Source organism: Puma concolor, chromosome D1, assembly GCF_028749965.1.
Source record: "Puma concolor isolate L17-30 chromosome D1, mPumCon1.1.hap2, whole genome shotgun sequence".
Taxonomy (NCBI): Eukaryota; Metazoa; Chordata; class Mammalia; order Carnivora; family Felidae; genus Puma; species Puma concolor.
In genome coordinates, this window is record NC_141676.1 from 4,793,423 (window position 1) to 4,913,457 (window position 120,035).

The window sequence follows — 120,035 nt, forward strand, 5'->3', positions numbered from 1 at the left end:
GGGCTCTGGGTGGGAAAAAAGTTTGCCTTGAGAGTTCCATGTTTTCAGGCACGCTTTCTGAAAGTTTGGAGTGCCTACCAAGGATTCACCCCATCCGTGTGGCCCAGGAGCCCCAACATTGAGAAATTAACATTAAAAAGTAGCTGTGGCTTGGAAGCATCCCTGGGGGTCCGGGCAAATACACTTGGAAAACCTCTCTGATGGTTCCCTGAGGCCCGGACACCCAAGATTTCTCACATAAAGCCCCTCTGAGGCTGAGCTCACAGTCCAAAATTATAGAGCACACGAGGGAACAAATCACAGTGAATGGAAGCTAAAAAACACCAAAAGGAGGGACGCCTGCGTGGCTCAGTGGGTTGAGCATCTGACTCTTGATTTCAGCTCCGGTCACCATCTCACGGTTTATGGGACTGTGTGCTGAGCCTGCTTGGGATTCTCTCTCTCTCTCTCTCTCTCTCTCTGCCCCTCCCCTGCTCTCTCTCTGTCTCTCAAAAATAAATAAACAAACAATTTTTTAAATGTTTATTTATTTTTGAGAGACACAGACAGAGTGCAAGTGAGGGAGGGGCAGAGAGAGAGGGAGACACAGAATCTGAAGGAGGATCCAGGCTCCGAGCTGTCAGCACAGAGCCCGACGCGGGGCTCGAACTCACAAACCGTGAGATCACGACCTGAACCGAAGTCGGACGCTCAACCGACCGAGCCACCCAGGTGCCCCAGTAAATAAACATTTTTTAAAAAGGCACCAAAAGGAGCGGGATTAGACACTACGAGAAAGAGGTGTGCACGACAGATGCTTCTAGAAGCCTCCCATCGATCTCTGTCCCTTGACCCTTCACACCTGTGACACCTCCTCCCCTTGGCTGTGGGATGGACCTAGTGGTTTTCTTCTAACAGAACATGGCAGCGATGGGTGGAGTGCTAAGCTGGCCTCCAGGACTCCCAGGCCCTCCCCGTGAATGTGGGTGGGGTCTCGTGCTGGGAGAGCCCCAGGGATCAAGCTCCCCATCAGTTGCCTGTCGGGTAATCAGAAGGGAGATTACCTGAGTGGGCTTGAGCGGAGACCTTTAAAACAAGAACTCTGGGCAGAGAGGCTCTCTTGCTGGCCTGGAGGAAGACTGGCCGGGAGCTGAGAGAAAATGGGGACCTCAGGGCTGCAACCGGGGGGAACTGAACAGAGCCAACACCTTGATCCCAGCCTCCGATAGCAGAGGCACGTAGGTACCCGTGGACACAGCATAAAATGTGTTAATCACATAGTAAACGGTAAAAGGACTCCCCACAGAGAAGGCTCGGTGGGTCTGGAATGAAACAAGAGTAGCAAGGGTGGCTTTGGATCTTGGCTGTGGTCAAGGGTGGAGCTCAGCTGGGGTGGGGGGTGGGGGGCGGCCCCGGGCAGACCGGGGCTTTCGTGGTGTGAAGGGGACCCGCAAAGCTGCGGCGTGAATGAAACCGGGAGACATTCTGCTCAGTGAAAGAAGCTGGGCACAAAAAAGCCACAGAGTGTGGGATCCCGTCTGTGTGAAATGTCCGGAAGAGCCAAGTCCCTGGAGACAGCAAGCAGATTTGTGGGTGCCGGGGCCCGGGAGGTGGGGAGAAGGAGTGATTGCTGATGGCTCTGGGGTTTCTTTCTGGAGCGATGGAAACGTTCTAAAAGTGGACAGTGAGGATGCGTACACAGCTCTGTGAATATACGAAAAGCCACTGAATTACATACACGAGGATCGTCCATTACAAGGATGAATTTCAGGACATGAGAATTATATCTCAGTCAAGCTGGTATTGAAATGAAAGGAATAGGGGCACCTGGGTGGCTCAGTCGGTCAAGTGTCCGACTCTTGATTCTGACTCAGGTCATGATCTCACAGTCGTGAGATCGAGCCCTGAGTCGGGGCCTACTTAAGAGTCTCTCTCTCCCTCTCCTTCTGCCTCTCTCTGGCTCATTCATTCTCTCTCTCTCTCTCTCAAAAAAAAAAAAAAATATATATATATATATAATTAAAATAAATAATAAATAAAAGGAAAGGAATCTCACGTACAATTTAACAATGATTGAAAATTTGGGGATAATTGTAGGTCTATGCGGTGAGGGAAAATTATCTTCAATTAAAGTTTCTGGAAGGTTAGCAGGGTAGGCATTCATTAGAGAAGGCAGGGCCAGTTTGGCCCATGGTAAGCTCAACACTTGATTAGGGCCGTGGGCTGTAATTTTAGGTAGGCGTATACGTAAGAGTTGACCCTTGAACCACATGGGCCTACCTATCTGTGGAGTTTTTACGGTACGGTGAAAATTGTAAATGCATTTTCTCCTCTTTATGATTTTCTTAACCCTTTCTTTTGTCTAGCTTACTTTATTATAAGAACACAGTCCACCTAACTCACAAAATATGTGTTAATAGTCTGTTTACGTTATCCATGAAGCTTCCTGTCAACAGTAGCCTTTTAGCAGCTAAGTTTTGGGGGACTCAAAAGCTATGCTCAAATTTGCAACAGTGTAGGGGGTCGGTGTCCCTAACACCCATGTTGCTCAAGGGCCAACTGTCACACTGTTTGGAGGGATTCTGGGTACAAGAGAAAAAAGAGGGGGGAGGTTGGGGCTCAAGGTCTGTTTTTGGAGGGATTTGAGGAGTGCTGTGATGTTTTCAAGGGCTATGGGCGAGGTAGAGCACCTATGGGGAAGGTGACACTGGAGTCACCCCCAGAATTCAGTCTGTCCGTTGGCAGGGACGTGGTGGTCAGAGGGCAGCACCATTGGGAATGAATCTGACATCTAGGCACGAGTTAGCAGGAGGCAAGAGTAATCTCGTTGGAATCCGGAATATAATAATTTGAGCCAAACGTATTACCTTTAGGCATAGAGCCATATTGGTCAGGGAGGCACAAAGATGAATGAATGTCACGGGATAATGAGTCAGTCACCCCACCCCGCGGCGGTAGTATCCCTGCTGTGGATTAAGGAGCCCAAGGGTGCCCACATTCTGTTGGTACCGCTTCCAGTATTTTAGAACAACTCCGTTTGCTAATAACACGAACATATAGAGGCATGAAGGTCAGAGGCCGTCTGTGGGTGCAATCTGTCATTTTGGAGGCCTTTTGCTGTAAAGCGTGACTCCCTTTTAATTTTGAAAGAGGGTTGGGGCACCTGGGTGGCTCAGTCGGTTGAGTGCCCGACTTTGGCTCAGGTCATGATCTCGCGGTCTGTGGGTTCGAGCCCCGCGTGGGGCTCTGTGCTGACAGCTTGGAGCCCGGAGCCTACTTTTCATTCTGTGTCTCCCTCTCTCTCTGCCCCTCCACTACTCACACTCTGTCTCTCTCTCTCTCTCTCTCTCTCAAAAATAAATACACATTAATTTTGACAGATGATCGATTGAAGAATTCCAACAGATTGTGTATTGTTGGAACGGATTTATTATTTTAGATTCTAGGAGGCTGTGGCCCCTACAGAATATTGAATAACTCAAATGATCTTGGATGGCAATGGGGCCGAAAGATGGTCCATGAGTATTTCAAACCTGAGTGGAATCCCTCAAAGGATGGCAGTGTCCTTGACCCAAGTCCAGCTCAAAGAACAGCCAGAGCTGAGCAAATGCACTTTTATGCAATGGCCTGAGGGCCTGGAAGCCCTGACCTGGAATAAGCATTGTTTGGGGACCTTGGTTCATATTTGCGGGTCCAGGAGGACTTGAGAGCACCTCCTGCTGGAACACACTTTATGATATGCCAATTTTAACTCTTAACTGTCCCGTGAGAGGTTTTCATTGGGATCATAATTGTGCATTTTGTATTTTTGGTAAATCTTGAAGCTTGGGTAGGTGGATGTCCTCAGGATATCAAAGGTAGGCGTCGAGCCCTCTTGAAATTTATAATTAGAGGGTCATGTTCAAAGGATTCCCCTTGGGCCTCAATCCGGTCTTTTTCCCTTAAAGGGTGAGAGTAAGGCTGTGGATGTGGAAATCTTCCCAAGTGTTTTGTTCAAGAGATGAGTCTTTTGGGGGTGCTGGTTGGCTTAGTGGTTAGAGCATGTGACTCTTGACATCGGGGTCATCAGTTGGAGCCCCACATTGGGTGTAGAGATTACATAAACAAACAAATAAATAAATAAACTTTAAAAAAATGTTTATTTATTTTTGAGAGAGAGAGGGGGCAGGGAGGGGCAGAAAGAGAGGGAGACGCAGAATCCAAAAAAGGCTCCAGGCTCTGAGCTGTCAGCACAGAGCCCGATGCGGGGCTTGAACTCACGAACCACGAGATCATTACTCGAGCCAAAGTTGGACACTTAACTGACTGAGCCACCCAGATGCCCCAAAGGTGGGCTAAAATTTTTTAAAACAAATTGTTTTAATGTTTATTTATTATTGAGAGACAGAGACAGAGCGTGAGCATGGGAGGGTCACAGAGAGAGGGAGACACAGAATCCAAAGCAGGCTCTGAGCTGTCAGCACAGAGCCCGACGCGGGACTCAAACTCACAAACTGTGAGATCATGACCTGAGCCGAAGTCGGATGCCCAACCGACTGAGCTACCCAGGCGCCCCGCTAAACTTTTTGAAAAAGAGAGAGGGGAGGTGCCTGGGTGGCTCAGGCAGTTAAGCGGTTAAGTGTCCGAGTCTTGATTTTGGCTCCATGATTTCATGGTTCACAAGATCGAGCCCCATGCTGGGATGCTGTCTTTCCCTCTCTCTCTCTGCCCCCCTCTTCCTCTCTCTCTCTCTCTCTCGAAATAAATCAATAAACTTTTTAAAAAGAGAGCGATGAGCCTTTTGTATTTTGAAAGAAGGTAAGACCTTCTAATACTTGTTGAGGTTGGAAAGCTTGGGACAGGTTGAGTCGTTTTGTGTCGCATATTGGGCGTTTCGAGGTTACCCGAGTAGTTCTGTTTTTTTGGTGGCCCATCCATCAGCACAGGCTGGGGAGTCAGAGTCAGGAAAAGTGCATTGACGTCCCTGGTCGGCCAGGGTGCACTCCGCAGCCAACAACAGCCCACGCTTCAGCCAACCGAGGTGCCCGGGGGCCCCGCGTTTGATCGGGGAGGGCCCGATGTCTCCAGTGGGCTCCCTCACCAGAGCTTCAAAGTGCACGAAGCCCCTTTCTTGTTTGCTTGCTTCTTCCCGGGGGCTCCCAAAGTGGCTACCGACCCTGGGAGAGGGGTGGCCTCCCCTGACATCAGTCTCTGGCAAGGGACCAAGGATTGCACGGGGAATACGCCGGATGACCCGGACAAGGCTTTATCCTACACATGTCATCTGTACTGTAGCAAGGAGGCTTGCGGCTAAGTTGAGCCCATGTGGAACCTCCACGGCCCAGACATAATGGACACCTGTCTGGAGGGTAATGAGCTCATTTCCCATAGGGCCCAATGTGTGGCCAGCCGTTGGTTTAATGGGGTGTGGGAGCTGCCGGTGGCAGCTTTTCACACGAGAAACCCGTGGGCAGCCGTCCTGAGCCGCTCATGCCTCTCAGGGGCACGAGCAAGGTCTGGTCGAGAAAGGAGTGCTCGGAGGGCATCGAGGAAGTGCTTGTGGCGTAGCCGGTGGTGCAGCAGGTCAAGCTGACCCACAAGGCCAAGGTCAAGGCCCGGCTGATTTGACTGGTGAGGACACAATGAGCCACTTTTGGGTTTAAGGTCGACTACTTGCACAGACAGTGAGACGGGGACTGAGCCCAAACTGCCGGCTCCCTGTGGTCCCTGTCACATGTACCAAAAAGGAGGCCTTGAAACCAAAGGGGCCAGGGGACCGTAAGGCGAGTGGTGGGGTGCCCCGCGGCTGACAGCCCGTGCCAGGCTGCAGCCGAGTGTCTTATGCCCCGCAGCTCTCTCCCGAGGAGGCCGGTCAGAGGCCTCCGAATAGTATTTTTGTCTTCGCCTGTAGTAACGTTATCTTAGCTTTCTGTAACTCAGGATAGTTTAGGGGTCCTTCTATTGATACACTTTTTTTTTTATCCTGCAGGAAGTCCCCAAGTGGATCAGAATACAGCAGTGCAGTGAGGGCAGCCACACAACAGAAGCACCTTGACCTTGGGGAGCGCCGGTGAAGCAAGGCCCGCGGAAGCACCAGGCTCCAGACGTCGCCGCATCGCGCTCACGCCCGGCGACCACCCCGGGGACCGACCACCCTTTCCAGGCAGCTCTTGGGAAAGGTGGGCGTCGGTGCCTGGCTGCGACCTGTGACCATTCCCATTCTTCTCTCCGACGGATGGCTCAGCACTGCCAGGGTGCAGTCCGGGGTCAGGATCCTCGGGATCTGTTTCTTTGCATGCTTTCTCAACCCTGTCTGGGGCCTGGCCCTTGGGCCCTTTCCCACATCGTTACGTCTGGCTTCAACCAGCTAGAGGTAAGGCAGAGGCTGGGTAAGATCCGATGGAACCAACGGAAGGGGCAGCGCCTGGAGCACAGACGTGCCAGCGATTTCCTGAGCCTGCCCAAGCCCACCACCCGTGGGTTCCCGTGGAGCGAGCCCAGTGAGTACGCTGACAGAAGAAAGACCCATCGTCTGTGGTCATCATCGTCCGGCCGCCCCGCTCCCGGCACGAAGCGGGATGCCCGTGTGCAGGCTTGGGTTTCCACGACTTGAAATCTGGCTTGAAATTCCTACCAAGGGAGAAGGGGGCTGCCCGGGGGCTTTCTTACCAGGCTGGCCAGATGTAGGGCCAAAGGGAGAAGGGGGCTTGAAAGCTATCAGTGGCCAAAACGATACAAATGGGGCCTTTGTCCCAGTGCGGTAGGCATTCTGTTGTGGGAAGGGGAAGGGAGACCCCGGGGGGCCACTGGTTCACAGCAATTCCCAAATCCAGGCTGACAAAATCCGCCCTTGAGAGACCCTGAGCCAGAGGGCCCAGCGAAGCTGTAGTGGGATTCCCGACCCAGGAAAACTGTGATCGTAAGTGATGGTTTTTCAAGGCACTGAGTTTGGGGGCAATTTGTTAATGCAGTAGCAGATAATTCATATAGATTTTGACACCCGGAAAGAGAGTGCTACCACAATAAATAGCTAAAAGCAAGAGGGTGGTTTTTGAACTGGCCAGCGGGTGCAGCCCGGAAAGATTTGGGGATCATGTCAGAGAAAGTCTAAATTGCCTTGAACAGACTGTTGGTCAAAATCTGGACTTTGAGAACAGTGTCAGTGGGGGCTCCAAAGGAAGTGAAGAATGTGTTATTGGATGTGGAAAAAGGGTGATTCTTGGGGCGCCTGGGGGGCTCAGTCGGTTGAGCGTCTGACTGCGGCTCAGGTCATGATCTCACGGTTTGTGGGTTCGAGCCCCGCGTCGGGCTCTGTGCTGACGACAGCTCGGAGCCTGGAGCCTGCTTCGGATGCCATGCCTCCCTCTCTCTCTGCCCCTCCCTGGCTTGGGCTCTGTCTCTGTCTCTCTCTGTCTCAAAAATAAACAACCGTTCAAAAGAAAAAAAAGAAAAAGAAGAAGGTGATTCTTGTGATGTGGTGGCAGAAAGCTCAGTGACAGGGGTATATCCGTCGCTGTGTGAAAAGTGGACAATGTGTCTGAAGAATTTCCGGCAAAGTGCTGAAGGCACTGTCTGCTTTCTCCCTGGCGCTTTTAGTAAAATGCAAGAGGAGAGACACATGGAGGGCAGGACTGTCGTACAAAACAGTCTTTCCGAGGCACAGGGGACAAAAGGAAAAATAGACAAACTAGGCTTGATGAAAAATTTTAAATTCTGTGCATCAAAAGACACTATCCGTAGAGTAAAGGGAAACATTTGCAAAACGTGCGTCTGATAATATGCAGAGGACAATATACGGAATATACAGAGGACACCTGAGACCCAACAACAATAAGATCGACAACCTGGTTCAAAGTGGACACAGGGCTTGACTGGACGTGTCCTCAGAGATGACAGCCAGATGGCCGATACATATATGAAAAGAAGAAATGAAATTACCATATGATCCAGCCCTACGTCTGAGTATACTTTCAAAAGAGTGGAAAGCAGGGGCTCGAAGACTTACTATGTTTGTCGCAGCATGACTCACAATAGCCACAATGTGGAAACAACTCAAGGGGCCATTGACCCATGAATGGATAAGCAAAATGTGGTCTATCCACGCAATGGAACTGTGAAAACCACTCAGCTGCAAGCGTGCGCGCCCTCGCGTTAACGGGGAAGGATGATTCAGAGGACCAAGACCCAGAAAGCAGAGCCAAGAGCCATGGAGAATTCTTCCTAGACCGAGGAACCTGATGGAAGAATTTCCAACATTTTGCTGGCTGGATTTCAGAGTGGCTTTGGATCAGTTCCGGTCTACTGTGCCTCTCATTTTCTTGCTCTGTGAACAGGAATGTCGACTGCGGTTGTCCCACACGGACGTCTCAGTGCACCTCAGGCTACAGTTAGGGCAATAGTTAGAGTTCTAGTCATCTCACTGCTTACAATGCAGATAACCCACTTCCAAGCTCCCTCCCATGGCTGTTGGGTTGAATCCCTCCCATGGCTGTTGGCAGGCTTTAGTTCCTTGTGGGCTGTTGGGTTGAAGGTCTCAGCTTCTGACTGGCTGTGGTCCCAGAGGCTACCTTCAGTTCCTGCCATGTGGGCTTTTCCATAGAACAGCTCACAACATGGCAGCTGGCTTCATTAGAGTAAATGAACGAGAAGAACCGAAAAGAGCATGAACAAATGGGGTCACAGTCTTTTACTTTTGTGGAGGTGGAATTCAAATAACATACAACGAACCGTTTTAAAGATAGGATTCAGTGGTATTTTCTGCATTGTGATTGCGACAACCACCTCTGTCTAGATTCAAAGATTTCATCACTCCAGAGCAATACCCTGTACCCATTAAGCAATCACTCCTGAAGCACCGAAAGATCCCCAACAAGGCCATGGCCACATGTAGCTTATTCACCGTTCCAACTATGCCCAGTGTGTGCCAAAGGACAAGGCCATTAAGAAGGTCACCATTCGGGGCACCTGGGTGGCTCCGTCGGTTAAGTGTCCGACTCTTGGTTTCGGCTCAGGTCATGATCTCACGGTTTGGTGAGTTCGAGCCCCACATCGGGCTTCAGATTCTCTCTCCCACTCTCTCCGCCCCTCCCCCACTCACACTGTCTCTATCTCTCTCAAATGAAATAAAAAAATTAAAAAGAATATTAAAAAAAAAAAAAGAAGTTCATCATTCAAAACTTAGCAGAAGCTGCAGTCATCAGGGACACTTCCGAAGCAAGTGTCTTTGATGTTTATGTGCTTCCCAAGCTGCATGTGAAACTACATTACTGCGTGAATTGTGCCATTCAGGGCAAGGTTGTCAGGAATCATTCGTGTAAAGCCCAGAAGGACTAAACACTCACCCCAATTTAGACCTGTGGGTGCTGCCCCATGACCTCTGCCAAAGCCCACGTAAATCCTTAAGGAATGGGGGGGGGGAAGCTAGTCCTCTGGGGGGGGGAGATGCAAATTATACTAAAAAATATTGTTTTCTAATCCATGGACATGGGCTGTCTTTCCAGTTATTTATATCTTAATTTCGTTCAGCAATGTTTTGCAGTTCAGTGTAAAAGTCTTTCCCCGTCCTTGGTTAAATTTATTCCTAAGTATTTTATTCTTTTGGATGCTATTGTAAATGGAATTGTTTTCTTAATTTCCTTTTCAGATTGTTCATCGCTGGTCCACAACTGATTTTTGGGTTGAAGGTCACAACTGATTTTTCACAACTGATTTTTCAGTGTTGATCTTGTACTCTGCAACTCTGCTGACTTTGTTTATTAACACTGGTAAAGTGTGTGTGTGTGTGTGTGTTTGAGATTTTTATAAACAGAATTATATAAAAATAAAATTCTGCAAATAAAAAATGTATTACTTCTTACTTTCTGATTTGAATGCCTTTTATTATTTTTTTCTTGCCAGACTTTCAGGAAAATATGGAACAGCAGCAGTGAAAGCAGCCGCCCTTGTCTTCTGCCTGATCTTAAGGGGAAAACTCTCAGTCTTTCATCCCTGCCTATGAAGTTAGCTGTGGGTTTTTCATAAGTGCGTTTTACCATGTTAAGAAAGGTCCCTTCAATTCCTAGTTTGCCAAGTGGTTTTGATTATGAAAGGGTGTTGAATTTGTCATTTTTTATATCTATGGATATGAATGTGCTTTTTTCCCTTTTATTAATGTGGCATATTCATTAATTGTTTTTCTCACGTTGAATCATCTTTGCCTTTCTGGGATACATCCTACTAAGTCACAATGCTTTCAATGTCCTGTGACTCATAATCCTTTATAGTCCAGTCTTATAAATGATATCTCATCACCTTTGCTCTAGTCTATTCTTTAGAAACAAGTTTCCATACTCAACGGGAGAGGATTACACAATGGCATAAATATCTGGAGGCAGAGCCCAGGGAAGCCATCTTAGAAGTTATCAGTTACCTTCAGATTTATTATACAATATCTCAGATCTTTCACACATATATATGACAAGAACAACAACAAAGAATGGACCAACTGGGTTTATAGACAGAGTTTTACCAACTACTCACGGACTAGGTAATCACAAACTTATTTGCATTGTCCAGTGAACAAAGAATGGGGGGGGGTGCTCTTTAATTTACTTGATAAAGCGAGTCCATCCTTGACACTAAAAACAGAAAAAGATAGCAAGGTCAATCACATGTGTGACCTGAGATGCGAAAGATTAGCCAATGTAATCTTTCAATATATAAAAACCAAATTTTTTTTCTAATACAACTCATCATATTCATTTATTAAAGGAGAAAAGGCACATGCTCATTTCAACAGATGAAGAGAAAATATTTGATGAAATTCAATATCCACCCATGATTTAAAATAAACAAAATAAACAAGTTTTCTGACCAAGGTAGTATAGAAAACCTTCCAAAGAAAGGTAAAGAAATCTTCCAAAAATGTACAGCAAACATTACACTCAAAGATGAATCATGATTCACAGGCCATTAAGGACAAGAACTAGACAATAATTCCCTCAGTCATTTGCTTCTATTCAACATCGTACTGGAGGTCCGATGCACACAGTAAAACTAGAAAATCTTATGAAGTATAAGAATTGAAAAGGAAGAAACAAATCTGTCCATCTCTACAGGTTTTGTTTGTTTGTTTTTAGTTTTTGAAGTTTATTCATTTATTTTGAGAGAGAGAGAGAGCACATGGGGGAGGAGCAGAGAGAGAGGGAGAGAGAGAGAATCCCAAATTGGTTCCACGCCATCAGCACAGAGCCCAATGTGGGGCTCGAACTCCTGAAACCGTGAGCTTGACCTGAGCCGAAACCAAGAGTTGACATTCAACCGACTGAGCCACCCAGGTGTCCCAATTTCTACAGGTTTTATCTTCATTTACATGAAAACCTCAATATTATTAGAACTGGCAATGAAAATAAGATTAATACAAAGAAGTAAATTGCATTCCCATACTCCTACACAATTTTAGTAAAGGGCGAAAGATTTGTACGATCTGAAGAGAAACCAGAGTTTCTACACAATTTTAGAAAGTATAATTTTTAGGGGCGCCTGGGTGGCACAGTTGGTTAAGCAACCAACTGTTGATATTTCAACTCAGGTCACGATCTCACGGTACGAGCCCTGCATTGGGCTCTGTGCTGACAGTGCGGAGCCTGCTTCAGATCGTCCCTCTCCTTCTCTCTCTCTGCCCCTCCCCTGCTCTCTCGCTCTCCATCTCAAAATAAAATGAACGCTTAAAAAATTTAGAAAAAATAAAATAATTTTTAGAGTAGCAATAAAAAGAAGCTCCCTAGGTGTTCATTTAACTAAAGATGTGCTAGTGGAGGGGCGCCTGGGTGGCTCAGTTGGTTAAACGTCCAACTCTTGATTTAGGCTCAGGTCATGATCTCAAGGTCATTAGATGGAGTCCTGAGTAGGCTACCGTGCTGTGTGTGGAGTCTGCTTGGGATTCTGTCTCTTCCCCTCTCTCTGCCCCTCCCCCACTCATTCTCTCTCTCTCTCTCTCTCTCTCTCTCTCAAATATAAATAAACATTTTTTAGAAAATGCTAAAGAAAAAGATGTGCTAGTGAAAAAAATTACAATATTATATTGAAAGACAGTAACAAAGAGCTAAAGCACTGGAGAGATATACCATTATTAATGGATGGGAAGATTCACAAAATAATTTAAATTCATCAAAAATGATCTATAAATGTAAATACTTTCAGTCAAGACCCCCCACAGAAATTTTCATGGAATTTGATGAGCTGATTCTAATATGTTTATGGAAAACAAACAGGCCAAGATACTTTGAAAGAAAAATGAGGTAGGGAAATTTGTCCTACTAGATTTCAAGACTTTTTATTAAAGTATAGCATTTAAGACAGTACAATATTGGTATAGGGATAGAGAAATAAATAAATCAATGAAATAGAGTACAGAACCCAGAAACAGATTGACTACAAATAATATGTCATCCAGCCAGTTGCTAGAACAGCTAGTTATATTTACGGGAAAAAATTAAATTAGATATCTACCTCACACAAATCACAAAAGTAAATAAATTCTAGCAGAACTTAATGTGGAAAGCTGACTTTGGGAAGAAAACACCCCCCCCCAAGCCCCCCAACTTTTAAAATTACCTTCGAGTAGAGAAACATTTCTTACACAAGGGATAAAAAGCACAAATCCTAAAGTAGGAATAAACTGGACTACATTGTCAAACCCTCCAGCCAGAGATTAGTGAGACCACATTGTCAATGTCCTCCAGTCAGAGATCAGTGAGAACACATTTATCTTTGAACACGTTGGATTTATTGCTTTGGGGACCATGGAGAACTGTAAAGTGCCTCAACAGAGGGTGCTAGAGAAGACCTACAGGAGTCATTTGGAGGAGGTTGGAGGAAGCTGGGCTTGGCTCTGGATCGAGTGCTGTTAGAGCAGGCATCTTTCTACGATCGGGTATCGGAACCAATTCTATCTGTATGGAGTGCGGATGAACCTGAGGGCTGAACTGCTATGGGTCCACAGCAGTCACGCACATAGCCAGGACACGGAGTGTGCAGCCGTTATTGTGGTTTGGACAATGTTCACGCCTCTTGGTGTTCAGTCGTGTTTATGGAGTAGTCTTGTTTCGTCTTAAACCATCAAGGCTGCAGCACGTCTTTGATTCTGCTGTTCTGAGGACTCGTTCGTGTTCAACAGAAGAACAACAAGTCCTGGCTGGTAGGGCCAACCCAGCTCCTAGATGTCAGGGCTTGGTCTTCTCTTCCTCAACACCAAATTAAAATCTAATCTACAAAGGGTGCCCTAAACAAGCTGCCAGCTCAGAGAAGATAGGCTCGAGATATATATTTGGCTTCCACCCAGCTTGTGGGGAGCTGAGAAGTCATCATTCCCCCTTAACCACAAGACTAAACAAACCGAGGATCAACAACTCTTCTTGGATCCACCACAGAAGTGAAACCACAGTGCGAAGTGCCGCCCCCAGAACTGGGGAGACAGGGGGATACAGAGAAATACAACTTACGAGAGCAGAAACACCCCCCATGAAAAGAAACTTCTGTGGGAACTGGAGCCAGCCCGGGAAAACCTGCACTGTAATCAGCTGGAGGCTCAGTGTGGACAACTCTGAGAGTGAAAAACTCCAGGGGGATCCAGTCATGGGGGATCCTTCCTCCTTTTAGGAGTTTTACCTCCAGGAGTTCGACCAGGACCTTACAGCAAACATAGGAGAAAAATCTGCTCTGGCGGGGGGAGGGGAAAGGGAACAATTCCCAAACACTCCAGAGCTTTCTGATCTTCCCAAGGCCCGCCCTCAGGAGAAACCGTCTTACCTGAGCGTTTGTAACCTCTGGGGTTTTATCGAGGTCTTCCTCTTGGGGAAAGGGGAAAAGTCAACTCTAGCCATCCTGCCGCATCTACAAGGAGGGGAAAAAGTGGAGAAGCACTCAAGTTCAGAGGAAGGGCACAGGCTCACCAAGACTGAGATCCACCCACAGGACGGCGGCCCGGCTCCCCTCGCGGCATGTTACCGGGACGCTTCCAAAGGCCTGTTTACCACAGTCACTTTTACCCAGTGCATCATGTCCGCCTTCCAAAAAAAAGATTACACGAGGAGTTAAGATGGCGAAGCAGCATGGAGACCCTCAGTTTGTCTCGTCCCTGAGATGCAGCTAGATCAGCACCAAACCATTTTTCACACCTAGGAAACTTACCCGAGGGTTAACACCACAATCTGCGTAACTTGAGCCACAGAGCTCAGCAGGCACGTGGTGCGGAGAGGTGACCTGGGCTCAATACTACCAGCATTCTATGAACAGTGGAGCACAGAGTCTGCAGTCCCGGAGTCCAGTGCCTGCTGGTTCTCTGGTGAGGAAGCCGGGCAAATCGCCAGGAGCAGGCGGCGGGGTCTGAGGGGTCCACGTGCCGCACGGGGAGAAGCGGTCCCCCTGCTTGGAGAGCATTTGGTAGAGGCCACACAGCCTGCCCACCGGTAAAGGTCCCAGCGGACCCTGGAGAGCAGCCATGTTTGTTGGTATTGGGACAGAGGTGGCCAGAGTGCGGTGAAACCTGGCACTGGCTGAGCGTCGGGATTTGCCTTGATCTCTGAAGCTCTGATGCTGTCCAACCGCACAAACATTTTCCGGGGGATGCTGGCCCTGGGCCGTTGCCCAGCAAGACCCTCCCCCCCAAGAAGGTCAGTGTGGGTTCAGGCCACAGGGGTCTCTGAAGCGCACAACCTCATCTGAGATAAAACTCTGGAGGGTGGTGCCACCCGGCAGGCGGACAGCTTGGACACAGACAGGGTAGAGGGGTGGAGTGGGCAAAGGCCTGCGACAAAGGAGGGGTGCTTGATCGCTGGTAGGTGAGAGCCCAGAGTTCCTGTGCCTGAGACCAGGGAGCTGGGTGAAGCCATTTCCACCTCTCCCACCACGTGCCACACCCTTCCACCCCAGTAAGCTAAACAGCGCCACCTAGTGGAGAATGGAGCCATTACACCAAGCCCCACCCAAAGGTGTCGTCCAAGCGCATCTGGGAGATCAGCACTAGTCCCTCCACCTGCTTAGGGTGCGGGCTATAGAGGGCTTCATAGTTTCGGTTCTAGGGGAAACTGGATGTAACTTTGTTCGGGTTTCATTCTGTGTGCTGGTTCATTTACTAGTTCCTTTTTTTTTTTTAATTTGTTTCCTTTCTTTTCTTTTTCTTGGATACAAAAAGAAATTTTTATTTTCTTTCTTTAAATTAAAAAAAATTATATTATTTTTGACTTTTTTAATTAAAAAGTTTTTATTCTTTGTCATGTTCTTTATTGCATTTTTCCCATTTTATTATAGAAATTTTTTTAATCTTTAAATTTTCTTGGGGCGCCTGGGTGGCGCAGTCGGTTAAGCGTCCGACTTCAGCCAGGTCACGATCTCGCACTCCGTGAGTTCGAGCCCCGCGTCAGGCTCTGGGCCGGTGGCTCGGAGCCTGGAGCCTGTTTCCGATTCTGTGTCTCCCTCTCTCTCTGCCCCTCGCCCGTTCATGCTCTGTCTCTCTCTGTCCCAAAAATAAATAAACGTTGAAAAAAAAAATTAAAAAAAAAAAAAATAAATAAATAAATAAATAAATAAATAAATTTTCCTTACTTTTTTTCTTCTTTCCCTTTTGTCTTTATTCTATCAAGCTTCTTTTTTTTTTTTTTTAATTTTTTTTTTTTTAACATTTATTTATTTTTGAGACACAGAGAGACAGAGCATGAACAGGGGAGGGGCAGAGAGAGAGAGGGAGACACAGAATCTGAAACAGGCTCCAGGCTCTGAGCTGTCAGCACAGAGCCCGACGCGGGGCTCGAACTCACGGACCGCGAGATCGTGACCTGGCTGAAGTCGGACGCTTAACCGACTGCGCCACCCAGGCGCCCCTATCAAGCTTCTTTTAACAAGCAGACCAACATACACCTGGGATCTAGCTTCCTTTGATTTTTTGTTTTGTTTTTAATTTAAAAATTTTAAAATGTTTATTCGTTTTGGAGAGACAGGGAGTGAATGGGGGAGGGGCAGAGAGAGAGGGACACACAGAATCCCAAGCAGGCTCGAGGCTCCAAGCTGTCAGCACAGAGCCTGCAACAGGGCTCCAACCTGTTAACTGGGAGGGAGATCATGACCTGAGCTGAAGTCAGAGACTCAACTGACTGAGCGACCCAGGTGTCCCTTGTTTTTAATTTTTTAATTTTAATTTTTTTATTTCATTATTCTTTTTCCTTCCATCTTCTTCCAAGATGACAAAATGAAGGAATTCAACCCCCCAAAAAGAACAGGAAGAAATGACAGCCAGGGGATTAATCAACACAGATATAAGCAATATTTCTGAACTAGAATTTAGAACCGCAATAATAAAAATGCTATCTGGGGTTTAAGAAAGCATAGAATCCTTTTCTGGGGAGATAAAAGACAAAAAATCTAATCAGGACAAAATTTAAAAATGCTATAACTGAGATGCAATCTTGAATAGATGCTACAACAGCAAGGATGGACAAAGCAGAGCAGCAAACCAGCAATATAGAAGACAAAATTATGGAAAATAATGAAGCAGAAAAAAAGAGGGAAACAAAAGCAAAAGAGCACAATACAAGACTTAGAGAACTCAGTGACTTATTAAAAAGGAATAACAGGGGCGCCTGGGTGGCGCAGTCGGTTAAGCGTCCGACTTCAGCCAGGTCACGATCTCGCGGTCCGTGAGTTCGAGCCCCGCGTCGGGCTCTGGGCTGGTGGCTCGGAGCCTGGAGCCTGTTTCCGATTCTGTGTCTCCCTCTCTCTCTGCCCCTCCCCCGTTCATGCTCTGTCTCTCTCTGTCCCAAAAATAAATAAACGTTGAAAAAAAAATTAAAAAAAAAAAAAAAAAAAGGAATAACATCTGAATCATAGGAGTCCCAGAAGATGAAGAGAGAGAAAAAAGGGCAGAAGCTTTATGTGAACAAATTATAGGGGAAAACTTTCCTAATCTGGGGAAGGACACAGACATCAAAATCCAAGAAGCACAGAGAACTCCCATGAGATTGAGTAAAAACCGACCATCACCAAAGCATATCATAGTCAAATTCACAAAATACACAGACAAGGAAAGAATTATGAAAGAAGCGAGGGGAAAAAAAGTCCTTACCCTATAAGGGAAGACAGGTCAGGTTTGCAGCAGACCCATCCACAGAACCTTGGCAGGCCACAAAGGAGTGGCAGACTATCTTCAACGTGTTGAAGTGGAAAAATATGCAGCCAAGAATTCTTTATCCAGCAAGACTGTCACTCAAAATAGAGGGAGAGATAAAGACTTTCCTAAACAAAAACTAAAGGAGTTCATGACCACTAAACCAGCCCTGCAAGAAATTTTAAGGGGGACACTTTGAGTGGAGAAAAGATGAAACAAAACAAAAAAAGACAAAAAGCAACAAAGACTAGAAAGGATCAGGCAATATCACCAGCAACACCAACTCTACAGGCAATACAATGGCAGTAAATTCATATCTTTCAGTACTCACGCTAAATGTCAATGTACTGAATGCTCCAATCAAAAGACTAGGGTATCAGAATGGATAAGAAAACAAGAGCCATCTATATGCTGCTGACAAGATACCCATTTTAGACCTAAAGACACCTGCAGATTGAAAGGGGATGAAGAACCATCTATCATGCTAACGGTCATCAAAAGAAAGCTGGAGTAGCCATACTTATATCAGACAAACTAGATTTTAAAATAAAAACTGTAACAAGAGGTGAAGAAGGCCATTATATATCATATATATATATCATAATTAAGGGGTCTATCCACCAAGAAGATCTAACAATTATAAATATTTGTGTCCCAATGTGGAGGAACCCAAATATAAAAATCAATCACACACATAAAGACATTCATTGATAGTAATACCATAATAGTAGGGGACTTCAACACCTCACTTCCAGCAATGGACATATCATCTAAGCAGAAAATCAACAAGGAAACAATGGCTGGACTGGACAAACACTGGACTGGAAGGACTTAACAGATATATTCAAAACATTCATCCTAAAGCAGCACAATATGTATTCTTCTCAAGTTCACATGGAACATTCTTCAGAATAGATCACATACTGGGATACAAATTAGCCCTCCCCAAGTACAAAAAGATCGAGATCACACCTTGTACATTTTCAGACCACAACACTATGAAACTCGAAATCAACCATGAGAAAAATTTGGAAAGACCATGAATACTTGGAGATTAAAGAACATCCTACTAAAGAATGAAATGGGTTAACCAAGAAATTAAAGAAGAAGTTAAAAAGTACATGGAAGCCAATGAAAATGAAGACACGATGGCCCCAAACTTCCGGGACGCAGCAAAGGCGGTCATAAGAGAGAAGTATATAGCAATCCAGGCCTTCCTAAAGAAGGAAGAAAGGTCTCAAATACACAACGTAACCTTACACCTAAAAGAGCTGAAAAGAGAACAGCAAATAAAGGCCCAAACCAGCAGAAGAAGGGAAATAATAAAGGTTTCGAAATCAATATCGAAATAATAATAATAAAAAAGTAGAACAGACCAATGAAACCAGGAGCTGGTTCTTTGAAAGAATGAACAAAATTGATAACCCCCTAGCCAGATTGATCAAAAAGAAAAAAAGAAAGGACCCAAATAAATATAATCACAAATGAAAGAGGAGAGATCACAACCAACACAGCAGAAATGAAAACAATAATAAGAGAATATTATGAGCAATTATATGCCAATAAACTGGGCAATCTGGAAGAAATGGACAAATTCCTAGAAACATATACACTACCAAAACTGAAACAGGAAGAAATAGAAAATTTGAACAGACCCATAACCAGTAAAGAAATTGAACCAGTAATCAAAAATCTCCCGACAAACGAGAGTCTAGTGATGGATGGCTTTCCAAAGGAATTCTACCAAACATTTAAAGAAGAGTTAACGCCTATTCTTTTGAAGCTGTTCCAAAGAAATAGAAATGGAAGGAAAACTTCTAAGCTCATTCTATGAGGCCAGCATTACCTTGATTCCAAAACCAGACAAAGACCCCACTAAAAAGGAGAACTACAGACCAACTTCCCTGATGAACATGGATGCAAAAATTCTCAACAAGATATTAGCAAACTGGATCCAATGATACGTTAATTATTCACCATGATCAAGTGAGATTTAGTCCTGGGATGCAGGGCTGGTTCAGTATCTGCAAATCAATCAATGTGATACATCACATTAATAAAAGAAAGGATAAGAACAACATAATCCTCTCAATAGATTCAGAGAAAGCATTTGACAAACCATAGCATCCTTTCTTGATAAAAACCCTCAGGGGGCACCTGGGTGGCTCAGTCGGTTAAGTGTCCGACTTCAGCTCAGGTCATGATCTCGCAGTTTGTGAGTTCGAGCCCCACGTTGGCTCTGCGCTGACAGCTCAGAGCTTGAAGCCTGTTTTGGATTCTGTGTGTGTGTGTGTGTGCTCCTCCCCTGCTCATGCTCTCTCTTTCCTTCAAAAATAAATAAACATTAAAAAAACCCTCAAGAAAGTAGGGATAGAAGGATCATAGCTCAAGATCATAAAAGCTATATATGAAAGACCCACCGCTGATATCCTCAATGGGGAGAAACTGAGAGCTTTCCCCCTGAGATCAGGAACAAGACAGGGATGTCCGCTCTCATCACTGCTATTCAACATAGTGTTGGAAGTCCTAGCCTCAGCAATCAGACAACACAAAGAAATAAAAGGCACCCAAATCAGCCAGGAGGAAGTCAAACTTTCACTATTTGCAGATGATGTGATACTCTATGTGGAAAACCCAGAAGACTCCACCAAAAAAAGGCTGGAACTGATCCATGAATTCAGCAAAGTCACAAGATATAAAATCAATGTACAGAAATGGGTTGCATTTCTATACACTGAGAACGAAACAGCAGAAGGAGAAATCAAGGAACTGATCCCATTTATAGTTGCACCAAAACCCATAAAATACCTAGGAATAAACCTAACCAATGAGGCAAAAAATCTATACACTGAAAACTATAGAAAGCTTAGGAAGAAATTGAAGAAGACACAAAAACATGGAAAAACATTCCACGCTCATGGATTAGAAGAACAAATATTGTGAAAATGGCGATCCTACCCAAAGCAATCTACATATTCAATGCAATCCCTATAAAAATAACACGAGCCTTCTTCACAGAGCTAGAATAAAGAATCTTAAAATTTATATGGAACCAGAAAAGATCCAGAATAGACAAAGCAACCGTAAAAAAGAAAACCAAAGCTGGAGGCATCACAATTCCGGACTTCAAGATGTATTACAAAGCTGTAATCAAGACAGTATGGTACTGGCACAAAAATAGACACTCAGATCCATGGAACAGAACAGAGAACCCAGAAATGGACCCACAGACGTATGGCCAACTAATCTTTGACAAAGCAGGAAGGAATATCCAATGGAATAAACGCGGTCTCTTCAGCAAGTGGTGCTGGGAAAACTGGACAGCGACACGCAGAAGAATGAACCTGGACCACTTTCTTACACCAGACACAAAAATAAACTCAAAATGGATGAAAGACCTAAACGTAAGACAGGAAGCCATCAAAATCCTCGAGGAGAAAGCAGGCAAAAACCTCTTTGATCTTGGCCACAGCAACTTCTTACTCAACACGTCTCCAGAGGCAAGGGAAACAAAAGCAAAAATGAACTATGGGGACCTCATCAAAACAAAAAGCTTCTGCACAGCGAAGGAAACAATCAGCAAAACTAAATGGCAACCGACGGAATGGGAGGAGATAAGTGCAAATGACATATCAGATAAAGAGTTGGTAACCAAAATCTATAGAGAACTTATCAAACTCAACACCCAAAAAACAAATAATCCAGTAAAGAAATGGGATGAAGAGACACTTTTCCAAAGAAGACATCCAGATGGCTAATAGACACATGAAAAAATGCTCAACATCACCCATCATCAGGGAAAGACAAATCAAAACCACAATGAGATACCACCTCACACCTGTCAGAATGGCTAACATTAACACCTCAGGCACCAACAGATGTTGGCGAGGATGCGGAGAGAGAGGGTCTCTTTTGCATTGTTGGTGGGAATGCAAACTGATGCAGCCACTCTGGAAAACAGTATGGAGGTTCCTCAAAAAATTAAAAATAGAACTACCCTACGACCCAGCAATTGCACCACTAGGAATTTATCCAAAGGATGCAAAACTATTGATTCGAAGGGGCACCTGCACCCAATGTCCATAGCAGCACCATCAACAATAGCCAAAGTACGGCAAGAGCCCCAATGTCCATCGGTGGATGAATGGCTAAAGAAGATGTGGGATATACACAGAACGGAATATAACTTGGCAATCAGAAAGAATGAAATCTTGCTTGCAACAACATGGATGGAACTAGAGTGTATTATGCTAAGCGAAATACATCAGTCAGAGAGAGGCAAATATCATATGATTTCACTCATATGCGGAATCTAAGATACAAAACAGATGAACATAAGGGAAGGGAAGCAAACATAAGATAAAAACAGAGAGGAGACAAATCATAAGAGACTCTTAAATACAGAGAACAAACTGAGGGTTGCTCAAGGCATATTGGGTGGGGGATGGGCTAAATGGGCAAGGGTCAGTAAGGAGGACACTTGATGGGATGAGCACAGGGTGTTATATGTAAGGGATGAATCACTGGATTCTATTCCCGAAATCATTATTACACTACATGTTAACTAACTTGGATTTCCATTTTGAAAAATTGAATATAAAAAAAGGTTTCAAACCATACTAAAAGACAAGAGCAGTCTCAAGAGACTGAACAAGCATCAGAACCAGAGTCAGATATGACAGGGACGTTGGAATCATCAGCCCAGGAATTAAAAAAGACCTATGACTAACGTGCCAAGCACATTAAAGGCAAAGGCAGACAACATGAGGTAACGGAGAGACAACGGAAGCAGAGCGATGGACATTTGGAGGAAGAATCGAAATGAAACGCTAGAGATCCAAAACACCGGAACAGAAACGAAGGATGCCTTTGATGGGCTCACTAGGAGCCTGGACACGGCTGAGGAAAGAATTTCTGAGCTTGAAGGTATGACACTAGAAACTTCCATAATGGAAGAGCAAAGAGAAAAACAGATTGAGAGAGAGAAAAAAAGTACAGGCTGTCCCAGAATTGTGTGACAATAACAAAAAGTGTAGCATACATGTAATAGGAAAACCCTAACCAGAAGAGAAATGGAACAGAGGCAATATTTGAAGCAGTGATGACTAAGAGTTTCCCCCAAATTAACACCAGACACCAAACCACAGATCCAGGAGTCCCAGAGAACACCAAGCAAGATAAATGCAAAATAATAATAATAATAATAATAAACAGTTACATCTAGGCACATTACATTTAAACTTAAGAAAATCGAAGATAAAGCAAACATCTTGGAAGAAATCAGAGAGGGGAAACCTTATCTATATCTGACCTACAAACAAGGACAAACATAAGAATCATATCTGACCTCTCAGAAACCACGTAAGCAAGAAGAAAGCAGAGTGAAATTGTGTTGAGTGCGTGGCGGGGGGGGGACAAAGGGATGGATGGGAACCGTGTGTATTTCTCGCTCAGTTTTGCTGTGAACCGTTCTAGAAAATGACGTTCGTTAATTAAAAAAAAACTAGGTACACAGCGAGCGATTATGACCGTGAATATTCAGAATCCTACAAGCCAGTAAGACAAAAGAAAAGTGACACAACAGAAAACCATGCCCATCGTGTCAGTTTCCTAGAACCGGTATAACCAATTACACAAACTCGGAAGCTTAGAAACCAGATATTCATTCTCTCACAGCTCTGGAGGTCAGAAATCTGAAATCCAGCTGTGCCAGGACCACGCTCCCTGCACCGTCTCTAGGGGGAGGGTCCTTCCTTACCTCTTCCAACTTTGGGGCTCCAGGCGCTCCTTGGCTCATGGCTGCATTACCCCAATCTCTGCCTCATAGTCGTATGGCCTCCTCCTCTTCTATTCCAAATCTCTTTCTTCCTCTTACGGGGATGTGTCATCGGATTTAGGGCTCCCTTGGACAATCCGGGATGGTCTTCTCTTGAGACCCTTAACTTAATTCCATCGGTAAAGACCCTTTTTCCACATAAGGCTACATTCACAGACTCCCAAGGTTAGGGCATGGACATACGTGTTTTGGGGGTGGGGAGGGCCCCATTCAACCCCACTGCACTCATTGGCCAAAAGCAAAATGCCAACTGTTGGAGAGGAGAGGGGGCAAGGGGAACTTGGGTACAGTGTTAGGGGAATTTCCATCAGTCAGTCTCTTTGGAGGCAACATCTAGGTCATGTGTAGCAATACTTGGGCTAGTCGAAGGTGCACATACCATCTACAAGTCTTACTCCCAGATACACACCCAGAGAAAGTTTACAAAGAGATACACCCAGTGTTACTCACAGCAATGTCTGGAATTGCCAAAAAGGGGGCACTCTCTAAACGTCCACCATATTGATTTTGAAAGGTTGCAATTTGGGCCACAGGAGGCTGTCAGATCTCAATGGAAGGAAGGTCAGGGCCAAACCTCAGAGGCCTCAACCAGAGCTGCTGTTCTGTCCTCAGGGTCGTCACACCCGACCTCCTCGCTCCCCCACTCCGGCCGATGTCACGTCACGGGAAGCACAGAAAAGTCCAGAGGAAATCCGTCCCTCATTCTCCACCCCCGACTCTGCCAGCCCTCACCCCACAACCACGTGCCCTGTCCCTTCTACCTTCCCCACCTGGGCCATCCCTATATGCGCCCCTGGATCTCCCCACTCTCAACCCATCCCACCCTTCAGCCATCACCCATTCTTGGCTTCCCCGTGGCCGTGGAACTCCTTGAAAGAATCATCTAGGGTGGTGGCTGTCAGCTGGGGGTGATGGCATCCCTCAGTGGACGCACCGACTCCAAGGTGCTCTTTCGATGTCCCGTGCCTTCCCTCTGTTCGGTCTCACTGATGCACAGCCACGTTGATCCTCCTCTTGTCCTCAGATGTTTATGCTTGCGTCCGTCTGCCTGGAACGGACACTCTTCCCTCCCAGCTGCTGGTGTCCGAGGGCCCGGCTCATCTCACTGAGGGGTCAGCTCAGACACAGCTTCGTCAGAGAGGTGCCCCTGGCCGGCACAGCCTCTGTCTGCCCAACACTGTTCCGTCTAGCGTCCCTCTCCAACTTTGAGACTACTGCCCTGTGCAGGGCTAGTTCAAAGCCAGGTCCCATGTGAGGCTCTCTCCTTAAATGCTCAGCAAATATTTGTTGATGATTTCACTACGTTTTCCTGGGAGTCATGATCCATCATTTTCCAGGATGATAAAGCAAGTGGCTTTTGCTTCCTACGGGAGGCTGACGATGGCTCCCAAAGACGTGTCCACCTCCTCTGTGAGACGTTACTTTCAAAAAAGTGGCTTTGAGGGTGCCTGGGTGGCTCAGTGAGTTGAGCATCCAACTCTTGATTTCAGCTCAGGTCATGAGCTCACAGTTCGTGGGATTGAGCCTCACGTTGGGCTCTGTGCCCAACACATTCTCATTCTCTCTCTTTCTGCCCCTCCTCACTCCCAAAATAAGTAAATAAACTTAAAAAAATATCTTTGCAGGGGCGCCTGGGTGGCTCAGTCCGTTAAGCGTCTGACTTCGGCTCAGGCCATGATCTCACGGTCCATGAGTTCGAGCCCTGCGTCGGGCTCTGTGCTGACGCCTCGGAGCCTGGAGCCTGCTTCGGATTCTGTGTCTCCCTCTCTCTCTGACCCTCCCCTGTTCATGCTCTGTCTCTCTCTGTCTCAAAAATAAATAAACATTTTTTTAAAAATTTTAAAAAAACCTTGCATATGTGATTAAGATAAGGATCTTGAGAGGAGGAAACCATCCTGGAATGTCTGATGGACCCCGAACTCAATCACAAGTGTCCCAGTAAGAGACAGGCAGGGAGAGATTCAACACTGAGAAGACCCCACGAAGGTAGGAGGTACGTGGCCACAAGCCCAGGGATGTGGGAAGCCACAGAAGGCAGGGGAGGCAGGAAAGGACTCTTTCTAGAACCCCGGGGGGAAGCATGGCCCTGATTTGGGCCTTCTGGCCTCCAGAGACAATAAATTTCTGCTGCCCGCAGTCACCGTGTTTGTGGTCATTTGTTAGAGCAGCCGCAGGAAACTGACAACATGGGGCGGCAAAGGTGTCTTACGAAGGTTTTATCTTACGTTTTGCCAACTGCTGCTGGGGTGGAGCGTTTTGTTATTCGCTTACGAGCTGTTCAGCCTTCATGGCTCAGGTTTGCTTGCTTTTGTTTTGTTTTATTTTAACAGCTTCATTAAGATACAATTCACCCACCCGAAGGCATGAGCCAATGGTTTGGGGTCAGTGGGCGTCCTCAGCTGCCACGCTCCCCCTCCGCTCTACAGTGAGCCTCGCCAGCCCACAGGTCCCCTTCCCGGGCTCATAACAGCACTGACATCCGAGGCTCGGGCCCAGACTCCGGTCTGGGGTTTGTGGCAGGCTGTGGCTCCTGCTTGGCTGACTCCAATCAGAGCCAGGGGATGATCTCAGGGTACACGGTGGGTTCTCACACGCTCTGCCTGGAACCGCTCTCCGCAGCCCTCCGCCGTGGGTGGTCTTGGTCTGATCTTCCCGGGTGATCCTCTCAAGGACCATGACAAGCACTCTTGCGACCTGGAGAGGCTCAGAGAGGTTAAGTAACTTACCCAGGGTCCCACAGTGAATAAGAGAGTAAGTGAACAAAAGAACGAGGTAACCACCCGCAGCTCTACAGGTGTCCCCCTCACCCCCAGTCCAGGCTCTCTCGGCTCACAGCCCCTTCCTCTGCCCTGAGGATGCCAGACACATTAGGAGAGGGGAAATAAAGGGGCTCAATGGCATGAGGTTGGGGGGTGTGTGCAGGGACCTGGGTGGGCCATAAAACCCTGCTGGCTGAGGGCTTCCTGGAGGAGGCAGCATTTCCCACCAGGGTCCCACTGATCTTTTCATCCTAAAGCCCCCTGGGGGATTTGTCTCCTTCTCACGCAACTCCCTGCCAGCACACTCAGAGTGGCCCGGAGTTGCCAGACCTGTTCTCTAAACAAATGCAGCCAACTCCCAGCCCAGCCTGGGGAGGGGTGTAGGTCTATGAATTAAGAGGCAGCTTCTGCTAGGTCTCCCCCACAGCCGCTCCACTGCGGGGCTTGGGCACAGGAGTCTGGTAGAAGCCGACAGGCTGCTGGGGCTCCTGGGAGGATTGGCAGACGGCAGAAGCAGGGGTGAGACCGGGCCGAGGAGCAGAATCAGCACACCTGGAGGCAGAATGTCAGGCAAAGAGGGCAAAGGTGCAGCGAAGGATCCAGAGTCGGAGCCCACACTGGGGTACGTGGGGCCCTGCGGTCGGGAGCCAGCAGCGCGAGGGAGTGAAATGTGGGGCCACAGGGCCAGGGGTCGGGAGCAGGCTCAGCTCAGGCAGGTGTCACTGCCCTGCTCCAGCTGTGCCTTCTGACTGGATCTCACTCCCCCCCCCCCCCCCCACCCCGGGACAGGCAGGTTCCTGGGAACACCCTTGGAGGAACAGTCCCTCCAGGCCTGTGCTGGTCTGGCCCCGGGGGGCGGGGGTGGGGGGACAGATCCCATCCTTCCCGGAGGAGCTCCCAGGCTGGGGGAGGAGGCAGCATGTGGACAGACTGGAACCAGCCAGGTGTCACCGGGGCTGGGATGGGGATGGCTGGGGAGTCGGGAGACGAAAAGGGGGGACCTCCTTGGGAGGCGAGGCCAGAGCTGTCTTTGATATAGGGTTGTAAAAGCGACGCTTACTGACATTTCTTTCCGCTTCTGGAAGTGTCGCAAGCTTACTACGGAACATCTGCGAGAGGCGGAGAGATGCTAGGAAGTCAATAAAAAAGCCTTGGTGCAGGGTCTCAGTGCCGGTGGGGTGAGGGGCTAGGGCCACACAGACTGGGACTGAAACCGCCACACAGCAGCCTCGAGGAGGGCAAATCGGGTGGCCTCTCGGAGCCCCGGTTTCCTCATCCTTCCAACGGCGCAGTAACGAAAGCCGCGAGGCTCAAAAGAGACGTCGCACACCAAGCACTCAGCTCCGGGGCACCGGCTGTGTTCCCCATCTAGCCTGTGTTCTGTGACGTGCCCACTGGCCGCGGGATAAATTGCAGGGCCCTGCCCAGCTGTGTCTTGTTTCTCAAACCCCGGGCACACGCGCGTCCCTCTGCCCAGAACGTGTGCCCCCACCAGAGCCTCCGCCCCTGCCCCTTCCCCGCTGCAGCTGGCTCCCGCTGGTGGGGCCTGTCGCCGGCCTCTTGGAGCCTGTGGCGCACCCTTTCACGCTTGGGAATTGCTTTCAGTGCCACCGTTCTGTGTTTGATTTTTTTTAATGTTCATTTTTGAGAGAGAGAGAGAGAGAGAGAGAGAGACGGAGAGCGCGAGCAAGGGAGGGGCAGAGAGAGAAGGGGAGACCCAGGACCCGAAGCAGGCTCCAGGCTCCGAGCTGTCAGCACAGAGCCCGATGCGGGTGTTCGAACTCACAAACCGTGAGATCAAGATCTGGGCCACCGACTGGGGCCACCCGGGCGCCCCTGTTCTTCTGTGTTTAGACTGCGAGCTCCCGAAGGGCCGACCGAGTCTTCTGCAGTCACCCACATGGTCCGGGCCCGGCCAAAGCCTCCCTGACAAGCAGCCGGGAGTTTCTTGTCAGCAACTCCTGAGGCCTTGCTCCCCTGCACAGGACCCCTGGCCCTGTGGCCCCACGACAGGGAGGCACCTTGGATGAGAAGCAGGAACCAGCTGGTCAGCTCCAGCCCCACCCCTGGCCTTGCTGCTGACCTCACCCCCCACCCAGCTGTCTGTTTCCTCACTTACTGGGCAACAGTGGGGATGGGGCTGGGGATCTGGCCACCCTTAAGCTGAGTCTGAGATTGTCCCCAGGCACCCCAGGTGTGCACAATGGGGACACAGACAATGACGGCTGAGAAAGGCAGGGAGCTCCTGCCCTGCCTGCCTCACCTGGAAAAGGTACGATGGGCTGGGGCCAGGATCTTGGGGTGGACATCAGGACACCAGGTGCCATAACTCGTCCCAGACTCCTCCGCTCTGGGCCTCTATTCAGGGCTGAGGCTTTTGACCCTAGAGAGGTACTAGGGAGCCATGGACAAAGTTAGAGCAGGGCTGATAGGGCCAGGAGCTGTTTGAACCCCAGGCAGGGAAAGCTGGGTGAGGGAGGGTGATGCTGGCATTCCAGGCAGAGCTCTGGGACTGAGGGTGGGCAGTGCCGTGGTCCACTCAGGCCTCGCTCCTCCGGGAAGTGCTCAGGAGGAAATGGGGCTCTGCTGTCTGGGGCAGCGGTCTAGGTGGGACGCACTCCCCCCCCCCCCCCCGCAACTGGGCCTGGCTGTGGGAGGGCATGACCGGGGCCCCCTTCCAGCCCGTGACAAGAATAAGTCTTTACTGAGCAACTACTGTGGACTGTATCCTCTGGACCCTGTGGTCCAGAGCCCCTGTCCCCACGGAAGGGAGCGTACAGTGCCGGGAGTGACGGCCTCACCGCCAGGGGGAGGGAGGCATCTGCAGACCGCCTGGGAGTGTGTGCAGTATCTGTCCCGTCGCCCCGAATTCCCCCGCTGGGACAACCCCCTGAGCTGGGCGCTAGCTGCTTTCCTTGTGTTATGGCTTCCGAGAATAGTAACCGCGGCCGCCGACATGCGCTGAGGGGTGCACGGCCAGGCCTGTGCTGTGTGCTCCACAGAGGCGGGCTGTTCCCCCTTCCCAGATGAGGAGACTGAGGCTCAGAGAGAAGGAGTGACCGGCCTGAGGCCCTGGGAGTGGTGGAGGCACGGATGGGGCCGCCGGCCTGCAGGTGCCCAGGGGAGAGGCTGAGCCTCATCTCCTCCACGGCCAACGCGCTGAGGTCCTGGGCTCCGGCCTGTGAGATGCGGCTGAGGACAGAGGACAGCCCAAGACCACACGGACAGACAGACACACACACAGAGACGTACACACAGACACACACAGGCACACAGAGAGACAGAAATATGCACACGGACAGACAGACACAGAAAGACAGGGAGGCACACAGGTAGCCTCTGGGTTGGGGTGCTCAGAACCCCCTTTTCCCCTAGGTCTAGGGAATGCACCCCCTCTGCTGGGCCCCTGCTCCCTGGCCCCCCGCAACCCCCCCCCACCCTCAGCCCTGCGGGGGTTCCCTTGGGCCATCTGGCTACGGCCCAGAGGGATTCGAGGCCCCAGGCTCTCTCAGCTCTGCCAACCTGGCCCTCCGCCTCTGCCTTTCCGCGCATGCTCGCCCACCAGAATGTTCCTCTGCTCCTTGCGCTGAGACCCTCCTTCCAGGACCACCTCCCCAGAGCAGACACGGGGCCCTCCTTCCGCTGCGGGCACCTGTGGATGGCACGCCCGGCCTCGCTTTCCCCGTGAGCCACTGCAAGCATTCTGTTAAGAACCCTCAGAGTCCCTGCTTCAGGCCCAGAGGGGGCCCTCCGTGTCACCCGTTGGATCCCTGCTTCTCAGCTTTGCTTGCGGCCTGGTGCCATGGCTGGAGGGGACCCAGGCGCGAGTGTGGGTGGGGCACACACATTGGATGCGTGCGCGGGGGCAGCCCGGGCCCTCTGGGCTACACGTGTGTCCCTGCGGGAGTGTCCTGAGCCCTCGTGGCTGCGGCCAGGGCCGGGGGCGGGGGGACTGGCCGTGAGGGTGGGGGAGCCCCGGCCCACGCTGCCCCCTCCCTGCAGGATGGACCCCTTCGCGGACACGCTGAGGCGGCTGCGGGAGGCGTTCAGCGCAGGGCGGACGCGGCCGGCCGAGTTCCGGGCGGCGCAGCTCAGGGGCCTGGGCCGCTTCCTGCAAGAACACAAGCAGCTTTTGCAGGAGGCGCTGGCACAGGACCTGCACAAGGTGGGGGCGGGGGGGCAAGGCTGGCTGTGCCCCCCACTCGTTCCTGTTTGTTGCACAGACCCTTCCCGGGCGTGCAGTGTGGGGTAGGCGCTCTACGACATCAACTCACCCAAACTTGTGGGGCGTGGTTCCCATGGTACCCATGGGGAAACTGAAGTGCATGGGGGTGAAGACGCCTGCCCAAACTCCCACACCCGGGAAGCGGCAGAGCGGGAGCTGGAGCCCGGGGCCACCTGTCCTGGGGTCCACGCTGCTCACCGCTCACCGTGCCGTTCCTCGGGAACTATCTCCACATCCCGGGGTGAGGATTCCTGGGGACCCCACGCCCTAGATCCCCTCCCCGCCCTGCCCCAGGCCCGATCCCTGAGTTCCATCTCACGGCAGGCAGCTTTCGAGGCAGACATATCCGAGCTCATCATGTGCCAGAACGAGGTCGACCTCGCGCTCAAGAACCTGTCCACCTGGATGAAGGACGAGCCTGTGGCCAAGAACCTGGTGAGCCAGCTGGCCCGGTCGGGGGCAGTGCCCGGCAGCAGTTCCAGCACAGGCCTCTCCACCACCCTCGTCCCACGGCGAGCCACTGATGCTCTCGAGTCTTCATGAGGACTCCTTTGCACAGGCACCTCGGGGACACTGGGGGTGGCTTTGGGGTGCTCCCCCCCGCAGCGCCTCACTATGCCCCCCACCCCTGCACTCCAGCTCACGCAGATGGGCTCTGCCTTCATCCGGAAGGAGCCCTTCGGCCTGGCGCTCATCATCAGCCCCTGGAACTATCCCGTGAACCTGACCCTGGTGCCCCTGGTGGGTGCCCTCGCCGCAGGTGAGGAGAGCGTCCTGAGCCCCCCTCCCCACCCAGCCCAATAGCCCTTCCCTAAGAGGGCCCCCGGCCTCTGGCCTGTTCCTTGCATCTCTACCCTGGGTGGCTGTCGGGGCCCTGGCCTCTCCCCACGTCTTCCACTTCTGTCCCTGCAGGGAACTGTGTGGTGCTGAAGCCGTCAGAAATAAGCAAGAGCACAGAGAAGGTCCTGGCTGAGGTCCTGCCCCAGTACCTGGACCAGGTGAGGATGGCCCCCCCACATCAGCACCCGGTGGCCCACCCCCCGCCTCTGTCAGCTGGGAGGGGTCCAGCCATCCCCAGGGCTGCAGTATCTCCTGAGGCGCCTGTCCCGCCCTACAGAGCTGCTTCGCCGTGGTGCTGGGCGGGCCCCAGGAGACAGGGCGGCTGCTGGAGCACAAGTTCGACTACATCTTCTTCACGGGTGAGGGTGGCCTCAACCAATGTCCCGGGGGAAGGCTGCGGAGGGAGGAAGTGGTGGCCAGGAGGGGGAGCATCCCAGATGGCGATCAGCCCCTGGGCCTCGGAAGGTGGAATCTGAGGGCAGCAAGGCCTGGGGCACCTGCCAGGCAACAAGGTACAAATGGGCCCGGAGAGGGGGGGCCTGGACCCTCGTCAACTCCCGTGTCCCCAGGGAGCCCTCGGGTGGGCAGGATCGTCATGTCTGCGGCCGCCAAGCACCTGACGCCCGTCACGCTGGAGCTGGGGGGCAAGAACCCCTGCTACGTGGACGACGACTGTGACCCCCAGACCGTGGCCAACCGCGTGACCTGGTTCCGCTACTTCAACACCGGCCAGACCTGCGTGGCCCCCGACTACGTCCTGTGCAGCCCTGACACGCAGGAGCGGCTGCTGCCCGCCCTGCAGAGCGCCATCACCCGCTTCTACGGCGAGGACCCCCGGAGCTCCCCGAACCTGGGCCGCATCATCAGCGACAAGCACTTCCAGCGGCTCCGAGGCCTGCTGGGCTGTGGCCACGTGGCCATTGGCGGCCAGAGCGACGAGAGCGAGCGCTACATCGGTGAGCCTGCCGTCCTGCCACGACCCCCGTGGGAAGGCCCGTCCATGATGCGGGTCCTGCCTGGGCCGCGAGTCTGGGCCGCGAGGCTCCCACCTGGGCCGCGAGTCTGGGCCGCGAGTCTGGGCCAGGAGGCTCCCACCTGGGCCGCGAGTCTGGGCTGCGAGTCTGGGCCGAGAGGCTCCCACCTGGGCCGCGAGTCTGGGCCGCGAGTTTCCCATGGCTGCACTGGCTGCGCCCAGCCTGGACCCTGGCTCTGGGAAGACCGTTGGGAGACACGGGCGCTCCGCCTTAGCCCCGGCCAGGCTGGAGAACCCCTCACGGTCCTTCCTGGGGGCCATGGGGACACTGTCTTCCCCAGAAGGTCCCTGAGCCCTGCCCGAGGCCCCCCTCCCCAGGGCTGAGCCGCCCCCTGTGCCCGCAGCCCCCACGGTGCTGGTGGACGTGGAGGAGACGGAACCCGTGATGCAGGAGGAGATCTTCGGACCCATCCTGCCCATCGTGAACGTGAGGAGCCTGGACGAGGCCATCGACTTCATCAACCGTCGGGAGAAGCCCCTGGCCCTGTACGCCTTCTCCAACAACAAACAGGTGGGGGCTCGGGTGGGGCTGGGACAAGAAAGGGGTTTAAAAAAGGTGCAGACTGGTGACCTCCCCCCATCACAGCCCACCCTGGGAGGGTTAGGGCAGCACCACTTGGCCAACGGTTCCCTGCACAAGGTTCCTGGCAGGGAGGGCTTGGGCAGGGCCGAAAACCTGCCAGATGCATGGCTGGCCAGCCGTCTGCCCTGGCCGGGTTAGCCTCCAGCTAGACGATGGGGTGCCTTTTTCTATCTGGCCTGCTCAGAGAGCCCCTTCTTCCTAAAGTGCACGAAGGCTCTGTGTGGGCAAGCAGAGGCCCTGAAGGGGGAACGGGGCAGAGCTCCGGGGGACCTGACAGGCAGAGGGACATGCCTGCCAGTGCATGGCTGGTGCTTCCTACCCTTCCTGCCGCCCCTCACGGTCACGGGCTCCCTCCATGTGGAAGGGGCTCAGAGGCTCAGAGGGGAGATGTCTCAGCAGAGGACGGGAACAAAGGGGGCTCCTCAGCTCCCAGTGGAACGGTTGAGGGCCCAAGCCCTCTTCCCGGATCACAAGCCCACCACCGGCCGCCCCCCTCCTCCCCCCAGGTAGTGAACCAGATACTGGATCGGACCAGCAGCGGGAGTTTCGGAGGCAATGAGGGCTTCATCTACCTGACTCTGACGTCCCTGCCGCTGGGGGGAGTCGGTGAGCCCTGCCCTCCTCTACCCTCCGGCCCCCACTCCCAGGGAAGCCCGGGTTGGTACTCCGATCCCCGGAAGGCCCAGTTTCGCCTTCACTCTCTCGCTCCTGGCCCCGGGTCTCTCAAGGCCTCAGTTTCCCTATCTGCACAATGGCTTTTTGAGTGGCTCAGCTTTCCCTGAGCTCCTTGCCAGCTCTGGGCTCCCACTTGGGCAGGAGACTGCTGCTGAGGCTGGGTGGGCTGCCGGCCTCAGCCCCTCCCCTCCACGCCCACGCAGGGAACAGCGGGATGGGACGATACCACGGCAAGTTCTCCTTCGACACCTTCTCCCACCCCGGCCTGGAGAAGCTCAATGAAATCCGCTACCCTCCCTACACTAACAGCAAAGAGCAGCTGGTCAGCTGGGCCTTGGGGTCCCAAAGCTGCACCCTTCTGTGAACACCCTGTGCCCCTCCAGTGCCCTACCCCCACGATCCCTCTGTCCTGCCGCTGCCCAGGCGTTCAGTGTGGGGCTCGGAAGGAGGGGATCCTGTCCAGGAGTGCAAAGATCGTCTTCTTGGGCCTTTGTCTCAACAGACCCCTGGCTGGGCAGGACCTCTGGGCCTTTGGTCTGGCTGTTTTCAGGGCCAAAGTCCTTGCCTGTGGTCTCCTGATTCAGCTTGGCTATGCCTGGTGATGGAATTCTTGTGGTTAGAAAGGACTCCCTTGTATCAGATCTATAATTAGGCCCCCCAAATACAGGGCGATTTCTAACAGCGCCACTCACACCTGGTTTGGGGAGCTGACATAATCTGATCTTGAGCCCGGACCTGGCTAGTTGCCGAAGTCACCCGAAAGGGTGTCCCTGGCAAGGACTCTGATGCTGTAGGTAGGTGGAATCAACAGGAAAGAGTGCAAGGGGTGATTAGTCACGTCTGCTCTGGGCACAGGAGGGGGTGTGCACATTCTGGACATGTCTGTCATCCGGCCGCAGACTCCCAGGAGGAGATCGTGGTCGGCAGAGTCTAAACCTAGCCACTCCATCCGACATATGGGGAAACTGAGGTCTAGAGACAGCAGGGGGCCGAACCGAGTTTATACAGGAAAGCAGGGCAGAGCTGAATGATGGCGGGTTTCTGGAGAAATTTGGAGGGGGGGGCATCAGTAAACAGAATATATCTAGTGCATCGTGACCTGCCTCTTACCCTTCCCCAAATCCTCATCCTGGGAGCTCACTTCCAACCCCCACCCCACTCTTCATGGGGCTCCTCACCCCTCAGAGCCATGGGCAGACAGGGGGTGTGGCCTCCGGTTGAGGGAAAAGGAGGAGGATGGCCGTCTTGCACACCACGATCTCTGAAATGTGGCCCCCGGTGACCATCTAGTCAATGAGGGCATCTATCTGTGGTGTTCAGATTCTCTAGTCCCCTGATGATGGCAGCCTGGTCTGCACGGTGACGGGGGACAGCTTGGCTTAGGCCACATGCCGTGTCCACACATATTTAGAAGCCTCGCCCAGAGGAAGGGACTGATACAATCAAGTTGCTGGTCCCTCCGCGGCCGGGAGCTCCGGTGGGTGGCCCCAGCTTCTTTCGCAATTGTCTTGGGTATTGTTTAGAACACACTGGACGTGCAATTACGTCACTGACCGAGTCACTGTACTCGGAGGGCAGTCCGGCCTCCTTGGCAAGATGCCATCCTGCTGGGGCACTGGGGTGGCCCCGCTCCCTACGCACCCGATCTAGTCAGTACCTCGGGCTCGGGCTCCAGCGAGGGCATCAGCTTCCCAACTGCCCGGGGTTGTGCCATGTGAACGGAGATGAAAACCGGGGAGGGAGGAGTGTCTCAGGCTCTTGCAGGTGAATCCAAAGGTCTTTCCACATCCGCTGCCCCCACAGAGGCGTGGGCACGAGCTTCCACCCCTCAGCTTCCCCTGCTCAGAGCTGCCAGGTTAATCCCTTTAAAACAGCCCAGCTGTCATTGCCAAGGGCTAAAGGCCACGGCTCGCTCACGAGCAATCACTGGCCAGATGACTTAGAGCTCAGCCCGCTGGTTGCTGCACTGGCCGCCGTGCGAGAGGCCGTACCCGGACTATGCCAGGTGAGTATTAGAAGTCATCCCAAACCCCCAAATCCCTACAAAGGCTCACACTTCTCTCACCTTCTTAAGGGTTGCACCTTATCAATCACGGCTTTGGGGACAGCACGAGTCTTACCAGACAATCCCCCAAACCTCCCAACGGCGCCTGGGCTTTGGGTTTTCTGTAGATAAATCCGTCTTTTCCTTTGCAGGTGCGTCAGGAAAGTCCAAGCAGCAGAGGCAGACCTTTGCTTGTTAACATTGTATCAGCAATGCCTTGGGTCCGGGTCACTGATGTGGGGAAGGAGAACGGGGACAGGTCCCCAGCCACCACCCCACGACAGAGGGAGGGCGGGGCTGCGCAGGTAGCTTTGGGGGAGCCCTTGACACGTTCATCGCCGTCCCTCCCACACGAAGGCAAATCGATCTTAGCTGTCAGAAACCCGTATTGTCGGTCTTTTCTTCGAATCTCCTGGCGATGAGGCGCTTTTGTAGGCATGCATTTTTGCCAAACCACTAGGGTAAAACAGTAACTCTCTGTAAATGACGATAGACTTGACAATGGTCAGGGTTAGAGATCTGATGACAGTTTGTTATAGCACACGGGGCAAGGGAGCCTCTCCGGCAGTCCGTATTTTATTTGTTTTTATTTTTTTTAAGTTTATTTATTTATTCTGAGAGAGAGGGAGAGAGGGGGAGAGAGAGAGAGAGAGAGAGAGAGAGAGAGAGAGAGAGATCGAGCCAGAGGGAGAGGGGCGGAGAATCCCAAGCTGTCAGCTCAGAGCCTGACGTGGGCTCGAACCCACGAGCCGTGAAATCATGACCTGAGCCGGTCACTCAACTGACCAAGCCACCCAGGCGCCCCCGCCAGTCTGTATTTTAAAAGTCTCTTGGGGCGCCTGGGTGGCTCAGTCTGTTAAGCCTCCGACTTCAGCTCAGGTCACGATCTCACGGTCCGTGAGTTCGAGCCCTGCGTCGGGCTCTGGGCTGATGGCTCGGAGCCCGGAGCCTGCTTCCGATTCTGTGTCCCCCTCTCTCTCTCTCTGCCCCTCCCCTGTTCATGCTCTGTCTCTGTCTCAAAAATAAATAAACGTTAAAAAAAAAAATTTAAAAAGTCTCTTGCCTCCTTTTTGCCTTCAGTCTCTGTGGGCAACGTTTGGGTTATCTCCCAGGATGTTTTACATTTACAGACCAGACTTAACAACCTCCAGGGACAAAGAAAGAACGCAAGTTGTCTCTTAGGACTTTTGGGGTAACTGCTATTTAAAAATTTTCCGTAAAGGGGCACCTGAGTGGCTCAGTCGGTAAAGCGGCCGACTTCAGCTCAGGTCACGATCTCGCGGTCTGTGAGTTCGAGCCCCGCGTTGGGCTCTGGGCTGACCGCTCAGAGCCTGGAGCCTGTTTCAGATTCTGTGTCTCCCTCTCTCTCTGACCCTCCCCTGTTCATGCTTTGTCTCTCTCTGCCTCAAAAATAAATAAATGTTTGGAAAATAAAATAAAATAAATAAAAAAATAAAAATAAAAAATAAAAATTTTCCGTAAGTTAGGGGTCAGAAAGCAGGGTGCATTTTGTCTGTTTCCTCATCATTTGCTGCAGCATCACCCTCTCCAACTTCATCGGTTTCTCAGAGATTCCGCCTCTTAGTGTCCCAGTCCGGCTGTGTCACAGTGCCAGGGTCTTAACCTTAACCAGCTTGCACCCTCCCTGGGTTGCAGACGGCAGGCCGAGGCCTCTAGTTCATCACCCTGGTCTCCCTCCCAGCTCGTCTGCCAGCCTGAGGCCGGCAGAGCAATGGACACCACGCATCTTTCTCTAACCTCGGCAATTCTAACTTGCTTCCCTTTTTTTTTTTTCTTTAGTTTACTTATTTTGAGTGTGAGCTTTAGTTTACTTATTTGAGTGTGAGACAGTATGAGCAGGGGAGGGGCGGGGAGCAAGAGAGAAAGAGAGCGAGAATCCGAAGCAGGCTCCACGCTTAGCGCAGAGCCCCCCACGCGGGGCTCGATCCCACGCCCCGGCGATCATGACCTGAGCCGAAGTCAAGAGTCTGACGCTTAACCGACTGAGCCACCCAGGCGCCCAGGCCATTCTAACTTTCTAACTGGAGCTGCAGCCTCGGGGCCCGCGGAACTGCTCGCGGCAGAGGTCGGCCCACCGGGGCCCCCGTGGCTTCCCTCCTCTTCCGCAGGGCACCACGTGCCGCTCTGCCGAGGGGCACGGACGACGGCTGGCGTCTTCGGGCGTCCCCTGTGTTCACACGGCAGTCCGCAGTCATCTGACACAGGCCGCCGCTCCTCGCACGGAGGCTGATGGCCAAGTTGGGATATCCGCACCCCCCCCCCCCCCACCCCGAAGATGCCTCCTTCCCAAGGTCCATTTCTTTGGTCTCCTGGCTGGCTCACCAGGGGTTGGTCTGAACCCCTCTCGGGAGCTTCCCAGGTGTTACCTAAAACCGGCCCCCATCTGCAGAGGGCGGGGACTGATCAAGGAAGAGGCAGGTCATTCTAGGTTGATAGGTGGCAGTGTTAATAAGCCAAAGGAACTTACATACGAGGCCCGTCTGGGGCAGCAGCAAGACGAGTGGGTCCCCTCGCTGCCCGCCAGATCTTATAAGTTTACACAGAAAGAGGCCTTAACCGGGTACAGTCACGTATACCGCGCAGGGCTACAGCTTTGGAGCAGCCTCCGGGAGCGGGAAAGGCACGCTTCAGAGAGCCTTGAACTCCTCCAGGCCTCGGCTCAGCTCTTCTCTCTTCCCGGGACGCCCTCCCTCTACCTCTCACCCACCCCTGCCTCCCCTCGGGCACTGCCTGTCTCGCCCTCTTGCAGTAGCCGGGGTCCCCGTCACTCCGCTGTCACACCGGTACCGGGTCCCTCAGCGTGTCTGGGCCTCCGCTCCCTTATCTTGCAGAACGGGGCTCCCACTTCTGTCTTAGAATCGCTGTCGGGGTTAAAAGGGACCACGCGTGTCCGAGGCGCAGGGGCCCCCAGACTCCTACAGAAGCTGTGCCCTCCCAGAGCTTCCCGGGGCTCCGTCACAACCGTGAGGTTTGTGCCAGAAGGCCTCTCCTTGTCCTGCTGCCCTGAGGCTTGGGTGTGGCCCAGGTGTAGGAGTGCACACGACAGGGATCCAGCTGTGGCCCTCCGTCTCGCTCACGTTCGCTCGACGACCCCTCATGGGGTCGCGCGTTCGGGGCCCCTTGGAGACCAGTATGCGTGCCTGAGAGATACCCACCAAGGCCCGGATCCCCGGGAGACTTGCCCCGGCCTCCCGGGAACCTGTCAGAGATAACACAGTCTTCCCCCTCCTGACGCACAGGCGACTGAGCCACAAGTTCTAATTAAAGGCTAGCTGTCGGGGCGCCTGGTGGCTCAGTGGGTGTCGGGCTCTTGATTTCAGCTCAGGTCGTGACCTCGCGGTTCGCAGGCTGGGGCCCCGAGGTGCAGAGCCTGCTTGGGATTCTCTCCCTCTCTCTCTCTGCCCCTCCCCTGCTTCTGCTCTCTCTCTCTCTCAAAATAAATAAACATGAAAAAAAAAGAAGAGGTTAGCTGTCAGGTGCACGCAAGCCCTTTGATGGCACTGGTCACCTCGCTGTGTAAGTAAGGTCTGCAGACGAAAGTTCCCGATTTCACGGAGAATAACCACCCAGTTAGGTCATCGTCAGCTCCACCCGCCATCAGTGGGCCGCCCTGAGCAGAGCTGCGTAAAGCTTATGGAGTGGCCTCCTTCGCTTCCCTGTCTGAAAGGGCCTTCTCAGCCCGGGGGATACTTTACTGTCCCTCCTCCACCTTCCAAACCGGGGTGTGGGAGGCCCAAACTCAGGGCCCTGGAGTCTCGCCCAGTGTAGGTGACTCACTGCCTGGTTCTGCCTCTCTCCTCGGTGACCTCCGGACTGTCCTTAGCTCTTCCCTGACAGCTCGACCTGGAGGCCGCCAGGGCCGGGTGTGGGGGAACTTCCCCCTCATCCTAGCCCCCTTGACCCTTGAGAACAGCAAGGAAGGGTGGGCTCAGATCGGACCCCCCCCCTCCGGGTTCCGACTCCAGCTCTGCCCCTAATGCCCTGTGTTCCCTTGGCATTTTGTCTGAGCCTCGGTTTCCACATCCGTAAAATGGGTCTGAGGGTCATTTCCAAAAACAGAGCAAACCGATCCCTTTGCGTCACGCCTGTCCCTGAAAATGACCGAAAATACTGGACAAAACATTCCGAAACTTTGTTTAAAGCATCAAAAAGCTGGAAAAGTGGGACCGCACAGATCATAGCCCTTTAGGGTAAAGGTGACCTGGGAGAGACGCTGGCCCTCTGGGGTTACAAGCACAGAAGCATGTGGCTGAGGGGGTAAAGGCGGGGGGGGGGGGGGTGTTCCTCATCTGGGCATCTGCCAAAGCACAGACCTCTTGGGGGTGGGGGGGAGGTTGTCTTCATCTCAGGCCTTAGAGAGTCCTCGCAAGTAATTTTCCAAGTGTGCGTGCAGCTTCCCTTCCTGGCCCTGGGAGGGAGGGCTGGCCCCACTCCCAGAGGAGGGGTAGAGGGCACGGACAGGAGCCTGGCCACGGGACCTGGGCTCTATGTGGCCGCAGCAAGTAGAGTGTGGGGTGGAGCCAGGTGGGGAAACAGCAGCCCTGACCCCTGGGGGGACCTGGGCCAGCTCTCCGCAGGCTCGGCACAAACACTGCCCTGGGGATCTTGGGCCCATAAACATCCGCTGGCCCAGCAGGCGCACACCCAGCCCCGGAGGCCCCGGAAACCCAGACCACCTCTGCACGTAATCACCCCCTCCCTGAGGCCTCTGCACCGGCCCAGAGGGGACGGCAGGGGCTGCCTGGAACCCAGACACCCCCCAGCTAATCAGGTGACACTCCCCATGCTGCGCCCTGGTTCCCCCACCTACAAAATGGGAGCGTAGTCCTCTTGCTAAAGGGAGCCTGCCTTGGGGTCCATCTCCCCCACGGGAACGGGCCCCTCTTCCCAACATAGGCACCGGGCGGGAGAAGCCCTGAGCTGCACCCCCAGAGGCACAAACGGGGCGGGGCTGAGCTGCGTCCCACCACAACTTTTGACACACAACCTCCTTGCCCAGCTGGGATCCCTCGGGCCTCAGGGAGCTCACCACTCTGCCACTCCAGCTCTGACCACTGGGCCCCGTGTCCGTGCCAGGGTCACCTAAGCAGGTCCGCCACCAGGTTCTCCACCCCACATGTGGATGTGCTTGCTGCCTGTGCCCCGAGGGCCCCTGCGCCACGCGGCAGTGACTGGGGGCACCCAGTGCCGTGACACGTCTGGTGTCTACCTGGCCCAGCACCGGCTGCGGGCCCCGGGGGAGCTACAGAGACCCAGCTTCGCCACACCTGGGCTGGCCAAGCCGGTGGCCACAGCTGCCGGCCGTCGCTGCATGGGCCAGGACCCCAACCGCACCTTCACCAGCGACTTCCTCACACGAGTGTCCTCCAGGCTGGCCCAGCCCCTCGGCCTGGCACTGAGTCCCCGCCTCAGACGGTCGCGGTAGACTTCAAGCTGATCAGGGCTTCCTCTGAGTTCCCCAGACCCACGGTTTGCCTCCGACCAGCCCCATAGGCTGCGTTTACCAGTCCAGCACCCCAACAGCTCTTCCTCCTCCAGTAGATGCTCGCTGGGCCCCATCTCCGAGCTGGGCTTTGGTCAGCTCAGGTGAAAAAATGGGGAATAAGACTGGGGTGTTGTCCTTAGCCCACTGGGGGACACAGAGGAAACCCGCAGCAACCACAACCCAAGAGGCTAAATGTAGGGGAGGGGGCAACATGAAGCATCTAACATGGCCAAGGGCAGCCATGGAGGGCTTCCTGGAGGAGGTTATATCTCAGCCAAGCCCCAAAGGGTGAGTAGAGGTTAACTAGGAAAAGAGAGGAGAGGAGATTCCGGGAAAGGGTCCGGCAGGTGCAAAGGCCTGGAGGTGCGGCTGCAGTGAAAACTGATGAAGCAGGTGGGGCCGGGCTGAGGGTTTGGATTTTATGGGGCCAGTGGGGAGCCGGTGGGGGTCCTAAGCAGGGCAGGGACGTCTCCTGCAGGGTCTCGGAGGCTTCACCCCTCCTTGCAGCATGAGGCCGTCATCCCATTAAACCTCTGATCACTGACTGAGACTGTTAGGGGGCTGACACCCCATTCCTGCTCCTGCAGCGCCAAGGCCAACCTGGATGACCCATGCAAGGTGACAAGGGCCCGAGAACTGAACCAGCTGCCGGAGCCCCAGGCCTCAGGCCGGGCCTTCGGCTTTGTCCTTGACCTGCACAGCAGCACGGCCAACACGGGCACCTGCCTCATCGCAGAAGCTGCCCACAGAGGGTCTTGCCATGCACCTGTGCCACCACCAGGTGGCCCTGGCCCCTCGGGGACAGTGGGGAAGGGGACAGCTGGGATGGTGCCAGTGCCTCCCCTGGCCCTCTCCTTGGGCTCCAGTCAGGGCCTGCCACCTGCAAGTCCTCCAGGCCCTCTGGTCCCTTCCTTCCCCACTTCCTGCCAGAGGGTGGAGGGAGGCTGGGCTGGGGTGGGTAGTGCCCCGTGCTCCCTCCATGCTCTCCCCACGCCTCAGTTTCCCCTTCTTGGGGGTCTGACCCACCCCTCCTTTCCCTCCACCCCCACTGCAGAGCCCCAAGGTGCCCTGCCCAGCCCTGTACCAGCTGCCGGGGTGGGGGAGTTATAGCCTGGACCCCTTGGCCAAGAACGGAATGGGTAAGCTGCCACCTCAGGAGAAATGGGTGAGGGGGCGGGGCTTGGAAGGGCGGGGCCGCGTGATAGGCAGGGTCAAGGACCTGGGGTTAGAGCACTCCTCTCTGGGGCACCCGCCTGACCCCTCTCCTCCTGGTCCCCAGTCCTGGAGCTGGGCCCCCAGCCTCAGGGTGTGCTGCGAGCAGGATGAGGACCCTGGTGGCCAGAGTCCTGGACTTCATCGAGCTCTTCACCCAGGGTGAGATCTGCAAGGACTTGCTGGGAAACTGAGACCCAGAGAGGCGAGGGCCCGACCCGGGCAGCGTGGACCGGCCACGCACGGAGGCCGGGGACCGGGCATCCTCAGCTGCAGGTGTGTGTGTGTTGTTGTGGGGAGATTCCTGGGTCACAGCTTTGGTGGCAGAGGCAACTGAGGCCCAGAGGCAGGGACCACGGGTGCCTCCCACAGGGTCATCGGGACCTCAGAATCAGGATCAGAACACGAGGCTGACCCCTCCCCCCACCAATGCCCTGTCCCTACAGCCTCCCCGGAACCCCACGGACAGGCCTGGCATTCGGGGCCACAGTGATCTGCCCGGCGCCTGCAGAGGCCAGGAGGGGCTCCTCACAGCCTGGCCACAGAAGGCAGAGGGAGGTGATACGGAGCGGGCACCACCCAACCCACCTGCTTGCAGGTGCAAACACGGAGCCTGTCTTTATTTTCCAAGTACTTCCCCGAGCGTCCCTCTGCACGTTAGGAGGGAATCCGGCATTCCTTCTGCAGGCCTTCCCTTCCTGAATGTCACAGGATCTGGCCTCTCCGCTTCTGCGCCTGGCCTGGCGGGGAGGAGATTGGGAAGATTGCGCCGCCCACCGGCTACCGCTCTGCCCGCTGCCACGTGGGGTCGCTGTCACACTAGGTGCACGCCCTCCGTGGCCTTCCAGTCCTGCCGTGTCCAAGCCACAGGCCTCCCCATGCTGGGTGCCCAGCCCTAGCCTCCTTAGTAACCGTTCTCCAAGTGTCCCAACTGGCCTTCGGGGGGCGGGACGGGCTTCAGAGGGGGCCACATGCTCTGTTGGCACCAGCCCTCCCCCTGCCACGGCAAAGATCTGTCCCCCAGCCCAGTAAGCAGCCACAGCCCCCTCCTTCAGTGGTGAGTCCCAGCGGGACAGCATCGGAGTGACCCAGCAGACAGACCTGGTATGCACCGGGGGCGCAGCAGAGGCTGGGCACAAAAAAGAAAGAAATATCAGAAAGAATTTGACATTTCAAAAATTGTTTAAAGAACCAGAGTAACAGGGCAGCTGGGTGGCTCAGTCAGTTGAATGTCTGACTTCAGTTCAGGTCATGATCTCGCGGTTTGTGAGTTCGAGCCCCGCGTCCGGCTCTGTGCTGACAGCTCCGAGCCTGGAGCCTGCTTCAGATTCTGTGTCTCCCTCTCTCCCTGCCCCTCCTCTGCTCATGCTCTCTCTCTCTCGCTCAAAAATAAATAAACATTAAAACATTTTTTTTAAAAGAACCAAAGTAACAATTGTAGGAAAAATCAGCCATTGGTTGGGGTTTTTTTGCTGTTGTTAAAGCTTCATGTTTGATTTTGAGGTGTTCTCTTACTTATAACAACACCATAGTGGAGGGGCAACATCTTTTCGGCGTTTAGGGCCGGGGGCCCATCCATTGTCCTTACAGATGCGGAGCCATGACAGTTATTTCGAGTGATTTCTCCCACAATTTAAAAATTTATTTGATAGGCCATTATATTATGTTTACTCTGTGTCAGACGCTGTTAAGCACTATTAGCCGTTTAACTTAAACCTCAGGAGGATAGGAGAAGACACCATAATTCCTATTTTACAGAGGAGGAAGCTGAAGAACAGAAAGGTTAAGTGACTTGCTCAAGGTCACCCGGCTAGCAAGGATTTGAACCTCTACTATCTGTGCCCTTAACCACGAGGCTACACTTCCACAATGACAACTGTCTTTCTAAGGCAACTTGTGTCTCCATTCTAAACACAGAGCCAGGGGCATCTCGGCAGACACCCTGTCACATTGGTTGAGAAAGTGAAGCAGTGACTGGATGAGGCCATCGGTGAAGGGCATCTCTTGGGCACTGCCTGCTGGGGTTGCCCCCACAGGGGCCAGGGCAGAGGTCGGCCCCAGCAACCTTGGCCAGAGGCTCTCTTCCCAGGACTGAGGCTTCCAGACCCTACAGCCCGATATAGCCATCCTCCAGATGTCCGGTGGTGAGGATGTGCTCTGTGATGGGGGGGGGGGGTCTGCCGTGTACCCCATGGTCATCAACAAGGCCGCCTACTATGAAAAGGGCATTGCCTCCATTCAGGCGGAGAAGCTCACGTTCTCCGTGCCTGCCCTGCCGCGCTGGCCCTCATCCCCACCCCAGCCCCTGACCCAGGTCAGACCCGCACAGCCTCAGCCTTCCCATCTGAACAATGGGTCCCGAGCCACAGTCTTGCTCCCAGGGCACCCCTTTGCCTTCTGCTGTATACCATGTTTCTGGCCATACCCCCATGCCTCCGTACCTCAGTTTCCCATCTATAAAATGGAAGATGTCCAGGGGTTAATGGTTCATGTCCTCTGTCCTTCATGGTCCCTCTCTGTGACCTCAGGATCTGGCGCAGGTCTGGCCCAGGGTGGTCTTGGACATGCTGTGTGTCCTGGGGCCAGTGATGGCTGTCTCTGTACAGCCTATCGGTGCCCAGGGGGAAGGTCCCACTTGGAGTCAACAGAGGGCCTTCCAGAAGAGGCCATGACCCAGAGGGGTTCTCCCAACCTGCCTACACTCCTGGGGCTAGAGAATCAGTCTGAGAGAGCAGAAGCCCATGCACGTGCCTACCCAGGCACTGTGTGTGTGTGTGTGTGTGTGTGTGTGTGTGTGTGTCTGCACACACATGTGTTTCCAAGAACTTCAATACCTTGGGTGTCCTTCTGAGGAGGTCTTTATGTGGCTGGGCACATAGCCCAGATGTGCATTTCCAATGTATAATGAGCCTGGTGCCCATGGGGACTCAGGGGGAGTCAGGGCTGGGGAAGGGGTGCAGCTCGACAAGGCTGTCCCCACCCAGGACAGCCGCCCGGGGGCAGGGACGCAGGGAAGAGGTACCTTGGCCTGGGGTAGGGGGAGTCCTACCAGGGGGGCTGGAGGTCCTCAGCACCCCAAGAGGGAGCGGGCGCGGGGTCTGCTGCTGGGTCCCCTCGGTCCTGACCCAGGCCCTCTCTGCAGGGCGTCCACACAGGCCAGACTGGACACAGCCCGCAGCTTCTGCACCCACCAGAGCCTGACAGGCCGCGGCTCCTGCCTGACAGCGGGGCCGGGGGGCCCAGAGCGCCATCCTCGGGAGGCGTCTCCCCCTGGCCCCTCTGCACCCTCGCCTGGCCCATCCATCTCCCTGCGGCCACAGCTGCCACGCGGCCTCCTGCTATTGAGCAGCGAGATGAGAAGGTGTGAAGGATATGGGGGCGCCAGGGACGGGCTGGCAGGCGAGATGGATGAGGGGGCAGAGGGGCCAGCAGGCGCCTCCGGCGGGAAGGGCAGGCCGGCCGGGGAGGAGGCTGTGCAGAGAGGCGCGCCTGTGTGCGAGGCGTGTGTGAGAGAGAGCGCGCGTGCACCCATGCACACGGCAGCTTGTGCACGTGTGCACACGAGTGGGTGTGGGGCGTGGGGCCTGGGGTTCATCTGTGTGCAAGTGGGCTGGCCCATCAGTGTCCTCACCTACATGCGTGGAGGGGGCGTTTCCCATCACACAGAGCAGAGCTGCGTGCAGGGGCACGCGCACCTGTGCGCGCACACACACACACACACACACACACACACACCAGTGGCCAACAGGACCCTGGGCTGGCCCACTCCTGGGAGTCCAGGCTGAGGGGGAGCCAGGAGGATTGGTGGGAATCTCCCAAGACCATCATCTCTCCCCTCTCCCTCCTCCCCACCCCCCCGCCCCACTGTGGATCCTGGGACAGCGTGGCGTGGCCGGTCACACACCTCACTGGGTGGCCCCTGATAGCCGCTGGGACCCTCCCAAGCATGGAGAACCGCCCCCCTCATCCTGCCCCACAGCAAACCCCAGAGCTGGGCATGGGCCTACCTCTCCCAGCTTGGCAGGCAGGGATCTGGGTTACAGGAGACCAAAGCAGGAGGCACCCCTAAGCGGAGGGAGGAGAGGTCTGCCCCCGGGCATCAGGCTCTGGGAGGAGCTGGGTGTCATTCTTGGAGAGAAGCAGTCCTTCCGTCCCGCGGTTCCTCCATGCCCACTGCCAGGCATGGGCCTCCGCCTCCCCCACGTCCCCAGTGCCACACTCTGGAGGAGGTGTGTTGGGGTGGGGGGGGTCTAGTCTGCCTTGGGGACCCCAGTCAAGCGGGCCCAGCCCAGCCTGAGGTGCTGTCCCCTAGTGCCAGCCTGGGGGCTGGCCTGGAACACTCCCTCCCAGAGTGAGCTCTCCTGGGGTCTAGCCCGATGACCCTCCCTGGGCAATCGGGCGGCAACGAGATGGCCAAGCAGCACTCTCATCTGACAGCAACCAGCTTTGTGCCTTCCTGTGCCTTCCTGACCAGTGATCCAGGTGTCCCTGAATGCCGGGCCTGGATGGATGTGGGCAGCCTGGAGAAGGCGCCTGGTCGGGCTGGAGAGAACAGGCTGACCTATGTGCAGAGCAGACACACGCCCCAGAGACCTGTGACCTGGGCCAGCCTCCCACCCCGTGGGGACTACTTAGGCACCGTCAATCAGGATGGGAACAGTTTACTGCTGTCCATCCCAGAGAGAAGAGATTATGCGCGCAGTTGGGGAAACTGAGGCACGGGGGCTGTCGGGAATCCACCAGCATCGCACAGCTCCTCGGGCCCCAGCCATCAGCCAGACCCGGCTTCCTGCCATCCGGTCCAGGAGCTCTGCCTCTTCCAGCACTTGCTGAGGCTGCCCCCTTGTGATTCCCAGTTTCCCAGGCGATGCCACACCAGCAGCAGCCCCAGGTCAGGGGTCGAGGTCCTGGTGAGAGGGCATCACCTCTGCCATCAGCCCTCACGCTCCTGCGGCTACTGCGGCCTCCCCGGCCTCCGCCAGGCCTTTTCAGTGCCCAGCCCTCCAGTCACCGGGCCTGGGCCCCTGCGGACCGCCCAGCCGGGTCCTCCAAAAGGGCCCCCACTCTGCGCCTGGGTCCATTGATCAGGAGTGGCTGAGGGGCTCCTAGCTGGGAAAGGGAGGGAGCCGGGAGGGGCGATCGGGGAGGGGGGGAGGAGGCTTTGCAACGTCAGAGCCTTCCCACCTGCCCTCCTCCCACACAGCACCACTCCTGGAGCTGGACAAGCCCGGCCAGCAGCCTGGTGCAGTCTGAGGGTGGTTTGGAGACGGGGCCCTGCATACCACAGGGCCAGAGTAGCCTGCCTGCAGAGACCAGGTGCCTGACTCCGGTGGAGAACCAAGACGTGAGTGATCGCTTGGAGGGAAGGACGGTCCCGCAGAGCTGAGCTGTGCCGCTGAATGGGCTGGGAGACCAGGAGCGTCTGACCACCAACCCAGCAGGCGGGGACTCCTCAGGTGACAGCTGCAGCTGGCCCGCACTGAGCAGGACTTCTCCAGGAGCCAACGTCCAGGCCGTCCCCATGGCAGGTACGGTGTAGGCAGCCGAGGTGGCCCCATGACTGGGCTCAGGCTCCAGGGTGAATGGGGCGGGGCAGGGACTGGGTGGGGGGACCAAAGAAACCCTTCTGGATCCAGGTCTTGGGCAAGAAAGGCCTCAGATCCCACCAAGGCAAGGTTGATGGGCTCACAGCCACCCATGTACAAATATGGGGGTGCTGATGGGCCAGGGTGCAGAACCATTTCTGGGAAGGGAGAGCCTTCTCAGGCATGAGTGACCTTGGACCTGTCCCTTCCTCTCTCTGGGCCTCACCCATTGAGTATCAAGGTCTAACTTCCCCTCCACACCTGGCTCCATGCTTGTGGGAAATTGTCAACTCCTGACCCCAAGGGATGCCAGCTTTTAGAGGAACCAGACAGAGAAGGGGGTGAGCTCATAGAAGACTTGGGAGCCAGTGACCAGCCCATGAAGGCCCCAGACCCAGGGAAGCCATGAGCCTCTCCCCTGGGGACCCATGGACCCCTGGGGTTGTCATCAGTTACCCAGACGATAGACCTGCCCCAGCAGGGCAGCTGAACAACGGGCAGTTGCCCATGTGGTGGCCTGGTCCAGGTGGTGGGGACATCAGCCCGTCTACACTTCATGCCCCTCTGGGAGATGCAGACCTGATGCGGTCCATCCCTCTCGGAAAGACCCCCACCCACTCCAGGGGCTTTTCATACGTGGCCCTCGGGGCTGAGAAATATGGGACCGCAGGCCCTGAGCCCCACACTCCAATGAAGCACCTACTATGTGCCAGCTCTGGCCAGGCGCTGCCCACCTGTTAGCTCATTACACGTAGACCACCCCGGGAACCTCCCTCCACCCATCCCTCTATCCGTCCGTCCATCCATCCATCCATCCATCCAACACCAAAATCCACCTCTGCCCAGGGGATCTCAGTTCCACCAGGCTCTTGGCCACTTAGGGGGCTGCTAGAAACTAATAGTCCATTTTTCAGGATGTTTTTTTTTCTAGTTCTAATGTTTAACTTGTAAAACATACATAACATAAAAATTACCATTTGGGCCATTAAAAAAATATTTTTTTGTCTATTTATTTTTGAGAGAGAGAGACAGACAGCACGTGCAAGGGAGGGGCAGAGAGAGAAGGAGACACAGAATCTGAAGCAATCTCTAGGCTCCAAGCCCAATGCGGGGCTCGAACCCATGAACCGCGAGATCATGACCCGAGCCAAAGACGGATGCCTAACCAACTGAGCCACCCAGGGCCCCCACCCCCCATTTGAGCCATTTTTAAGGGTACAATTCGGTGACGTTAGGTACATTCACAAGGCAGCCGTCGCCACCATCCGTCTCCAGAACTTTTGCATCTGGCAAAACTGAACCTCTGTCTCCATTAGACGCTCACTCCCTGTCCCCCTCCCTCCATCCCTGGCACCCACCGTTCTTCTTTCTGTCTCTGAAGCTGACTGTCGTAGGGACCTCTCACAAACGGAAGCACACGGCATTTGTCCTTTTGTGTCCGCCTGGCTTATTTCACTTAGCGTGACGTCCTCAAGGTCCACCCAAGTCACAGCACGCTGCAGAAGCCCCTTCCTGTTTGAAGCCGAAGACGGTTCCATTGTCTGGCTAGACCACGCCTTGCTTATCCGTTCCTCCATCAGTAGACGCTTGGGTTGCTGTCACCTTCGGGCTGTCGGGAATCGTGCTGCTGTGAACACTCACGCATATGTCCCTGTTCAGGTTCCTGCTCTCGGTTCCTTTAGTGCATTTCTCCAGTTCTAGGTAACTCCCCAGAAGTGGCCTGGCTGGATCCTACACTCATTGTGTTTTTCACAGCAGAGGCTCCGTCTTGTACCCCATCAGCGATGCAGAGGGTTCCAATTTCCACACGCCCCCACCAACACTTGCAATTCCTTTCCTTTCCTTTCCTTTCCTTTCCTTTCCTTTCCTTTCCTTTCCTTTTTGTTTCTCTTTTCTTTTTGGTAATAGCCATCCTCATGGGCATAAGGTAGTGTCTTATTTTAGGTAGAATTTGCTTATTTTTATTTTTTATTAAAAAAAATTTTTTTTATATTTATTTATTTTTGAGACAGAGAGAGAGAGAGAGAGAGACAGAGCATGAGTGGGGGAGGGGCAGAGAGAGAAGGAGACGTAGAATCCAAAGCCGGCTCCAGGCTCCGAGCTGTCAGCACAGAGCCCGATGTGGGGCTCGAACCCATAACCGTGAGATCACGACCCGAGCCGAAGTCGGATGTTCAACCGACTGCGCCACCCAGGCGCCCCGTGTTTTTTTTTTTTTTTAAGGAGGGTAGAGGGTGGCAACATTTTTGGTCAAGGCTCGTGCCAGGATGGCACGTCAAGAAATGGAATGTTTATGGGGCGCAAGGTCAGACATGGGTGGGAGTCCTTGGTGGTGATTCGAGGATGTCCTCTCAGCTCAACTCTCCCGGAGCAGGACCAGGCACCAGGGTCTCTGCGGAGTGAAGACGGTCATTCCCGAACCCCCACGACCTCACATGTCCTACCATCGTGACAGGTGTCGTTTTTGAGGGGTGTGCCGGGCACCGTGTGTGTCCTCGCAAATCCTCACATCAGCCCTGCGAAGCGCGTATCAAGGACCCCTTGGGGCAGATATAGAAACCGAGGCTCCGAGAGACGGAACAATTTTGTTGCTCAAGGCCACAAGGCCACGTGACTTGATGGCTCGAAGATTCCCTGAGGAGCCAGGCAGTTCCTGTCTCCGGCCTCCAGGAGACTTAAGTCGGCATTTGCCTCATGAAGTGATGCCCCGTCAGGGATACTATGGGAACACAGGCCTGGCAGTCAGGGAGGGCTCCCTGGAGGAAGAGGCACCTAGGTGCAGCCGGAAGGACGAGAGCCGGCTTGGTGGCACGGGGGTGAGGCTCACGCTTTCCTCCTCTCTCCCCAGCCTTCCTCTCTGCCGGCCTCGGGGTACTCGCAACCTCGGAGCCCTACACCCTGACCAGCTCCAGCTGGGAGCCCCGGCTGGACTCCCCATTCCCGTCAGACCCTCCCACCGGGGCCCAAGTCGTGGCCGAGCCCGGCAAGCAGGGCCCCAAGAACCCGCGTGTGTCCAGTGTGACGGTTCAGCTGGAGATGAAGGCTCTGTGGGAGGAATTCAACCAGCTGGGCACGGAGATGATTGTCACCAAGGCAGGCCGGTGCGAGCAGCGGGCGTGTGCGTGGGGGGGACAGGGGGCCACGGTGGGGCCGCCCTTGGGCTGCTGAGCGCCGCCCTCCTGCAGGAGGATGTTTCCCACCTTCCAGGTGAAGATTCTGGGCATGGACACGCTGGCTGACTATGCACTGCTCATGGACTTCGTGCCTCTGGACGACAAAAGATACAGGTCTGGGGGCCGGCCAGGGGAGGCAGCTGGGACAGCGGGGGGGCGGGGCCAGGAAGTCGACCCCTACCTGCACCCTGGGGTGAGCCAGGGGCCCGTCGGAGCCGTGAGCGGGGAGGCCTACCCTGGGGCAACAGCGGAAGCCTGAGGCGGGCAGTGGGCTAGCCTGGGCAGGGAGAGTGGGCTAGCCCACTGCGGCCACTGGGTGCTCGAGGCCAGACAGCGTCCTTGGGGTCTCTGGTTCCTCGCGTGTGAGATGGGGGTAGAGCAAGGGCCGCGATGGAGACGGCGAGAGCCCCTTGGCCCCGCCGGTCTTCAGGGCAGGGGCAGCAGATGCGGGGCCGTGGGGGCGGACGGGGCGCCCTTCCCACTCGCTCTGTCCCCAGGTACGCCTTTCACAGCTCAGCCTGGCTGGTGGCGGGCAGAGCAGACCCGGCCACGCCCGGCCGGGTGCACTTCCACCCGGACTCGCCGGCCAAAGGGGCACAGTGGATGCGCCAGATTGTGTCCTTTGACAAGCTCAAGCTGACCAACAATCTGCTGGATGACAATGGCCACGTGAGGCTCCGGCCGCAGCGGGGAGGGGGCAGGGCAGGGCTGGGGACACTGGGGCCTGATTATAACGAAGCCTGGAGCCAGGGCCAGCTGTGACTTTGGCGCCCAGCGTCCCCACCTGCTACTGGCGGCTAACGCTGGGGGCCAAGTTCACCCGGCCAGGGGTTGGGCAGCAGAAGGGACTGCCCGAGCAGGGGGCGGGAAGTGAGAATGTTCCAGCAAACACTATCCTCCTCGTAGACAGTGTGTATGGAACGCCGTTGCAGGGGAAGGAACAAGTGCAAAGGCCCTGGGGCTGCAGAATGTTAGGCCCGTTGGGAGAAGTGCAAGGAGGCTCCCCACGTGGCGGAAGTGGGGTGTGTAGGGGAGATGGGAGAAGAGAGACCCTAGAGGCTGCCAGGGCTGGTCTGCGGGGCCAGTCGGCTGCGGAGAGGATTCCGGCTTTTACTCTGTGCGGTGGCCACAGGAGGGTTTTGAGCAGGGGGTGGCACGCCGCAGCTCGCTGGGGCTGCGGTGTGGAGAATAGCACAGCTGGACGGGAGCAGGGACGCTGGCCAGGAGGCAGTGGGGTGGGAGAGGTGATCAGATTCTGGAGATTTCTGAAGGTGGAGCTGACGGCGGGATGTGGGTGTGAGAGAAGGCAAAGTGGCAAAATGCTCAGACGCCACAGGGCCTTTGATGCAGAACCGTGGGCCCTCGGGACCAGACTCTGCGCCCCCGTTATAAGAAAGACAGCCGTTCTGCCCCGGAGAGAAAGGCTTAGCCCAAGGGAAGGTTTGCTGCTGCTCCGCCACACCCCCGAACACTGCCTTCCGCACCCCGCCCCCCCCCCCCCCAGATCATTCTCAACTCCATGCACCGCTACCAGCCCCGATTCCATGTGGTCTTTGTGGACCCACGCAAGGACAGCGAGCGCTACGCCCAGGAGAACTTCAAGTCCTTCGTCTTCACGGAGACCCAGTTCACGGCCGTGACAGCCTATCAGAACCACCGGGTGGGTTGGGACCACAGCTCACGAGGCAGCTGCCAGCCCATTTCACAGGGATGGAGACTGAGGCCCAAAGCTCTGAGCTCAGAGCCTTGCCCTTCTCTCCTTCCCTAGGACTCAGCAGACTTCTGCCCTCGGTTATTCCCCTGCCTTCACGCCCACTGACTCTGTGGCTCCTGGGCTGAGGGCCCGGGTCCCAGGGCCTCCTGATTGGGGGGTTCAGGGAAGACAGGGTGGCTGAACCTGGGACCCCACAGCCTCGCCCTGGCTCAGGGTTGGCCCATAACTGCACTTTCTCCTCTACAGATCACCCAGCTGAAAATCGCCAGCAACCCTTTTGCCAAGGGCTTTAGGGAGAGTGACTCAGACTCCTGGTACTGTGTGAGCCCAGCTGCCCCAACCCAGCCCCTCACCCCCATCTGCACTGTCTCCTAAGGCCTCGGGTCCTGCCCTTCTCTCTGCTTCCTGCCCACTGACTGGTCCTGGGGTCCCACGGCCTGACTGATCATGATCCTTGACCTGGGCTCTCCCCTGTGACCCTCTGCCTCCATTCCTGTTCGTCCCGTCTCCAGGACTGTCCCTCCACGAGCCCTGCTCAGCATCCCGACCCGGAGTCACAGCGGCCTCGGCCCCTGCCTGCTGAAGGGCTCCACAGAGGAGGGAACAGGTCAGCCTCCAGGCTTACAGACACAGTGGGACCAGAGCCTGCACGATGGGCAGGAAGCGAGGAGACAGGGCCACACGGCCTCCGGGAAGGGGCTTCAGCACGTCCAGCAAGCCCACTGGGCACCTGTGTGGACAAAGAGGAGGAGGCAGAGAATTCTGAGGCAGTTTGGGGCCAAGGGCACAGAGAACAGGATGGGGACAAGGTGCTAAGAGCAGGGGTGGGACGTGTCAGACGGGCTTCCTGGATGAAGTGGCTCCTGAGCTGGGCCTTGAAGAACTGGGAAGGGTTTGGACGGCAAGAGATGGCAGGGAAGAGCGAACGAAGAGAGAACAAGAGCGAAGGCTGAGAGGGGGGCAGCTTGGGATGGGAGCAGGGGAGGAGGAGGGGAGGCTGAGGCTGTGAGGGAAGGTCCGGGGTCCACGCAGACCATGTCCTCCCTCAGACTCCCACAAAGCTCCAGTCTCCAACTCCAGGACCTCCGCCCGGCTGCAACATCAGCTGCTGGCCCCCCCTGAGGCTCTGCTGGCCCCAGCCACCTACCAGCCCCTCGCCTACCAGGGCCTGTACCCTGGAGCCTCAAGCCCCCTCAGAATCCCAAGGGCCCGACCAACACCATACCCCCTCCCCAATGTCCAGAACGACAGAGATCAGGAGAGCCTGCCCCTCCCAGCTAGGCTGGGGCTCCTGTCCCCCACGGCCATGTGCTTGGGGACTGTCCAGGACCCTCAGTGATGATGAGGGCCCCGTGCACAGACTCCTCTTACCCTGAATACTACCCCTGCTGCCTCACCTCTGCGGAGGCCCTCTTCCCTCAAGGATAGAAGGGCAGGTGGAAGCCCAGAGAGAGAGGCTACCTGCCCAGAGTCACAGCAAGGCCGAGAAGATGCCAGGCTTGGAACCAGCCCCCCCCCCCATACATGTCCCCTTCTGCCTTGGGGGTAACTCCTCTCAACCCTGCTTTACCTCTCCTTTTCCCCCAACATTAAACCATTTGGCATGAGTAGTCAGAGCACTTCTGTCCTCGGGGGTCGGGGTGGAAGGACTCAGGAACACCCAGACCCCAGAGACGGCTGCAGACATTCCAGAGCTCTGCCCGGTGCCGGCGGTATCGCTGGGAGCACAGTGATGGTAAAGATGCCAACACCGGCCAAGGGGCAGCGCTGTGAGTGAGGCTGCAGGCTCTGCTCCCGGCCTTAACGTGCCCAGCTGAGGACTGAAACTGCAGCTCGAAGAGGCACCTGCTCAAAGTCAATGCAAAGCATTGGCGACACCGGCCATTCCACTATAGGTGCTGCGCACACCTGGGGTGGTCTGGTCCGCGAGAAGCCAGGGTCTGGAGGGATGCAGAATCGTGATGGGCAGTGACCACACGGGCCAGGCCAAGTAGGGGGTAGAGGGAGGGGCTTGAGCATCCAATCAAGACTCGACGCAGGACAGCTTCCACAGAAGAGTGACATTTAAACCTACACCTAAAGGAGTAGAAATTGAGAGCGAGAGGGAAGGGGAGGAGGGAAGACAAGCTCCCAGCGGTGGGAAAAGCAGGGCAAAGGCCTGGGGCTGGAGTGGGTCCCTTGGAGCGGGAGGGCACGGCGCGCGCCACCCAGAAGAACCAGGAGAGGGGCCCAGAGCGGGGCCGGGCTAGGCACTCCTCCCGCAGCCCCTGATGTCCCCGGCCTCCGGGAGGCGCGCTCCGTGGACCCCCTAAATGCCGACTCCGAACATCCTGGAGCACTGCGCGTGAGGTGCGTAGGAAAGGGACGGGCACACGCGGGCGTGGAGGGACGCGGGGTCCGGCGAAGCCTCGAAGCCTGACGCCCGGAATCTCGAACCCAGCTGTCACAGAGCTGGGTCCGGAAGCCGCCGAGACTCGAGTACCGCGAGCTACTGACTCCAGGCTCTCTGACACCCTCCCTCGAAACCACCAATGCCAGCTCCGCCCTCGGCCCAGGCCCGCCCCTTCTGCCGGAAGCCCGAGACAGGGGGACCCGCCCCTTCCGGACCCGCCCCACCAACTCGCGTCGAGGCCACTCCCTCGGGCCCCGCTCACGGCCCTCTGGCCCAGGGCCCCGCCCCCTCCCGCCGAGGCCCCGCCTCTTGTGCGGGTCTCGCCCCCAAGGGCACAGCAGACGCCGCATCTGAGCCCCGCGGGGCGGGGCGGGGCGACTCCTCCCGCGGCCCCGCCCAGCTTCCCCGGAGACCCCGAGCGCGAGTGCTGCCTGCCCCGCCCCTTCTTTCGCCCGGCGTGGCGCCCTCGGTGTCCCGGGTGCGCCCGGCCCGACATGCCGCCCCACTGCCTGTCAGCGGAGGACGAGCAGCGCTGCCGGCGGCTGCTGGCAGGGGCCACTGCCCGACTCCGCGCGCGGCCCGCGGCGGCCGCCGTGCTCGTGCCGCTGTGCTCGGTGCGCGGGATCCCAGCGCTGCTCTACACGCTGCGGTCCAGCCGCCTGGCCGGGAGGCACAAGGGCGACGTCAGGTACACGGCCGGGAGCTCCTCGCTCTACTGAGAGGAGGCCGCCGAGTCCCGGAGACCGCAGGGACCTGAGCGAGGCGCTTCGCCTGTCCGAGTCTGGGTTTCCGCCTCTATGGAATGGGTCTGGGGAGAGCCGCGCCCCGAGTCTGGCGCCGTGGGTGCCAGCCCGGACGCCACGCCGGACCCCTCGAAGCGCGTCCCGCACCAGCTCAGGACGGGGACACTTCTCGGAGCTGTGCCCGTGTTTCTAAAAAGGCAGGACCCCGCCCCCTGCCGGCGACTCTGGGGAGGTTCAGGTCCTGGAGCCGACGAAGCTCGCGGGTGGGGTGAACTGCCTGGCTTCCCGCCCTGGCCCCGCCCCTGTCCCGTCGGGGAATTAGGGACACGCTGGGGTCATAGCGCCACTGGGGCCACCATAAGCAAAATTGGCGTGTGTGAGCCCCAGGGCCTCTCCCTTACCCCTATCGTTTAGGGAGGTAAACCGAACCTGGAGAGGTCATGTGGCTTGCGGGAGGCCTCACGACAAACTAGGGGCAGAGACAAAAGATGCTTAGGTGGGTGATCAGCTCTCCGCACAGCCGTCACCCTCACCCGCCATGGCCCCAACAGACCAAGGACCGGGCCACCTGTGCTTGTTCAGTTTCCCAGGTGGCAAGTGGGACCCCACTGACCAGGACGTGGTACACACAGCCCTGAGGGAGACCCGTGAGGAGCTGGGCCTTACTGTGCCTGAAGAGCATGTGTGGGGCATCCTGCAGCCTGTGTATGACCAGGTAAGGCTGCCAGGCCCTGAGGCCACCGCCAGGGGCAAGGAGAGTGGTCCTGGCCTCTGGTGGAGCTCCAGACACCTGCCTGGCAGTCATGTTCCATCCCCGCACAACCTTTCAGAGAGGGGTATCTTAGCCCCTTATCGTGGGAGATACTGAGGCTCAGGTCCTGGGCCGGAGGTGGCCCCAGGATAAGCCAGCTCTGCCCAGCTTGGTGGAGGAGGGTGGGGGAAGGCTTCACAGGGTAGGCAGGGATTGAATGACAAGTGGGAGATTTCAGGGTAGTAAAGGTCAGGGAAGGTTATTCTAAGCAGAGGGAACAGTCTGCAAAGGCCCAGAGGACTGAATGGCTCCAGTGAGTTTGAGGGGCCTGTAGCTAGTCGGCGTGGCTGGAGTGAGCTCAAGGGCAGGGGCCAGGTGCACCCGACCTCCAATACTGAAGGCCTCTGGATGGCGAGGTGGAGTCTTCCTCTCGGGCTCCCCTCCCCCGCCCCAGAGCCCCGCCAAGGCCGCGCCTCCCCTGACTGCCTGCCATCTTCCTGCCCCAGCAAAAGACCACCGTGGTGCCAGTGCTTGCCGGTGTGGGCCCCCTGGATCCCCAGAGCCTCAGGCCCAACCCCGAGGAGGTGAGTGGGGAGAGACGGTGGGGGCCAGGTTGTTCCACGCAGGGGAGGCTGCGGCAGCAGGTCCCGTGTCTACCCTCTCGCTGCCTCCCGCCCACAGGTGGACAAGGTGTTTGCCCTACCCCTGGCCCACCTGCTGCAGGAGCAGAACCAAGGCTATACCCACTTCTGCCAGCGTGGCCACTTCCGCTACACTCTGCCCGTCTTCCTGCACGGGCCACACCGTGTCTGGGGTCTCACGGCCGTCATCACAGAGCTCACCCTGCAGCTGCTGGCGCCCGGTGCCTACCAGCCCCGCCTGGCCCTCCCTAAGTGGTCCACGGGCTGAAGGCCTGGCCGTAAGCGGCACCCTTCCTCCACCCTGCTAGGCCAGCTCCATTCCGGGACTGAATAAAGAGCCTTGACCCATTCTGTGGCCACTGCATCTCGTGCGCTGACCTTGAGCAGACCCCGTGGGACAGCTGGCTCCTGGCTGGGGTGCCTCTGTCCAATCACAGTGTTACCCCCTGGACAGTGGGCACTTAACACTTGGCCCTTACCACAGCCCTGAGGTGGGGCAGTGCTGGCCCTGGCTGGTGAGACTGGGGCTCAGAGAGAAGAGACACCTTGCCCCAGGTCACCCCGAGCTAGGATTTGAACCAAGCCCTCCCTGGCTCCAGCGCCCAGACCCAGCCACTCCCCTGCAGTTCCTGTTCTCTGCTCTGCGCCTAGCTGACCCCGTGCCAGCCCGCAGGAATCCAAAGAGGAGCCCTGTGTCACCACAAAGTTCCAACACGCCGAACTCCTGCCATGCGCCGGGCACTGTGCTGGGGCCATAGCTTCGGACCAGCCAGATGCTGCCCTGGCCTCTGGGGGTGACTCAGTCCAGGGAAGACCTCAGAGCAGGCCACAGAGATAATCATGTGATTGTACGTTAATTAATCACAGGTAATAGTGGAATTAATGATACATCAGTTATGTAGAGCAGAGAGAGCGAGGATAAAGCAGTCTGACCTTGTCACGGTGGACTAGGCAGTAATATTAGCCGGGACAGGTGACAGGAAACTCCCCTCACCAGCTGACTTCACCAAAAGAGGCTAGCTTCAGGCATGGCTGGATCCAGGGGCTCAGGGGCTCTCCCTCTTACTGTGCTTTCTACTGTGCTGGCCTCACCTTCAGAGGATCTCTACTCTGCCGGGATGAGAAGTGAGGAGAGGGCAACGGCTCTCGGACGGCACAGCATTAGCCTCCCATCAACAGAAAACAGAGCTTCTGTCTCTGGCCATCCAACCCAGAATTGTACTTCGTTGGGCCTCCCCGAGCCTGTCACATGGCCTGCTGTCTTTGGAATTCCCTAGGCGGCAGGGTCTGGGGGCACAGTCCCAGGGAGGAGGAAGAGCCTCCCAGACTGACTATGGAAAGGGCAGTCCCCGCAGGACTGCTGGGAAGAGAGAGAAGGGAAGGTCGAGCAGGTAAAAAAGCAGCCAGGTTCCCCTACAGAGTGACCTTGAGACCAAAGGCGAGCGAGAACAGGCCACGTCAAAGGGCACAGGGGGGAAGTGGGGCAGAAGGAGCAGCACATGCACAAAGTTTGGGGTCCTTGAGGAAACAGGATGAACAAGGCGGAGAGTCGGGGAGGGGCCCCGCCACTCAGGGGCCACCATAGTGTGCCAAGGGGACGTTCTTCAGTGGTGATTTAGGATTTTGTTCCAGGTGGGGGGGGGGGGGGGAGGGAAGGGGAGAAAGGTGTGAAGTGATGTGATTCCTGTCTTAAAAAGCTTGAACTTGAGCTGCAGAGAACCAGACTGCGGGTGCCCCCCCCTCCTCCTCCCCTCCTCCTCCTCCCCCTCCCCTCCTCCTCTTCCCCTCGGCCCCCTCCCCACTCCACCCCTCCCAAAGTGTCCCCCACACTGCTACCCACTCCTACACACCTCCCCCTACATCCCTCCCTCCCTCCTCACCTATCCCTTCCTTCACAAGCCCCTCCCATTGCCCCTCCCACTTCACACCCCCTGTGTCGCCTCTGGCCCTCCAGACTCCTCAGATGACAGCAGGGCGCATGATGGTGGTAAAAATAACTCATGGTGTGAAGGGGGAATGAGGAAGGAGGGAGGCTGAGCCCCAAGGGACCCCTGGGGTTGAGGGCAGAGAAGTGCCAGCCTCCTGAGCTCAGGAGATGGACTCTGACCCCGCCCCTTCCCCCTCCCTCACTGCTTCTGGGAGGCTCTTTGCTCACAGTCTTGCTCGAGGGTCATCCCAGTCTGGCTTATACTCAGCGAACCAAACCAAGTGGACGAGCTCACGGAGCGGTGAGTAGCCCAGCCGGCCTGACTGCCAGCCCACAGGCGTCCTCCTTCGGGCCAGAGCCCCCCACTTCTCCCCCACCCCACCTACTTGGACCCTGCATTCTGTCCTTCTGTCCTCAGGTCCTGGCTGCCACCCAAGATTCCCCCCCATGCCCTCAGGGATGCCTCTTCACCCTGGCTCCTTGGCCCGCTGCGTTCCCCCCGTCTCCAGTTCGTGGGGGCTTCTCTGAGTCCCCGCCCCCACGTCCAAGCCCCCATGGCAGGCGCAGCAGCAGGGAGCCGGGGGCGGCCACAGCGGGTGAACATGCAGGAGCACATGGCCATCGACGTGAGCCCCGGCCCCATCCGGCCCATCCACCTCATTTCCGACTATTTCCCACACTTCTACCCCTTCGCTAAGCACACTCTAAGCGCCCCAGACCCACACCCTGCAGTGATCCCTGCCATTCGCTCTGCACCCCGGCAGCGGGCCGATCCAGAGCCAGAGGGAGATTCAGATGACAGCAGTGAGTGGGGACGGGGACGAGGGGAACGCTCCTGGCCCAGCCCAGCCAGGGTAGGGTTTGGGGCCTCCCAGGCATCTGACCAGGGAGGGGCAGGGCGGGAGGCATAGTGCCATTTGGGGGGTGGGGAGGGGGTCGAGGCAGGAGCTGACCCTGCCTACCACCTCCTGTTAGCCGCCCTGGGCACCCTCGAGTTCACGCTTCTTTTTGATGCGGACAACAGCGCCCTGCACTGCACGGCTCACCGGGCCAAGGTGAGGATGAGGGCAAGGGTCTACGGGCGGAGGGCCTGGGCCACAGACCTGCCCCACATTCGTGGTCTCTTCTTAGGGTCTCAAGCCACCAGCCTCAGGCTCTGTGGACACCTATGTCAAAGCCAATCTGCTGCCAGGAGCCAGCAAGGTGAGGGTGAGACCCAGACCCCTACCGATGCTCTTTGGCCACACCCCGGCCTGGAACACCCACCTGGCCCTGCAGTGCCCCGCCCCCCAAAGCCTGGACAGCAGGCATGGAGCTCCCCATTGTAGGGATGTGCAACTGGGGGCCCACCAGGCAGGTGAGCCAGGGTGGGGCCCTGGGGCCCAAGGAGGTCCTGATCCCCCCTCCCTGGCCCCTAGGCCAGCCAGCTGCGGACTCGCACAGTTCGGGGCACAAGGGGGCCTGTCTGGGAGGAGACGCTCACCTATCACGGCTTCACCCGCCAGGATGCTGGGCGAAAGACACTGCGGTGAGGACAGGGCCGGGCCTGGGCTGCGAGGGGGCAGGGCCGAGGTGGGGGGGGGCGGGGCTTGCTCGGCCAGGTTTGACCAGGGCGGCCCGCAGGCTGTGTGTGTGTGAGGACCCGCGGCTGCGGCGACGGCGGGGGGCGCCTCCCCTGGGGGAGCTGCGGGTGCCCCTGAGGAAGCTGGTGCCCAACCGAGCCAGGAGCTTCGATGTGTGTCTGGAGAAGCGGAAGCTGGTGAGTGGGGCTGACACAGATTGGGGTGGGGATCAGGATCCTTGTGGTGGGGAAGCTGGAAAGGGGACAAAGAGGGAGACCCTGGGCGGTGTCTGGCCAAGGTGACCAAGCTCTCTGCTCTTTCAGACCAAGAGGCCCAAGAGTCTGGACACCGCCCGTGGCATGTCCCTGTATGAGGAGGTGGGTAGGACGGTGGGACCAAGCAGGGATGGGAGGCCCTAGGCCCCGTAGCCCTAGGGAACAGCCAGGCCCCAATGGCTGGGCAGGGTGTGACTCCCCCCCCCCCCCCCTCCCAAGGCAGCCCAGAGCAGCTATTGGGCACTGGGACAATCAAGGCCCTCAGGGGGCAGAGATAGAAGCAGAGGCTTGAAGCAGAGGCTGAAACTGATGGGATCCACCCATAGCCCAAGTTGGGAGGGCAGGTCAAGGTCCAAGAGAGAATGGACAGCAGGACAGGGCATTGTGGACGCCACTCCTGGGGCTTGTAGCCCTAGATAAGCTCTTGTCAGCAGGCAGAGGTGCTTGCAGGGGGCCCCACGCTAATGACCAAAGACCTCCGGCTCCGCTCTGCCTCCGCTCCCGGCGGATGGAAGGGCCACATGCTACTGCCCTGCCCCCCGGTGGAGCCACAAGTTGCCGCGCCTGCCACTTAGCCAAGGCCAGGCTGGCGAGTCCTACCCAGGTGGGGCAGGCACCCCGAGACGGGCACTTCCTGTCCCAGACCCCACACGCGGCCGCACCGCTGCGCATGGCAGGTGCTTACCGAACCCTCCCTTACTGAGGAGCCGGTGAGAAAGGTGGCTGGGCTTTCTGTAAACGGAATCCTCCGTGAGGTATGGGAGAAGCGCGTTCTTCCTGAACATCCTCCCAAGCCCTTTGCAAGCACCAGGGGCTGAGAGTGGCAAAGGACATTCAGAATCTGCTCCCCTGGGTGGTGCGGGGTGAAGAGGGTGGTTTTTGTAGCTTTAGTGACCTGTATGTCATCGGGTAGAGGAGCACAGCCTCTCGGAGCTGCTTCTGTGACACAGGGGGAGGGTGGTGATGGGCGCTTAGTGAGACGCCACTCGGGAAGCTCCTCGCATGTTTGTGGCCTTCAGACACCAGCACCCTTCCCCTCCGTGACGAAGACGCACTGTGCTCACCAGTCACGTGGCCTGAGCAAGCCCCTCGCCTTCTCAGGCCCTGGAGGCTACAGCTGACCGGAAAGTTCCCTTCCAGGGCACCGGGCCAGGGACTGTTTTGGGAAACTCATGACATGAAGTTGTTGGTCCTCGGTTGCTTTGCAGCCAGCTCGAGTTGTCACATCCGGGCTAACACCGGTGGGTGGGTGGGCTTTGGGCTGCAGTTGGCTGACCACAGCCTACCCCGCAGGAGGAGACGGAGGCAGCAGGGGACGAACGCGGGCGCATCCTGCTGTCACTGTGCTACAGCTCCCGGCAGGGCGGCTTGCTGGTGGGTGTCCTGCGCTGTGCCCACCTTGCCCCCATGGATGCCAATGGCTATTCGGACCCCTTCGTCCGCCTGTGAGTGAAGGGGGGACAGGTAGGTGGGCCGTGGGGGCTCCCCAGAGCCCCTCTCCAGGGCCATCCCTAACCTGACCCCATCCTTCCCAACCAGTTTCCTGCATCCGAACGTGGGGAAGAGACGTAAATACAAGACCAGTGTTCGGAAAAAGACCCTGAACCCCGAGTTCAATGAGGTAGGCCGGGGTCCGGTGGAGGCGGTCCCGGCTGCCCCGGGGCGGGGAAGGTCAGCGTTCTGCCTCAGTCAGAAAGCGCAGGTCCCACCTGACCTCACCTGCCTGAGCCTGTTTCTGAACCTGTAAAGGACCTGAGGCGCCCCCCTTCCTGCATTTCTGCCCCCTCCCCTGCAGGAATTCTTTTATGCAGGCCCAAGGGAGGAGCTGGCCCAGAAGACACTGCTAGTGTCTGTATGGGACTATGACCTGGGCACAGCTGACGACTTCATTGGTGAGTGAGAATGCAGGGGAGCGGGCTGGCGGGGGCGGGGGGCGGTGGGAGGGGGGCAGCGGGTTCCGACGTGGCTCCTGATTTCTGCTCCCCAACCCAGGCGGGGTGCAGCTGAGTAGCCACGCCAGCGGGGAACGCCAGCGGCACTGGTGCGAGTGCCTGGGCCGCAGTGACTGCCGACTGGAGCTGTGGCACCCGCTGGACGGTGCGCCCCCCCAGCTCAGCGACTAGAAGGGGTACCCGGCCCGGCCCCGCTCACCACCCTCCCCCAAACTGACCCACAGAGCCGGGAGGACCTGGAGCTGCCTCACCCACCATGCCCAGCCCCACGTCAAACTGTTTGCTCCCTGACCCCCACGTCCAAGTTCACCCCTCTGCCAACCATGAAGAATAAACTTCCAAACCAGGCCACACAGAGCCTGTTCCCTTCGCTGCCCGTCGCCTCACCGGGCAGACTGGGCCCCGTTCTTGCTCCCATCCTCCAGATGCCCACAGAGGGCCAGGCCCAGGGCTGGACCCCAGGCCGCCGCTTCCCCCTCATCACGCTGGGAAGGCCCCGCCCCCGCCCCCTGCACTGAGGGAAGGGCGCTCAGGATGGTCTAGGGCAGACTGACCCACCGGAAGCCAAGCTGTGGGCTCATGACATGACCTTGAGCTGACCTATCCCCCCTCCCCACAAGAGACCCACGTGGCGTATGGGAAGCCCCCCGCTCTGGGACACAGACCTCCTCGAGTAATGGGCCACAGTGGCAGAGCGACGAGAAAGACCACAGAAAAGATGCAGCAGGAGACCGGGCAGCACTCGCTTTATTGTCCAGCCATCTGGACAGACAGACGTCAGCCCAGGGCAGCGGGATCAGGAGGCAGCTTGCCTGGCCTGGTGCTGCCGGGCGAACCCCTGCATCCGCTCCTCGAGCTCTGGCCGGAAGTGGCGGATCAGGCCCTGGGGGAGGGTAGGGGGCACCGTGTGAAGCGGAGCTGAAAATCCCAACGCCCTAGGCTCTCAGCACCCCCACCCTAGTGCCCCACGGCAGGGCAGGGAGTACCTGCACGGGCCAGGCGGCTCCATCACCCAGGGCGCAGATGGTATGGCCCTCTATCTGCTTGCTGATCTCCCAGAGGGAGTCGATCTCGGCCGGCCGGGCATCCCCCTTCACGAAGCGGGCCATCACCTTGTTCATCCAGTCCACACCTGCAGCCGTGGCAGCAAGAGAGGGCCCGATGACGCCAGCCAGGGTGCACCCCTGTGGCCCTCGAGGGGTGCAGGCCACAGAGAGGGTGGGGCCGGGAGAGGCCAGAGCCGGCTGGGAAGCAGCAGCTGCACACTGAGTGTCTGGAGCCCAACCAACCTCCATCCTCTGCCTGACCCAGGCCTAGGGTGAGCCTCAGAGGAAGCCCCCGCCCTGCCCAGGGTGCGTACCCTCGCGGCATGGGGTGCACTGGCCACAGCTCTCGTGCTTGTAGAACTCAATAAGGCGGGCGATAGCTTTCACAATATCCGTCTGGGGTGACAAGAGACAGTGAGGAGTCACCCGGGGCCAGAGCCTCAGCCCGCCCAGAGCAGCGCCCCGTCCCCCCACCCCAATTCCAGCAAACCCCCTCCCCAATTCCAGCAGCATTCTGGCCACCTCCTCCACTGTCCCTGGGCACGCGGCACTGCCCAGACCCCTCTCTAGGCATTCTCTCCAGGGGAATTCTCTCCCACCTGACTGTATCTCAGGTCACATGAACTGGGATCCAAGAGCTGGGATCCAGGGAGGAATACTGACCGGGTGGACACAAGGAGGCAGGGACTGGGTGGGGAGCGTGGGCAGCCCTTACCGAGCGGTCCATGACAATCACAGCAGCCGTGCCCAGGCCCGTCTGTGCCTGCACCAGCGCGTCAAAGTCCATCAGCACCGTCTCACACACGGACTTGGGGATCAGTGGTGTGGATGAGCCGCCGGGGATCACAGCAAGGAGGTTGTCCCAGCCACCTGTGACACCCCCTGGGGCCCCGGTCCATCCCCAAAAGGATGGATGGTCAGGGCTGGGACCGCCACACCTGAGTAGTCCTGAGCCCAGGCCCTCTGTCGGCCCCCGCCCAGCGCGGCCTCCCACCCTGGCTCTCTTCACGGACATCCTGCCCCACTCCGGCCCCGGTTGGCCCCTTGGCTCACCCGCATGCTTTTCAATCAGTTCCTTCAGTGGTACAGACATCTCTTCCTCCACAGTACAAGGGTGGTTGACGTGGCCAGAGATATTGAACAGTTTGGTGCCCGAGTTGCGCTCACGACCAAAGCTGGCAAACCATGCACCCCCACGACGGCAGATGGTGGGGGACACAGCCACCGTCTCCACGTTGGCCACGGTTGTGGGGCAGCCAAACACTCCTGTAAAGGAATGGGATGAGACCAGTGGCTGCCAGAGGGTGGGGACAGGGTAGATCAGGTTTCCCAGCAGTGGGGTCTGTCCCAGGGTCGTGCTCTGTGGCACAGCCCCCCTTCACCCTTTGGTCATTCCCATCCCCCTGTGGACCCCAAACTCTAGCAGGCGCTGCATTGCCTTTTCACCCCTCTACTCTTAGTCCCTGGGGGGCTAGAGAGGACCTGAGGACTGGGACAGGGAGAGGGACTACAGATGGAACCTCTACATTGTCACCCACCCTACTCTGTGTCTGGCCCCCAGTCCAGAAGGAACTCAGAAATCCCCTAAGAATGACCAATGGGGACCGGAAGACAGATGAGATTCCACAGGATGCAGCACAAGGCCCAGGACCGGGCCGGGTCTTACCCACGTCAGCAGGGAAGGGCGGCTTCAGGCGGGGCTTGCCCTGTTTGCCCTCGATGGACTCAATGAGCGCCGTCTCCTCCCCACAGATGTAGGCCCCGGCCCCACGCACAACAAACACATCAAAATCGTAGCCGGAGCCACAGGCGTTCTTGCCAATCAGACCAGCCTCATAGGCCTCTCGGATGGCCACCTGTGGGACAGAAACGTGAGGGTACCATCCCCCCAGCCTGGGAACACTGTGTGCTGGGGAGGGGTACAGGCCCACTGAGCCCATGTTCACCAAAACCCAGGGATAAAGCTCCCTTTGGACATAACCTGAGGATGCTCTGGGAGAGGGGTGGGATTTTTACGTTTATGCTACTTTTGTAATAACAACACTTAACAAATTCTTCACCTATATGCATTTTTAGAAGACTAAGGGAATAATGAAAATTTTCATAAGCACTTTCCTACAGGTGGTGGATCTGTGGGAGGTTTTTCTGCGTGTTGTGTACGTGTGCAGTTTCCTATCTTTACAATGAGCAAGTCCTACTTCTGCAGGAAAGGAAAAGACCCTAGGGGTTTGTTTTTAAATACGTAGTAATAACACTTATGCACAAAGCTACGATGTGCCAGGCGCCGTCCCAGGTGCTGTTTCCATTTCCCTCGTCGCTGCCGTACAGGAGCCTAACAGAAAGGTGTGAGACTCTGGCCCTGGACCCGTCACTACAGGCATCACTGAGCTGAGAACCGCTGAAATGACCCCTTGGCCCTTCTGCAGGAAAAATGCCTGTAAGCCCACCCCTGCCCCAGGAATCAGAGAGCCCGGAAAGCCTCCCGAGTTGAGGCTTCGGAACGTGTCCAAAGAGCCCAGAGGAGGCTCTGGGGGCCACGTTCCATTAACAGTGCATGCAGCAGGGGTAACTACTCTTCCGGGTCGAGCCCAGACAGATCAGGGGCTACAATCTAAGAACCATGCCAGGAAGCAAGCATGTGAGCGCACCCTCTCCTCTGTTGAGGCTCCTCCCCTTTCCCACCTGCAGATTGGAGGCCTCGTTGTAGAATTCCCCTCGGATGTAGATGTAGGCAGCACGGGCGCCCATGGCCCGGCCCCCAACTAGGCAGCCTTCCACCAGCTTGTGGGGATCGTGGCGAATGATCTCCCGGTCCTTGCAGGTGCCCGGCTCCCCTTCATCTGCGTTCACGACTAGATACTTGGGCCTGTAGGTTCCAGCAGATCCGTAAGGCCACAGGGCCACCAGGGCTGGGCCTTCAGCTACATGCCACCCCACTCCGCCCAAGGAAGCCTCAAAGATGTCTCCTCCGAGAGCCAATCCCTCCCCGTCCTCCCAACACATTCCTAGCGGCTCTGCTGGCTCACAGTCAATGACATCGAGCTCACTGCCTATTACGCCTTTGGGTGGCTAAGACCACAGGAAAGGTCTTTGTTATGCTCAGTCCAAACGTCTCCTTGTGCTTTCCAAGAGCCCAAATCCTGCTCTTGGTCACAAAGAACCTTCCTGAACCTCCGCCATATCTCTGGGGCCAAAAGGAGGTGAAATAGCTGACATTTATCACTTGCTTTCTATGTGCTGACCAATGTGAGGGGCAAAAGCTTTGTGAACACTCTCTTTAATCCCTGCACAATGTAACGTCCACTTACAAAAAAGAAAACTGAGGTTCAAAGAAACCAGGAGACTGCCCAAGGCTACATAATTAGAAGGCAGAATCGACCAATGAGTCTGCTTAAGTCAAAATCTTGTGTTGATTCTTATACCCCTCAAGTCTCCCCCGAGGAAGCCCGGAGAGAACAGAGTCCCACCTACTTAAGCTCTGGTGATGTTTCCTTCACTCTTAGTTTCCAAGGAAACAGCCCCAAGGCCCAGGTAAGCCACAGCCACCCCCAAGGTTTCTCCTGCAGCCCCAACTCTACCTCCCTACACACACCTGCCATCTGAGGGCTTATTCATGAAGCTCCATTTGAGGCCAGTGGGGAAGCCAGCACCGCCACGGCCCCGCAAGCCGGATGTCTTGACCTCACCCAGGATCCAGTCAGGCCCCTTCAGCAAGATCTCCTTTGTCTTGTACCAGTCACCTCGGCTCTGAGCACCTTTCAGCCTGGACAGAGTGGGGAAGACATTGAAGGCGAGGCTCTGCTCCAGGACCACCGAGCTAAGGGCAGCATCTCACCTCCAGTCATGGCGGCCATACAGGTTGGTGAAGATCCGGTCTTCATCTTTCAGCGAGCCAAATGAGGTTTTCTTGGGTGCTGTCTGAGGACACAAAGGGTCAGGAGGCCCGACCCAGTTCTGCGGTCACAAAGGGCCAGGCCAGATGTTACAGATTCTCGGGTCCCCGTGATTAGACGGGGCTGGGCTGAAGACAGGGTAAGGGCCTACGCCTCAGAACCCTTCGTGGCAACACAGCTACCACCATCACTTTAGTGAGCACTTCCTGCTTAGCAGGCATCAGGCTAAGCACTTTCCAACCCAAACCCCATTTCGTCCTCATAACCCCGAGACAAGAATGATTTCCTCCATTTGACAAGGGAGGAAACTGAGGCCAAGAACAAACAGCACTTATGGAAGGGCACACAACCAAAAGCTGCTGGGATCTGAACTCAGATGTGCAGGTGGTCAAAGCCCACACCTGAACCACAGCGCCATATGAACTCCCTGACCCCGGTGTGAAGTGTCCATTCATTTGCCCGGCTGCCCTGCTGGCCCAAAATTTGGTCAAACCAAGGCCTTGTACAACTAACTCTGCTGGGAACAAAATGTGTTTACTGATGCAAAAGAAGCGTTTCACCGGGGCTGGGATACAAAGCTGATGGGAGACCCACTTGGGATAAAAGTGATGAAAGGCGGGGTCTGGGATTCCACATGACCCAGTGGTCAGCACCTCAGCTGAGAGCTAAGGGTACCAGGCTTCCAGACTCCCAACCCCCTAAAAGGCACTACAAGAAGCAGAGCGCTAGATGGGGCGTCAGGAGAGGCACATCCGCTCCAAAGCTTTTCTGCATCTGTAAAATGGGGCAGAGGCACCTTCAAGCTCTACAAAGCTCGGGCACGGAAACAACGAGACAGGGATGCTTCGCCACCTGCAAAATTTCCCGCTATGTCGCCCGGCTGTTAACTAAGACAAGCCAAGGAACCGGAGGGCTGGGGGAGTCAGCCTCCCACTGGGGCCGGTTCCCTTCTACATCCAGGCCGGAGCGGCAACCTTCCTGTCGGGCTGGGGAAATGAGGAGGGTTCTCTAGAAGGCACTACAGACCCAAGGGACGGCCGGCGCAGAGGCGCTGCACAGAGAGACCCGGCCCGCAGACACCCTTGGCCCGAGCCAGGCCGGGCCTCACCGTGTCGCCGCTGAAACGCACAGACACCCGCGCAGGGAGCGACCCGCTGAGCAGCCGCCGTGCCGCCAGCATCGCGGGAGACGGCTCAGTCACCTCCCACTGTCACCTTCACGGTTCCGAGCCTGAAGAACCGGCGCTACCGAGGCGCTGGGCGGCGCACAGGAAAAACGTCACGCGCCCTGGCCCGGGCTGCGCGCCCAAGGTCCCCTGCGCCGCTCTCGCCCCGCCCTCGGCCGCCCTCCCTCGCAGGAGGGCGGAGAGGCTGCTGGGAGATGTAGTCCCGTGGGCCTCGGAGCCCACCTCTCCACCGGTGCAGGTGGCGCTTACTCTCGCGCTCCTCTGCTCCGATTGTTCGCATTCGCCTCCGGACTCGAGACTTTCAAACCCTAAGTAACCAAACGTCGCGTGTCACCGTTTGCTGGGTTCTGGTGTTTCCCACTTTCTACAGGTTCTGCATTTAGTGTGCACTTGTATGTCTGGGTGTATGGCGGGAGGAGGAGAAATCAGGCAGGTTGCAGCCCGACGACCCTAATGACCGCGTTGTAATTATTCTGCCCTAGTCCAAGCCTGATGATCTCTCCCCGACCCCACTCTGGGCACCCCTGGGCTCAGGGAAGTATTGCTTATTAGCGGCAGAGAGCAGGGACAGCTCCAGAGCCAGGCAGGGGATTGTTGGTGGAGGTCTTAGGTTGGGGTGAGACCGAGAGAGTGGAAATGGTGAAGATGGGCCGGTGAGTGGCACGTCCTCTTGCCGGCGCTGCTAAGCTCGCGCGGCCATTCCTTCCTTAGCCCGTCAGTAGAGCCCGGGCCTTGGCACTCCTGCTCAAAATCTTGGGGTGGCCCCTAAGTGCCTTCACAGTCACGCCCTGGCCTAGCATTTAAGGACTCCGCCCCTCCCTCCGCAGGGTCATCAGGCCCAGACCCCATCACGCACGCACCCCCTGCCCAGGACCCCTTCTTCTTGGGACCTTAGGGCCGTTTATGTGGCTGTGCTCCTCCGCCCTGAGGAGGTCACGTGTCGTTTGCCTTCCCCTCGAAGTCGCGGAAGCCTGATTAACTCTTGTCTGTATCCGTTCTCTGGGACCCTTTGGCTCTGAGACCTTGCCCTGCTCCTGTGACAAGCATGTCCTTTTTGCTCTGTCCAGCTCCTCTATTCTCTTTTCCTGTTATCATCCCTTCTGGTCTCTCCTGCTGTTTAGAAACTCATTTGCCCTTATTTTCAAAGATACTCCCCACAGCAGCCTTGGAGAGAGTTAACGTTACACGTGAAAAAAATTGAGGCCCATGCAGGTTTTCCCTCTCGTCCATGGGCATGAGGGTGCCGAGTGGTAGGGCTGGAATCAAATCAAAGCTTTTCTTCCTTTCCAGAGTGCCCCCTCCCCCCCTCAAGCAAACGCACAGAACAACCACACGCGTGTGACCTTGACCTTCATTGAAGATGGCAGTGGTATTCCCAATAAAGGTACTAAAGCATCAGCACCTTGTCTGAGGTCTCACAGATGGGTAGGGCAGTACCAGGCCCAGGGCCCAGCGGTCCCGGCTCCCAGCCGGGGGACCCCCACTCCTGGGCAGGGAAAGAGATTGCCCAGACAGGCCTGGGGATTACACAGCTAATCCCAGCCTCCGCGACCTGAGTCCATGGATCCCTCCCTATGGGGCAGGAGAAGGGGGGCAGGATGGAGCCAGAGGGTGGATTCCTTCCTCATCCCTAACTGGGTCAAGGGAACACAAGGCCACGGGGAGAAGGCCGCCTGGGGATGCCGTGGACGGGAGATGGTGGGGCATGGGATGATGAGAAACTGAGAGTGAGGAGCAGGGTCTCCTGTTCATCCAGCACCAGGCTCTGTGCCAAGCACTTGCCATGTGTTATCTCCTTAATCCTCCCACAACCCAGAGCGTAGGAATGATGAACCCCTGTTTTCAAAAGAGGACAGAATGTATTAACAACGCAGAGTGGCCTGCCCCGGGCAGCACAGCTGCCAGAACTCAGCCTGAGGGTTCCTGACCTGAGATCCCCCACTCAGTCCCCACCCATCCAGAGCAACTACTTGCCAGGCTCCCCTCAGTGTCACCTCCCAGAGAGCCCTCCTCTGAGGCATCCCAGGCCCCGGCCGTCCCCTCTCCCTCCGCACCTGTCCCGTCCTATGCCACTTTCTCGCATCTGCCTCCCCAACCAGCCTCCAAACCAGAAGCCATTGCTGTGTTGGGCTAACTTTGCCTTCCAAATGCTCCTTGTTCCTGTGCCCTCCTGCCCATCCCATGTCCATGACCGGGGTTCGCTTTTAGCCGGAATTTTGCAAAGCTTCCTTGAGGTCTCCCAGCCTCCCATCTCGACCCCTCCGATTCCTTCTCTGCACCACGGGGTGAGTGGGATTGAACCTCAGATCCATGTTGTCTCTCCTTTGCCTGAGACCACCGAGGGGTGGTTCCCCAGTGTCCTCAGGACAAAGCCCAAGCCTCCTGGCCTGGCATTCAAGATCAAGTGCTGACTTCTCCGGCTCCAGCTCAGATGGCTCTCCCCACACAGAGGATCTCTCTGATTTCCACCAGAGGATCCGTCTTCCTTGCGTTCTCCTCCTGAGGAGCCCTTTGAATGTCACCTCCCACCATCTCTAGTAACCTTGCCACAGGTCCTTTGTGACAACGGCACGATCAGATCTTCTCTCTTCTCCACCCCACAGCACAGAGCTTCTCAAGGGAGGTGCTTACTCCATATTGTAATCCAGTTTTGTAATTGGAAAATGAAAAAAAAAAAAATCAACGTCTTTCCTGTTAGGAATTTAAGATGGAAAAGCAAAAAGAAAGGAGTAATATGTTTTCACCACCCTGACTTAAAACCCACTATCGTGTTTCCTTATTTGTTCCCACTCTGTTTTCTAGGTGATTTGAAAACACTTCACAAGCATTTGATCCTTAAAAATGTAGACCTTAACAGGAAAAAAAAAAAAAAAAAAAACCCACAAAAGTCCTTCCGCCCCAGAGCTAAATGCTTGAGTCCAATAATATCTTCCAATCCTTTATTTTTTTTTTTAATTTTTTTTTTCAACGTTTATTTATTTTTGGGACAGAGAGAGACAGAGCATGAACGGGCGAGGGGCAGAGAGAGAGGGAGACACAGAATCGGAAACAGGCTCCAGGCTCTGAGCCATCAGCCCAGAGCCCGACGCGGGGCTCGAACTCACGGACCGCGAGATCGTGACCTGGCTGAAGTCGGACGCTTAACCGACTGCGCCACCCAGGCGCCCCTCTTCCAATCCTTTAAAGAAAAAAAATGCCTTGGGGCGCCTGGGTGGCTCAGTCAGTTAAGCAACTGACTTCAGCTCAGGTCATGATCTCACGGTTCATGGGTTCAAGCCCCGCATCGGGCTCTGTGCTGACAGCTCGGAGCCTGGAGCCTGCTTCCGATTCTGTGTCTCCCTCTCTCTCGGCCCCTCCCCCACTTGTGCTCTGTCTCTCTCTCTCTCTCTCTCTCAAAAATAAATAAAATGTAAAAAAAGAAAAATTAAAAAAAAAAAAGAAAAAGAAAAAAAATGCCTTTACTTGTACATGCATTTACCTACAGGAACAATACGAGTGTTTCGTGCTTTCGTACATGTAGTCATGAATCTTGCTAGATCACAGTTTTTCACCTTGCTTTTTTGCATTCAAGACGCTATGTTTTTGAGATTAATCCATATGGATACAAATAGGTTTAGAAACATGATTACCTACAGGTAACACCAGAGCTTCAAGGTTAAGGATCTGGATTCAAAATCCTGCTTTCGCCACTTACTACCTGTGTGATTTTATGACCCGTGCCTCAGTTTCCCCTAATGGGAAATTAGGAGAAGCTGTGCCCTCAAGGAGCATCTGTTGGAATGGAGAACAGCAAATGAGCAGCTCCTGACACACAGCAAATGCCCGAAGAACGTTTAACTAAATGCCCTGGATTATAGATTCATTTGGACAAGATCCCCATCCTTACAATACTGAGTCTCCCCACCCAGGAGTGTGAGGTCCCTCCTCATTTTTTCAGATCTTGTAGGTTCCTTGCTAAACGTATGGCACTTTTTCTTTAAAAACGGTGCACATTTTTTAACATAGGAATTCTATGTGATGTCTTGCACTTTTACGTTTTGTGACCTCTGTTTTAATAACATTTTCTCATTGGTGTGAATAGAGCACCATCAATTTGCCTGATTAGTGCTGATCTGGACCCCTTAATGGACTCTCCTGTTATATAAAAGTTTGTCCGGGGGCGCCTGGGTGGCTCAGGCGGTTAAGTGTCCGACTCGATTTCGGCTCAGGTCGCGATCTCACGGTCGGTGAGTTCAAGCCCCATATCGGGTTCCGTGCTGACAATGCGGAGCCTGCTTGGGTTTCTCTCTCTCTCCCTCTCTCTGCCCCTCCCTGGCTTGTGCCCTCTCCGCCCTCACTCTTGCTCTTAAAATAAATAAATAAATAAGCTTAAAAAAAAAAAAACAAAAAACAGTCTCAGATAAAGCTGGAGGCTCAAAACCTTCACAAGAGTATCTGCCTAGGCTTTTCTCTGATATTTGTATTGCCTTCTACTTACAAAGTCTTCTTCTCCAAACAAGGAAGGGGTCTTTCTGCGGCAGGCAGAGGAATGACCTTTAACCTCCAAGTAGCTTGCTAACACACTAAGGGTATGGAATGTCCAGGCAATAAAATTTGAGTTGCCCTCCCAGATCTGGGCGTGGCTTGGTTTGTTGCCCAGGGGCACCTTGGAAATGGGCTGCCCTCCCATCAGGCAGGAAGGGAAAACATCCAGAGGACTCTGGCCTATTTATCTTGAGACAGCGCCTAAGTGTGACGATTGTCATGGCACCCTGTAACTAGGAGGTTTGCCAAGGCCTTTGGTGGAGTCCTTGAGCATATTAAGGAAACTCCCTTGCAAGGCCCAGTTTTATCATGCATGAATGGGGTGCTCGGTTTCATTGAATACTTCTACATCTCAGATGTTATATTGTTTTTCTTCCTTCTGCATTGCATCAATCCTTTTTCTAATCTGTTAAACTATGTTTGACCTAAAGGTGTGGTGGAGTGAGGCAGCTAGAACAGATTGTAGCCACTTGGGATTAAATCTTGGGCTCTCCTGCCTACCAGCTGTGTGGCCTTGGGCAAGTTCCTTGACATCTCTGTACCTCATAGTATCATTGTAATGGTTACATGTTTTAATCTCCGTAAAACCTTACGTGGTGCTGTGTGTCTACTGTTCTCGTGCTTTTATTTTCCAGGGACAAACCTTTTGGTCATGCGTTCTGTTCTTTCACTGTAATGCTGGCTCAGGTTTTACATCAGTGCTCATAAAGGAGGGTGGCCTATAGTTACATTTCCTCCAGGAAATCTTGTCCAGTTCTCTTAAAAGTGGATCGCTTTCGGGGCACCTGGGTGGCTCAGTTAGTTAAGTGTCCGACTTTGGCTCAGGTCATGATCTTGCAGTTCGTGGGTTCAAGTCCCCTGTCAGGCTCTGTGCTGACAGCTCAGAGCCTGGAGCCTGCTTCAGATTCTGTGTCTCCCTCTTTTTCTGCCCCTCCTCTGCTAGCTCTCTCTCTCTCTCTCTCTCTCTCTCTCAAAAATAAACTTTTTTTAAAAACATCTAATTAAATTTCATTTTGTTTTATTTTAACCCAATTAGCCTCTGCCTTTTAAAAAGTTTGACCCATTTACGTTTATTGGTATTACAATATTATATTGTGTTTTCTACTTAGCATTCTTTCTCTTTATTTCTTTTTCCCTCTCTTTTTTGGTTTTCTGCTGAATTAACTGTGTTTTCTTTGTGCCATTTCCTTCTCCACTCTTGTTTTGGAAGTTATGCATTTTGTTTCTATTTTTAGCAGTTCCCCTTGCATTTTTAACAGTCATACATAAATTTCTTTTTCAGGAAATGCTAATTAAGAGTCTATCCTGCTGAGTATGAAACTAAAACAAAAACAGAGTATACTGCCTCCCTCTGTGCATGCCTCCCTCCCAAATTCTGTCCTTCTGTTTTCTGGGTTGGCCCCATTTGTGACCTGGCGTTATGGGTCCCCTGCTTTGTGCTGCCAGTGGAGACCTGGCCTCAGTCATGGGGACCTCTAAGCTTTGTTCTCCAGGGCTGAGTACAGACTGAGGACCTGGCCCCAAGCCCTGTGCGTTCAGCCTGCTGTATTCCTGGCTGAGATACAAGCCTTCAGCGCCCCCCCCCCCCCTCCTGGCTAGACTACACGCTTCTTCTTGTTCATTTGTTGTTTTTGTTGCTTTTCCTTCAGAGGTTTACTTCAAGCCTACACAGAATTCCCTTTTTGTATCTGTGTGGCATTCAACTATTAACATTTTTTTTCTCCTCTGATTTTAATGCGTTTGAGAAGGACACGATGGATTTCTGGTTGTAGTCTGCTACCTTGAACTGGCTACCTTCCTATTTTTTTCCCATTCACTTAAACTTTAGAAAGTAAAGTCGATCGGTCATGGCCAGGGGGGTACACACAGGACCAGGTCAGTGCATTTGAGGCAAGCAGCACAATTGACGACGCGTCTAACACGGGTCTCCCTCCCTGTGCCCCAGCGTAGGATGCCTCTCATACCCTGTAGACTCTAGTCCTGACGTGAGCAAGAGCCACTCCCTGTCAGCTTGCCAATGTGTCAGGGCCCCTCTTTGGCTTCTTCTGGTTCTGAAGCACTGGACACTGCGGTCTCCCCTGTGGGGGACCCATCAGCTCTCAGTTGGGCACAGGTCCCAAGCACCAGTACAAGCCCACCCCTCCCGGCCCCCCCCTCACAGCACACCCACGGTCAGATGCCCAGCACATAAGGTCTAGGAGTCTGGAACATCTCCATGTTGGTCGTTTGCCCACTCCACATCATCCCTTGGAGTCCTGCCTACAGCCCCTTTGTCCCCTCGCACAAAAGCTCTTGTCTCTGCTCTGCCCAGTGTAGCCCTTGATGGCTATTTGGGGTGACAGACACCAGGAAGAGTTCACACACCGCTCAACCAATCCCAAGCTTTTAGAAACATGAGACTCATCTTCCCCATCCCTCAAGGGTTCGGTTTTTAGAAATGCTCTATCTTGTTCATCAGCAAAAAGAGAAAGAAAAAAAAAAAACCGCCAGACATTTATTATTGGAAACAGGTTGAACTGTTCATCTTCTGTTACATGTTTTTCCTCCCGATACACAAAACTCTTGGCCACAAAGGACCTGTGGCAGGGGAGCCCTGTTGCTGCAACAGGTCGTGACACCATAGCCAGTATTTATGGTTTTTCTTCCTTCTTCGTGAATCCCACACGTTTGCCTCCAGCGAGCACCCCTGCTGCTCAGGGGGCTTTACCAGGTGGGGGGGGGGGGACTTGATATCATGAAGATGTCATGTCTCTCCAAATTAATCTATGAAAACATTTGAATTCCAATCAAAATCCCGTCAAAGTTTTTCACAGAACTGGGAAAACGGATGCTAAAATCTATATAGAAGAACACAGGGTCGGGAATGGCCAGGCCAGGTTAGGAGAACAAGGCTGGGGGGAAGCTTCCCTACCAGACAGCAAGACTAATTATAAAGCTAGCAGAATCGAGAAGAGCCACCCAGTGTTTCTGAAATATGGTGCTTTATCACAGTTTGCTAGAAATTTTGCAATTTTGGTTTTGATTTCTTCTTTCACATGAGACATCTTAAGAGAGATTTATAGGGGTGCCTGGGTGGCTCGGTCGGTTAAGCGTCCAACTTCGGCTCAGATCATGATCTCACAGTTTGTGAGTTTGAGCCCCGCGTCAGACTCTGTGCTGACAGCTCAGAGCCTGGAGCCTGCTTCAGATTCTTTGTCTCCTCCTGTCTCTGCCCCTCCCACGCTCATGCTCTATCTCCCTCTCTGTCTCTCAATAATAAATAAACATTTAAAAAAATTTTTTTTAAATGTCATCGCAAGCCTGAGGTCATGGAGTCTCTTACTTTTTTTTTTTCTGTTAATATTTTATTTTCTGTTAATATTTTATTTTTCTCATCACATGTAGACAAACCCTACTTCAGGGTTTCTCATTCTTGACATTGAACATTTGGGACTGGATAATTATTTGCTGTGGGCACCTGTCCTGTGTGCATCATAGGACATTTGACAGCATCCCTAAGTGCCAGGAGCACCCCACAAGTTGTGACAACAAAAATGTCTCCAGACATTGTCAAATGTAACCTGGATGCAAAATCACACACACACACACACACACACACACACACACACACACACACATATTGAGAACCACTGATCTATTTGGATGTTATTGTATATGGTGTGAGGTAAGGATCCAGTACTTTTCCTCAATACGATGTATTAGTTTTATTAATATTAAATAATTCTTCTTTTCAAACTTGTTTATGATGCCACTGCTACTACATGTCCACATCCTATACGTGCGTGCATCTGTGATTGTATATGGTAGACCCTGACTAGATTATCACAAACTCATTTCCTTTTCCTGGGCACAGAACCCCCTTGCATCTGAATGGGACAGAAGTGAAGAGTGTCACTTCCAGGTCTGGACAGCAGGGAGCAGGTGTGTCTTCATCATGCTCTCTCTCTCTCTCTCTCTCTCATCCCCTTCCAAGGACACCTTGTCAGAGTATGAATCTGGGGGTTGAATGGGCCTACCCAGTTCTCACTCAGGGTCTCGTGACCACAGTCAGATGGCACTTGTTGTTGGGGCCACTCTGAGGGCTTCTTCCCTCACCTAGTGGGGCTGAAGGATGAGCCGGAGTCCGAAACAGCTGTGGCTCACTGTCTGGCTGGGGTGTCTCTCTCTCCCTCCTTCACTTGCCCCCCTCTACCCTCTCTGGTCTCTCCACGTGGGGTTCTCCCTGTGGCAGCCTCAGGGTAGCTGGATTTTTTACACAACGACTGAAGTCAGTTGTCCCCGAGGGAAACTGCAAAGCTGCATGACCTTTCCTGACTCAACCTAAGAAGCCCCACAATGTCTCTTCCACCGTCTTCATCCAGGCAGCCACAAGGAGGGCATAGAGACGCCAGAGCATAAAGTACTTGTGAACACGTGTCAAAATCACAAGCTATCCGACGCGGTCCCAGATTCCTTATCCCCTGGGTGTGGTGTTTGTCTCTCCCTCTGGAAGGTTGCAGGCAGGGTCTTCATTTCCTTCCCGACGACTCTGGAATTTTATGATCTGCTTTGTGGTTCTTTCGTCAACATGCTCGGCACTCATCGTGCCTTTCAGCTCGAAAGCCCATCTTCCGTCCTGGGAAAACTTACTGCGTTATTTTTATTTTACTATTTTTTTCCTACCCTCTTCTTTCTCCCTCTCTCTGGACCTCCTGGAATAATACTGTTATTCTTATCTTTCCATGCCTTTATCTTTTTTTTTTTTTATTTTCATGCGTATTTTTCAACTCTATCTTGAGATTTTTTCATTTCTGCAATCTCATTTTTAATTTCCAAGAGTTCCTGAGTATTCTTTATGATAGCCTCCCTTTTGGGGCGCCTGGGTGGCTCAGTCGGTTAAGTGTCCGACGTCGGCTCAGGTCATGAGCTCGCGGTCCGTGGGTTCGAGCCCCGCATCGGGCTCTGTGCTGTCAGCTCAAAGCCTGGAGCCTGCTTCGGGTTCTGTGTCTCCCTCTCTCTCTGCCCCTCCCCCGTTCATGCTCTGTCTCTCTCTGTCTCAAAAATAAATAAACATTACAATAGCCTCCCTTTCTTACCTCCTGGATGTAACACCTTTGGTTATGTCCCTGAAGATAATGATTAAAGCTGATTTGAATTTTTCTGATACCACCTGCACGGCCCCTATCTTTTCTGAGTTCTTTTTCTTTCCCCGTTTATTGCTGTCTCTCTTTTACGTGAGAGAGTTCTCTCAACTGTCTGGCAATTATCTGTTGTCCTTTGATATCTGTCGTGTCAGGGGTGAGCGGGAAAGCTGAGGGTTTATCAAACACAGACCCTGTCACCAGGGCCCCTAAATGTCAGTTTCCGCTTCTCCCAGAGGATTCCTCCAGTCTTCCACTGGGCTGTGGGCCTCTGCCCACGCTCCAGAAGCTGGGCTGGAGGGCTGGACAGGGGGTCTTAAGGTTTGAGTATGAGGACCGTCCCCTGGCCCGCAGGCTACGCAGCCCCACCCACTGAATAGGGGCCAAGTGAAGACCTGCTGCTTTTGCTAGTTGCCACAGGTGCCCGAAGACCCACCTAACGGGCACGGGGTCTGCTGGGGAAGGGTGATGCAGCGACAGCCCCTGAGGGAGGTCACCAGCCCCAGCTGTGTGGCTTTTTCTGCAGCCAGATCCTCCGGACAGGCATTCCCACAGACCCACTCTTAAACCTCTTCGCCAAAGCCCCCTCGTGCCAGGCCCCCAGTCTTGGCCTCTTCCAAATTCCTGGGATCTCCCGGGGCCTCAGGGCCATCTCAGCGGGTCCTGAAGGAACCACGTGCCTGGGGACAGTGCCGTTTGGCACACCACCTCTGTCTTGGTGTTCCGATGGGCGACCCAGACCGGTCCTCGTGGTCAGGTGGCCGGGCTCCCCCAGGGCTCAGAACGGCCAGGAGCGGCTCCTCAAAAGGACGATGTGTAGGCTCCTGTTTTCTCCCTGCAAGATGCTTCTCCGCTTGGCTTTAAGTGCCTGAGGAAGAGGCTTCCACTGGCTGGGGTCCCCCGTCTCCAGAAAGACGAGAGGCTGGGAACGCAACAGACAGTGGCCAGACCACAGGGGAAAACAGAACTCTGACCCCGCGACCCACCGCAGCCCGCCCAGAAAACCAACCTCTTGTCTGCAATAACCAGCCAGGAAGCCGGCGGCCGTGGGGCGCGCCTGCGGGAAGTCAGACTGCTAGCTCTAGGGGACAACGCAGGAAGCCAGGCAGCGAGCCTGGTGACAATTGCCCGGAATGTCCAGGACTTCATTCACAAGTGATAGCTTCCCCAGTTTTTATTTTTTCCTACTTAAGACCAACCAGAAAAAGCCACCTCTGCTCCCCCCCCCCACCCCAGTTCTACCAAGCCCGCTCACTGCTTCCCCAGGCCAGCAGCCTCCATTCAGGGCGCACCCGAAGCCTCCCTTCATCCCCGCACGAAGCCCTCCCTCTCCCCTGCCTGCTGAGTCTCTGCCAAACACAAGTGAGCAGCCAACCCCCTCGCCAGCAAGTCTGAGTGAAGAGCACTGCTCACTGCCATTTGCTGCTCTAGAAGGCAGCTAGGCCCGTGGCTCCCAGAAGAGGAACGTAAGGTGCTGATGTGGAGGAAAAAGGAGGGCAGACCGGTCTCCGTCGGTCCACGGGGCAGGGCTCTTCGGGATGCAGAGGACAAGATGTGCGAGGGCAATGTGCTGCCCGAGGAAGGGCGGAAGGAGCGGGCCCGGCCTAGCTCTGAAATCCCCCTGGGCTCTCCCCCCACCGGGGGCCAAATCACCCGGCCGGGCCCAGGCGCTGCCCCGCAGGAGCACCATCAGTGTGCCCACGGTCCTCGGACAGGGCCCACCTATCTGTGCCACCTTCTGGCCTGCTGCCGAATGTCCGCGCCAAGGAGAGGGCTGCGCCCTTCAGCTTCCAGAGGCTTCCCTTAGCTCAGGGTCTTCCTCCACCACCAAATGAGGGGATTCTAGCTGACCGTCACTGACCGCTCTCAGGGTCCGGTCTGGGGGAGCCAGAGGGGCCTGGTCTCAGCGTGGGGCGGGCGGGGGGGGGGGGGGTAGTCCCACGGCCCTCTCTCTGAACCCCTCCCCGATCCCCTGCAGAGGCAGGATGACGCTGGGAGTTGACCAGATTCCCTTAGCCTGAGAACAAAGGAGAGATCAGACGGGATGGGTCAGATTATGCTGTAGTAACAACAGCTCTAAAATGCCAGCAGCGTAAAACCGCAGGGTCATTGCTCAATCACATCACGTGTTCGCCACACTTTAGCGGGGGCTCTGCTCCACGTCGTCCTTACACGGGGCCCAGGCTGCCATCACCTGTCCTGGAGGCTGGGGAGGACAGCGCTGGGATCTCGCATGGGCAGCGGCCGCCCCGGGACTGATTTGCCCACACTGCGCCCAGCCCACCGCCTACTGGAATGCGTCAGAGGCCCCTCCCCCTGGCAAGGGTCGTTTTCGCATGTCACTCTCTGCCCGGGGAATGTGGATGGTGAGACAAGGCGGTGGGAGAGCCAGCGGATCGCGCAGGGTTGCTCCTGTGTCCGAGACGCAGGGGGGAGCCGGGAGGGCCCCCCCGGAACAGCAGTGACTGCCCCTCCTCGCACTGACCCAGCCTGGGCCGCACACAGCTACTCAGCTCCTACCCTCAGCCCCCTTCCCCAGGGGCCCCTCGGCTCCTGGGCTCCGCCGCCCCGGGTGGAGGCCCTTGTGGCAGGTGGCCCTGCTGAAACCAGAAAGCATTTTGTATTAAGTGAGCCTCTTCTCTCTCTCTAGACTGTGGGCATCTCCAGCACAGAAACCGTAGTTCATTTCTCTTACTGCTTTTTTTAATTTTTTCGGTCTCTTTATTCCTGTTCCTGGAGCTCAGCAGACTGGGTTGAAGGCCCTAAGAAGATACATCCATGTGTTTTAGGACTCAAGCGTCCTAGCTGGCTGCCCCATCCCTCCCTCAAACCTGACTGTTGAGGATGTGAGAGCCCCTCCCCAGGAAACTGAATGCTCACAGCAATGCTTCTCGCTTGGAAATTTTATTGGTCCCCAGGAAAGGGAGGCAGGCAGCCCCCACCTCCCGCCGAGGGTGCTGCAAACTCTCACTGCTTCCCGTTGCCGTTGATGGGACGGTTCACGTGCTCAGGGGAGGCCAGGAAGGCCTTGAGCTTGGGCCGGGCGCTGAGGCGCGCCACGTAGGCCGAGAGCAGGGGGAAGGAGTCCAGGCAGCCGGGGGCCAGGACCTGGTGGATCAGCAGCAAGTCCAGCAGGTTGTAGTCCGCGAAGGAGATCTGCAGGGCAGAGGGCAAGGGACTCAGCAGGCGGGAGCGTGGGAGCCAAGGAGTCTGAGCCTTTCCCTAAGTCCGCCCCATTCTGCTGAGCCACGGGTTCCTGAGTTCCCTCTGCACCTGTTTCCCCTCCGCCAGAACGGGATGGTGCAGAGGGGCAGGACAGAGCCAGACGCTCACCTGGTCGCCCACGATGAAGGCCTGGCCCCCCTGGTTCTGGGACAGCAGCGTCTCGAAAGGCTTCAGGTGCCCCGGCAGTGCCTTCACATATTCCTTCTTGCCTGCCTCCTGCCAGAAAGACACCACCGCGTGTTACCCTCCTGACCCCCACGCTGCGGCCCACCCCAGCCTCTGCCCCAGCCCTGAGACACCCCCTTCTTTTTGCCCTATTTCGTGAATCACCACCCGCCCAGGCCGGAGCCCCAGTGCCCCCCTGCTCACTTCCCATCCCCAGGGCCGCACCACATCTTGTCCAGCTCAGCCGTGGATTCTTCTTTACCCCACCCCCCCCCCTCCGCCTCTGCCGTGGTCTCCCACCAATCAACTCCAGAAGTCTTGGAAGATCCTTCTAGATCTCACATCCATACCCGGCCCTGCTTAAGATGCCTCGATGGCTCCCCACTGCCATCAGAGGACTATCCAGCCAGCCAGTTCGAGGCCCCGAGGATCTGGGCCTCTTGCCCCTCCAGTGCCAACTCCTGCCACACTCCCTCTCCCTCCCCCACGGCCACACACACACGCCCTGCGAAATTGGCCCCAGGTCCTCAGATGTGCTCCAAGTCAGGATACTTTCTGCACCTCAAAGGGCCAGCACCTGCTTCCAGAAGCTGGCTACAGGTCCTTCCCCTCCCCCGCCACTAAGAAGCCCAGCCCTCCCAGGCCGGAGGGAGGCAAGCCTTTCTTTGTACTCCACCGTGCCCAGCCCTGGCGCCCGGGCTCACATAGTTGGTGTAGATAAGGGTGGCGTATTTGCAGCGAAGGTCCTCCACCCCGTCATTCACCACGTCCACCAGGGCTGCCTCGCGCTGGTCCTTCCCGTATAGCCCTGGGGAGAAAGTCAGCCAAAGCATGACTGGGTGTCTGACATGCCACTGGCAGGCCATGTGGCGGCCTGTGGGCACAGCCGTGGAGAAGGAAGGCCGGAAGGCCGGTCCTGACGCACGGTAGGCGCTCAGAGCTCAGCAGGAGGCAGACCCAGGCTTGACTGGGGGCAAGTTAGATAACCTCCTCGTGCCTCTGTTTCCACCATCCCAAAGGGCTCACCAGGCAGCTTGATTTAAACGGAGGAGGTTCAGAGGGGGGTAACAAGGAGATGTGTGGGAACACTGGCTGATGCTTGCCCCTCCCCCCCCCCCCCCCCCCCGCCCTGCCACCTGCAGCCTCAAGACTCACCAAGGGTGCGCCCCAGGTGTCGCAGGATGGCATTGGACTGGTACAGAGTGAGGTCTCCGTCCTGGAACTTGGGGAGCTGCCCGTACAGCTGGGGGTGGGGGTGGGGGGCGGCACAGCTCCGTCAGAGATGCGGAGCTTGGCTGCCCCCCCCCCCAGCTGCCCAGCCCCTGGCCCCCCTCTGGGCACGGCAGCCACTCACACAGGAGGCCTTGAGCGGGCCCTGCATCCAGGTCTCCTTGGTCACCACCTCTTCCTTCCAGCTCTGGCCCTGGTCGGCCAGCAGCATGCGCATGGCCTCGCAGCGCCCTGGGGGAGGGGAGGACAGGGTGGGGGGATGCAGGGAGACCCCAGCCTCAGAGCACCCTGGGGAGGGGCCGTGGAGGCAGGGACTCCGATGACGACCCCGCTGGACACTAGGGAGGGGACGGGCCAAGGTGGAGAGAGCGGATATTCGGGCCTAGGGAGCGCAGGGGAGCAGGGAAGGAGGCCCCAGCTAGTACCCACATGATGGAGGGGCGGGGTGGGGGTCTTGGGGTGCTCCCCAGGTGGGCGAGGGGCGTGGGCTGCAGCCCCAACCTCTGCCTCCCCCGGCTGCCAGTCACAGGGCACCTACCTCGGACCGGGAAGTAGACAATGGTGTAGGGCGGCACTGGAGCGTATGGAGAGAAGTCTGTTAGGGTCTGGGAGGAGGCGATTACGGACGGGAGAGAGCGCCAATCCGTCCTCCCTGGGGTCCCCTTGCCGGCTCTGGGCGCTCCGGGACCGTGGGAGCAGGTCTCTGCGCTGGAGGCGCCGAGCCCCCCGCCCCCGCCCCGGAGAGCCAACCGCGCGCCGCTGGCGTCGTGGGTCCCCTGGATCCCCATCCCGGCGCGGGGGTGGCAAGGGGGGCGGGGGTGCAGGGCCTTCCAGGAACTCTGGTCCGAAGCTGGGGGGGGGGGAGGGTCCGGCCTCCAGCCGGGAGCGCCCCGAGGCCTCTGGAAGCGCCCCCCCCCCCTCCCCCGGAGGCCCAAGCGGGGGGGACTCACTGGTTGCAGCGCGGACAGCGGCGGCTCAGGCGGCGGTGGAGCTCAGGCCCGGCCCGGCCTCCAGCCTTATAAGGGTTGTCCCGCCCATCCCCGTCCCGCTCCACCCCGATGCTGACTCACGGCGCCCCGGAAGCCCCGCTCCCGGTCCCGAGCCCCGCGGGTGCCCCCAGCCCACCGTCACACCGGCCGGAGGCCCTGCCAGCCCGCCCGCCGCCCCCTACAGGCGGCCCGAAGTTTGTGCTCAACAGCGGCCGGGCGCTGATGACTCCCCGGCCAGCGCCAGCGCACCAGCGGCCAGATTCTTCCAGAGCCCTTCGCGTTTGCCCACCGCAGCTGCTTTCCCCGCTTGGTTCACAGACCTCAGAGGCACAAAGCCTTTGTCGACCAGAAAAACAAAACAGGCGGTTATTTTACCAGCAAAATGGGTTTATTCGGGAACAGCAGAGAAGTGTTATTCGGGACAAGCAAGCTATGGGAAAACCACGGGCAAGTCCAGGGAACAAAGGACAGGAACTCTACTTTTTAGAGAAACAGGAGGGAGCGGAGAGGGGCTGCTTTCAAAGAAACTCTATTGGAAGAAAAGAGGGGGTGATGGATTTTCATTGGCTGGGCTGTTGGAGGAGGAGAGGAGAAAATGGTTCTTTTCCTCCTGCTGGGAGAGTAAAAAAAAAAAAAAAAAGAGAGAGGCTTCCTGTGGGGTCTGCAACTGAGGAGGAGTGTTCTGGCAGAGAGGTCCCCCCCTCCCCTATTTTACGTGAGGTTTTCTTTATTCAGTCTCACAAAAGGGGGAACCCTTTTGATCAAAATCTCCTTCCTCTCCCCACTCCAAAAGCATCCATGATCAAGAGTCCCATTTTCCAAATTCAGTGGGTTTTTTGTCCCTTCCTGCCAGGAAGGACCCTTCCCGGGTGGCATGTCCCACATTGGAGGGAAAGTACACAGATGGGAAACCCCTGACGCCACATCTGTAACCAGGAGGGTAGAAGGGAGGACTCTCAGGCATTTCCTCTGTGGAGTCTGTATCTTTCCAAAGTCGTTCAGGTTGGAGATCATCTCAAAGCATTGAATGGCATCACCTTATTGGGTACATCATTTCTACAATGATTTGACATGCAACGGCTACAAAACTTAAAAGTAATGCTATGAAACATAAAACGTAATTAAAGGCAACATGACGATTCTAAATTGTATGATGGTTCTGAGTTGTGCCCCTAGGCCTGAAGGTGATGACGGAGCTTGGGGCAATCTGAGGATTAAACACAGGCTGGCACACACACACACACACACACACACACACACACACACACCGGCAGAATATATGTGATATTCCTCGGACACTCCTGGCTACCCAAGAACAAAGGAGAGGGGTTTAAGTGCTTGCCATGGTAATGTGGGAAACTAAGGCAAATGAAAAATTAAATTCCCTTACTGCCTACAGCCCATTGACAAGTCCTTGAAACCTCCCTCTAGGACCTCAGTGGCCTCAATGATGACACTTTGCTGGGACAAGAGAAAACCCTAGCCTAACACTATCCTAACGTACAGGATCCTGTCTTTTTTTTAAATCTCAGCTGCCCCAATATATATGCTGACAATCATACTCCAAGCTTATGCCCCCCCACCCCCCACATAGCTAAAGGGTCTCATGACTGGGGTCTTATTAAATGGTAAGAAATGGTGTTTCCCTAGCAACAGCTAGCCCCTCAAGGCCCTGGAAACCTTGCTTCCAAAATTCCTTAGAGACTTATTCTATTCCTGACCCCCTCCCAACCTGAGGGGATATAATCAGTTACCCATCAGGACCCCAGCGCAGCTCTTCCTGCCCCTGGGTCCTATCCCCGTGCTTTAATAAAATCACCTTTTTGCACCAAAGACATCTTCAAGGACTCTCTGTTGGCCGTCAACTCTGGACCACCCTACCATCACCCCAATAAAGGGGAGATGGGACGGGAGGGCCAAAGGTAGCCAATAAAAAAAAAAGGACCACGGAGAATCAGGTGCAATTTGCTGTAGCCCTAATTTTGTGCAATTGGGTTTCTACGTCCCCTGAGGCATGTATCTACATGCAGCCAGGAGATGGTGTTTGCTATCACACAGCTGCTTCCTTGTTCGGCAAGGAGATAATCAAGGGCTATGCAATCGTCTTAGACAACGAGTTAAGTGCTCGTTAACCGGCTGCTCCTGTATTTGCTGTGGAATTGGCCTGCTCTCTTGACGTTAGGGAGAGATTTCCAATCACGTTCTCATTCGCACTTACTCCAACCCTGGGGAGAAAAGTTGCCTGGGGAGGCAAACTCGGAATCCTGTCCGTCTCCTGGGAGCTCCTGTTCAGGGCAGCCGTGGAGAAGAAATGGCACAGATCAATGAGGGGTTTCTGATTTGTTACGAAAAGAAAATAGAATCGTAAACACGGCAAGAGCACGTTGCCCTTTTAGCCTCCAGCTGTCAAGACAAGGCGTTGCCCCAGCCCGGGCATCATTGTCAGAAACCCCACATTTAGAGGAGTAGCCGGGGGGGTGTGCATAAAGCTCCCTCACAAGCACCGTCTATGGACCCCTTGACCTGTATACAGAATTAGCACTCTTCAGCCAAGACTTCGATGCTGCATTATTACGTGTTTAAAGAGTACCTAGATGTATGGGTGTGTCAGTAAGCTGACAAATGGCCCTATTTATATTGGCTGCCCCAAAATAGATACAGTTGGAGATAGATAGATAGACGATAGATAGATGGCAGACAGATATTATTTATACTTATATATATTTCAGAGATCTTGCTTTCCCATCCCAGGGAAGGGTTAAATTGAAGCAAGGAATGGGGTTTGGTGGGTTCAGTACTCTAACCTTATAAAAGGGACCTCAGGAACAATCTAGGCACACAGTGGAACTTGGGATTCTGGTGAATTCACTTAAAGAGTGAATTAAGGGATCGCTGTTGTTATAAACAGATGGAGGTTTCTGGTGACAAATCCGGCGATCAGAGAGGTTTCCCCTTTTTGCAGTAGATTGGGAAATCAGATGGGAGTGTTATCTGTCTGGAGAAAACATAGTAAGACACAACAGTGAGACAGGGGTACACAGGCCTGGCCCACTCATCTTGGGAAAGCTGTCTCCGCTGGATGTCGTCTGCTTCAATTACTGGAAATCCTTACGTTCAGGTCACCAATCCATGTGCAGATCTGACTGGGCCTTGGTGCTTTCTTTATTTATTAAGTTTATTTATCTGATTTGAAAAAGAGAGCACAAGTGGGAGAGGGGCAGAGAGAGAATCCCAAGTAGGCTCCACACTGTCAGCACTGAGCATGATGTGGGGCTCGAACTCACGAACCACGAGATCATGACCCAAGCCAAAGTCAGCCGCTTAACCGACTGAGGCACCCAGGCACCCTGGTGCTTTCTTTAGATGTAACACGTGAATCAGGAGTCAATTCCCTGATGTTTGGAGACACTAGGGTTAGCTAACAGTACCTGGTAGGAGGCCTCCCAACGAAGTTGAAGAGAATCGTTGTGGACGTGTCTTTTCCGATAGAGGAAACAATCTCGGTGTTGCAAGGTGTGAGGGTTAATATCCTCATCTGCCTGGAGTGTGCTGTAAAAAGGTTGCTCTACCTGGGGCGCCTGGGTGGCTCAGTTGGTTGGGCATCCGACTTCGGCTTGGGTCATGATCTCATGGTCTGTGGGTTCGAGCCCCACATCGGGCTCTGTGCCGATGGCTCTGACCCTGGAGCCTGCTTTGGATTCTGTGTCTCTCTCTGTTCTTCCCCCACTCACGCTCTGTCTCCCTCAAATAAATAGATGTTAAAAAAAAATAAATAAAAAAAGGTTGTTCTACCAAAGCATGATTGCTTTCAATAGAAGCAATTGGGCCTTTAGAATATTGACATATATCTCCTTTTGCTAACTGTGGATCAAAGGAGGCAGGGGCAAAGCACATTGGGCACCTTGTGACTACCTCAAAGGATGAAAGTCTATGAGTTCCAAAGGGGGCAGATCCAAGATTTAGAAGGACCAAGGCCAATGTTCTAGGCTAAGATAGTTGAGGGGTCTCTATAAATTTTGCCAATGAGGTTTTAAAAAAATTTTGTTAATGTTTACTTATTTTTGAGAGAGAGAAAGAGAGCATAAGTAGGGGAGGGGCAAAGAGAGAGGGAGACACAGAATCGGAAGCAGGCTCCAGGCTCTGAGCTGTCAGCACAGAGCCCGATGTGGGGCTCGAATCCATGAACCTCGAGATCATGACCTGAGCTGAAGTCGGGCGCGTAACCAACTGAGCCACCCAGGCGCCCTCCAATTGAGTCTTGATGATGCGTTAGTGTGTTGATTAGCCCTGAGGACTAAAGTTGATATTGCATGGTCAAAGTGTAGAACTGCCTGAACAGCACAACCCTCTCAGGGCACCTGACCGGTGAAATAAGTTCCCTGACCATTGTGAAGCATGGGAGGGGTTCCCCAAGCAGGAAAAACCTTTTTAATAGGATTTTGGCAACAAAAGAGGCCTTAGCCTATCTACAAGGAAAACTTCAGTCCAGTGAGAAAACATGCAAACCATAACTGAAACGTATTTATATCCATGAGATGGGGCATTCTAGATAAAGTCCATCTGCCAAGCCTGGAAAGGTCCATTGGGCAATTTTAAACACCCAGAGTTGGTATGGATGGCCATCCCAGGATTGTATTTTGGAAGGTGTGAGGTATGACAAGTGAGACGAGCATTTTTTTTTTTTTTTGGTGACCTTATTAATACTTCCTTACCAGTGTTGGTTCAAACAGGCTATCATTTTATCAGTAGACCAACGATTTGAAGTAGGTACTATGGTCAATAATGGGAATTTTAGAGTCTGGCAGGACTACATTGTATTTGGCCCAGGCTATAGTCGTCTCTTCTTAACCAACAATGATTAGATTTTCAATATTGTTTTCCCCTCTCTGGGGCCAATTCTTAGGCATCTCTTGTCAAATTTTTCTAGATGATCATTTGGAAGAACATCCCTTTGGACCATGACAGAGGTTTGGCTCTTGGTTTCCTTGAGCATTTTTGGTAGAAATATCAGCAAGATGGTTTCCTTTGGCCTCCAGGAAGTTGAGTCTGGCATGCACAGGAACCTTACTAACAGCCAGACTGGACACAAGCAGGTGGCCTCTAATCATAAATGGGGCTTAGTTTGGGGTTTGGGGGAGGTCAGGATGCCATGAAGCCTCTCTAGATCTCAGTGTAGCCCCTGTTCCAAGATCAGGTGCCCTAAATATTGAACCTGGTCTTCAGCAAACTGCAATTTTCTTAGAGAGAGAATTTAATGTCCCTTTTGGCTTAAAGTTTTAGCAAGTGGACGCTGTCTTCCTTTGAAGAGGTTTGAGGAAAGCAGAGAAGTAAATTATGTACATACGGTAACAAAGTAGGGTGTACAGAAAACCTTTTTTTTTTTTTTAAATCAGAGAGAGAGAGAACAGAAAACTTTCTATCATCCAAATCAGCCTTTAAGTTGCGTGGAGGGGCGCCTGGGTGGCTCAGTCGGTTAAGTGTCCGACTTCGGCTCGGGTCACGATCTCACGGTCCGTGAGTTCGAGCCCCGCGTTGGGCTCTGGGCTGATGGCTCAGAGCCTGGAGCCTGCTTCAGATTCTGTGTCTCCCTCGCTCTCTGCTCCTCCCCCGTTCATGCTCTGTCTCTCTCTGTCTCAAAAAAAAAAAAAAAAAAAAAAAAGTTGCGTGGAAAGTACGGACCTTCTGCGAAACCCTGGGGCATTACTGTCCGGGTGTATTGTTCTCCTTCCCAAGTGAAGGCAAAAAGATGCTGGTTGGCCTTATCCACAGGGCTTCTGAAGCACGTGCTACGTAAATTGATCACAGTGAACAATTTGCTTTCAGTGGGGATGGAGGCCTCTAAAGTATGGGGATTGGAAACAGCAGGGTGCTGAGAGACAACATTATTGTTTATGGCTCGCAGGTCTTGGACAAACTTCCATCCTTGACCACTGGGGCTTCAGGTAAAACAGGGGTATGACAGGGACCAGTGCAGGGGACAGTGAGGCCCTGAGCCTTATAATATTTTATCATGGGCCTGATGCCTTGAAGGGATTTTTCTTTTTATAGGATTGATTCATTCTGGGAGAAGGTTTGAAGGATCTATTTGAATCTTAATGGGAGATACACGGTGGATTCTGTCAATATGAGTCGAAGACTTGACTGGTGGTAGAGGGTGGTGACTGATTAGTGTCCTTGGAGTTAGCTCCAGTGCCATCAGCAATGGGGCAAATAAAATATGTTGAAGGGTCAGGGCACCTGAGTGGCTCAATCAGTTAAGCGTCTGACTCTTGATTTCAGCTTAGATCATGAGATCGAGCCCCAGGTTGGGCTCTGAGCTAGCAGCATGGAGCCTGCCTGGGATTCTCTCTGTGTCTCTCTGTCTCTGTCTCTGTCTCCCTCTCTCTCTGCCTCTCCCCTGTGCTCTCTGTCTCTCAAAATAAATAAATACACATTTAAAAAAATGATGTTGAAGGGTCATTTGATTCACCTGTTTGGCTACTTTGATTGCTACTGTCAAATTCTAGAATTGTTTCTCCTTTGAAGAGAAGGAAACTCCAGCCTGATACTTTTTTTCCCAAGAAACCTCAGCCCAATGACTGAATCAGGGTGGAGGAACTAAGGGGAAAGGGGCAGATACCTCTTAGAGGATCTAAACAGAAGGGAAAAGGTTTAGAGACAGAAATCTGTTGAGGTTTGTTAGAAACCCCCACTATAATGGGAGCACCTGGGTGGCTCAGTGGTTAAGAAACCCCCACTATATAAATCATTAAAAAAGTTTAAGTTAGTTTGTTTATTTATTTATTTATTTATTTATTTAGATTAACTGGATTCGGAGGGGACATGGTTTCCCATTCCATCTGGTCCTTTGAAAGAGAAGAGAATGATCCTGATTCAGCCTATTAAAAAACAGAATCAAAGCTACCCGAGTGGATTCGACCTCCAAAGGAAGACCAGAATTCTCCTTAAAAACAATCTGCAGTTGGGGGCGTCTGGGTGGCTCAGTCAGTTAAGCGTCTGACTTCGGCTCAGTTCAGGATCTCGCGGTTCGTGGGTTCGAGCCCCGCATCAGGCCCTGTGCCGACAGCTCAGAGCCCAGAGCCTGCTTCGGATTCAGCTTCTCCCTCTCTCTCTGCCCCTCTCCTGCTTGCACTCCCTCATTCTCTCAAAAATAAACATTAAAAAAAAATTGAAGACAACAAGCTGCGGTTGATTGTAATAGTTGTGAACAGGTTTATCACGTTTTTGCGTGCAAGTCTGAATTTTGTTCCAAACAACGGGCTTAGGAAAAGCTACTGTAATTGCTTGGTGGAAATTTCCAGTGAGTGTTCAGACATCTTGCCAAAAGTTAGGCGTCTGATTCTCTAAATCTCTTTTAGGATTTCCCATTGGGCAAGTTTCAGCCAATGTCGGACCCGACCCTCGTCAACAAGCATGTGGACTAATTGATACAATCTCAGAAACTAAGTTGGAAAGTTGAGCATCTTTTCATGTGTCTGTTGCACATCTGTATGTTTTCTTTGGAAAAATATCTACTCATGCCTTCTACCCATTTTTAATTGGATTATTTGTCTTTTTTCATATTGAGTTGTGTAAGTTCTTTATGTATTTTGGATATTAGCCCCTTGTCAGGTGTATCATTTGCGAGTATCTCCTGCCATTCAGTGGATTGTCTTTTTGTTTTGTTGATGGTTTCCTTCCCTGTGGAAAAAAAAAAAAAAAAAAAACTTTGTATTTTGGTGTAGTCCCAATAATTTAGTTTTGCTTTTATCTTCCTTGCCAAAGGAAATATATCTAGAAAAATGTTTCTATGGCTGATGTGAAAGAAATTACTACCTATGTTCTAGAGATTTTATGGTTTCAGGTCTCACATTTAGGTCTTTAATCCATTTTGAGTCTATTTTTGTGTATGGTGTAAGAAAACAATCCAGTTTCATTCTTTTGCACATTGCTGTCCAGTTTTCCCAACACCATTTTTTTTGAAAAGTCTGCCTTTTTCCCATTGTCGTATTCTTTGTCAAGGATTAATTGACCATATAATTGTGGGTTTATTTCTGGGCTCTCTATTCTGTTTCATTGACAAATGTATCTATTTTTATGCTAGTACCACACTGTTTTGTTTTGTTTTTTTAATGTTTTTGTGTATTTTTGAGACAGAGAGAGACAGAGCATGAGCAGGGGAGGGTCAGACAGAGAGGGAGACACAGAATCCAAAGCAGGTTCCAGGCTCTGAGCTGTCAGCACAGAGCCTGACACGGGGCTCGAACTCACAGACTGTGAGATCATGACCTGAGCCGACGTCAGACGCTCAACCGACTGAGCCACCCAGGTGCCCCGATACCACACTGTTTTGATTACCACAGCTTTGTGGTATATCTTGAAATATGGAATGGCGATACCTCCAGTTTTGGTTTTCTTTTTCCAGATTGCTTTGGCTATTAAGCGTCTTCTGTGGTTCCATACACATTTTAAGATTATCCCAGTTCTGTGAAGCGTGCTGTTGGTGTTTTGGTAGGGATTGCATTAAATCTGTACATTGCTTTGGGTAGTGTGGACATTTGAACAATATTTCATTCTTCCAATCCATGAGCATGGTATATCTTCCCATTTGTTTGTGCCATCTTCAATTTCTTTCATCAGTGTTTAATAGTTTTTGGTGCGCAGGTCTTCACCTCCTTGGTTACGTTCATTCCTAGATATTTTATTATTTTTGGTGTGATTGTAAGTGGGATTGTTTTCTTTTCTTTTTGGGGGTTGTTTCCTTTTTTTTAATGTTTTCAAGAGAGAGAGAGAGACAGAGCATGAGTGGGGGAGGGGCAGAGAGAGAGGGAGACACAGAATCTGAAGCAGGCTCCAGGCTCCGAGCTGTCAGCACAGAGCTGACACGTGGAGCTCCAAACCACGCATCATGAAATCATGACTTGTGCCAAAGTTGGACTCTTACCCGGCTCAGCCCCCCAGGCACCGCTGGATTGTTTTCTTAATGGCCCTTTCTGTTACTTCATATTGGTGTAGAGGAATGCAACAGATTTCTGTATGTTGATTTCGACTCCTGCAACTTTACTGAATTCATTTATCAGTTCTACTAGTTTTTGGTGGAGACTTTAGGGTTTTCTTTATATAGTATCATGGCATCTGCAAGTAGTGAAAATGTTATTCGTCATTGCCAGTTTGGATGCCTCTTATTTCTTTTCCTTGTCTGATTGCTGTGGCTAGGACTTCCAGTACTATATTGAGTGAAAGTGGTGAGAGTGAACATCCGTGTCTTGTTCCTGATCTTAGGGGAAAAGCTCTCGGTTTGTCACCACTGAGTATGATAGCTGTGGGTTTTTCGTATAGGGTCCTTATTATGTTGAGGTGTGATCCCTCTAAATCTACTTTGATGAGGGTTTTTATCATCAATCGATGTACTTGGTCAAATGCTTTTTCTGCATCTATTGAAATGGTCATATGGTTTTTATCCTTTCTCTTGTTGATGTGATGTATCGTGTTGATTGTGAATATTGAACCACCCTTGCATCCCTGGAATAAATCTCAATTGATCATGGTAAATAATGTCTTTAAACTATGTTGCTGGATTCAATTTGCTAATATTTTGTTATGGATTTTTGCATCTACATTCATCAGAGATATTGGCCTGTTGTTTTTTTTTTGTAGTGTCTTTGTCTGGCTTTGGTATCGGGGTAATGCTGGCCTTGTAGAATGAATTTGGAAGCTGTCTTTCCTCTTCCACTTTTACTCTGGGAAACTCTTTAACTATGGCTTGCAGTTCAGCTTTAGTCCAGGGAAAATTAGAAATTTGAGGTTTATTTGGATCCTTGGAAGACTTAATTTTAAAAGGATGGGTTTTGGGGTGCCTGGTTGGCTCAGTTGGTTAACCACCCGAGTCTTGATTTTGGCTCAGGTCATGATCTCACGGTTCATGAGATCGAGCCCCATGTTGGGCTCCGCACTGACAGGGTAGAGCCTTCTTGGGATTCTCTCTCTCTCCCTCTCTCTCCGCCCCTCCCACACTCACAGGCACGCTCTCTCATTCGCTCTCTAAACAAACAAACAACCAAACAAACTTGAAAAGGACAGGTTTTAATAGGTTCAGAAGAGGAGATGGGAAGGGGTTCAGAGGAAAAAAGCAGTTCAGTGAAAGGATTAGAATCAGGGAGGGGGTGCAGAGGAGACAGAGGAATGATCCCACAGGTGGGGCCTCAGCACAAGGTGGCTGTCATTGTCTCCAGAGACAAGGAGGGGGAGGCCTCAGAAGCCACTTGACTTCCTTCAATTGTTTGCTTACCCCAGTTAATTTAGAAATAGTATTTTGCAAAGAGGCAATTTTAGAATCTGGCAAACATTTGGAAGCCTCAAGGTACCAATTAAAAAAGCCATCCCATTCAGTTTGTTTAATTTTGGAGCTGTAGCTTTCTAATTTAGTTTTGAGAAAAAAACAATTTGGGGAGATTGAAAGCTTCCCATAATGGCCACTGAACTTCTAAATTATCTTGAGCTAAGTGGGCCCATATAGTTGAAAATGCACAGTAGGAGGGAGCATGGTTTTCAAACATAAAGCTGGGGAGGGTCCAAACAGGAGGGCTCTCTCGAAAGAGTTTAGACAGCAGGGATCCCCTTACTCAAAACCAGAGGTTCAGAAAAGTGAGTACTCACCATATAGAAAAAGCCTTTAAACAGATGCTGAGTCAAGCCTGGAGAGCTCCAAGTGCAAAGGGAGTGGCGTTTGGACCCAGGAGAAGCTTACCCTCAATCTCCGCGGCAGGGAGCTCTGGGCTCCGCACCGGTTTGCTCACCAACCTTGGAGTTGTTGGGACTCTTCTCTGGATCCCACCTCTGATCACCAAGTAACATCAGCCTTAAAAATAAGACCGCCGGGGGCACCTGGGTGCCTCAGTCGGATAAGCATCCAACTTCCGGCTCCGGTCATGATCTCACGCTTCATGAGTTTGAGCCCCGAGTCGGGCTCTGGGCTGACAGCTCGGAGCCTGGAGCCTGCTTTAGATTCTGCGTCTCCTGCTCTCTCTGCCCTTCCCCTGCTCATTCTCTCTCTCTTTCTCGTGCAAAAATAAATAAATATTTTTAAAAATTTTAAAAACTAAGCCAGTTATTTTACCATTAAAAGGGATTTATTCAGGAATAGCAAAGAATTGCAATTTGGGATAAGCAAGCTACGGTAAACCACAGGTACGCCCGGAACAAAGGAGAGGAATGCTACTCTATAGAGAAAAGGAAGGGGTTGGGAGGGGCTGCTTTGGAGGAAAGGAAAGTTCCGAATGGTGGTGCTTTCCCGTTGGCTGGGCTGTTGCTGATTGAGGAGAAAATCTCCAAGGTGCTGGAGGAGTAGGGTGTTAGCTTCTTCCTTCCAGAAATGTAAGGCCCCTCTCTTCCTCCAGGGTTGCAATTGATGGCCAGTGGTGGGGGCATGACAGCGCCCCCTTGTGGCCTCCCAACTCCATTTAAAACGAGGTGCCCCTGGGGGCGCCTGGGTGGCTCAATGGGTTAAGCGCCCGACTCTGGATTCTGGCCCAGGTCATGATCTCATGGGTTGGTGAGCTCGAGCCCCACCTCCGGGGCTCTGCACTGACAGGGTGGAGACTGCTGGGGACTCTCTCTCTCCCTGCCCCTCTTCTCGCTCGCGCACAGGTGCGTGAACGCCCTGCACTCTCTCTCTCAAAATAAATAGACTTTGAAAAATAAAACAAAATGAGGTGTTCTTGGGGTGCCTGGCTGGCTCAGCCATTAGAGCGTGGGACTCGATCTCGGGGGTTGCGAGTTCGACCTCCACCTCGGGCATAGAGATTACTTAAAAATAATATATTTTTTTAAGTAGGTTCACACCCAGCGAAAACTAAAACCTTTAAATGAGGTGTTCTTTATACACGTAGACCTTGCGTGTAGACACTTGTTGCCACAACGGTCTCTTCACAAAGACAGGCACTCCCTCCTTCCCTGCACGCAACACATGCTCAGGCTCTCTACCGCCTTCGTGGTTCCTGTTATAGTCATGGTCCCGATGCCATCTACTGACCAATTTTCTCTAAATCATCTCAGTTCTTCGACTGAAACACGCTGAGTTTAGATGGAACCTGTGTCACTCCCCTAAGTGGGAAGGGGGCACCTCTTGAGAATGCTTTTTTTTTTTTTTTTAATCTATCTGGACGAGGGGACACCGGGCCCTCCCTTTTCACAAGTACCTTTAGCAAGTGCTGGGCGTTTCTGGCGCCCAGTCCTCCACCATCGCCATTCTGTGCTGGGTTCCACCGACCCCCGCCATCTGTGTGTATGTGCTCCCCACACTTCGCGCTCACGGCCCGCGGGCAAGTGCGCCTGGATCCCTCCACACCTGATTCCCCATCAGTAGAGCCAGGTTGCCCTCCTAGACCAGCCCACTGCCTGCTCCCAGCTCTTCTGTTCTGCAGGCTGAGTCCGGCCCCACAGAACCCCCAACACGCAGGCTTAGTGGTTCCGGAACATTCGCCGGTCCAGCAGGTGTAAGGTGTCTGCTATTGTTTTCAGTCGTGCATCTCTCATTATGAAGGTTTACCATCATCTCCTCACACGCTCGTTGGATTATGTTTGTTGGAAACTGCCCCTTCGTATCCTGTTTTCTATTGGATTTACTGCTTACTTTCTGTTGGTTTGCAGTTCTTTGTTTATTCCAGATAGTAGTGTCTTACTGGCTTCGGGCATTACAAAATACCTTCTCCTACTCTGTCAATGCTCTTTTAATGTTTTTTAATGTTTATTTATTTTTGAGAGAGACAGACAGACAGACAGAGAGACAGCATGAGCGGGAGAGGAGCAGAGAGAGAGGGAGACCCAGAATGTGAAGCAGGCTCCAGGCTCTGAACTGTCAGCACAGAGCCCAACGCGGGGCTCGAACTCACAGACAGTGGGATCATGACCTGAGCCAAAGTCCGACGCTCAACCGACTGAGCCCCCCAGGCACCCCAGTGTTTATTTCTTTTGCATGTTTGTTCTCTCTGTATATGAGAGGGTTGTGGTAGGGCTGTTGGCTTCTCTATGTCTCCCTGAAATTCTACCAGGCTTAACTTCCATTGTGTAAGGCTATATTGCTTTCATCGAAGTGTTTTTATCTTTGTCTGTGGTATATTGTATGCGCTTGTAACCTTCTCATTTGTCCTTTGTGATTTTTATGAATTATATTGTTTCACATATTAAATCAGTCATATGTGAAGATTCCTGTCTTGGCTTTCTTTTTACTCATGTTCGTTTGGATTGGAATATCTTTCCCCACCCTTAAAAAAAAAAAAATACTTCTGCACCTTTAAGAAAAGGGAAGCGATTTATATTCAGTAAGATGTACAGATTTTTAAGTGTATAAATACGCGCATTGTGATAATGTACGTACTCATGTAGCCACTGGCAAACCAAATCGTAACACATTCTTCATCTTGGAAGTCCCCTCGGGCACTTTCTAGTTGATCCCCACCCTCTGTAAATAACCACGGCTTTGACTTCCATCACCACGGGTTAGGTTTGCTTTTTCTCAAACGTCACATGAGTACCACCAGTAAGTGTCCGACTCCTTTCACTCAACGCAACGTTAAAAGATTTTTTATCGAGATACGGTTTACAGGGCGTAAAATGTATCCTTTTTGTACACGGTTCTATGAGTTTGGACAAAAGCCATCCCTACCATGAAGATCTAGAACATTTCTTTTTTCTTCTCCTCTTTTTTTTTGATGTCAGACTCTTCACCGATTGAGCCAGCCAGGCGCCCCTGCATGCAAGTTTCTAAATGAACATAATTTTTCACCTGTCTTAGGTAAAAAAAAAAAAACAAGAGGAAGGATTGCTGGGCCATCTGGTAAGCGTGTTTAACCTTGGAACGTGCTGCCGATCTGTTTTCCAAAGTGGCAGCACCATTTCACATTTTCAGCAACAGTGTGCATGAATTCCACTTGCTAGGGGTGCCGGGGTGGCTCAGTCCATTAAGTGCTGGACTTGAGGTCATGATCTCGCGGTTTGTGAGTTCAAGCCCCACATCAAGCACTGGTGATGCAGGGCCTGGTTGGGATTCTCTCTCCCTCTCTCTCTGCCCCTCCCCCACGTTCTCTCTCTCTCTCTCTCTCTCTCTTTCTCTCTCTCTCTGTCTCTCTCCACCCCCGCCCCATCTGTCTCTCTCTCAAAAATAAATAAATATACTTAAAAAAAAAAAAAGAATTCCACTTTCTGTCTCAAGCCTCATCAGCACTCAGTGCTTTCAACTTTTGTCCTGGCCATTCTAATAATAGGTTTGCAATTTTGTCTCACTGTGGTTTTGGTTTGCATTTCCCTAACGGCTTATGACGTTGAATCCTCTTTCAACTTTCACTCTTATCTGCCATGAATGTATCTTCTTTGTCCACGTGTCCTTTCAGATCTTCTGGCCATTTTTAATTCGATTGTTCGTTTTATTATTGGGTTTTGAGAGGGTTTTATTTGTTTTAAAATTTTTTAACGTTTATTCATTTTTGAGGGATGGAAAGAGACAAAGCGTGAGCAGGGGAGGGGCAGAGAGCGAGGGAGACACAGAATCCGAAGCAGGCTCCAGGCTCTGAGCCATCAGCACAGAGCCCGACGTGGGGCTTGAACTCACAAACCATGAGGTCATGACCTGAGCCGAAGCCGGACGCTTAATCGACTGAGCCACCCAGGTGCCCCTCGAGAGCTTTTCATGTACTCTGGATGTAGTCCTTATTGGATAAAGGTTTATAAATCTTTTCTCCCAGTCTATGCTTTGCCTTTCCACTTTCTTAACAGAGTTAACAGAGTTTCGTTTCTTTTTTTTTTTTTTTTTAATTTTTTTTTTTCAACGTTTATTTATTTTTGGGACAGAGAGAGACAGAGCATGAACGGGGGAGGGGCAGAGAGAGAGGGAGACACAGAATCGGAAACAGGCTCCAGGCTCTGAGCCATCAACCCAGAGCCTGACGCGGGGCTTGAACTCACGGACCGCGAGATCGTGACCTGGCTGAAGTCGGACGCTCAACCGACTGCGCCACCCAGGCGCCCCGGCAGAGTTTCGTTTCTTAATTGAGCTTTAAAGTTTTTAATTTTGATGAGGTAAAATCCATCAACATTTAAATTATGTGGATCATGGTTTTGGGGTCTCATCCAAGACATCTTTGCCTAAGGCAAACACCACACGAATTATCTTATGCCTTCTTCTAGAAGTTTATGGAAGTTGGGATTTCACATTTGCGTCGGGGATCATTTTGAATGTTACGTATGATGTGAAATGCGGGTTGGAGTTCATGTTCTTGCACGTGGAGGTCCAGTTGGCCCAGCCCCATGCAGCGAAAGATCATCCTTCCTTCATTGGCTGGCCTCTGCAGCTTTAGCAGACCCTCGGGGAAGCACACTGTTGGGGTGGGGGTGACCCCACTAAGGTGCCTTCCTGGGGGCTTGTGGGGAGGTCTCCGCTCTTTTCCCCAGTGCCTCGCCCGACAGAGGTTTTGCAGCCCCAGTATAACCCTGGGGAAACCGGTTCTAAAGTCGGGATGTGGCAATGGCGACCTCTCAGCGACGCTAGGGAATGGTGAGAACCGAACGCCAGCTGCCTCCCCCTGGCATCTTGTTGTTGCCACTGCTAGCCACGCCCCGTCCTGCCCACACACACGAACACACCCCCCCAGACGTCCACACACGCAGGCACACGCAGGCCTACACACACCACCAGACACACACACGGGGTCAAAACAGCCATCAGCCCCCAGGAGGGGGTACGTCTTCCTTATCTGGTCTCGTTTCACTTGCCCCTGGGCTCATGTCACGGCAGGAGACGTTACTGGGCTCATTCGCCATCCAGACCAAAGGTCGGCATACGGTGGACCACAGGCTTTCATCACGTTCCTTTTATCAATGATGTTTTGTTGGAAGCCAGCCGCACTCATTCGTTTGTCTGGTATCTGTCTCTGCTTTTGTGCCTCAAGGGCAGAAATCAGTAACCATAGCAGAGACCATGTGGTCCTCAGAGCTTAAAATATGTGCTATCCGCCCTTTACAGAAGTTTGCTGACCTTGACCCAGACCGAAGTCCTGGGTCCCAGCCTCCTGGAGAAGGCTTCGACCTTCACCAAGAGGGTTGCTATGGAGCCCTGCAGAGCGACGCCCTCTCATCGCCCTGTCATCCCCTCACTGCCCTGACATCCTGGCACCAATAGGTGATTCCGGTCCCGTGTGGGAGCCGCCGGGCTCTCCTGGAACGTGTCCCCAGGTGAGCTGGGCACCTCGTGTGGTTGGCACCCACCGCAGAGCAAGCCAAGGAGCTCACAGACAGGGCTTTTTCCTTCCCACTCTTCTCGTGAAATGTGTCCCATCGGGGGGGTCCTTCTGTCCCCATGGAAGGAATCAAGGGCACATCCCAGAGCTTGACCAAACCCTCCAAAGTCATAAAAACCCTTCCGGGTGACTTTGAGATCATTGAAAGGTCTGGTTCCATATAACCTTCGAAGTTCTGTTCTTATCCAGTTTGGAGCTTCTCTCTTCCCCCAACTCTCCCGCCCTCTCTCCTCATATTTCCCACACACCGATGCCTCTGTCAGCGAGTGCCCTCCTGCCTCTTCCGCCGGCCCCCCATTCGCCCCAGTTAGAACACGATCATTCTGCTCTGTCGGGCCAGGAGCTCTCCGGGCTCCCCCAACATCAGCCGGCACCCTGGGGCCGACACTTCCCACGACACGGCCTCCGGGGAAGGCTCGGCCGGGTGGCACCCCCCCCCCCCCCCCCGTCAGCACTGCTCACCCAGGGGCACGTTCAAGCCCTTGAGAGCCCCCAAAGAGCCCTGTGCCCCTCTGCAGGGTGGGCCCAGCAGCCTGCAGTGGGGCAAAGGGGAGGAGCCTCAGTGACCCCACTGAAAACCAGCCCGTTTCGGTGACTTCCCCGGGCATCTGTGGGCCTCCGGTGTGGGCCCCAGCTTCGCTGAAAGTTGTCAATGATGCCCTGTCTCGGGGCCAAGAGCTCCGCTTTATGCGGGGGTGACAGCTCTTAGGAGAAAGAGGTGCTGGAGAAAGCCCTGGTCCCCTGGTCCCCTGCCCCCTTCTTGGGCTAAATCTAGCCCCACCCCGTGCCCACCAGTGAGCCCGCCGTGTATGGCATGACCCCGGATTTGGGTGCCGTAGGGGAGCAAAGGTGAAGCCAGGGGCCCCAGCTCACCAGGACATGGAAGGCTGATGGTTTCACCCCAACAGTTCCCCAGAGGGGTGAGAGGCCAGCTGGGTGGGGGTGGGGGCTGCATTCCTGGTGCTCCGGGGGCCTGGCCACACACAGCACTGGGGCATGCCAGCCTAACCCGATAACCTGGATGAGCTCACTTTTATTTTATTTTATTTTATTTTATTTTATTTTATTTTATTTATTTTTAATCTACATCTAAGTTAGTTAGCATCTACTGCAATAATGATTTCAGGAATAGAATTTAGTGATTCATCCCCTACGTATAATACCCAGCGCTCATCCCGACAAGTGCCCTCCTTAATGCCCATTGCCCATTTAGCCCATCCCCCCCACCCATGACCCCTCCGGCAACCCTCAGTTTGTTCTCCGTATTTAAGAGTCTCTGATGTTTTGTCTCCCTCCCTGTTTTTATATTATTATTTTTGCTTCCCTTCCCTTCTGTTCATCTGTTTTGTATCTTAAATTCCGCATGAGTGAAATGATATGATATTTGTCTTTCTCTGAATGACTAATTTTGCTTAGCGTAATACATTCTAGTTCCATCCATATAGTTGCAAATGGCAAGATTTCATTCTTTTTGATTGCTGAATAATATCCTGTTGTATATATATATTTACCACATCTTCTTTATCCATTCATTCATCGATGGACATGTGGGCTCTTTCCATCCTTTGGCCATTGTCGATAGTGCTGCTATAAACATGGGGGTGCATGTGTCCCTTCCAAACAGCACACCTGTATCCCTCGTCGTGCAATTGCTGGGTCGTAGGGTAGTTCTATTTTTAATTTTTTGAGGAATCTCCATACCGTTCTCCAGAGCAGCTGCACCAGTTTGCATTCCCCCCAGCAGTGCAAAAGAGATCCTCTCTCTCCACATCCTCGCCAACATCTGTTGTTGTCTGAGTTGTTAATGTTAGCCATTCTGAGAGGTGTGAGGTGGTATCTCATTGTGGTTTCGATTTGTATTTACCTATTTTTTCATGTGTTTGTTCGCCATCTGGATGTCTTCTTTGGGAAAATGTCTATTCATGTCTTTTGCCCATTTCTTCACCAGATTATTTGTTTTTTGGGTGTTGAGTTTGGTAAGTTCTTTATAGATTTTGTATACTAACTCTTTATCGGATATGTCACTTGCAAATATCTTCTCCCATCCTGTCGGTTGCCTTTTAGTTTTGCTGACTGTTTCCTTCTCTGCGTAGAAGCTTTTTATCTTGATGAGGTCCCAGTAGTTCATTTTTGCTTGTGTTTCCCTTGCCTCTGGAGACGTGTTGAGTAAGAAGTTGCTGCGGCCAAGATCAAAGAGGTTTTTGCCATCTTTCTCCTCGAGGATTTTGATGGCTTCCTGTCTTACATTTAGGTCTTTTATCCATTTCGAGTTTATTTTTGTGTCTGGTGTAAGAAAGTGGTCCAGGCTCGTTCTTCTGCATGTCGCCGTCCAGTTTTCCCAGCACCACTTGCTGAAGAGACTGCCTTTATTCCATTGGACATTCTTTCCTGCTTTGTGAAAGATTAGTTGGCCGTACGTTTGTGGGTCCGTTTCTGGGTTCTCTATTGCGTTCCATGGATCTGAGTGTCTGTTCTTGTGCCAGAACCATACTGTCTTGATGATGACAGCTTTGTAGTATAGCTTGAAGTCTGGGATTGTGATGCCTCCTGCTTTGTTTTTCTTTTTCAAGATTGCTTTGGCTATTCGGGATCTTTTTTGGTTCCCTCCAAATTTTAAGATTGTTTATTCTAGCTCTGTGAAGAACGCTGGTGCTATTTTGATAGGGATTTTATCGAACTTGGATGAGCCCATCAAGCTGTTCAGCACTCAGAATAATCTCCCCAAACCTCCCAGAGTAACTGGAAACCCCAGAAGGGCTTTTCATCTCTGGTCTTGCTGGAGCAGGACTGTGTCCCCTCAGGGCCGGAATTCTGGCAGTGACTGTGCTCCAGGGAAGGTGAGGGTCACAGCCATAGCTGACCCTCATGTTCCTTCAGACTGCAGCCAAAAATAACCGTGTCCTCAGCGACACCAAACCTCACCCTTGCAAGGCTCTCCAGGGTCATGGCTGTGCCCTGCCTGCTTTGCTGAAAGCCTGGGAGAACGAAATTGGGATCCTTAGCTGAATAGCCCTTCGATGAATCAGCACTCAAGAAAGTGCTTCCTGGCACTCACATACATTATGATCCCCATCTGGGGCACTAGTGGCCACAGCCTGGTCTCGGGTCCTGGGTTCAAGCCCTCACTCCTCCACACTCTCAGAGACCTTGGTCTTGCCACTTAGAACCTTCTTGCAAAGTGAGGACCAGCTGTGAAGATGGGTTAGTAGCTGTGAGGATTAGAGGAAAGTAATACTTGGCACATAGCAAGCGCTCTGAAAATGCCAGCAGTCTGCGCTCTGCCGGCCTGATCCCGGGGGCTGTAGAGGAAGGACGTTGATGGATCGGAGGCAAGGTGGTCAGAGACCACTGGCCTAGTTTAGGACCCATATTTATGCCCCCGCCGCCAACAACGCCCCTGGGATATTCCCAGATGCCTTTTCTTTTTTTTAAGATTTTAAAAAATGTTTATTTATTTATTTTAGAGAGAGAGAGAGAGAGAGAGAGAGAGAAGGAAGAGTGGAAGGGCAGAGAGAGAGAGACACAGACAGACAGACAGAATCCCAAGCAGGCTCTGTGCTAATGGCTCGGTTCAACCAGGGGTTCGAACTCATGGACCATGAGACCATGGCTTGAGCCAAAACAAAGAGTCAGATGCTTAGGCAACTGAGCCACCCAGGCGCCCCTCCCAGATGCCTTTTCTAATCCCAGGATCTCTGCTTCCTGAGTCTGGCTCAAGGGAGTGAGCCCCACCTGAGCTGTCCCTCCACCTACCGGGGGCCTGATGAGGTCCAGCTCAGTGCAGGAGAAGCTAGGGTCAGGACTCGGGCCCAGAAGAAGTTTTTCCCTCGCACCCTCGGACCCACAGCCAGAGACCTGTTACGTGGGGGTCCTGGGAGCCACGGGGCACACTTCTTTAGGGCCCAGTTCTGGCTGCTCCCACACTAGATCCCAAGGTTCTGGTGCCTTCCGAGGAGAAACCAGGGAGTGCAGCAGCCAGGACCACGCGTCCCCGGGGGAAGAAACCTTGCTGAGCGCCACCGGAAGATGGTTCCAGGAACAGCCAGATGCTGCTTCCTTCAACAGATTTTTCTTGAGCGCCTAAGTGCCAGGTGCTGTTCAAGGTGCCGGGGACTCAGCAGGGAACAAGACAAAGTCCCTGTGCTCATGGAGCTTGCTGTCCATCTACCTCCCTGGGCACTGAAAGACGGCAAATGTTCACAAGAATAGTAAGTGTATCACATCCTTCCTCCCCTTCTCCATGTCAGAAAAACTCACAAAAATTATTACTATGACTACCCTTGCTGTCTTAGGCTGGGTCTCCGCAGAAGGCAGAGCCTGAGACCAGGGCTTGTGTGTGGCCGCTTCTTTGGGGAGCGGTCTGGGTAACAGGAATGGGGGCCAGGGGAGAGACACCTTCCTTAGGGGCCAGCGTAGGAAACAATCGGAATCAACCAGTTACAGGCGGCCAGCTTCCCTCCCCGTCTAAGTAACTGGCTAAATGCAACTGACCCCACCCACCGAAGCACTCAAGGGAGAGAAAAAAAGAACTTCTTGATTTAACACTGGCCTCTCTCTGCCAAGAGCTCTTGCAAGGCATATTCACTAGAAGTCATTGTCAATTGACAGTCAGAAATTCCAAGCCCTGCACGGAGTCATGCTGTGTGTTGGCAACAAATGACTGATTTGATCATCTACATTGTAAACCTTAGCATATGCCTCCCCAGCGGGTAGGGTTCAGAGAACTCCTTTCCCTGGCTGGATCCCGGAGGGGAGAGGACAGCACCCTCAGAGTGACAGAGACAGCCGGAAGGGGCTAGGGTCCCCAACACCATGGAGAGCGTACGCCAGCCCTGGCCAGAGGACGCTGGACTCTTAGCTGAGCGGAAAAAGATCCAGCTTGTCCCTGCTGCTGTTCCTTGGAGACTTTGTAACCTCAGCTGAACTAGTTAATAGCCATACTGAGAACCACAGAGACGTCGGAAATGGTTAGGAAGATTTTTATTTTCAGCCTCCAAAAGCGAATCTATTTCTGTAAACAATCTGTAAAAAAAAAAAAAAAAAAAGTAGCGTCTGATCAGCCAAACCAAATACACGTCGAGTAAATATTTAAAGACTTTGGTTTGAAAAAGGAACATACTATATTGGCCTACCTGCGGACATATTTCACAGCCAAACCCTCAGTGCAAAAAAAGTACTTGCCATCTTAAGGTCTTTTGTGTGGCAACATTTTATATGCAATATTTTCTTTTTTTTTTATTTTTTTTTTAAATTTTTTTTCAACGTTTTTTATTTATTTTTGGGACAGAGAGAGACAGAGCATGAACGGGGGAGGGGCAGAGAGAGAGGGAGACACAGAATCGGAAACAGGCTCCAGGCTCCGAGCCATCAGCCCAGAGCCTGACGCGGGGCTCGAACTCACGCACCGCGAGATCGTGACCTGGCTGATGTCAGACGCTTAACCGACTGCGCCACCCAGGCGCCCCTATATGCAATATTTTCTATACAACATTTCAGCGCGTGAAAAGCGCTCAGCATCCTGAAAAATCAGGGAGATGCAAATTCAATCCACAACACCCATTAGATCACCACCATGCACCCATTAGAAAAATCGGAAGCACTGACAATTCCAAGTGTTGGCGAGGCTACAGAGCAGTTGGAGTTTTCATGCACTGTTGGCGGGAGTGTGAAAATGGCTCCACCACGCTGGAAAACTGCGTTATCTACTAAAGCTCCAGTCCTACGTACATGTACTTGTGACGTTAATTTTCTGTGTCCCTTTGAAGAGGCCACAGTACACAGATATTTGGTCAAACATTATTCTAGATGTTCCTGTGAAGGTATTTTTAGAGTAACATTTAATCAATAGACTGCGAGATTGCCCTCCGTAATATAGGTGGGCTTCATCTAATCAGTTGAAGGCCTTTAAAAAAAGACTCAAGAAAGAGGGAACTCTGTCGGCAAACTGCCTTCTGACTCGAACCGCAGCATCACCTCTTCCCTGGGTCTTCAGCCTGCCACCCTACACTGTAGATGTTAGATTTACCAAGCTTTCTCAATCACACGAGCCAATTCCTTACTCATAATGGGCCCAAACTGGAGACAACCCAAGTGTCCACCAACAGGGCAATGGAAAAATTAACTGTGGTCTGATGTCCTTTGTTTTTTTAATTAGAATATGTACATCTATTTATTTATGTATTTTTTTACCTGAACTTTTCTTTTGAGACAACATCTTGCAAAACTCCAGTTCAATGTTATACCCGGGATATTGACATTGATACATACAATCTATCCATCTTGCTCAGATTCCTGGGGGGTTATAGTGGGACCTCTGTGTGTGTGTGTGTGTGTGTGTGTGTGTGTGTGTGTGTGTCTAGTTCTGTACAATGATGTCACCTGTGTAACATGTGTCCACCACCACGGTCAAGACACTCAGCAGTTCTGTCACCCAAGGATCCCTCATGTCAGCCTTTTATAACCACACCGGCTTCCCTCCCTCCACCTCCCGCTCCTGTCCTTAATCTCTGGCCACCCTTAATCTGTTCTCCATTTCTATAATTTGATCATGTCAGGAATGTTATATAAATGGAATCAAACAGTATGTAACCTTTTGGGATTAGCTTTTTTTTTTTTTTTTTTTAAACTCAGCACACTGTTCTAGATTCATCCGGGTTGCTCTATCTACATCAATGGTTTATTCCTTCTTATTGCTGAGTTGTAGTCCTGTGTCTCTCCATGTCTTTCACCCATTTTCAAAACAGAATTGCTCGGTGTTTTTTGGTTTTGGTTTTGTTTTTTTTTTAACTGTTGAATTGGAAGAGGCTGTTGTACGTCCCAGGGACCAGTCTCTCTCTGGGTAGGTGGTTGGCAAATATTTTCTTCCACCCATAACTAGTCTTTTCATGCTCTTCATAGGGCATTTGGCAGAGCACACTTTTTCATGTGTATGAGGTCTGATTTACCAGGTTTTCCCTTTACGGGTCATGCTTTTAGAATCACACCTGAGAAACCTTAACCTTGCCCAGATGCTGAACATTTTCTCCCACGTGCTGGCCGATGGCAGTTTAACTGTCCCAGCACTAGCTGCAAAGCCTCTTTCCTCCACTGAATAAATGCTTTCGCATCTTTGAAAGAAAAAAAAAAAAAATCCATCGGGCATATTTGTGCGGGTCATCTCTTCACATAGAGCAGAATTGCTATTACATATTTGGGTTTCAATCCGGGTTGCTTTTTGCTATTTGCCCTGTCTGTCCTGTTTCTTTTCTTTCTTGCCTTCTTTTGGGTTGGCTGGGTATATCATCCCGTTTTTCTTCACTACTAGTGTCTATGGCAAATCCGTTCCTGTTCATTCAGGGTTTCCCTAAAACCCACCAACATACTTACCTCTTTGCTTACTTGCTTGTATCTCTAGCCTTCTGCCTGTGATCATTCCCTTCCCTCGAGAACATCAGCAGACTAATTGCAAACTGACTACAAGTTCTTCCCCTTTTCCTATACCTGCCCCCCTGCGGTGGGCATTTGGTGATTGTCCCATCCGGGGGTAAGGGAGTTCTCTGCCTCCTGAGTCTGGGCCTGGCCACATGGCTTGCCCTGGTCAATGGGATGTCAGCGAGTGTGACAGGGGCCCCTTGTGCATTGAGGCTGGTCCTTGCCTGCCGCTGGAAAAACCTTCTGCCGCTGCACAATCAAGCTTGGGCTGGCCTCCCAGAAAACAAGAGATCATCTAGAAAGTCATCCCTGCTGTCTCCATCCGTGGGACATGTGGAAGGGAGGGCCATCTAGACCACCAGGCCCCAGTGGAGTTGGCCCAGACCAGAATAGCCACCAGGCCAGGTCACATAACTGGGAGAAATAAGAAATGTCACTTATTATTATTATTTTCTTTTTGAGAGACAGAGGGAGAGCGCGCGTGAGCCAGCACGAGTGGGAGAGGGGCAGATGGAGAGGGAGAGAGAAAACCCCAAGCAGACTCCACACTGTCAGTGCAGAGCCCGATGTGGGGCTCAGTCTCACGACCCCGAGATCATGACCTGAGCCGAAATCAAGAGTCGGACTCTTAACCCACAGAGCCACCCAGGCGCCCTGACATGTGAGTTATTTTAAGCCACTATTTGTTGGGGTAGTTTGGTATACAGCGAATAGCAAATGTGGTTGCATCCAGTGACACAGCAGAGAGGGAGTCTTTCCTTTGGGAAGCAGGGCTGGACCCGTACCCAGGTGTAAACATCGAACGAGCTGCTGTAAGTTGAGTCTCAATTAAAAGGTGGGTACCGACCTCGGCTCAGGTCATGATCTTGCGGTTTGTGAGTTCGAGCCCTGCATCAGGCTCTGTGCTGACAGCTCAGAGCCTGGAGCCTGCTTCGGATTCTGTGTCTCCCTCTCTCTCTGCCCCTCCCCTGCTCATGCTCTGTCTCTCTCTGTCTCTCAATAATAAAAAAAAGAAACGTTAAAAAAAAAAAAAAGGGAACAGGGGTACCTGGATGGCTCAGTCGGTTGAGCGTCTGACTCTTGATTTGGGCTCAGGTCATGATCCCAGGGTGGTGGGATTGAGCCCTGCATCAGGCTCTGTGCTGAATGTGGAACCTGCTTAAGATTCTCCCTCTCTCTCTCTCTCAAATAAAATAAAGTAAATAAATAAAAGTAGGAAAGAAAAAGAATAATACAGTTATTCTAAAGATGTTATTCTAACACCGTTCTCTCTAAAGGTTTCTAGTCATAATAAGCCAGCATTCAAACACAAAATCAAACGTGCCCTGGAAACCTGGAGGCCCAGACAGTGGGCCAGCTGAGAAATGGTACCAACTATCAGTTTTGCAAAGTGACCGCTCCTGTTCAGCGCATTCCCACCTTGACCCCAGTGAATGCCCAGCGGGGGCGCCTCTCACTTCAAAGCGGCTCAGGCCAGTCCCAGGCTGCCTCACCCCTCACAGGAAGGCAGGGGAGTGGCCCAGATCAGAGGGCGGTCCTGGAAGGACTTCGCCGCTGAGGAAAGAGGGAGAGGCAGAAATGGCGAGCGTGAGGAGGGACAGCTGTCCCTCGCGGTTGAAGCATGAGAAGTGTGATACAGATCTAGAAGGACCATCACGGAGGGCTCAGAGGCAAAACAAAAACAAAAACAAAACAATATGGACTGTGTCTTTTACCCAAAAGGGAAAACTTCAAAGCAATTAGTGACAATTTTACAGGTCAACTTGACTGGACCAAAGGATGCCCAGGTTACTGGTTAAACATTCTTCCTGGGTATGTCCATGAGAGCGTTCCCCAAAGAGATCAGCATTTGAATGGGTGGACAGAGCAAAGCAGATGGCCCTCCCGGGTGTGGGTGGGCCTCACCTAACCTGTTGAGGGCCTAAATAAAACAAAAAGGCAGAGGAAGGTTGAATTCGCTCTCTGCCTGATTGTGGAGCCAGGATATCGGTCTTCTCCTATATCCTATCCTCAGCCCTCCCGGTTCTCAGGCCTTCAGACTGGACTGGAATCTACCTTGGCTCTCTGGCTGTCAGCCCTCAAACCACACCACGACTCTCCCGGGGCTCCAGCCTGCAGTTGGCAGACTGGGGACTTCTCAGCCTCCAGAATCATGTGAGCTGATTCATTATAACAAATCTGTTTATAGATCGATACATACATAATACACAGATATAAATAGATCTTTATATATACATATATATGTAAATCTATAGTTATACATAGAGATAGATATAAACCTTTTTAAAAAATTTTTTTAATGTTTATTTATTATTGAGAGACAGAGAGAGACAGAGCGTGAATGGGAGAGGGGCAGAGAGAGAGAAGGAGACACAGAATCCGAAGCAGGCTCCAGGCTCCGAGCTGTCAGCACAGAACCCGACACGGGGCTTGAACTCACAAACCGCAAGATCATGACCTGAGTTGAAGTCGGTCACTTAACCGACTGAGTTACCCAGGCGCCCCTAAATCTTTTTTTTAATGTTTATTTATTTTGAGAGAAAGAGAGAGAGAGCAGAGGAGGGGCAGAGAAAGGAGAGAGAGAGAGAGAGAGAGAGAGAGAGAACCCCAAGCGAGCTCCGAGCTGTCAGCGCAGAGCCCGACGAGGGGCTTGAACTCACGAACCGCGAGATCATGACCTGAGCCGAAATCAAGAGTCAGGCTCTTCATCTACTGAGCCACCCGGGCGCCCCTGTTTTGTTCTCGAGTCTTAAATAATATGTGGATTTTCAAAACTGAACAATTAAAAAAGCCTCCCTGGAAAAACTTGGACAGGAAATCGTAGTGTGGTAATATTTATTGGTTTCATCCTAGACTCCAGGGCCCAAGTGATGACTTGGCTGAAAATGTCAAATTTCAAGTTTCGCTAGAAATCGGCTCACCAGCTTTTTTTTTTCTTCTTCTTCTTGCTCAATTGCTTATTTTCACAAAATGTATGGTGAAAGAAGGGGTGTAGCTTTCTCAAGACTGAGGTAGCTCCCACATCAATGCGGGCGATAATATCGGCAAAGCTGGGTTCTTACAAATGTTGTTGTCAGCCTCTCGTTGAGCACTTACTATGTGCCTCCCTGCGCTAAGTGTTTCAGGGGTGTTATGGTGTTTGGGTATCCAGCTGAGGATCCCACAGCAGTTAAGGGACGGAGTTGGGACCTGAACTTAAGCTCACTGGCTGCTCTCTTGACCACGGCCTCCTGCCTCTTCAACACGAACACGCTGCTTTGGGAGGGGGAATTGGTGGAATGTTCACTGTCAGAGCTCAGCCACACTCACTCCGGGAATCCAGGGCATCAAAGGAAAGACTCCTGTTTTGAGGGATGTGCCTTCGTCCCAAGCACTGACCCACACCTCGGCTGAGTGGCCTCAGAGAAGACATCGAACCAACCCCCCCCCCCCCACCAAGGAACCAGAAAACCTCCAGAAAAGTTTGTTAAACCTCAGAGCACCTGTCTTGCAATGTGAGCCTTGAAAGCTTTCTGTCTCCCACTGAGGCCATATGGTGCTGCTTGGTTGTGACTTGATATTAATTATCTATTGCTGCTTAACAAGCCACGTCCAACTTCAGTCTCCTTAAAGCAACTAGCACGTATTAACTCTGTTTCCTGGAGTCAGAAATTCAGGAGTGCGGGGGCGCCTGGCTGACTCGGTCAGTTAGGCGTCTGACTTCGGCTCAGGTCACCATCTCACGGTCCGTGGGTTCGAGTCCTGCGTTGGGCTTTGTGCTGACGGCTCGGGGAGCCCGGAGCCTGCTTCGGATTCTGCGTCTCCCTCTCTCTCTCTCTGCCCTTCCCCCACTCATGCTCTGTCTCTGTCTCAGAAATAAATAAACATTAAAATAAATAAATATAAATAAATAAACATTAAAAAAATTTTTTAAAGAAATTCAGGAGCGCGTTGGCTGCGTGGCTGTGGCATGGGGGTCTCTGTTTTAAATAGAGCTTTTGTTATTTAGGTAAGGGCAGGCGGAGCCACCCGAGGAGACAACTGCCATTGAAAAGATAGTTTGTTACTGGTGGATCCCAAACCAGCAGGAGGAGAGAAGGGAGCTGGCCTCCCGGGAGCTGGAACCAGGGACCTAAAATAAACTGCCTCCCTCTCTCCCTCTCTCTCTCACACGCACTCGTGCACTGTTCTCTGTGCATGGCTCTGCCCTCTCAGCTATAACCGCTGCCAGGGTGGGCTCTGAATTCACATCCTGGTGGCCTCTGGCACAGAAAAGAGAGCTCTGGTCCCAGAGGGAGCCTGTGGCGCCTGGCCAGATGGCCACCTTCTCACCGTTGACACGCCCTGAAGCCAGAATCCGATCGGTGGCGCAGACGCAGCCAATGGGCGGGCCGAATGTCTTCATTTTATTCCCCCCCCTGGCTGCTGCTTTTCGGAACAAGGCTTGTGAAAAGCCAAGCTCATGCCCACAGGATCCTGGGCTGAGTTTCCTGATCCCGTGGAAAAATCCGATCTGGAGGTGAGAAGCCTTCCCCTTCACCTGTCCAAAGTCCTCCGATGGGGAGATACCGAGCTCGAGTGTGGATTCATTGCCAAAAACCCCTCCCAGACACCTTCGGCGGTTTGCGTTCCGTGTGCACACGCTCACCCCGATCCCAAACCCGCACGTGTGAAGAGCAGCGTGGACGCAAACAGCAGAGGAGGCCAGGGCTGGGGCACGACCTATGCTCTTGCTTCTAAAACCCCCCGCGGCTTTGACTTGATTTCAATCGGGATATTGAACATTTAACTGACATTAACATTTTATTTTATTTTATTATTATTTTTTTTAATGTTTATTTATTTTTGAGACAGAGATAGAGCATGAACAGGGGAGGGTCAGAGAGAGAGAGAGGGAGACGCAGAATCCGAAGCAGGCTCCGGGCTCCCCGAGCCGTCAGCACAAAGCCCGACGCAGGACTCGAACCCACGGACCGTGAGATCGTGACCTGAGCCGAAGTCGGAAGCTCAACCGACTGAGCCAGCCAGGCGCCCCTGACATTAACATTTTAAATAACCACTCCATTGACGACTAGCTGTGTGCAGGGCACATTTGAGAGCATTTTCTGGGGCTGTTTGGGAAAGCAGGTGGGCGTGCCCCTCGGGGCGCCTGCCTGCAAATTCCGGCTCTGACCTGTTTGTTTTCTCCGCTGTAAAACGGGGATCTTGAGACCTGCCAAGTGTCCGAATGTGGGAGGTGCCGGGTAAACAGGGTGGCACTCTGTGACCACCGGGACATCAGAGGAGGAAACAGGCCCACAGAGGATTGGCCACTTGTCCACGGTTGCACATCTGGGTAAGGGCAGCCAAGGGTTCTGACCCTCTCCCAGGGTCCCCGGACCAGGGCAGGGAGCAGAGTCCCCGTACAGCTGAGGGTGGGGGTGGGGGGCGGCACAGCTCTGTCAGAGATGCGGAGCTTGGCTGCCCTCCCCCAGCTGCCCAGCCCCTGGCCCCCTTCTGGGCACGGCAGCCACTCACACAGGAGGCCTTGAGCGGGCCCTGCAGCCAGGTCTTCTTGGTCACCACCTCTTCCTTCCAGCCCTGGCCCTGGTCGGCCAGCAGCATGCGCATGGCCTCGCAGCGCCCTGGGGGAGGGGAGGACAGGGTAGGGGGGATGCGGGGAGACCCCAGCCTCAGAGCACCCTGGGGAGGGGTCAGGAGTGTGGCGACAGGACAGAAACTCTAGCTTCGGAGTCTGCTGAGAAGTGGAACCCCGGAGAAAGATGGAGATCATGGCACCGGTGCGGTCTGGGGAGGGAGACAAGGGGTGCAGACTGCAGTCCGAAGTGCCCCGGGATGGGGACGGAGGCAGATGGCCAGAGCGCAGCCAGACGGGGGCCAAGAGGATGCAGCCCCGGGGGAAGGCCAGGCCTGGGGCCGCCACCGCCATCCCAGCCCCGCCCCCATGGCCCTGGCCAGGTGGAACAGCCTGGCCCATCGGTGCCCCTCACCCTCCTGGAGGAGCAGGGGCCGCACCTCGGACGGGGAAGTAGACAAGTAGACGATGGTGTAGGGCGGCACTAGGAGAGACAGACAGACAGGGTGGTGAAAGAGGCCCCACCCCCCCGACGGAGCTGCGGGGGGGGGGGGGGCAGGGGTCAGACCCCTGGGGGAGACCCCCCCTCCCAGCAGCCTGCGGCAGGGGTGGGGTCAGACCCCTGGGAAAGGGGGGTGACTCAACCTCGGCCCCGGCCCCCACCTGGCCCAGACCCTACTCACTAGCGGGCCGTGAAGTGAAAGAGAGGCAGGAAGTGGCAAGGAGCCCAGTGACCTTGTATTTCTGGTTGTCCCACCCCCTCCTCCCTTCCCGCCACACCCAGGAATGCGCCAAGTCACTGAGCGCAGTTCGGGCCTGGGTAAGGCTGGGTGAGGATCGGGCAAGGCCGGACAGGCTCACCTGCTCCTTGGCAGGGTTGTACCCTACCTGCAGGGCACTGACTTTCGCATCACGCAGCCACTACCCCGTCCGGGCCACACCCAAACACACAGAACGCCTCAGGGCCCACAGAGGGCCAGGTCTGAGGACCTAGCCAGCGGCCGGGGCCCCAGCACCCGCACACAGCAGGTGCTCATTAAATGCTTGTTGCAGGGGCGCCTGGGTGACTCAGTCCCTCAAGCGTCCGACGTCCCCCCTGGTCATGACCTCCCGGTTAGTGAGTTCGAGCCCCACATGGGGCTCTGTGCTGACAGCTCAGAGCCTGGAGCCGGCTTCGGATCTCGCTGCCCCTCCCCCCGTTAAGATTAAACATTAAAAAGGGGCGCCTGGGTGGCGCAGTCGGTTAAGCGTCCGACTTCAGCCAGGTCACGATCTCGCGGTCCATGAGTTCGAGCCCTGCGTCAGGCTCTGGGCGGATGGCTCAGAGCCTGGAGCCTGTTTCCGATTCTGTGTCTCCCTCTCTCTCTGCCCCTCCCCCGTTCATGCTCTGTCTCTCTCTGTCCCAAAAATAAATAAACGTTGAAAAAAAAAATTTTATAATAAAAAAAAAAGATTAAACATTAAAAAAAAAATGCTTGTTGTATGAATGAATGCAATGTCAACAGACACAGCCCTTTATGCATCCTCTCTCTGAGATAATAATTGTGCCAAACCCTCAGGGGCTGAGGCCTGTGTTGGGAACTTGACATAGATTTTACGACCGTAGGACTTGGGATTGATCATTCTGATCCTCATTTTCCAGAGGGCGAACTGAAGCACAGAGAAGTTAAGTGACTTTCTCGATTCCTCAAGGTTACACAGCTAGTAAACAGGATTTAAACCCAGATCTGGCTAGCTTCAGGGGCCTCACTTTTTTTTTTCCCCCAGGGGCCTCACTTTTAACCCTCGGCCTTTCTTCTGCAAAGCCCTGTCATCTCCAAACCATTTTTTGACAGAGTCTCAGTGCTGTGCACTCTTTAAAAACTGACTGGACCTGGGGATACGGGTGGACAGAAAGACAGACAGACTGAGCTGCAGGACCTCTTGGCCCTGAGAGGGCTGTGTGTTGCCAGGCGGAGCCCAGTGCCTGCCTCCACCTGGCACCCCCGGCCCCCTTCACCTGGCTGCCCCTTCCTGGGGGCTGGGGGGTGGCCCACTGGGTGTGATGGTCCTTCCCCGGGAACTGGAGCGTACCGAACCAGATGTCTCAGCCTGGTTTTCCGGCCACAGGCACAAGGACAGAGGAAGGCATCCTTCCCCTGGGGAAGTACCCATCTAAAAGCCTGGGGGAAAAACCCAAAGGCACCTAATCAGGAGAATCCCTTAGCCTCGGCCGAGCCCACAGCCGCCTGGGGCTGGGGGGGTGGGGAAGGTGGAGCCAGAGTTGGGTTCTATCCGTGACTCACAGCTGGAGGAACATCTGCCCAGCACTTAGCAGCTTACAAAGAGCTTTCATACAAATGGTCTCATTGTATCCCCACCACATCTTGAGAGGGAGGGAGACTTGTTCCCATTATACTGACGGGGACACCAAGGTTCACCAGGGTTCATTCACCCGCTCTGGCCTGGAGCACGCGTGCCCTCCCTTCGTGGACAGGCATCAATGGCCTGGGGGACCCCTTCCGGTCCAGCGGGCCAGCCTCCTACCGGCTCATACCCTCCAGCCATCACGCTCAAGTCCCCTGGGCTGGCTGTCTCTCAGGTCCTTGGGGCTCTATTCTGTGGTGTTCCAGCTGGCTGCTTTTACCCATAATCCTCTGGCTCCACAGGCAATGCCCGTGGACTAGTTCTGTGACTCCCCTGAGGCCTCTCCCTCCGAGGTCCAGAGCAGTTTTCCCAGCCCAGTGAGCCAGGAACCTCCCTGTGCCCACGCCCCCACCTTCAGCCCATGTGTATATCAGCACCTGTCTTTGGCATTTCTTTTTTTTTTATTTTTTTTTCAACGTTTTTTTATTTATTTTTGGGACAGAGAGAGACAGAGCATGAACGGGGGAGGGGCAGAGAGAGAGGGAGACACAGAATCGGAAACGGGCTCCAGGCTCCGAGCCATCAGCCCAGAGCCTGACGCGGGGCTCGAATTCACGGACACGCGAGATCGTGACCTGGCTGAAGTCGGACGCTTAACCGACTGCGCCACCCAGGCGCCCCTGGCATTTCTTTAAATACAAATAAACAGCTTTATTGCTACTTAAGTTTCACTCTTATAAAGTGTACATTTGGGGCGCCTGGGTGGCTCGGTTGGTGAAGCGCCCGACTTCGGCTCAAGTCATGATCTCACGGTTTGTGAGTTCGAGCCCCACATCGGGCTCTGTGCATCATGACAGCTCGGAGCCTGGAAGCTGCTTCGGACTCTGTGTCTCCCTCTCTCTCTGCCCCTCCCCAGCTCATGCTCTGTTTCTCAGTCTCTCAAAAGTAAATAAACGTTAAAAATTTTTAAAAAGGAGTTAATGTTTATTTATTTTTGAGAGAGAAAGAGAGACAGAGCGTGGGCGGGGAGGGGCAGAGAGAGAGGGAGACACAGAGAATTCAAAGCAGCTCCAGGCTCTGAGCTGTCAGCACAGAGCCCAGCCTGGGGCTCAGACCCATGAGCCGTGAGATCATGACCTGAGCCGAAGTCGCACGCTTCACCGACTGAGCCACCCAGGCGCCCCAAGCCCCTCTCTCTTCCGACCCTGCTCAAGCCCCTGGCCCCCGGCTGCCTGGACTCCCTCCCCCTGCTCTCGGCCTACGAGGCGCACCTCAGCGCCCGGCCCAAGCTCAAGGCCTTCCTGGCCTCCCCTGAGCACGTGAACCGCCCTGTCTTCGGCGCCCGTTAGACGTGAGCGTGCCTCCCTCGAGAGGACTGCCCTTGGGGACCAACGAACACGGTGAGCGGAAAGCGGTGCTGTGGTCACTGAGGGGCTGGAGGGCACCGCGGACCCTCTGCCCCTCCCCGGGCAGCCTCGAGAGGATGAGGCTTGGGCTGGGCATCTGGGCCCCCGGGACGGCATTACCCACCTGACCTGCCACGAGACAAAGAGTGGTTCCGGGTCCCGACTGGCAGGGGAGACGTCAGGCCTTCAGGATCCACCCGGAGGACTTCCCGCGGGAGGGAGGTGCCCTCCCTGGGGGCACTCATGGTTGCGGAGCCCTCCGAGTCTGGGACAAGGGCAGCCGTGAATGTGGCAAGCAGTCCCCGGCATCTGTGAGTTCCACGGTCCGCTCACACACTCAGGGTGACCTCCGCACATGTTGTACCCTGGGAAGTGACACAGTCTGCCGTCTCACACGGGCAGCAGCGTTGCTCATTCTCACGTGTCGCCCACGGTCACCCTCCGGCAGCCCGGTTGGTGGCCAGCCGGGCCCAAGTGTATATGCCCCGAGGCCAGCCTGGAGCTCTGGGTGGCCTGGCCTGGCCGGCCCTTTAGACAAGCCTCTGCCCCACGGGCTTCAAGCAGAGGCCCCGTGAGGAGGGTCTCTCGTGCACCGGATTTGGGGGTGCTGGTTGGCAGTTTGGGTTCCCAGAGGACAGCCAGCTTCTGTGTGCGGAACGCCCCAGGAAGGGCCCACCGGTCCCCGAGAGGAGAGTGGCAGAGCCCGGAAGCCCCTGTCGTCCTCCTGGGTTTCGTAGGGCCACCCCGGGTGACTGCAGGGCAGGGTTGAGGCCTGTGAGCCTCCTCTGTGCCCTGACTGGTGGCTTGGGGGGCGGAGGGCAGGACCCTCAGGCCGCGGTGTTTCACCGTGCAGGCCGCCGGGACGGTGGCCGTAGGAGGGTCACAGAACAGGCCGGGGAGACACGGGCATCCTGTAGATCCCAGAGCGGCAGGAAGAAAGCTGCTCTTTTGAAAGCTTCCTGTAACCAACAGCTTCCATATTCTTTGGGGTGACCGGGCTGGGCATTTTTTTTTTTTAATGTTTATTTATTTGTTCTTGAGTGAGAGAGAGTGTGAGCGGGGAAGGGGCAGAGAGAGAGGGAGACAGAGAATCCCAAGCAGGCTCCGTGCCATCAACAAAGAGCCTGACGTGGGGCTCGAACTCGTGAACCTTGAGATCCTGACCTGAGCCAAAACCAAGAGTCGGATGCTTAACCAACCGAGCCACCCAGGCGCCCCGTGGGCATTTTGATTGTATAGCTCTGCGACCCCAAGAAGGTGGATAGAAGAGGCTCCCGCGGTCAGGAGGAGGGACCCTGGGGAGTGGAGGGCAGGTCCCCTCTTTGGGCAGCTGGGGGCTCGGGGGAGCTGGTGCAGCCAGGTGTGGGGGAGATGAGATGGCTAGGTTGGGGAGAGGCTGAGAGCCCCTCCAGCTGGGGAGGTGACAAGTGACCCCCAGGGTTGAGCTTTCTCTGAGCCATGTCCCGGGCATGTCACTTATATTAACTCATTTGGTTTTCACAAAAGAAGCCACCTCGTAGATGCTGTCAATATTCCCACTTCACAGATGAGGACCTTGGGGCCCAGAGAGGTGAAGGCACCCTGCTCAAGGACATACGGCTGGTTAAGAGGCCAAGGCAGGATTTGAACTCAGGCTCTCCGGCCCCAGAGCGCGTGCCTGTAATGATTCTGCTCTAGGTGGGGACTTGAGCCACCAGTTTTTATGTCCTGGCACAGGGTGACCGCAGTGACCTGCAGGGGCTTGGTAGCTCTGGTGACCCCTCTAATTATATGGGGGCAGGAACCCTAAGAGAAAGGTTGGGCTTCCAGCCTATCACGGGCAGAAGGGGGGCTGGCTCCCCTTTGAGGAACATTTGCTGGAACATTCAGAGACTGGTGACTGGGTTTGCTCCCCAGCTGGTTACAGATGAAAAGCTTGTCCTTCCAGGAGCTCCAGTCCCGGAGCTCCGGTTCGTATGTTCGAGCCCCACATGGGGCTCTGTGCGTCATGACAGCTCGGAGCCTGGAGCCTGCTTCGGAGTCTGTGTCTCCCTCTCTCTCTTCTCCTCCCCTGCTTGTGCTCTCTCTCTCTTTCTCGAAAATAAATAAACATTAAAAACAATAAAATAGGGGTGCCTGGGTGGCTCAGGCAGTTAAGCATCTGACTTCGGCTCAGGTCATGATCTCGCGGTCTGTGAGTTCGAGCCCCGCGTTGGGCTCTGTGCTGACAGCTCAGAGCCTGGAGCCTGCTTCAGATTCTGCGTCTCCCCCTCTCTCTGCCCCTCCCCCGTTCATGCTCTGTCTCTGTCTCAAAAATAAGTAAATGTTAACAAAATTTCAAATAAAATAAAATAAAATAAAGTGCACATTCTGTGGCTCCAGTATACGCAATGTTGTGCAACCATGATATAATTCCAGACCATTTACATCACCCCAGAAAGAAACCCTTTAGCGTAATCAGTACGTCATTCCTTTCCATGCCGAGTAGTATTCCATTACCTGGATATATACGCTTTGTCTACCCATTTCTACACGGAGGGACGTTTGGGTTGTTTCACTTTTTGGCTTTTATGAAGCATGCTGCCGTGAACATTTATGAGAAAATTTTTGGTGTGAACGTATGCTTTCACTTCCCTGGGGCACGGCCCTAGGAGTGGGCTTGGCCAGGTCACATGGTAGCTCACTTTGAGTAACCTCCAAACTCTTTTCCAAAGCAGCTGCACCATTTTATAAGCCCCACAGCAGCATATGCAAAGACCCCAACTTCTCCACGTCTTCACCAACACTGTTGCTGTCTGCCTTTTCCACTCTTGCTATTCTGGTGAGTCTGAAATGGTACCTCAGCACGGCTGTGGGGGCCAAGCCTGGGTCGACTTGGGGGGAACGGGTGGAGAAGGAGCCATCATCTTCGCCCTCTAAAGAATCACAGCTCAGAATAGAGACAGACACGACGCTTCATTCACACACTGATTAGTACGTGTCAGGCCGTGAGTGAGCTAGACATCACGACAAACACCAGGACAGGTAAGATATGGTCTCCACGCTAATGGACTCTCTTTAAGAAGAATCTAAGGCCTTCAGCAGCAGACCACCCACCCATCCATCTCTCTGTCTGTCCATCTATCTACCCATCTACCCAATCATCCACCCATCCGACAACCAAACATTTGA

The 120,035-nt window shown here is 53.7% G+C and overlaps 7 protein-coding genes and 1 long non-coding RNA gene across 13 annotated transcripts; 6 read left to right on the forward strand and 2 right to left on the reverse strand.

Annotated features, from left to right (window-relative positions):
- Window positions 1-26,087: 26,087 nt before the first annotated feature.
- Window positions 26,088-33,518, forward strand: ALDH3B2 (aldehyde dehydrogenase 3 family member B2). The gene is made up of 10 exons (XM_086676744.1): window positions 26,088-26,312; window positions 29,693-29,855; window positions 30,240-30,350; window positions 30,555-30,675; window positions 30,828-30,913; window positions 31,033-31,114; window positions 31,325-31,711; window positions 32,133-32,299; window positions 32,878-32,977; window positions 33,250-33,518. Exons 1-10 carry the CDS (start codon window positions 26,254-26,256, stop codon window positions 33,408-33,410), a joined length of 1,437 nt encoding a protein of 478 aa, XP_086532870.1. The 5' UTR covers window positions 26,088-26,253; the 3' UTR covers window positions 33,411-33,518.
- Window positions 33,519-40,233: 6,715 nt separating this feature from the next.
- ACY3 (aminoacylase 3) lies at window positions 40,234-45,175 on the forward strand. The gene is given in 11 exon segments (XM_025915428.1): window positions 40,234-40,470; window positions 41,191-41,343; window positions 41,345-41,377; window positions 41,651-41,735; window positions 41,876-41,911; window positions 41,914-42,058; window positions 42,060-42,084; window positions 42,255-42,406; window positions 42,520-42,610; window positions 43,922-44,122; window positions 44,951-45,175. Coding segments are annotated over 11 exon segments (1,383 nt in total).
- A 1,009-nt stretch (window positions 45,176-46,184) lies between these two features.
- Window positions 46,185-53,619, forward strand: TBX10 (T-box transcription factor 10). The gene is made up of 9 exons (XM_086679318.1): window positions 46,185-46,344; window positions 46,665-46,718; window positions 50,242-50,494; window positions 50,579-50,680; window positions 51,064-51,235; window positions 52,071-52,226; window positions 52,527-52,594; window positions 52,793-52,887; window positions 53,330-53,619. Exons 1-9 carry the CDS (start codon window positions 46,185-46,187, stop codon window positions 53,617-53,619), a joined length of 1,350 nt encoding a protein of 449 aa, XP_086535444.1.
- A 1,350-nt stretch (window positions 53,620-54,969) lies between these two features.
- Window positions 54,970-58,274, forward strand: NUDT8 (nudix hydrolase 8). 3 transcript variants are annotated; one of them, XM_086676747.1, is made up of 5 exons: window positions 54,970-55,360; window positions 55,998-56,130; window positions 56,673-56,750; window positions 56,848-57,085; window positions 57,906-58,274. In XM_086676747.1, exons 1-4 carry the CDS (start codon window positions 55,167-55,169, stop codon window positions 57,073-57,075), a joined length of 633 nt encoding a protein of 210 aa, XP_086532873.1. In that variant the 5' UTR covers window positions 54,970-55,166; the 3' UTR covers window positions 57,076-57,085; window positions 57,906-58,274. The 3 variants fall into 3 exon arrangements, with proteins under 3 accessions (XP_086532873.1, XP_025771416.1, XP_086532874.1); XM_025915631.2 differs by lacking the exon at window positions 57,906-58,274 and having other exon boundaries at window positions 54,971-55,360; window positions 56,848-57,156; XM_086676748.1 differs by lacking the exons at window positions 54,970-55,360; window positions 57,906-58,274 and adding an exon at window positions 55,389-55,612 and having other exon boundaries at window positions 56,848-57,156.
- On the forward strand, window positions 57,622-62,874 carry LOC147576340 (double C2-like domain-containing protein gamma). Of its 2 annotated transcripts, none has more exons than XM_086676745.1 (12): window positions 57,622-57,674; window positions 58,965-59,035; window positions 59,153-59,538; window positions 59,710-59,789; window positions 59,866-59,937; window positions 60,153-60,262; window positions 60,358-60,493; window positions 60,620-60,673; window positions 61,865-62,016; window positions 62,111-62,192; window positions 62,367-62,463; window positions 62,564-62,874. In XM_086676745.1, the coding sequence occupies exons 3-12, from the start codon at window positions 59,289-59,291 to the stop codon at window positions 62,692-62,694; spliced, it is 1,164 nt and encodes a 387-aa protein (XP_086532871.1). In that variant the 5' UTR covers window positions 57,622-57,674; window positions 58,965-59,035; window positions 59,153-59,288; the 3' UTR covers window positions 62,695-62,874. The 2 variants fall into 2 exon arrangements, with proteins under 2 accessions (XP_086532871.1, XP_086532872.1); XM_086676746.1 differs by having other exon boundaries at window positions 62,383-62,463; window positions 62,564-62,702.
- A 378-nt stretch (window positions 62,875-63,252) lies between these two features.
- NDUFV1 (NADH:ubiquinone oxidoreductase core subunit V1) lies at window positions 63,253-68,734 on the reverse strand. The gene is made up of 10 exons (XM_025915502.2): window positions 68,571-68,734; window positions 67,405-67,487; window positions 67,162-67,332; window positions 66,252-66,435; window positions 65,236-65,425; window positions 64,623-64,835; window positions 64,285-64,451; window positions 63,884-63,965; window positions 63,510-63,655; window positions 63,253-63,406 (listed from the first exon to the last, which is right to left on the reverse strand). The coding sequence occupies exons 1-10, from the start codon at window positions 68,640-68,642 to the stop codon at window positions 63,320-63,322; spliced, it is 1,395 nt and encodes a 464-aa protein (XP_025771287.1). The 5' UTR covers window positions 68,643-68,734; the 3' UTR covers window positions 63,253-63,319.
- A 132-nt stretch (window positions 68,735-68,866) lies between these two features.
- On the forward strand, window positions 68,867-71,332 carry LOC147576341 (uncharacterized). The gene is made up of 2 exons (XR_015240685.1): window positions 68,867-69,018; window positions 69,939-71,332. It is a non-coding gene; the product is annotated as an uncharacterized LOC147576341 (long non-coding RNA).
- Window positions 71,333-80,987: 9,655 nt separating this feature from the next.
- On the reverse strand, window positions 80,988-113,187 carry GSTP1 (glutathione S-transferase pi 1). Of its 3 annotated transcripts, none has more exons than XR_015240686.1 (8): window positions 83,863-83,975; window positions 83,451-83,486; window positions 83,037-83,143; window positions 82,838-82,925; window positions 82,387-82,490; window positions 81,626-81,733; window positions 81,204-81,448; window positions 80,988-81,149 (listed from the first exon to the last, which is right to left on the reverse strand). XR_015240686.1 is itself a non-coding variant. In XM_086676749.1 (8 exons), coding segments are annotated over exons 1-7 (633 nt in total). In that variant the 5' UTR covers window positions 83,864-83,975; the 3' UTR covers window positions 80,988-81,054; window positions 81,235-81,259. The 3 variants fall into 3 exon arrangements, 1 of the variants encoding a protein (XP_086532875.1); XM_086676749.1 differs by having other exon boundaries at window positions 80,988-81,054; window positions 81,235-81,448; XR_015240687.1 differs by lacking the exons at window positions 83,037-83,143; window positions 83,451-83,486; window positions 83,863-83,975 and adding an exon at window positions 113,076-113,187.
- Window positions 113,188-120,035: the final 6,848 nt, after the last annotated feature.

Bases quoted from the DNA above. Each gene is read 5' to 3' on its own strand.
- NUDT8 (XM_086676747.1), top strand. From the start codon at position 55,167: ATGCCGCCCCACTGCCTGTCAGCGGAGGACGAGCAGCGCTGCCGGCGG. The intron at 55,361-55,997 runs GTACACGGCCGG...GTGCTTGTTCAG, and splicing joins AGGCACAAGGGCGACGTCAG to TTTCCCAGGTGGCAAGTGGG. The intron at 56,751-56,847 runs GTGAGTGGGGAG...TCCCGCCCACAG, and splicing joins TCAGGCCCAACCCCGAGGAG to GTGGACAAGGTGTTTGCCCT.
- LOC147576340 (XM_086676745.1), top strand. From the start codon at position 59,289: ATGGCAGGCGCAGCAGCAGGGAGCCGGGGGCGGCCACAGCGGGTGAAC. The intron at 59,539-59,709 runs GTGAGTGGGGAC...ACCTCCTGTTAG, and splicing joins GGGAGATTCAGATGACAGCA to CCGCCCTGGGCACCCTCGAG. The intron at 60,674-61,864 runs GTGGGTAGGACG...CCTACCCCGCAG, and splicing joins GCATGTCCCTGTATGAGGAG to GAGGAGACGGAGGCAGCAGG.
- TBX10 (XM_086679318.1), top strand. From the start codon at position 46,185: ATGACCCTCCCTGGGCAATCGGGCGGCAACGAGATGGCCAAGCAGCAC. The intron at 46,719-50,241 runs GTGAGAGGGCAT...CTCTCTCCCCAG, and splicing joins GGTCAGGGGTCGAGGTCCTG to CCTTCCTCTCTGCCGGCCTC. The intron at 50,495-50,578 runs GTGCGAGCAGCG...GCCCTCCTGCAG, and splicing joins ATTGTCACCAAGGCAGGCCG to GAGGATGTTTCCCACCTTCC.
- ALDH3B2 (XM_086676744.1), top strand. From the start codon at position 26,254: ATGTCAGGCAAAGAGGGCAAAGGTGCAGCGAAGGATCCAGAGTCGGAG. The intron at 30,351-30,554 runs GTGAGCCAGCTG...CCTGCACTCCAG, and splicing joins AGCCTGTGGCCAAGAACCTG to CTCACGCAGATGGGCTCTGC. The intron at 31,115-31,324 runs GTGAGGGTGGCC...CCGTGTCCCCAG, and splicing joins CGACTACATCTTCTTCACGG to GGAGCCCTCGGGTGGGCAGG.
- GSTP1 (XM_086676749.1), bottom strand. The intron at 82,926-83,036 runs GTGAGTGGCTGC...CCCCACCCCCAG, and splicing joins GCCCGCTCAAGGCCTCCTGT to CTGTACGGGCAGCTCCCCAA. The intron at 81,734-82,386 runs GTGAGCCCGGGC...TCTTTCTGGCAG, and splicing joins CCCTTATCTACACCAACTAT to GAGGCAGGCAAGAAGGAATA.
- NDUFV1 (XM_025915502.2), bottom strand. From the start codon at position 68,642: ATGCTGGCGGCACGGCGGCTGCTCAGCGGGTCGCTCCCTGCGCGGGTG. The intron at 65,426-66,251 runs GTGGGAAAGGGG...TCTGTCCCACAG, and splicing joins ACGAGGCCTCCAATCTGCAG to GTGGCCATCCGAGAGGCCTA. The intron at 63,407-63,509 runs GTACTCCCTGCC...ACCCTCCCCCAG, and splicing joins GAGCCGCCTGGCCCGTGCAG to GGCCTGATCCGCCACTTCCG.